At 43.5% G+C, this 129941-nt stretch overlaps 1 protein-coding gene across 2 annotated transcripts; it reads right to left on the minus strand.

Moving 5' to 3' along the window:
• Window positions 1-254: 254 nt before the first annotated feature.
• Window positions 255-90951, minus strand: INPP5K (inositol polyphosphate-5-phosphatase K). Of its 2 annotated transcripts, XM_088453843.1 has the most exons (14): window positions 90873-90951; window positions 66552-66621; window positions 31997-32104; window positions 31377-31485; window positions 29464-29580; window positions 18596-18771; window positions 17545-17656; window positions 15392-15501; window positions 14022-14048; window positions 8261-8453; window positions 5989-6126; window positions 4549-4632; window positions 3629-3733; window positions 255-1243 (listed from the first exon to the last, which is right to left on the minus strand). In XM_088453843.1, the coding sequence occupies exons 2-14, from the start codon at window positions 66611-66613 to the stop codon at window positions 1148-1150; spliced, it is 1437 nt and encodes a 478-aa protein (XP_088309969.1). In that variant the 5' UTR covers window positions 66614-66621; window positions 90873-90951; the 3' UTR covers window positions 255-1147. The 2 variants fall into 2 exon arrangements, with proteins under 2 accessions (XP_088309969.1, XP_088309971.1); XM_088453845.1 differs by lacking the exon at window positions 14022-14048.
• Window positions 90952-129941: the final 38990 nt, after the last annotated feature.

The raw sequence follows: 129941 nt of genomic DNA on the forward strand, positions 1-129941 counted from the left end.
ATATACATAATATTATAGAAACAGTGCATGGTTCTGCCACTCACAGCAATAAACAGTGTAGCTTCTTCTGTGGACTGCAGCAGGAAAGAACATCTCCATTTGATTTATACAAGGAAAAACCACAGCTGTAGAGGAGTTTGTACTTAATTATGTTTTATATAAAAAATACGACATTCACTTTTATTAATAACGCCAGAAACTATTCTCTCTTGTGTATAATCTCATGACATGATTACTGTGTACAAGCAAGGGACTGTTATATTGTCAGCCTGAGCTACGTCTGGTGAAACTACTGCTGTATTTGAGTTACATGCACCCTTTTTTGCTCGTTTCTATACCAATGTGCAAATGTGGCATTAAATAAACCCCATTAAGAGGAGACACTTAACATGTGAGACTTTAAGCACATTTGGCCTACACCTCCCAACTGCCCCAATTTAGGCAGGACCATATACTGTATATTTAAGGGGATTGTAACACTGCCCTTCCAGTAGGCATATCTATCCCAACTGCTGGAAAGAGATACGTCCCCTCTCCACTCACCGTGGCCCCTGGTGCGTGAAATAATTAAGAGGTGTTTTCAAACAAGGCAATAGGTATACTGTATATAGGCAATCCCCCAGGGGACGGGGCATGAGGCCACATGTATGCACGGATCCAAATCTGGACGTGGAGCAATTTTTGCTGGCATGCATTGGACCACTAAGCCAAACCCTCTCAAAAATCAGCAGCATGTATTGGGTTGAAATGAACCGATCATACAAAAAACTACAAGGGAGACTTTCTTAAAAAAAAAGGATAGAGAGCTAAAAACCTGATTATTATTGGTAAGTGGTGACTGCATCTATTATATGTTTTGTCTGTACATTAAACACAATCAAGCATTCAGAACTGTTAAAGAGCAAATATACATTTAAAATAAGAGCTTGGTCTTCTAATTGAAATGATCGGAAACTATTTGTAATATAGTCCAATGTGTTCTACTTTAACCAGTGTAATTTCCTCTGATGGCGTAAAACAGATATTCTAGATGAGGAACAGCACAATTAAGTACATTCTGTTCCTGCACTGCACATATCTCCAGCAAAGCAGAACATGTAATATAAAGGGTGACTGACAGGTTGACTCATCACATGTCACCAGAGGTCTAGAACCCAGAACCCATGAACATATCAGACTTGGCAGAGTCATCAGTCTTTTCTTGCGTGCCCTCTTTAGCTGGCAAGGTCCGGCCTGGCTGTATCTACATGAAATATAAACACAGACAGGATAAAGGTTAGGCAGGCAGAAAACTACTATAATTTTGCCTATTATAACCTTCCTAGCACACATTATTTAACAAGCAATTATATACAATCCTTGCATGGAAAAAGTAACTGTAATGTGCATTATAAATATACACCACTAAGTAAGAGGTTATATTAGTATAAAATATATCAATTTGTGGATTTTCATCTGTTTTTGGAAAACATACCAGTGACAATCAATCACTTTTTGAGAGTATATGTACACTGTATGTGCCCTAACTTTCCACCCCTCTAGCTTGGCATGTTTCCAAATCAGCAACAATTTTACTCCCATGACCTTCACAATGCTGGAATGTAATATGCCATTTCACAGTCCTACATACTCACTCAAAACAGACCAAACTATTAAATTGCTGCGTTAATAAATGTTAGTTCATATTCAGCCATATGGAATGAAACCGCTGTAACACAGTGGTGTAAAACCAATCAGTGTCTATAAGGCAAGGAAGTCATGGACCTTAGTCTTGTTACATGTGGATAGCGTGATGGGACCTGGGGCACCAACAGATAACCTCAATCTATCACTATGTGATAAGTTCACTACTTACAACTTTATCTAAATGACTAGATTAAATTTCTCCGGAATGCGAGGAGTACAGACATAGCCCCATCCATCAACTGTATGGGGGATGTTGTGAATCGTGGAGGTAATACATAATGTGCCCTCTGGGGTTAGTAATCCCATGGTACAAGTTGGACTGTGAATATTAGTACTGAGCATGAGGCTGGGGCTATTAATGAGACTCTATGGCATCAGGGAGAACTGGTTTGAGGCTGAGGCTAATATCAGGAAAGGGTAAGCAGGAATACCTTACCCCAATCCCATAGTGCCCCGGGTGGGGACCAGAATGAATAGCTCCTTACCTCATTAATTGATGTATGTTGGAGTAGAATTGTTTAGTATCTCTTGATCCTATATCTATACCTCTCCAGATGGAGCAGGGGCTCTCAAGACCTGCCTGGGAGATACTGTATAGCTTTTCCACCATACTCTAAGCTAGGGATGGGGAACCTCAGGTCTGGGGGGACTTATAAGGCCCACAGAATCATTTGGTATGGCCCTCTGAACTTTTTTCTGCTAGCCTCATCTGGCTAGCAGGGTGCCTAGAATGGCACCCTGCAGCCAAAATCTATGCAGCAGTGCTGCCTGGAGCATCCTTGGGACACTTCAGACAGTCACACCGCTGCCCTTACAGCATCCTCAAGATGCTCTGGGCATTGCTGTAATCACCAGGGATTGTGGCCCGCCCCCGTGAATAATGTTATATATATCAAAATGGCCCTCCGCTGAAAAAAGGTTCCGCACCCCTGCTCTAAGTCTACAGTTTAAGCAGCTCATCTGTGTATAGAAACTAATAGAAAGTACAACATGAGACAAAAATTCATAGTGACATTGATCAAGTACACTACAGAGTTTTATCTCCCGCCGGTCATCATAACCACTTCAGCAATGACCAGCAAGGTGGCATAGATTTCCCACTGCACCTTCGCATAAGGAACTTAGGGCCTGATTCAGAGCCGGACGCTCTGAAAGAGCACTTGCTCTGAATCAGGGCGTTTTTTTTTTTTGGTGCGGCCCGGTGATGGTCGCGATGGTCTCGACCATCGGTGCTTGCGACGAGACCCTTGCGGTAGGGTCTCGTTCCCGCAAGCCCCAGTGAGATTCTGGCTCTTAATAGAGCCGGAAGCTCACCACTAACATTACTCGTGATGTCAGTGGGGCCGCCCCCAAAAAGCAGGCGTTCCGTCGGGAGCGCCTCCGTTTGGCCAGCCACCCCCCTCCCTGCCCGCCTCCAAAACGGTGCAAGCTGTCGATCAAAAATCTACAGCCGTCCCCTCTTGGTCGCTAGCCGGGTCTCACGCATGCGCACGTCGGGAGCAGTGTCCGGCGTGCGCAGTGACCAAACATCGACCCGCTCGCGAGCGCTATGGGGTCTGAATCAGGCCCTTAATCCGGTGTGCTCTTCTGCATTTATATAATAATTTATAACAAGAGGCAATAGTCATATACTAGGAGTAGTTATTATATCTGCTTCACATGTAACTGTGTAGGAGAAGTAGTGTTGACCAATACAACTAATTAGATATTTGATTGCATATTCTAGACTGAACTACAAAAAAAAAAAATTATTTCGAATTTACCTTAGTACATAATACTTTCCAATCTATACTGCTATCCACAGAAGAATTTTCATAAATATCTGTATAATATTATCATCATCATCTACTGTAAAATAATCTGAACATCACCAAGACTCTTATTTTAGGACACACAATAGATCTGCTACAGCCCCTGTATTGTGCATAGGTATATATCGTACCTGGAAAGACTCGCTGATGCCAGCCAAGCTCTGCAAATTGTGGCAAAAATAGCACAACAGAAATTCACCTCCGTCAAGTGGAATCTCGTCCGCGCTAATGTAAACCTGCAAGACAATTTGTTGTCAAAGTGAAAATAATAAGAACTAGATACAAATTGTCAATATTATACTGTTGTTTGTGTTACATACAAGTGTGAGAAAGTAGTGCTTGTGTAACATCACATACAGTAAGTGGGGCTTGCATTATTTCTACACATTAATTATTGATCTATAGCATTCAACACAATATTTTTCATATTTTATAGAAATCTATTTAGAGCAGACCAGTATTCACAGTTCTAGAATGCATCAATTAAATTAATTGTCTCTTTATATGTTCGTGTTACAAGGTATATTTTTGATCTATTATTCCTGGTTTTTTTTTTAGGCAACTGCTTGTTTTTTAAAGCAATTTTTTTAAAAAAGGTCATTAGTCTGTCCCAATTTGTACATAAAATCCTGTGATGTGAAATCAGCGATTTCATTGAGACAATGGAAGGAAGCTCTTGATGCTGTAGGGAGAGATCCCATTCATATCTCCAACTCCTGTCAGCACTGATAGATTCAGTACCACTAGAACTTTGTTCCTATACCCTAGAACTACATCATACTTTTTATACACAATATCTAGTAACCCTATACTTAGGAAAACTTATAAAAAATTCTATTCAAGATAACTTTGTAAGGTTCACAAACTGAATCAGAGTAACTAAAGGAAGAGTAAAGTTGCTCTCAGTTAAACGGACAGTGTGAAGTTAGTCCTGTTCACAATGCTATAAAATTAACCCCCTTATGAAGGTCTCCATACAAAGTTATATGTAAAATATGCAAGTCACAGAGAAACTGAACACGTTAGACATTAATACATTGCATCTGCTTACCTGGTTGCAGTCTTTACTGAAGGAAATTTCATCATCTTTTACCCAGGCATAGGTAACATAATCATTTGTATGTCTGAAGCCAACCTAAAAAAAGGATCGTATATGAAAAACGAGTGTAGCGCCTCATGTGGCGTGAGAGCGCAAGTGCGTTGCCATTTAAGATGAATTTGGTATAATTTTCAGTTGTTTATCTCTATTCGCCTTATTTAAAATGAAATATGCAATTTTTTTTTTAGGTGTTGTTCAATATAAAATGGTTCATTAATTACCTATGCGCATGCGATTTACAATATATTTGATTTATATATGATAATTTAAGCATCACATAACTGTGCTGTTGGGGATCCTACTCCTTCCATTATCAAACTCTCAGTCTGTGGCTTGCAACTTTTATCAACTCCTCTCCTCACATCATGACACTACCTCTATCACATACGTAGCTCTGTTCCCACAGCAAGAGACTGGTTACTGTCTGGAGCAAGACAGTCACAATTGCCTGCTAAAATACTTTGTGCGGTTGTAAGTATTCTGATGATCATCGCTACAGGTTTTATATCCTTACCTATTTAAAAGTAGGGGACAATGGGTGACCAGGAGATTTAAGCCGGATACACATTAGAACGACATGTATCCTAGCCGACTCGATGGAAGGATATAGCGGGTGGCTCTACACACTGCACGACCCAGTGTACGACCCCGCGATATACACTTCCACCCCGCATTCACCTGCATGCAGTTGTCAGTGAGGTTGGCTAATCTGACGTGCAGCATATCAGATGGGACGACCCCATTGACTATGCACTTGAATATGTGATTAAGGGTGCACACACAGCGATATGGACGATATATATTGTCCAATATATTGCCTCAGACTGATAACAAAAAAAGTGGTCAGACCATAGTCAAACACACCGTAGAGAAGAATCGCTGTGATGGATGTTTGGTAATTCCTATTGCAAAGAATAGGGAATGTGAGGGCAGCCAAGCTGAACTGAAATATCTCATTCTCAATGGGTTGCAACATTTTTAATATTTAAGCCTGTATCCTCCTAAACAAATATAGAACCACTGGGGTCTTGTACTGAGAAACCTGCAGTTTGGGAGAATCACCGCCCAATGGAGCCTAATGCTGAGTCTTCAGTAATGTAACAAACTGTGGTAGTCAAGGTTATCAGACATAAGATAACTTGACATGTTCTGTACATTTAGCTTTATTGTAATAACCTCACACAGCAATATTTTTTATTCATAATCCACCTAGATGCAATGCCTGGGGAATCACTATAAGGACCACATCATGTGAGTCACAGCACTCAAATGTAATATGTAAGCGACCGTGTAAACTGGAACGAAAATTCTAAATCCTAATTATGTAGATCACATTTGGAAATAAAAGAATATATTGATCATATAAGAAAAAAAAAAACATCCATGTTATACCCTGTAGACCCCAATCCAGTCCCAGGTGCTGCTGGGGAAATCCTTGGAGATGGAATAGCTGATGAGAGCGTCATTGTCTGCGTTCCATTCTCCCTCCGCTCTCAGGGTAACTGAAGGTGTCAGGATAAGAGGCTTCAGCTACAAATACAGATTACAATTAACTTTTAACACAAGGGAAATTGGATTAAAAGAATCAAAGATCAATTTAACTAGTGCAGAGATCATGTTTGGAATATTGATAATATGAATATAATACTATAGATAATATTCCCATTATTTAATAATAGGCATAAATAGATCAGAGAGGAGACAAGAACAATAATAGTTTTGGCAAAGCAGCAGACTCCTGAATTACTTGTACTCGGAGTTAGAGCTAGCTCTGTCTCTTCTTCACTGTGCGGTTTATACTAGGAACATTTCACCTTAATCAGAAGTAGAAGCTAAAAAAAGGAGCAATTTACACCTTGGCATGTTGTACTGCAGGTAGGACATATGTAAATTTGGGAGGGTGTGCCAAGCTTAGATCTAAATTCCAGTGTACAAATAAAAGCTGTCCAGCATTTGAGAACTACAGTACATTCAAAAGCATCCAGTATTTACCCTGCATGCAAACAAATAAATGTATTTTCACCCTTTGCATTGCAACATGGCCTGTTCCAGGAGCAAATTGCTATTTTTTTTGCTCTTACTCTTAAATCTGAATCAGGCATAATGTTTTTCTAAACTTTAAGCCACATAGCTGGTGTTCAATCACACTGCTCCCCACTCAGAGGGGCCCATTTATCAAAATGTATTTGAGGTAAAATCCCAGAAAACACAAGTTTTCGGGGGTTTACCTCAAATACTAAGTATCCCCCGGATGTTTTAAGGAGGGACCACAGCAGGTATCTCCGATACCTGCTGGGATCCCTCCAATACCGCTGGCAGCCACCTCCCCCGTTGGTTTCTATGGGGGAAGTGATGCAGCCAAATGTACCAATATCCGGAATGCGATGCATTCCAGATATTGGCTCTGGCAAAGCCATCTGAAGGTGGCGTTAGCCGCTGTAGCCTATGGGCTTCACCGCGCACTAGTAGCCGGCGGAGGGATCCGCCGGAACCCTCCCCGGCTTTGGCGGATGTGCAGTCCACGGGTCTGCACATGCGGCCGCTCTCCGGAGACATCGCAGGGACTGGCTCCTTTTGGAGCCCATGTCCCCGATGATAGATCCGGCCGAAGAGATAGCTTTTTGCAATGCGATCAGTGGCGTTACTGGCATGGCCTGATCACATTGCAAAAGCGATCAATGATATATGGGCCCCAGAGTCTGGCTGTGATATCCACTAGTGAGGAGTCCGACTCCCTTGGCAAGACCTCTCTTTAAGAGTGCCTCAAAGATGGAGGGACATAGGACCTGATTCAGACCCGCTCACTAGCAAGCGATCGCTCGTTGCTGGCGATGTTTGCGCATGCGTATAGTTCGTAGTGCACATGCGCAAACTAGTACGAGCGATCGGGATACGCTTGCTCGCCCTGCAAAGACAGCCCAGAGGAACAAGTGACAGGAGATGCCGTTTGTGGGTAGTAACAGGGGCAGGGCAGTAGTAACGGGGGAGTGGAGTTGCAGACGCAGGCGTGCCTAAGTTTTTAAACGCCGTTTCAGAGGCGTGCATAATTAACAGCCAGCGTCATAGGACACGTCACTTGCTAGAAATATACACTGAAGCGCACGCAGTGCTTGCGGCAGGGTATAGCCAACCTCAAGCGCTGCGATCGCAACCGATGGTTCTTGATGTACCAATGGTTTAATGCACTTCCTGGAGATGTCGTACGCAAGTGGGCATCTTTAGACAAACAACTAAAAGTGATCGTGCGCTAAAACAAAGTGGGAGTGCTTATGACTTGCCCTGCGAGCGGCTGCCTTGACGTCACTTAGCCGACATTCCATAGGTTCGGAGTGAGTGATCGCATCTAGCGAGTGGGTCTGAATGAGCTCCATAGTCTGAAAGGTCATTAGGTCTCATTTGAACAGGGTAAATAGAGATTTACTTTATCAGATAGCAAAGCTCATGTTTAAGTCTGAAGGAACAAATCAGAGATGAAAGGAGGCACCAGAATCTCTATCTTCCACAATTTGTTCAAGTGCATTATAGACTGTCAGAGAACTAAGGTTTCCTTACAGCTCCCGGTGGCTCAGAACCCTATTTGGCTTTTCGTATATTATGGTTATTATCTGTAAATATTGAACAAATGACAGGCAGCACAGAACATTACTATAAAGAGCTTAATTACCTGTAGAGTGAAGGTCCCGGTTACTGGTTTGTGGTCACTAATTCCATAACTCATGTGACTTGTGTATTTATCTAAATGAACTTTTAAGATATGCTCAAAATCTGATCCAATAGAATCTTCTTGTTCACTTTCTGAAAGCTCCTTTAGTTTCCAAAGAATGCGATCAGTCCAGGCAGGTTTGCGTTTTTTTCCACTAGAAAATAAAAACATTTTTCATAGGAGATTCCTACAACCAGTTACGTCTTCACCAAGCCTGCTCTGCTTTCCATCAGGGGGCTAGTTACACAATGATGGGGCAAATGGATCACATGAGAGCTCTCAGCAACCTTTAAAAAAAATAAATAAAAAGTGTCTGCTATACAGAGAGATGATCAGTAACCAACAGATAATGTGGGAAACTCCCAGGTGCAAACACACACACACTAAAAAATGAAAACATTTTACAAACACCCTGTGTGTACAATTCCTGAGGCCTTCTAGCTGTAATGGTCCCTGACATACTCATCTTCCCGCTCTGCTTCATGTGGGGGACTTATGTGAGAGGGGCATCAGCAGCCATTCGGATTGTCAACTTGCAATTTCCACATTTCAGCTAATCGCCATCCATAACATCACAACCAAGCAAGCACAGGTTAGTGTAAGATAGCCAAACAATGCTCTGGATGCAGTTATATCACTAAGGATGGACAGAGGTATGACGACAAACAGAAACGATTCGCGATTGTACAAGAAAACAAGATGTGTGGTCAGGTCCAGCTATTATCAACCACATCACTAGAAACAGGTACATTTAGACACAAAGGGAAGACACTCAAACCACTTCAACATTTAAATAAAGCAATGCAAATATATATATATATCTCTCCAAAGCAGTGCATCGGCACTCCTACACTCCGTGTAAATGGGCATATAGCCCTAGCTTGCTCCTGTGGACAGCACCCCCAGCTTATTATAGCACCAATATATAGGCGGCACTCGGAGTCTAATGAAGAAAATACTCTCAGCAGAGGGAATTTATTAGGTCGACGTTTCGAGGTGTAGTTCACCCCTTTCTTTGTTGTCCTGAGGAAGGGGTGAACTACACCTCGAAACGTCGACCTAATAAATTCCCTCTGGTGAGGGTACTTTCTTCATTAGACTCCGAGTGCCGCCTATATATTTGTGATATATGTATTTTTTTATATAACCATTTGTATATGTCCATATATTTTGTGTGAGGACTATATCGGGAGATCTGTATCCAGTGGAAGAGATACTGCTATATGTTGCATCATAAGTCTATGTATAGGAAACAGATTACTAATGGGACGGGGGTTCCCATTATCCCTATTTTTATTTCTCTATTTTTACATGAATCTTTCCTGGTGATTTTTATGATCATGTTCTTCTACGATTCCATTTTTATTTTACATTTTATTTATTTATTATGTGTTGGGTCATTCTTAACCTCAATATCTCTCTCTACATTTCAGGTCATATTTTTTCAGACTGTACAGAGATGTGCGTCTTTTCACCCCACATTCAGTATTTGAAGATTTCCTTCCTCTGTGGTATGTGAAGTAACACCTGAAAGTGAACATTTGGAGGACATCGTAAAGGAGAAAGAAAGCGTTGTCAAAATATTTTGAAAATATTTCCTAAATTAACTTTTGTAGGTTTTTTTTTTTTTTTTCATAAAAGATACCCAATAACAGTTAATTTTTAACCTCTGAATTAAATTGTACAATTGAGTGCGCAATTCTCTTGTCAACACGTTCTTTCTCCTTTGCGACTACTTTTTGTTGTACCTTGGCAGCACCCCCGATAAAAAGATATCCACTGAGTAGTATTAATGATACAGGGCCTCACCAATATTTCTCCAAAGAAACATATAAGGTAATATAATTGTGCATGTGCATACTTGCATTTCTTTTGAACATTTGGAGGACATAAAAGACTGAGGACCAGTCCCACTTAACAGAGGATTCTGGACTTTTCAAGCAAATGAATAAAAACTCCTTTTTACATTATAAAAAAAAAAAAAAAAAAAAAACATCCAACAAATCACATGCATAATTCCATATTATAACAATATATCTAATTATTTCCCCACAGAACACAGTAATAAAAATGTATCAAGAATGTATTTTATTATACACAATGTCTATGTATATATACGATTACTTCTCATAGCGTGCAATAGTCAGAATATATCAATATGTGCACATGAGTTCATCAGACCTCTCTGGTCATTCATCAATGGTAATAGACTCTTTTTGGTATTTTTTGTCCATTTAAAAGTCTATAGTTTGTCTATAGTTTGTATATGGTAAAATTACAGTGTTTTAGTTTACAGATTAATCAACAATAGACTACAGTTAATATATAAGAAAGTCCTTAGACTGTAATGAAAGACTTATATGTTAGTCCATATAATAATATTTCCATTAGAGCTCAAATGAAATGTCCGAGCAAAACAAAAAGCTTCCAATCTTTTTTTAAAGAGTCTTCGTGAACACCTACAGGTTACTCACAAATCGCTCCCTTGTTTCTGCATGTTAAAATTGGCAGTAATGTTCGGCTGAAAACATGCAAATAATCATACTGGTAGAGGTATCCAGTATGTTTATCAGTTAGCCGTGGTTTTAGCCAGCGGATCCACCCGCTGTCGGCTGTACTTGCTGTTACTCAATCTGAGATAAGTGTCCCAGGATGTAGACAGCGGTAAAGTAGCCGCATCAGGGGGGTGCCCGGCTCACAGTTGTCTATGATTATTTGCATGTCTTCGCCGAACATTACCGCCAGTTTTAACATGCAGAAACAGGGGAGCGATTGGTGAGTAGCCTGGAGGTGTTCACCAAAGGCGGGTATCCACTTGTCGATATAAATGGACAATTGAACGATAACGACATTGTTATCTTTCATTAATCGTGCAGTGGATATGCTGGCAACGACCAGCGATGCGCGCTCCCGCAGGTCGTTTTTCGGCATCGCTCAACGCCTGAACATGTTGGTCAACCTGACTGTGGCCCTCATTCAGAGCCGTACGCTCTGAGCAGAGCGCACGCTCTGAATGAGGGCCGCCCTCCATAAAAATGGAGCGTCCTCCTGGACGCTCGTATAGCTGTGGGTCACCACCCACAGGCTATACAAGCGTGCAGTTTGATGGGTGCGATGGTCTTGACCATCGCCACCATCGAAACTGCGAGCCGGAGCCTGCGGTTGAAGTTTTCAACCGCAAGCTCCGGAGTGATTTTGGCTCTATCAGAGCCAAAATCACTCCCACTGACATCACTAGTGATGTCAGTGGGCCGGCTTCTGACGGGAGGCGTTCCCGTGGGAACGCCCCCGTCAGGGAGGCATGCCCCCGGCACGCCCACCAAAGGGGGCGTGCTGTCAATCAACATCGACAGCACGCCCCCTTTGATCAGACACAATGAGCGAAGGACTTTCCTTTGCTCGTCGCGTCTGGTGCATGCGCACGACGGAGCTCCCTCCGTCGTGCGCATGCTCAGTGCAGAACATCGACCCACTTGCGAGCGGACAGCCGCTCGCGAGTGGGTCTGAATCAGGGCCTATATCGTCAGTGTTCGGGGATGAGGGAGGGCGCCTGCACTGAACGACATATCGTTCAGTGTGAGCACTGCACAGTATTATGAACGACTGAACAATAACGATATCGTTATCGTACAGTCCTTCATTGTCGGCAAGTGGATAACTACCTTTAGACTCTTTAAAAAAAGATTGGAAGCGTTTTGTTTTGCTCTGACATTTCATTTGAGCCCTAATTGAAATATTATTATACGGACTAACATATAAGTCTGTCATCATGATCTAAGAACTTCCTTATACATTAACTGTAGTCTATTGTGGATGAATCTTTAAACTTAAGCACTGTAATTTTACCATATACAAACGGTATGTAGTCAGGAAGCCGGTGGTCGAAATGCCGACTGCCGGCTTCCCAGACTGGTATTCTAGCATGGGACTAATGGATAGGCATCGAAATAACGACGCCCATCATTATCCAGACATTAAAATCCTGATGCCCGGCATACCGAACGAAGGTAAGGAGGGTTAGGTTTAGGGAGCGGGGGTTTAGGTTTAGGCACCCCTGGGGGAGGGTTAGGCACTACGGGGGGAGGTTAGGGTTAGGCACCCCTAAGGGAGGGTTAGAACTTACCTTAGACAGGATTTTCAGCTTTCTGCCTTCCGGCGTCGGTATTACATCCGCCAGGCTTAAGTCTGGCGGTATGTCATACCAATTCCATACAAACTATGAACTTTTAAATGGTAAAAAAATACCAAAAATGAGTTTATTACTCTTGATGAATGACCAGAAAGGTCTGATGAACTCATGTGCACATATTGATACATTCTGACTATTGCACACTATGAGAAGAAACCATATAGATACACTGTGTATAATAAAATACATTCTTAATACATTTGTATTACAGTGTTCCTTGGAGAAAGTAGAAAAAGATCTATTGTGATGATATAGGATTATACATGTGATTTGTTTGTTGGATTTTTTTCAAAATAAATGTAAAAATAAATTTTTATTCGTTTGTTGCACAATCTTGGCTCATTATATACAAAAAGAGGTCAGCGCAACTTTTACTTCTTTGATCTTCCTTATCTGAAACAAGGGAACCACAGATACCCTTTAAGGTTGCTGCAGGTCTTTTTCTGTTTCTGTTTTAATTTAATTTAGTACAATAAAATAAGCTAGTATAAATTTAGTCTTTACTCAGCCGTTATATTGTTTGGCCCCTACTGGCACATTTTACACCATAGTTTTTTTTGTGGGGGGAATGGGACTTTCAAGCAACCTATGGTGAATAATATTATGGAACTTAACTGAGCACCATACACCTGTTTTTGCAATAAATTTGTATTTAAGTGGGATTTGGTGGTCCAAATTTTCAGGTGGCTGCATAAGGGATATTTTGCGTCTTGGGACTTAATATTAATCATATAATTACAATAAAAGATTATTAGTTTTGTCTAAAATTTTCCCTTTTCTTTAATTAGCACAATAGTTTTCTTTACTATTCACTTCTTTGTTGCTTAGTGATGTTACTATTGCTATATTTGTGAAAGAGGTGCTGGAAATAAACCAAAAGTGGATTGTTCTAGGCTGAACTGCACTCATACCCTTTCCTAATATGCTAAACTAGCTCTGCTTGCTGAAGATATCATTTATTAATACCTCATACAGGGATACATACATTTTCATGAGGCAATTTAAATCGCAGACTCATTATCACAATGTATCCTGCCCTGTTATAACTGGTTCGCTATATGCTACAATTATTAAACAACATAAAAAGGGTCTGCCAGTTGTAGTTTATAGTCGACAAACCACATTGTAGAACTGAAGTTGGTATTATTAGCTCTATCAAAGACTTCAAATTCAAGATAGAAACTTCAACATATGATAGAAGTACAGTCCATATTTAATCTTTTTTTACTTCCATGATACATTCTCTTGATGGTGATGTTTACAGATATTAAAGAAAACATTATTAAGTCTACATCGTATTACAAAGAAATGAAAATGCAATATTTCTATGAATTCTGTATGTAGGATTACAAGAAGGACAATCAGCAGTCTCAAATCATTTTCTTGCAAATGATTTCAGTAGATGTTTACATTGCACAGACTCTGCTGAGTAGATGCAGTGAATATGAGGTTAAGAAGGTCAGTATATTACTGATATTTATATTAGTATAAACTACATCTAGTTTTAGTCAGTGCAAAAAGATTTACTCTTACTGAAATCCCAATAGTGACTTCCTCCATCTAAAAATGAAGCACATAAAAAAGTACATATCATATAGAATAACATTTATATTATATAAATATATAGACCTATACATAACACATACACACTACATGGCCAAATCTATGTGGACACTACACATATATATACACACTTGGTGAACATTGCATTCCAAACCATGGGCATTAATATGGAGTTGGTTCCCCCTCTGCGGCAATAAAGGCCTCCACTAGATTCTGGAACATGGCTGCAGGGATTTGCACCCATTTAGCAGTAGTGAGGTTGGGCATAGATGTTGGCTAATAAGGCATAAGCAGTAGTGAGGTTGGGCATAGATGTTGGCTAATAAGGCCTGGCTCATGGTCTCTGTTCCGATTCAGCCCAAAGATGTTCGCTGGGGATGTGGTCAGGGCTCTGTGCAGGCCAGTCATGTTCTTCCACACCAGACTCAGCAAAGTATTATTTAAAGGTCCTCGCTTTGGAGGACCTTAAATAAAAGATATTATTATTATTATTATTAATAATAATTCGACAGAGGGCAATATCAAGCTAAAACAGAAAAGGGTCTTCCCCAAACTTTTGCCACAAATTGAGAAGCATACAATTCTTTGGAGCATCATTGTAAGCTATAGTATAAAGGTTTCCCTTCACTGGAGCTTAGGGGCCAGGGCCAAGCCTTGAAAACAGCCACCAAATTTTACAGTTGGCAGTAAGTGTTCTCCTGGCGTTCACCAAACCCAGATTCGTCCTGCATATTATCAGATGAAGTGTGATTCCCAACACTGCGTTTCCACTGCTCCATTGCCTAATGGCTGTGTACTTTACACCACTCCAGCCAGTGTTTGGCATAGCTTATGGTGATCTCAGGCATGCGTGTGGTTCCATGCCTATGGAGACTTAATCCATGTAGCTCCCAAAGAACAGTTATTGTAGTGAAGTTGCTTTCCAAGACACTTTATAACTCAATAGTTAGAGTTGTAACCAATAACAAGCAAATAGGACACTCTACGCTCTTCAGCACATGGAGGTATTTCCTCTGTGTGGCCTACACTTCGTGGCTGAGCAGTTGTTGCTACCAGATGTTTCCACTTCCCAATAAAATCACTTATAGTTGACCGCCACGCCACCTTCTAGCAGAACAGAAATAAACTGACTGACTGACTGGAAAGGGGGCATCTCATGACTGTGCCAAAGTCACTGAGCTCTGCAGTACAATCCATTCTACAGCAAATGTTTGACATGGGCAGTGCATGGCTGTATGCTTGATATTATGCACTGCGGCTGAAATAGCCAAACAGTAACTAGAAGGGGTGTCCACATACATTGTAGTGTATATAGAAGCAGGGTATGTGTATAACTTTACCTTGTATCATAAACATCCGAGTTAAGGTCAAACTTGTATGTAGGTTTAAACTTCAGGGATCCCTCCATAAATCCTTGGAGAAACCGTTCTTTCTTTTTGGCCATATTTAACTAAAAAGTCACAAAAAATAGAAATCAATTCAGATTGGGACTGAACCAATGCAGCGATGCTGGTGCACATCACAAAACAGACAATGCAGGACTACGGACTGTAGTGGGACAAATACAGAGATAAAACATGGGCCTGATTCTGACTCACACAGACATAAATGGTGAGTCTTTGCATACAGCACGTTCTTTCTATTCTGAGTAGGACGCAACTTCACCGGATCTGTCTTTCCATTAAAATTTAGGGCATTTCTGGGCAGATAATGGGCGGTGATAATGGGATCGCACGTAACCACCCTGACTTTTGGGAATATTATGGAGAGTATTGTGGATGTGTACCAAAAGCTCAGTGAGATTAAGGAGTGGTGTGTACAGGGGAGGAAGCCTATTTCTGACGGATCTCTTGCACCCAGCATGGGGTTGGGGCAAGTGCTGATAATAATGATGACTGTTGCGGAAGCTGGCTAAATAAATAAAATAAATGGGTGTCACAGGTTTCCGCTTACATAAGATAGTAAATCTGGCTTTGTATGCAACTCAGAATCAACCTCTGTAGGTGCAGGAAAGGTGCTGTAACCTATAGCAACCACATGATTACTTTGTTTCTAAACTAGGTTATAAAAATAACAAATAGAATCAGATGTATTTATAATCCCGACAGTAGGGAATGGGATGCCGGCAGCAGAATCTCAACACCTGTCCGAATACTGGCGTCGGCATCCCGACAGTAAGTACTGGGGTTAAGTCAGTGTTGGCTAACCTTGACACTCCAGCTGTTGTGGAACTATATATCCCAGCATGCCCTGCCACAGTTTTAGCATGCCCTAATAGCAAAACTGTAGCAGTGCATGCTGGGTTATGTAGTTCCATAACAGCTGGAGTGTCAAGGTTAGCCAACACTGGGTTAGGTGGATGGTGATAACACAGGAATATGCAGACTGTACACGTCTCGTCAGCAATTCACGAATATATGCATGCTTATGTATATCACTATTACTTTTTTTGCAATTAAGAATGTATAGAAATAATTGACGTACGTATGTATGAAATTGGCTGACTGGTATGCTGCACTGGCTGTCACAAATTTGTTTTACAAATATTCCCTACTGCTGCTAATATAACCCAAGTGTTTTTGTTGTAAATCTGCATTGTCAAAATACATGTATAATTACGCTGTCTTTAAGTAAAAGCATTGTCATTTATTTTAGAATCTGTATTGGTGTGAATTATTTAATTTCTTCTTATAACAAGTAAGGTTTATAAATAAATCTAGAACACATCGCGTTATCAAGGGTTAGGGGTTAGGGTTATGCACTAGAGGGAGGGTTACGTTTAGGCATTAGGGGGAGTTTTAGGCACTAGGGAGTTACATTTAGGCACTCGTTGGCAGGGTTAGGTTTAGTCAGCGGGGAGGGACGATTAGGGTAGGGATAAATAGAGGGTTACGATACTGAGCGACAGGTGTTGGTATCCTAACCTGGTCGGGATGCCGGCATCGGTATTATGACCGCCGAGATCCTGAGCGCCGCCATCCCTTACCTAACCCAATAGAATGTGATAGCTTGCTATAGAAAACTGCAAGTATTTTACACCATTATCTTTGCACGTTTTCAGAATTGTTCCTCTTAGTAAAAATAAACACTAAACAGTATTACATTTGTGAAGGGAACATATAGAAAATGCTGCTGTCCCTTAGTCCGTGGATTTGGCCTAATACAAAGTAAATTTTCCATAAAAAGTAAAGAGTTGGAAATCATTCTTATTATAAATGGTTTTACATGTACTAAAGCTTATTTTTCAAACCGTATTTTAAGCAAAACTTAGATGCAAGAGATGTGACTGAAGACAGGTGTGTAATGTGACGAGGAGAATGTAGTCATGGATGAATAAGTGTTCTGTACCAATCTTTCCTCCATATTTAAAGAACGCATTGGTCCCTAATACCTGCAGACAGCTTAGAACATTACAATCAATCAATGCATGCTCAGTGAGAAGGATGTCACAAGGCTGTGGATGTATGGACTGAGTGATACAGAACTGACATACCTGGTCCTTTTCCCAGAGTAGGTTATACCTGTTGCTATTTACCACCTCCCTGATGAAGTGGATCCCAAAGTCTGAAATCCGAAAGTTCAGGTCACCAAACCAGAACACAAGACTGTGCGGGAGAGGAGAAGACAGGAATGTAATCAGAGATAGCACAAAGAATATGATTAAACAGCATCACATCTAAAAACACATGGACAAACACCAAATCACAGTATTAAACAAATGACTATAGGAGAATCATTAAATGTGGGAGTAAAAACAAATTAATCATTACATTTAATGTAACTGTACATATTTCAGTTTAGAAATTGGTTGATGTTGATATTACACATGGTTTATGTATCCAGTATTCCTCACTTGTGGCAAATAGACTTGGGGGCATATTTACGAAGTGGCAACTTTTGCGTTTTATTTCGTAAATTATATTGTATAAATCTATTATTATCTAAGTAAGGCATATGGATTGTTATTTAAGCATACCTTTATATTATCTAGATTATAAATATTTAGATCCAGACCCACGTGCATCAGCTGCGGATTGTGATAACCCCCATTACACTTTAATTTCTAGTTTATATTGTGCAATGTGATCCCTAGGCACTGCATATTTATCTGGATTAGCCTGGCCGCTATATTGTAGGGTTTGCATAGCCTGTTGTTCCGGCGGCCCTGTGTACAGCACTTAAGAGGTGGCAGTAATTGGACTTCAGCCACTAGTTTTAATGGTATAACTTTTATTCCATCTAAACTAATTTATAGAAAACACATACAGCACTAATGTTACCTTAATCACACAAGTGCTGTCATATATAAATAAGGGGCACAATTTGTGGGCTGGTCACAGTGTGTTAGTCGGCTGAACTCTGGGGTGAGGATTTATTGAGATGAACATACGGGAAAGCTTTTAGAAACTGTCTGCATACACAAGCAAAAAGATTATTTAACGAAGTGCATAGAATAAAACTAGGCCCAATACGTCCGTGCTGATGGCGCATCCAGACAGCAGCAGCCATGTTTTCAAGGCAGTTTATGTTATAGCTACACTTACTCATGGTCCAAAATGCTGCCTACACTTTCCCCATCAAACTGGTGTGCCTCCAGCATCCTCTCAAAATCATCCAGCCTCTGGTCAGTGTTCTCCATGTGCGCAGGCAAATGGCAGTTCATGAAGCACAGCATGTGTCCATATACAGACATACGCAGCGTTACCCCTCCTTTATTGCCCTGTGATACATATGCAGAACCAAAATCAAATCACTGAAACATAAATCATCATCATCGATTATTTTTAGGATGTCACAAAAACCTTATAGCACTGAACGGCTGTTATGGCAAATAAAAGAGGGAAAGTGAGGGAGAGGGAGAAGGGGGGAGAGGTGGAGGAGGGAGTGAGAGGGGGGGAAGGGAGTTTCAAATCTATTGATAATAATACGGTTTTATTATTAGGTAAATGTGATGCTTGTGTCTAAGTTAAGAGCCTCATTTAGAATAGTGAGCTGTGAAAATGTGTTTTATTGCACTGTGCATTTGCAATATTGTTCATATAAAAAGTGTGACCCCTATGTGTCTAAAATCTGTAATCAGTGCTATACAGCTGGGCCAATTCCAACTAAGATATGGGCACTAAAGTGGAAACCAGCTGGACAGATACGTTACACTGGGAATCAGCATCAACATGGCCCTAAGAAAACAAATTCCCTCTTCTCTGAGAGAATATCAGCACAGGCTAAAAAAGTACTGGGGACCTTTCTGCACCGCACATGCTGTGGGACATGGTTTCATTTAAATACTAGATATACAGTAGTAAAAGGCTGTAGATTAAAGGGCAGGGTAGTTTACCTACAACACAGATTTAAACTCACACTGGTGGTCTGGGGGGATTAGGGGGCATTTGGCAGTATTGTGTCTCATTGGTATTGTGTGTTGAGATCGGCTATCAGTCATCGATTGTTTACCACTGATGGTCGATGGTTTTGCCATCAATGGTGGAGATCCAATGGTTCTCTGCCATCAATGGCTGAGAGGTGGTAATTTTTTTTTCTCAGCTGCCCACTGAGCTCAGCTCCTTCTCTGATTGGCCCACCACCTGCCGTTCCCCCTAGCAGACACGTCCATTGATGAATGCAAACTATTGATGGTTTCATGCCATCGATCTTAAGCACTTATGACACCAGCAACCCACTGATGGCCATCTCTCTGTGTGGTGCCGAATGGTCTCACATCCCTGGTGGTCAAGTGTGGATCCACCAGGTCCAAGCGGTATTGGGCAGCCGTTTTTGCTTCCAAATCCTGAGAAGTAGCTCTGCTCAGGGTTTGCTTGAACTATGCGGCAACAAATCCGAAAGATGGGGTGAAATACAAATATTGTGCTCTGCCCAATATGGGCCTGATTCTTAGTCACACACAATGCCGATATTACTGGAAAAGGTCGATGTTTTTCAACTGCACATGCATCCAAGTTGCTAAAAAGTAGCATAGCGCAGCTGTGATTGAGAATCACGGTATCCGAAGTGTCTTGGAAATGTGGCTCCTGGGCGGTGACTGGGAAAGGGGCTATTCAGATGCATGAAGATGGTTTGTCTTATGCACGTGTTTTAAGAGTGTCGCTGAACTGGTTGTGAACTCAGAGTATGGCCTCCAAAGTGAGCGATCAGCGTCTAACGGAGATTCTGCACCATCTAGCATGGGGCTGGTTTAAGTTTTGGTGGTGTGACTGACGGCTGCATCTAAAGACGCACCGGGTCTTATACAGAGTCGCACGCAATGCCGATGTTCATGTAGTTGAGAGATTTTTTGCAACAGCGCATGCGCAAAACTTTTTGTAGACCTCCACGGCACATACGGTACACAGAGTGTATGCACAAAGGTGCTGTTGCAAACAATTCAGATGGTATCACAAATGTGGCAGAAAAGTGATGGGCGGTGTCACACAAAAGGTCCGTTCGGTGGGTGTGTACTGGGAGTATAGCCAGCGTGTCCATGCAAGCGGCTGCTATCCCAGGCGCAGAGCCACAAGCATAGAGAGTCATGGTAAGACAGAGAAACTGCCATAGGGCTGGTGCAAGTTTCCATGGTGCGACCGATGGTGGCGTATAAGAGTGCACGTATGCTAAAAGTGGGCGAATCAGTCCTTGCACATGTGGCTGAACGGATGTACACGGGAAGGAGTTTGTAACAGCATTTGCATAAAGTCGCAGACGGGGGGACCGCCAAGTGGTAGTACAGCATCTAAAGACGCTCAAAGTGGGATTCTTAGTCCTTGCACATGGAGGCACAAGAAAAGGGCTTGTAGCGTTATTCGCACAAAGTCACACAAGCTACAGTGGCAAAAAGGGATGGGGCATGTTTATTATGAACCTGATTTTCTCTAGGGATTTCTGCAATGTGCCGAGCAATGTGGGGCTGGTTTCACATTAGAAAACACAAAGAGATAACAAGGCGCCTCTGAATAACTGGAGGAGAAATCGATATAAAATATTTTTTTTTAAAAAGGAAATATAACATAAAGAATTCCCACTTGCTGCGGGTCCTAAAGAACCAGCTGTGAGGGTTCAAGGTAATTACGGAAAAAAAGACAATAGGATTTTGTAAGATCTGCGCATGGGGAATTAACATAATTCAAACAGGTCTCATAAATATAATTGATTTAATACAAACAAATATGGAAATACAATGAAAATCACATCCAATCTGAATTAAAATACTAAAAACATCTACAGACAATTTGAGGTAGAGAGAGAGGATAATATAAAAAAAAAAATATTAAAATTCCAGCATCTGCTAAACCAGGGATATCCCGTGCACAAATATTCAAATACTCATGAGTCAATTATTAGCAATGTGTCATGGCACCATCAACAGCTTTGATATAAATATGTTCCGATGTGTCAGGACCGGAGTATGGATAAGTTAGAAACTGTGAGCATAAGTGGAAATGTTAGCAAGAGGTGATGATGACAGGTGTACAATACCTCCGGAAATATCCAGGGTTCCAATGTGAACAGCAGACTTGTTGAAAAAATGAGTAATAACTGCAACTCACAGTTTACTCTGTCCGTCATGGAGTCCTGCTTATAGTAATAAGCAATCCAGTGCTTGTTACAGTGGGGAGGGAGGCCTGTTAGTAAAAGCACAGATGAATTGCAAGCCTGTCCGAGCGTCCTCGGAGACTGTGCTGGGCAATCCCCCAGCTGGCGGCTATGGTATAGGTAGCAGGATCGGGTAAAGGTTGATTCTGTTCACCAGTAAATGGAGTAATCAGGTAATGGAGCCCTTAACGCGTTTCGTCACATACACGTGACTTTCTCAAAAGGTGTCGCTCCAAACCTCAGGTGTACCCTTTATATATGCTCCAATGTGTCTTAGCATGAGTCTGATTGATTACACAGCAGTGAAGTTAATTAGCATTTTCCAACAACAGTATGAAGTAGCTCCATGTTCCTTCATAAGTCAAGGGAGGTATTCAGATGCTTGGTGGCTGCAACAAACAGTAGTAATTATGCAGCATATATATATCAATCCTTTGTTATCGGTTGAATATTCCGGCTTATACAAAAGAAATAGTATAAACCAAATGAGTCGCTATGTGACTCCTGTACACATAAAAGGGATATATAGTAGAAAAAACGACATGAATATATAGAAACATTCATCAAAATTTTGACTTATTCGCAAGGTATGTTATAATCATAGCAAAGAGTCCCTATGTGACAACTTTAATAGTAAACATATGAAACGGGATATGTACTAAAAAAAAAAAAAAAAAAAAAAAAAAAAAAAATGTGTGCATTTATTTGCCAATCTCTGGATAAGATAAAGCTTATAGATATAGAAAAACATAGACAATGGAGAAACCATGTAAATTCCAAGTAAAAAATAATAATGTTATTAAGGAATTATCAAATCCTAGTTGGGATTGAAAACTGTTCCAATTAACCCCTTCACATATGGATACACAGAAATACCAACAGAGATATAGAAATGATAAATATACTACGATTGCATGATCAGATGAAGAAGAAAATAGGAGGGAGACACCAGAATAATAATGTAAAGCTAAATATCCAATCTAATATTAGTACCTCAATAGAAAGAAGGGTCTTTGTGTATATAGGGAAAAACCATAAAAAATGTAAACAGCATAGGTAGAAATAAAATAAGTGAATAAGAAATGTAGAAGGGGAAAGGGGACTTCTATAAAACAAAATCAGAGAGCCCCAAAATCATACATATAATTTTACCAATATGTCTAATCTAGAACAGACCTTATAAATTCCAGCAATAGACTATTTAAATAGCATATAACCAGCTAGCCCCAGCAGACCTAAAAGCTGATAAATCCCCTAATGGAGATTACTACAATGTAATACACATCTTATATATGTGGTAAGGACTAGCACTCATACCCAGAAATGGTATAGAGTTGGTGAGTGTGGATGTTCATGTAAGCTAGTTTATTGAACCGCATGAAGAATATAATGGGGAGAACCCATGATATAGACGCTCACCCATTATAAACGAAACATAAAGAAAGACAAGAATCCTATAGAAATCATATACCACTCTTATAAGCTTACCTAATAAGATAGATAATGTTCGCCAGCCGAACCAATTTAGTATCCTATCGGGTCTGATCGGTCTAGAATCTCACAATCTAATAAGATTCTCGTAATATTACATCTAATAGCCAAGGACCAAAACAGGGGGGGGGGGGGGAGGAAATGAGGTCAATAAAAGAGAACCGAAGGGCAAAAAGTGAAAAGCATTGATAATGCAGGTGTGGGCTAAAGATCAAATTCTATACATTCACTGAGCCCCTCGGGAACGAGGGTCCTTAATTTGTTTATCCAGAAATTTTCCCTAGCACACAATGTCCTGAACCTAACACCTCCTCGATGGGTGGGTCCCTAGAAGTGAAAGTTCATGTGGATTTTTTCCATGCTGTTCCACAAAATGTTTGGAAAGGCCATGTGTACAGTACTCCTTTAAGATATTCCTTCTATGCTCAAGGAATCTCACTTTCAAGCATCGTGAGGTCCTACCTACATTCATCAATTTGCACTTGCAAATTAACACATAAATAACGTATGTAGATTTGATGTTGATAAATGACTATCTCAAAAGACTCATCGCCCCCAGATGTGTAGAAGAGATGTACATTATTTCTGATGAAGGAACAGGCGATGCAGTTGGTAGAGCTACATTTGTAGCAACCCTTAACTTTACTCGGCATCCAGGACAGATGGGAAGTCAAAGCTAGAGTTTTGGTCTAATTTTTATATATAAATAAACTCTGTGTTATTCGATCTTTAAGAAAGTCCTTTTTAAAAAAAAGCAGACAAACGGTTAGTTTGAAAGACATGTATTGAGAATATTTCTGTTTGAAGAATGTTGTGATTTCTCATTAAATTTTAAATTTTCCTGGATGCAACATTATATTGGGAAACAAAGAATGGCTGATATAGGTCAATGGTGGGGGTCTTCTGTTTATAGGTTAGTAGGTCATCCCTATTAAGGTCTCTAGTTTCTTTAAGTGCTGAATCAAGCAGGAATTCAGGGTAGCCTTTACTCCTGAAATTATATATTACCGTATATACTCGAGTATAAGCCGAGTTTTTCAGCACATTTTTTGTGCTGAAAAAGCACCCCCTCGGCTTATACTCGAGTGAAGTGTGTAGCGCTGACCGGACGGAGTTCGGTCAGCACTACACAGCACAAACACTCAGCCGCCGGAGCTGGCAGCTATGTGTTTGTTGTAATCAGCAGCCGATGAGAGTCTGTCAGACTCTCATCGGCTGCTGCTGCTTCCACTGCGGGAGCCATCTTCCGACTCCCGCAGTGGGTAATGGGAGAGACGTCATGAGTAATGACGTCTCTCCCATGCAAAGCGGCCAGAGGAGCTGTTAGCGGCGGGACCAGAAGCGGGAGGTTTCAGGTAAGTGATTTTTTTTTATTATGTCTCTCACTACTTGGGGGGGGGGAAGACTGCTGGGGGCACTACCAGGGAGGGGATTACTACAGGGGGCACTAAAAGGGGGGGGGGATTACCACTGGGGGCACTACCAGGGGGGACTACTACAGGACTACAGGGGGCACAACCAGGGAGAATTACTACTGGGGGCCTTACCAGCTGCTGCATTTCCCACCCTAGGCTTATACTTGAGTCAATACGTTTTCCCAGTTTTTTGTGGTAAAAGTAGGTACCTCGGCTTATATTCGGGTCGACTTATACTCGAGTATATACGGTAATTATTTTGCTTGTTCTTCAAAGAATCGTTATTAGAGCAATTTCTACGGATGCGTCTTAGTGGTCCCCGGGGTATATTGTTAACCCATGGCTTATAATGAGGACTCTCAAAATATATAAAATTTAAATTGTCAACTTCTTTCCTAAATGTTTTGGAAACAATTCTATTATTTTCAATGGACAAGGATATGTCTAGAAAGGAAATATTTTTATTATGTACACAACTAGTGAATTTCAAATTAAAATTATTCGTGTTAAGTGTGTTAGTGAATTTTGAAAAAATTATATATATCCCCCATCGAATATAAAAAATAAATCATCTATATATCGGCCATAAAGAGGTCCGCGCCCAAGTCCCGCCCCCAAATGTGCACGTCCTCAAACGCGCCCATATATATGTTGGCGAAAGTGGGCACAAACCTCGTCCCCATGGCCGTCCCGAGGGTCTGTAAATAGTAAAGGTGATAAAAAATAAAATAATATTGTTAGAAAATGAACAAAATAGAGTCCAAAATGAAATTACGTAGACCCTCAGACACACTATCAGAGTTTCCCAATCGATGCTCGATTGCTTCAATACCTTTACCATGTGGAATATTAGAATAGAGGGCTTGCACATCACTCATGACAAAATAAATTTATTCTTTCCACTGTATTCTGAATATAAGGTTCAAAAACATGGTAGCGTCTTCAATATGTGAACGTTAGGAGGCTGAAAGCTGAAAGGGTTGTAAAAAAATAAATCAGCAAAATGTGATAAATTAGCAGTGAGGCACCCAACACCAGAAATGATAGGACGCCCTGGAGGTGCAGTGAGTGATTTGTGAGTTTTGGGTAGGTGATAATAAGTGGGCTTAACAGAGTGTTTGGGAATTAAATATTGATTCCCTAGAGGTGTTTGCTTTATCAGTTTTGGCCTTGTCCACCAAATTTTTCAATTTAAGAGTGTATTCTATAGTTGGATCCTTTTCAAGAACCCTATAAATAATAGGGTAATTTAATTGTCGCATAGCTTCTAAAATATACTCATTGGTGTCCTGTATCATGATACCCCCCTCCCTTGTCCGCAGGCTTGATGACAAGGGAGGGGTCACGTGCCAGGCTCCTGAGTGCCTGTCTTTCACTTTGTCAGATTATTCCTATATTTAAAGCGTTTGTTCCTTTTAACATAAGGAATTAAAAACTCATCCAAGGTTTTTTTATAGAAGATATTTATTCGATTGCTTCTGTATTGAGAAGGAAAAAAAAAGTTTGATTTAACTTTAAAACTTATTCCTGCCCTCCCGGGACCTATCAATATCGAATAATTTTACATGGCTCACAAGGGAAACATTTTCTGACTGTAGAGATTCTAGAAAGTCTAGAGCTTCCATATAGTTATCGTCTAGAATTATATTGCTACCTTCTATACCTTTCTTTTTCAATGCCTTACTGGCAAAATACCTTTAGTACATGTTTGAATTATGTTAATTCCCCATGCGCTGATCTTACAAAATCCTATTGGTTTCACATTAGGACAGGGGCAAACTGCGCTGCAATATAGTAGTGACATAGTATAACAAGCCCAGCGTGGCATATCTTGGTACTGGTTGTTGCTCTTGCAGGAGAAACCCGTGCATGTTGTTCCCAATCTTTAGCAGAAACCAAATCAAGATATAGCACCGGTGCTGGTTACTTATGTCAAATAATTTTTTTTTTTTTTTTCATACAATAGGAGAGATGTACTAAGCCTTGGAGAGTGATAAAATACCAACCAATCAGCTCCTGTCAGTTTACAGGCAGTGTTTGAAAAATGACAGTTAGGAGTAGGGGTGAGCAGGTTCGGATTTCTGAAATCCGAACCCCAGCGAGCCCCCCCGATCCGAGGCCGATCCGAGTCAGGCTCGACTTTTCCCGCCTGACTCGGATCTGAAATCGAGGCAAAACGTCATCATCCCGCCTTCCGGGTCTCGCGGGTTTTGGATCATATATAAGGTACCCGCGTCGGCGCCATTTTCTCACTCGGCTGTGGACAGTGAAGAGGGAGGGTGGGAGTTAGGGCTGGCTGGGCTGTGTAGTGTAGTGCTGTGCTGCTGTTGTCCATAGGGGCTGTGTCCACTACTTCAAAGTCCATAGGGGCTGGCTGTGTTGTGCTGTGCTGTTGTTGTCCATAGGGGCTATGTCCACTACTTCAAAGTCCATAGGGGCTGGCTGGACTGTGTTGTGCAGTCAGTTGTCCATAGGGGCTGTGTCCACTTCAAAGTCCTGTGCAGTGTCCCAGTCCTAAAGGGGTGCTGTAGTGTTGTCCAGGGGGTGCTCTGTCCGTCAGGGGTGCTCCCCCCAAGTGCTAAAAAAATATATATTTTTTCTGTGTTTGTGAATTGTGTGCGCAGTAGCCGCACATGCATCAACAAAGTAGTGCCAAGCGTGCGCCTGTGTCATAAGTAAAGGGCCGGCTGGCTTGACCGTTAAAGGGTGCTGTAACCCCCAAAGTACACTCCAAACCAAATAAAATTTTTTTTTCTGTGTTTGTGAATTGTGTGCACTGTTGCTGCACGTGCATCAACAAAGGAGCAGTGCCAAGCGTGCGCCTGTGTCCCATAAGTAAAGAGCCGGCTGGCTCATATCTTAAAGGGTGGTGTAACCCACAAAGTGCACTACTCTCCAGCAAAAATAAAAAAATATTTTCTGTGTTTGTGTGCGCCTTAGCCGCACGTATATATCAATATAACATAAATGGAGGACCAAACTTTCTCCGATAAAAATAAAATAGGGAAAGATCAAGAACCACTTCCTCCTAGTGCTGTTGCTGCTGCTGGGAGTTGTTCATCATCCCAGAGAGGAAGTAGGAACACCACTACTTTTACTAAGCAATGGACCCTCCAACAGTCCCTAGCGATGAGGATGAAGTACGACAATAGTCATCCTGAAGCAAAACGTATAACTGAGGCCTTGACTGCTATGTTGGTGTTAGACGTGCGTCCGGTATCCGCCATTAGTGCAGTGGGATTTAGACAATTGATGGAGGTAGTGTGTCCCCGGTTCCAAATCCCGTCTAGATTCCACCTGCATCCTCAAAGCAGCAGCGACAAGCGTGCGTCTGTCTGTTAAAGGGTGGTGTAACCCTCAAAGTGTGCTCCACAAACAATAAAAATATTCTTCTTTTTTTTTCTGTCTTTGTGAAATGTGTGGGCTGTAGCCGTACCTGCATCCTTAAAGCAGCAGCGACAAGCGTGCGTCTGTCTGTTAAAGGATTACATCGGTGACAGCATCCAAGTAGGCATGTCAGACAGTCCGTACCTGTACTGGCAGGAAAAAGAAGCAATTTGGAGGTCCCTGTACAAACTGGCTCTATTTTACCTGAGATGCCCCCCTCCAGTGTGTACTCCGAAAGAGTGTTTAGTGCAGCCGGGAACCTTGTCAGCAAAAGGCGTAGGAGGTTGCTTCCACAAAATGTGGAGAAGATGATGTTCATAAAATGAATTATCAACTCTTCCAGGGAGACCAGCCTCCAGAACGTACAGAGGGACCTGTGGTTGTGGATTCCAGCGGGGACGAATTAATACTCTGTGAGGATGAGGATGTACACAACACTGAAGAGGGTGAGGAATCGGTGGATGAGGAGGATGAGGACGACATCTTGCCTCCGTAGAGCCAGTTTGTGCAGGGACAGATTAATTGCCAGCTTGTTTTGTGGGGGCCCAAACGAAGCAATCATTTCAGCCACAGTCGTGTGGCAGACCCTGGCGCTGAAATGTTTGGTTTGTTAAAGTGTGCATGTCCTGTTTATACAACATAAGGGTGGGTGGGAGGGCCCAAGGACAATTCCATCTTGCACCTCTTTTTTTTCTTTGAATTATGTACTGTTTGGGGCCTAGTTTTTCAAACTGCCATCCTGTCTGCCACTGCAGTGTCACTCCTAGATGGACCACGTGTTTGTGCCGCCCACTCGTATCTCTTAGCATAGTCATCCAGCTACCTCGGTGCAACCTTTTGGATATAAAAACACTATTGTGAGGTGTGAGGTGTTCAGAATAGACTGGAAATGAGTGGAAATTAAGGTTATTGAGGTTAATAATAGCATAGGAGCAGAAAAACACACAAATTCTGTGATTTTAGCTGTTTTTATGCTTTTTTTAAAAAAAATACAGATCCAAAACACAAAACCCAGCACCCAAAACACGGAAGGGTGGTTTTGGCAAAACCAAACCAGATCCAAAACACGAAGAAAGATCCAGATCCAAAACCAAAACACGAAAAGTGGCCGGTGCACACCCCTAGTTAGGAGCTGATTGGTTGGTGCATTATCACTATACACTTTATCACTCTCCAGTGGCTTAGTGCATCTCCCGCATTATGTTTGCAGCAGTAAACATCATATTTGAAGATACACAACTTCCATATCTTTACTCCAGCTGCTTCAAGATGCGCTCTTTCGTGTAATGTTTGTTGATGTGGTCACATCTATACCCTTTATTTTCTGTTGCATATATCTTAGCTATGTATGTGTAGCTCAAAATACAAATGTGAAGTGACAATTGTGGCCACAAAGTTTCTGACTACTCTTTATCAGGCTCTAGGTGTTCTCCCTCTTAGTAAACTTGGGCTGTCAGTTGCCTTTATTGAAATGCACATAATGCTTCCCAAATACCAAAGGTGCTCCAGACCTCTGTTATCTGTACAGCACTTACCCAGTAGCCATAGAGTCCAGTGCGGATGTAATTGGTGCGAATGTCTTGTATGAAGGGAATATGCTTGTGCTTTACAAATGTTAATAGGAGGAGTCCTTGCATTCGGATTGATGAAAGCTGAGAAACGATACAAGTGTTAGAGAGACAGACAATATCAAGGTCACTTACAAAAGGTAAAATGCGTCTACATATGCGGAACTGCTCTAACTTTTACCAGTTTGCAGAACAATAGGTGTACACTCAGGGCCTGATTCAGACCCGGTCGCAAGAGCTGAGCGCTCGCAACCGGGTCGATGGTGGCCCAGAGCGCATGCGCACGACGGATAGCGACGAGACCCGAATAGGGGGCATGCTGTCGATGTTGAGTGACAGCACGCCCCCTTTGGTGGGCGGGCAGGGGGGTTCATGCCCAGATGGAGGCGTTCCCATGTGAACGCCTCAGTTTGGGGGCGTCCCCACTGACATCACGAGTGATGTCAGTGGGAGAGATTTCGGCTCGGTTCGAGCCAAAATCTCTCTGGGGCTTGCGGCAACGAGACCCTACCACAAGAGTCTTGTCGCAAGCCCCATGGTCGCAATGGTCTTGACCATCGCGACCATCTTCGTGGCCGCTCGCTATAGCTGTGGGTGGTCACCCACAGCTATGCGAGCGGCCAGGAGGCCGTTCTATAAAAAAAAAACCAAAAAAAAAACCCGTCCCTGATTCAGAGCGAGCGCTCTGTCAGAGCGTCCGGCTCTGAATCAGGGCCTCATTTCCATATTCATCTATAGTGATGCTTTCACAAATATCAGGAAATAATATGGGGACAGAGGACCTCATTCAGACCCGCTCGCAAGTGGGTCGATGTTTAGGCCCTGCGCACGGGCAGCAGCCGCACTGCACGTGCGCAAGCCCCGGAGCGAGAGAAATTCTCTCGCTCTGGGGCACGCTACAAAAGGGGCGGCTGTCGATGTTGATCGACAGCTCGACCCGTTTTGTAGACGGGGAGGGGGGGTGGTTTCACAAATGGAGGCGTTCCTTAAGGAACGCCTGCCGTTTCTGGGCGGCCGCACTGACATCAGCAGTGATGTCAGTGGGGAGCTTCCTGCTCGATCAGAGCAGGAAGCTCCCTGGGGCTTGCGGTTGCCGAGACCCAACCTCAAGGGTCTCATCGCAAGCCCCGATGGACGCGATGGTCTTGACTATCGCGACCATCAACCTGGTCGCTCGCTAAATCTGTGGGTGGTAACCCACAGCTTAGCTAGCGACCAGTAGGCCGCACTTCAAAAGACAAGCAGCCTCCCTCATTCAGAGCGAGCGCTCGCATTTTGCCAGTGTGCAGTAACAATGTCATCACACAGTAACTGCCTGCTATCTCATTACACTCTGCCCATCATTCATTTTACTTGTACTGGTTTTCTCCGAATATACTAGAGGGGTCTAACAAAGTCTGGGGTAGGCCTGTACTACTACACAGTCTCCGCTGGTTCCAACCACTTACAATATCCCCTTCAATAAAAAGAATACTTCTTTGTCGCATAAGGTATATCTTTAGCAGCAAGGACTGCCGACCCAGATGAACATGCCCACCCATTAGTATACGTTAGATCTGTACATTCTATAACGTTCCCCGAAACACATGCACAATCTTGTATTTCTAAGTACGTGGCCTGTAAAACATTGATTAAAGTTATGGCTGCATATGCAGGACGGATGTGCTGGTGGATGCTAAATAATAAAAATATAGCTTAGAACTTCAGATATTTTTTATTACTCTGTGACAGTATGTATGAGGTCTACCTTTTTATGCTACATTGTGTAAGCGTTCCGCAAGTCCAGCCAAAGAGGTGAAGCTTGTTTTTATAAAATATAAGCATTCTTAATTGTTTCTACCATGACCAGGGGAATAAAAAAAAAAATATATTATAGCTACCTTGATATAGCCATGAGGAGCCAAAACATCCATAAGAAACAGGCTCCATGGGTCATCAAAAGCCAAATCTGAGAGAAAGTTGATTATCTTAGAATTCACTTCCTGCAACCTAAAAACAAATATTACTTTACTATTGTAAACATTGAGTGATTTTTTAATACAATCCTGATGGAAAATGTATAGAACTTTGTACAATATGTAAAAATACCCATTTATAGAATTATTTTCCCTCCCTACAGTCCATTACAGGGGTTTAGAGGTGTCTAATAAGAGCTACTTTCAAATGCAGAAAAAAAACAATGTACTTATTGTTTAACAGATTTTGATAGAAATTATATTTAACAAATGTGTCCCCTTAGTGTTTAAACAAAGAAAAACTTTAGAAAAATTCAGAATATTTCTCAAAGAGAGTAGAGTGAAGTCTGAATAGTGTCTTCTGGATTCTGTGCCTGATCACTGGAATAATAATTAGAACTGTATAGCATACCTAAAATAATAATTCTTAAGATTTTGAAGCTTTGTGAGCCAATAGGACATAGGGTATTTATGTACATATAGTCTTGTTGTTTGGATGTATTTTAAACTCCACCTTTAAGAGGCAACTGATTAGCGACCCTTACCCAATAATGTACATATCAATATTTGAGCCTGATGAATCGAGCAGCAATAAGGAGCTGAGATCTGTAGGTGGTGGCGCAGTTCCCACATTCCAAGTAACAACTTGTAATCTACAAAAAAAAATTATGATTAATATCATGGGCAACAATCCACACGTTACTTCACTGAGTACCATCAGACGGGATCCGGTCAAAATCCAGACAGTCAGGATGTCGGCGCCGGAATCCCAACACTAAGGGTGTAGAGTAAGGTTTAGGGTGCGGGGAGGGGGAGGTTAGGTTTAGGCACTAGGGAGGAGGTTAGCTTTAGGCACCAGGGAGGGAGGGTTAAGGTGCGTACACGCTGTCGAAGTCAGATAATTGGATATGAACGCTTGCAATTATTATCTGACGATTTAGTAGTCTATGGTCTGATGATGCATTGTTTGGACGCTACTCTGCATCAGCGCAATTCCGATACGCACAAATATATATTTATATTACTAAAAGGTTTAGTCAGAGTGTGGAAAACAGGTTTAATGTGTATGTCGGTGGGTGTTTGCATATGTTTTGAGAAACTCTGCATACTGATACAATATGCCTGTAACAAATAATTAAAATGTAACACAGATAGTGATATGATCAGAGAAGGGTTCTAAATGCAAAGTTGGGAATCATTGTCAGGAACCTGCAGATCGTTAACAATTGTATACCTTTTTGTTCGATGCTGTTTTGGTTCATAGGAGCTGACACCTATACTCTAATTAAGTGGCGAGAGGCCTGTCGCAAGCTACCAGACAAGGTGGCAACAGCAAACAGCTGAGGGTCTCCCCCTGCTTAGAAATAAACCTTTATTTACAATTTAGAATTTGGTTCAGGCAATGTCTAAATATTAAAATATGTCAGAAATGTATAATATTTATATTAATCCATCACAAATACACTGAATTACATAACACACACACATAGACTTACATGCATACACATACGTACGCACCTTTGAGTGTGCACGCACCCACACATACGCACAACGCAAACTAGCGAAACTACACAATATTCTCACACCTATACATACAATAACTTATAAAAAGGTTCCTTCACATTAAACGTAATATTAGAGGTTTTAGTAGCATATAATTATGTTGTGAAATTTATGTATATGATATTTAAGGTACAGAAGCTAGTAGACATGTCATGTTTGGTACCATTCTAAATCCCTGTTTATTTGTAGATCATTGGTTCTATCGACAAGGAGATTGCAGCATGCGTTCGCAAGATATGAATTATAGGTTAGAATGTATCTCTGTATGTAGTGTTTTTTATTAGTTCTTCGGAGGGAAACCTACACAAAGAAGCAGTTGGAAAGCTGATCCATACCTCTGATGACACCATATGAACTAACCAATGAACGGAGTGACCTGAAGCAGAACCAATGAGCATCTGTTCTTTGCCTTTGTTGTCTCTGAAACCTGTACCGAATATAGGCTTGTGAGCTGGGGCAGTAGTCAGTCATTTTGTCCATATCCTTGGGTGATGGTGACCACAGATTCAGGATTGAAATACTGCATACTGAGCCAGTGCGCACGCATATGTATCGGTTTGTACCTTTGTATTTACTTGCTTTTTGCCCTAATTGTGTTAGATCTAAGCATAACTTTCTTTTTATTGCAATATAACTTTTTGTGCTTTGGAACCACAAGTGGATTGGAAAGACATTATTACTTATGCGACTTGTAGCGCTAAATAGCGTCATTTTGGGTATATAGATTTAAGGGTATCAATAACACGGTACGATTAAAATACACGATATGAATGATAACGATCATATAGTTATCGTACATTTTTCAGTGCCTCCAACTCACCAATGACCTGCGATGCGCGGGCACGTATGGAGGATAAAGGTATCATCCATCGACCGTGTATGCAGGCCAACCTGGTCGATATCGACGAGGTTACTATAGGGACGTTGATCGCAGGTCGCTGGTGGGTTGGTGGTGTGCTGGATGATTGATATCGATCATCCAGCACACCCGGGAGATCGTTCAGCGATATCGTTATTGCCGACAGTCGTCCAGTGTGTATGCACCATTAGGGTTAGAGAGAGGGGGAGGGTTAGGATACTGACCAACAAGTGTCGGTATCCTAACTCTGTCGGGGTGCCAGCATTGGGATTCTGACCGTAGGCATCCCATACCCAACCCAATTAGACATAGCATATGTAAAATAAAATAATGACTGCAGATAAACAGATAAACATACAGTGACAGAGAGACTGAAAAAAAAGAGAATTAGACAGAGGGACCCAAAAGCAGAGGCACAAAGTGAGACATAACATGAAAGACATAAAACTTATGTACATTACGGTAAATAAAGAGAATTCAATAATCCAATAAACAGACTGAATAATAAACAGATTCAATAATCCAATAAACAGATTACTTACTTACTTACTTACATTACCAGCCTATATTGTAATGTATCTATCTAGAAATATGCACTTTAGGTTGGGTACACACACTGACATACACAATAAACACAAAGCATCCTGTGTATAGTAACCTGAAATCCTGTATTTTAGGAGCCATCTTTTTCCCGCAGATCAGAACAGCTTGGTCAATGGAGCGAGACAGTTCCTCATGTATGTCCTCGTCAGAGCTCACATCTTCTACACAGGTCATCAGCTGAGCCACTCTCTGACGAAGGGCATACTTGCATGAACCAGTACTGCCCAGGCTGTCTGATCGAACGCGGGACTCTTCACTGGACAAGGCCAGTGACAAGAAATCCATATCTGAACACTCTGGGCTGTGTCTTTCCATTCTGTCACAGGTAAACCAGTAGCAATGGGGAAATCCAGCAAGCGTACTAATCGAACTCGTCACTAGTCAGATCTTACGTTGTACTAAGAGGTCTCATTAATCCCAGCACAAATAAGGCCTTTGTGTGAGACGCATAAAATCCTATGCTAAATGACCTCTGGTCTCAAAATCCTCTGTTTCATAATGCAACTTAGAAGTTAAATAACTTCACATGGGGAAAAGGCACAACAGGGGCACATTCTCTTCTGTAATGAATGGCGTACACAACTCCATCACTACTAAACATAAACATACACATGGACATACAATAGTACCGCCCCACAGACACTTATATAATCTCATCCTTGATAATAGCATGCAAGCACGCACAACTGATTGTCAATGAGACACAACCCCTACCCTTCTTTCTGGCTGATACAGTAGCAGCTCGATTTCTTCTCCTGTCAGTGAATGGGAAGCTGAACGTTATGAATCTGGCTCTGACCAATGAGTTTTCTGAGCTACACTGCACTGTCTGGACGCAGGAGTTTTGTGGAGTGTACCAAAAGAACTACAACACCACGAGCTCTGTACTACACACTAGTTACAATACAAACCACAGTGCCACACTCATTTACATGGGCACCATCCTTACTAACACACAGGCAGAATCTAATACAGGATGGCATCCATCAACCACAATCACAGACTGCATCCTACACAAACTGTCCCACAGATCAGAGCACCACCCTACCCTACACACAGCCCCCAACATCCTGTATCTCATTCATGTACCCTCCGATTAAGGGTACAATTAATAATTATTATTGTTTATTTCTAGGGCACCACATAATACACAAACGGTAAATCAACAAAAATGTTACTCCTTCCCATCTATGCAGACAATGGTGTCTCCATTCATCCATGCACACAATGACAATGTCAGTTTTTCGCCACCCATAAACTTTATAGTGCCCCTTTTCCCTCATACACATAAGTCACCTAAGCTTCAATTAATCATTTAAGATACTACCGGCTAGATACGCTGTGCTGCAAGCTTCAATTCACCCTGCTCGGTTGCTGTCATCAGAACTTATAGGAATAGATACTGGGAGATGTATCAAGCCTCCTAAAGAGTAGAAAAGTGGATGTTGCCCATTGCAACTAATCAGCTCTTAGCTAGCAACGTCACCACTCTTTAGGAGTCTTGATACATCTCCCCCATAGTTTATGTATACCTCATAACATGCTGTGAGCTACTGTGTATTGAGGACTCTCAATATCCCAGTCTAGCATAGAGGCTATTGTGCTGCTGTCACATACAAACAAATACACACACATATGGATAAATGTTTTTTGCTTTCACAAGTATTTATATAAAAGGAGCCACTGACACAAAGCAACAGCTCTTTCCCTCAGACACAATGGTGCAGATCTTTCTGTCACATACAGACACTACTGCCCTCCTTGCTCAGTCCAACCATCCTCACCACAGAAGGTCCTGCAACCAAGGGCATTATGGGCCTGATTCAGAGCTGGTCGCAAGCAGGCAATTTTTCTTCAGTCTGTGCATATGTCCAAATTACACCATGCATGTGTCCCGATGGTTATTGTGGTACGCAGAACAAACATGAATGTAGAGAGAGGCAAGTTTAGTAGGCATTCCCGGGTGGTAACAGGGGGATGCTAGACACGAACATGGCGCGGGCAGCGACTGTCTTTTTCCACAGTTGCACTGTTTCGGCAGCCATGTTCAGATGGACATTCTGCACCTCCAAAGGGCTGGTGCAATGCTCGATGGTGTGACCGATGTGCGACCGATGGGGCTTCTTAATGCGAAAAGCCGCAGATTAACTCCACAGCTGGTGGGCATCTCTGTAGTAATCCCTTTGGCTGCGGCATTAGCCTACAGACGCAGTTACGCTGCAGAAAAAGATGCAGTCACGGCTGCATTAGCATCTGCCTCTGAATCAGGCTCTATGGGTCTACCACCCACATAGGAAATATACTGCTCTACAAAACCTAAGAGGCAATGTGGGGGAGCGATCTGATGACCATAGGATCTCTGCTACTACTGGTCTGTATGCCTCCCAGTTCCCATACATTTCTCTGCACCATCTTTTTTCACTGGTTGTTAGGTGTTTTTTAACCCTCAATTCGGAAAGCGGCCATTTGTTTTTCAGGGGATTGTTTATATGCAGTTTATATATTGTTCCTGTAAGGGTATTTTATTGTATATTATGACTAAATAAAATAAGCATAAGGCATTTATTAGGATTCCCATTTCCCTTTTGGTGGAACATGTGCTTGTGGAACAGAGATAACCCAGCCCTCCGGCTCATCGCTGCTCCCTACAGACGCACACAGTCTCAGTATTACACACCTGAGGGTATACATACTGGCGTGTAAATAAGCAGCGCCCGGATAGGCACTATATCGGACCTCCTGCCCGGTGGCTGATTCTATCTGTCCACTCCTTCTACCAGAATATGGAATTGATAAAAAGACTGCATCTCATTATTTCACGACAGATAGTAATGTAATACCTGTTACCGCCAAAGGGGTGAGCTTCTCGATTTATCAAACTTATTATCCTGAGATTACTAGTTCTGGATTTTTGACTGTTATTATGAACTTTCCATTTTTACTATCATTATAATACCCATGAACAGATTGCAACAGTGCAGTACTTGTTACATTATTCTTATCTTGCTACATACAACTTCTCCAATTTAATCTTTCTGTGCAGATTTTGTCTGGTTTCATGAAAACAACATTTTAGAGGATAATTAATTTCTGTGCAATATTTGTTATTAGAATGGTGCTTTTTTAGCAAACAATATTGTTATACCGTGCTTATTAAGAATAATCTGCTTCTTTTAAAATCATTAATTGGTCATTTACAATTAGTACTGAATAAAATCTACTGAATTCTTAATGGCGCTCCACTCTTTTTCCTTTAATGGTACATAAATACTGGCATCTTTCAACTCCCTGTACCAACATAATTTAACATGGCATTAACCACTGCCATAACATCTGTGTTGCTTTAATCTTTCGTTTAATAATTTAAAATGTAATGCCCTCTCAATGCTAAGCCTTCAAGCTTCCTTCTCCAATACCGTAGCAGGAGAGGGGATGTCAGGATTCTGCTGGAGGAAACCATACTGCAGCAATTATTTTGGTACTTTAAAAGCAGATAAACACATTTTCCCTGCAGATGTTCCCTTAATTTCAGTGACCAGACAACTGGATGCGGCAACATAAGGTTTTCATTATAGACTGACATGTGAATGCAGGAGCCTGGCCACTGCTGCGGAACACAGAAGGCTGCGATATATATGGCGGCCAGAATGAAGGGGTTACAAATTCTAAAGAAAGAAACCAATAAAAAAAATGCAAACAGATGTATGATTGCACTCCAAACACATCTATTGCATACACACTTAGGTGTATTTGCAAAAAACAAAAGCAACAAGGAGTGGTATTCCATTTTTTTGCATCTACTATTGAATTTTGTTCGGAAGCCCAACTCAAAACTGGATTACAATGTGCTTGGGAGTGCCACCATTTAAAGCTTTTATATATTACTTCCCTATGCACCAAGTACTTCCGGTCTTCAAACTGGAAGACAGTACAACCAGTTTCTGGGTGCAATGAAATGATGTGGGCAATGTGCATCAGGACACTTGTAACGGCGGCACATCGCAACCGCAATATCGCCATGGTGATGTGTAGTACAATTCGTATTGGCGATATGTTCAGGTGCACATTGCAACCCAACATCGCTATTAATTGAAATCGCAACTATCTGAAGGGTGAGGGTGATGGGACAATAGGGGTCAGCTGTCATGGGGAGAGAGCAGTGTTGCTGAGTCTGGGACTGAAATACTATGTTGGGTCTCCCCACCTATGCTGGATAGTCCAGCAGCTCTTATATTGCTGAATGCCCAGTGGAGAAGGGGGTCACAGGGCCACACAGCACCAGCAGTGCACCATTACAGGAGAGAGGAGATATGGGGATTTGGTGGGATGACGCTGTGGGGAGAGGGAGGGGGACACATAACAAAAGATGCCAAAAAGAGGGTTTTATTGATGGTGATGGAACTTTTTTCACTTTGGAGAAGATTAGAGGGTGTGGAAGTTGAGGGCTCTCTATTGTTTTCTTACCCCTGGGACCACACATCTATAATACAGCAATGCTGGTACCCAAAGTGTCAGTGCGGCATTAAAGAGGTGGTTCCCAATATACTATACTGTATGTAAATCTAACAATTAGAGGACCAGACAAATAAATAAATAGGTAGTGGGAACACACTTGGCATTGTTCTAATTATCTTTCTTTTATATAGTGCCTGCAGCTTCATATACAGGTATTAAACAATACTTCAATGCATGGGATAAGTTACCATAACAATGATACAACCAAAGGCAGGGTGATGGATATGAAATGTAGCAGAGAACAACTGGCTGCGGCTAGTAACAATAGAATAAATGGGGGGGGGGGGGGGGGGGGAATACTCTATGAACCTGTATCCAACAAGTGGGCAGACACCCAGGCAGTTACTGTCACTAGTTCTTTATCCCAAGACCAATGTATTTTCTCAGTTACATTTTATGAACAAACTTGTATTCGACTAATGTCTCTATGCCTTTAATTCCATGTCAATATCTCCAACGATTTGCTATACTCTGACAGCCTCCTATGACTAATGTATGGAAATACTTGGTACATATCTGAAAGTCCAGTGTGTTGGGGAAACCCCCCCCCACAATCTAAGTATTATCTTGCTTACAACAAAGGGGCAGATTCAGCACTGATCGCAACTGTGTAATCGCATGCAATGAAGCTGCAAAAATATGCTAATGTCTGCCACCGCTCAGCCAGCATAGAGACGCCCACTACTGCTTTCTCACATTCATAATACCTCGCAGTCCTGCGTATACATCGGTAATGTCGGCCCCTCACGCACAATTACAGCGGCTGTGACCTGTTGCAAGTCTTGTCGCACGCAGTGTGTACTGGGCAATCGCAGTGGCTAATTTATGAACGCCCATGCAACGGTGTTCAAGTGGACAGGCACGTCTGCGTTTCTGCAACCACTTCCCCGTCACCACCGCCAAAATGATCATGGCCCATCACTCACTCTGCGAAGGATTCCACAGTGCATCCGTAATCGCAGTGCGAGCACAGCCCATGCGCAGTACACACCATTGGCCGATCTGCATACACTGGCCCTGATTCAGATCCGGACGCTCTGAATCAGGGATTTTTTTTTTTTGTGCGGCCTCCTGGCCGCTCGCATAGCTGTGGGTGACAACCCACAGCTATAGCGAGCGGCCAGGTTGATGGTCGCAATGGTCAAGACCATTGCGACCATTGTACTTGCGATGAGACCCTTGTGGTCTAACAGAGCCGAACTCTCTCCCACTGACATCACTCGTCAGGCCTCCCCCAAATGGCAGGCGTTCTCATGGGAACACCTCCGTTTGGGCAGCCACCCCCCCCCCGGCACCCCAACCAAAGGGGGCAAGCTGTCACTCAACATCGACAGCTCGCCCCCTTTGGAGCGAGACCCGGTGCGACGGACTGCCCGTCGCTAGCCGGGTCTCGCGCATGCGCACGATGGAGCCGGCTCAGTCCTGCGCATGCGCTGTGGGCCACCATCGAGCCGGTTGCGAGCGCTCAGCGCTTGCGACCGGGTCTGAATCAGGCCCACTGTTGCAATTGCGATCCATGCTGAATCAGGCCCAATTTCATTTGTCAGAGACCCATGTTCCTAGAAGGAGGCCAACCTCAGCGTTCCTGAGATGCAGATCACATTACGAAATTAGAGCATTAGCATTAAGTGTTCTTGTAGCCCAAACAATAATTATAGCTGGTTTGTCAAGCCTGTATAAAGACATCCTTCAGTCTATGACATTGAAATCAAAATAAAGAGTACAAGAGGGGAAATTGCTAGGCTAGCAGGGCCCCCAGTGATCCCAGTTTAGAATGAACATGCAAACCCATGCACAGTCAAGCCAGTTGCAGGCATTGCAGTGGGACTTGCTGTACACAGCAGAGATTAAATATTTCAGGCATGATGAGACATAGGAGAGAACGGGGACAGGAGCCAACATCACAGGCATTCCAGCAGGATTAAGTACAGCTGAAAGGATGGGGGGTTGTGCCAACTGGGTGCTGGAGCTGTAGACATTGCCCATTACAGTTTGCAGCTTGTGCAATCATCGTCTTTTACTGGGCATGTCAGTAAGCTTTGTTAGGAACAGGGTTTTCCATGATTCCAAGACGCTTGAGCTGAAGACAGGTTTGAAAACCATTTTTCTGATCACAGATAATTATATATCCAAACACTAAAATATTATCAAACAAACACACAAACTATATTCTGCTTTCCCAATGTAAGCGGATATGTTTACATGCAGATATTTGCATTTGATGTTTACACAGGGGAAATTTTGCATACGAGGTCCACATTCAGCATTTATATTGTAACAACAATATGCCAGCTGAAAAAATGTCAACAGGTCTGGAAAAAAAACTGATTGGGTGACTAGAAATGCATCCAACTCATGAGGTGGCAGATTTGTAGCATTTTGCAGATATCTGGGATCCACACAAAAAAGTGTTATGAAAGGAACAAGACACTAACAGACCGCCATTAAGGGAAGAGGTTGAAAGAGAACTATATTGATCTCCAATAATAAATGAGCCATGTTAGCACTTGCTCTGCTCCTTTGTGTGTATATCATCTGTAACTGTATATCGGTCAATTCAATAGCGGGAGATGCCAGCGATCTAGTGCGTGCCTACGATGCACTTATGGTAGCCCTGACATTGCGTATTGTAATACACATCCCTATGGGGCTGTGAAATACACAATTTTGTGGTAAAATTGAAGTGAACTGGGGGCCATTTGGTGGGCATTGCTGGCATTCCAATGCCATTGCAACAGAATTGACCCCTTTAAGTATTAAAAAATGAAGCAAGCACAATTCTTTTCTGCCACAAAGAAAGATGGAAGCTTTAAAAGAAAAAAAAAAAATACACAAAAAGGAAAACAAAGCATTAGAGAAAAACTTGGGTGCCAGGAATCTTAAGACATCTCATATTTGTAGGCCGTGTTTAGGACAGATTGTACAAGAAGAGATAGTGTGACCAGCCACACCGTCTGCAAATAATTAGTATATGAGAAGAGAACAGTTTGCAAGCAGCCGTTTAGGATAGCAAATTAAATGAAGGATGGAGGGGTTTCTAGGGTAGTGGGGAGGGATTTCTAGGATTCAGGGAAAGACACAATATAGAGGATGCCAAAGAATAAACCGGTTTCTCTAACCACTTAGCCTGGCTCTAAGTACACAATCACCAAATAGGTTTCATATCAGTATAGTGGCCACCATACATGAAAACAGTTCTACAGCATTCTAAATCTATTTTAGAAAACTAAAAAGAAACATCTGGTTGGCTGTATGCATTTCTTACATGTTGAACAGCTTTTAAAAATCAGTCTATGGTCTACAACTCAGAGGTGAATGAATCCTGCTGTGCCTATTATACTATATCCAAGACAGGGCTCAAGTGGCCCCCCAAAAAAAACACTTAATCATGCACATTCTCAAAAATGTCCCTTTCTGTGCATTTCACAACAATGGTATAAAAGTTCTGATATAGTGATAAAACATTAATAGGACACCTCTTATCAGTAATCTAAATTTTAGAACAAGCAGTTAACCAAGGTAACAGACGACTGTCAGATTCCTAAACCATGCACCCATTAATAAATCGTAAATTAATCCTTTGGGGAAGAAAAAGACACAAATTAAATCCCCAAAAACTCCACACATCTCCATACGGAGGATCAGTGCAGAAGTGCTGCAACGGAATCATTACTAACCACTGCATACTTTTTATTTTGTCTACATTATACAGGCAATGCTGACCAAAAATAGAAAGGAGACATTTCATTATTCCAGAGGTTCCCAAATTGTGCGCCGTGGCACCCTGGGGTGCCTTGGGACACTTGCAGGGGTGCCTCAGGTTGGTGGTCCAGCACCAAATCAAATTATTGATGGTCAATGTAATGTAAATATGTGGACAAATAGAAGCACAAACCTTTCCTCCACCACATAACTAACCTAAGGATGACAGGTCAGCACAATTTACTTCACTTTACTACATTTTTTTTCTGAATTTCTCAATAAAAACTTTTGGCTTAAGGGTGCCATGAAAACAATGCTGTTACTCTAGGTGCCGTGAATCAAAAAGTGTTTTGGAACCTCTGCATTATTCCTTCATCAGACCTACAGCAATTAAAACAAAATATAGTGCTATTGAAACAGATATATCTATAAAATGTGCTCTCCTACTTGTTCTGATTACATTGTCCATAAATAAGGGCATGAATCAGAGGTGGAGGCTAATGCAGTTTTGGCGCGATTTCTATTGGATTCGCTGCTGTGATAATAGGCAGATTCTAATCTCAGCCTTCCCCTTGTGTAACTGCGAGCGCCGGAGATTGCAAGCCCTGAGACGCCCACTTTCACTGTCCGAGGACATTGGAAATTCGTCCCTAAACACAAACGCTCCACCATCGGCGTACCATCGACACTTATGATGGTCTATGGCTGGCACAGTGTCACGGCCTCTTTAGTCGCAGCTCTGCATTTGAGGATGCAGCCGTGTTCAGCGACACGCCCCTGCCACTCCCATAACACGCCCATGGGATGGCTTTTTTGCGTTCACTTCAGGCCACCTCTCAGGAACAACTATGGCTGTAAGCTGACAGGTCTATTACAAGCGACTCCGTTTGCAACAGCGGCCTCTACGTACACTCAGAGGTACACATGCGCCATAGGGGCTTCTCTAACTTTTTGTACTAAGTTTTACATGTTTTGCTGTTAAGTGTGTTTGTCCCAAAATGGAAAAATGTTATCTCCTTCATATGATATTTAATACATTATTCTAGAGAGCACCTCCGTTGTCATTATAGCTGCTTATTTGGGTAGCATAGGGAACAGCATGACAAATTAATTTTGATGTGCAGATTCCGTATTTCTACCATTATGTAAGAATAAACCTGTAGAGGCTGATTGGAAGTGTGTACGTACAAGGTGAGTACAGCAATGATGTACTCACCTTGTACGTACACATAAGTGCAGCACACAACTTAATGAGGACTCCTAGTTAGACTTGGAAGCTACTCCTGACATTTGGCCGACATTCCTATGTGACTGGATCATGCAGCCCACCAAGAAACTCTGCATTCTGGCTGGACCAAATTGCAATATATAGCACCTATCCTTGTGTACCAATGCCTATTTCCCTATAGATTGTAAGCTTGCAAGCAGGGCCCTCTTACCTCTATGTCTGTCTGTTATTATCCTGTTTTGTTCTATAAAATGTTTCCAACTGTAAAGCGAAACGGAATATGCTGCGCTATAGAAGAAACTGTTAATAAATAAATAAATTTCTAGATACACCAGAACAGAAATAACTATTTATTGCTGTATAGATATACGGTGATGACAGTATCAGCTTAGATCTTTACTGTGCAAAATAAATAAATTGCAAAACACTCATAACTAATGAGTAACTAACATAGAAGTAACAAATCAAAGATATAGCCCTCTAAGAGAGAGACAAGTCTGGAGTCCTCCTGCAAAATTAGACAACAATCCCCACATAACCTCCATAGACTATTCTATCCAACTAGCTTTCCTTTATCCAGGCCACACATAACTTAACATATGTTCTCTATCTACACTCACACAACCAACTGACCCCAAGACAACACTGCTGTGTGATTGGATCATACAGCCCAACAAGACCCATATGTAGTCATTATCCTCAATTATCAATTTCTATATCAATGGGCGTAACTACCATAGGTGCAACTGCTACGGGGCCCAGAGCTAAGGGGGGCCCGTCTTCTTTGTCAAAGTTACATGTGTTATATACAATTTCAACACTGGGTGGTACATAGGGGTCCTTACAAACTTTTGCTATGGGGCCTTCAATTACCTAGTTACACCCCTGTCTATTTCCCTGTAAAATGTAAGCTTGTCTGTTATTACCCAGTGTGGCCTTCTTAATGTTTTGTTCCCCATTGTAAAGCACAATGGACTATGCTGGAGCTATACAAGTAACATATTATTATTATTATTATTATTAGAAACCAAGGCCACTGTTTTCCAGGCTGGATTTGTCACTATAATAGGTGAACTTGTCACTATGATGGGGGGGGATTTGCAGCGAGGGGTCCACTTGTCATGCCCAGCCCAAGCGGAAATCTATAGGGAAATAGGGCAAACAAGAAAACATGGTGGACAGAAAAATGTAATCATTTAAGGATAATTGGAATATGTGTCTTGTATGATTTGTTCCGATGGAGAAACACAGCCTAACATGCATTCTGCTCCTTCTAACGTGTGCCAGGTGGTTTGCTTAAGTGTGATATAAAAAGGTGAAATCAGAAATGATATATTGTAACAAGTAGTATATGTAACACATTTTTAAATGTACTGTCTATAAAGATACAGGTTATTTTACAGTTGTGTGGCGCAAACCCAGTAGATACCATGACTTGGAGGTGGCAGCCCCCCCCTCATGCATTGAGCCCCCACCCCCACAGCTTCTGGCATTAGGCGATGGTAAGTGGAGGCGGAATCCTCGACTTCTCAAAATAGGCATGTGGAGCTTTAGCAATGACATCATAGCCAGACGCCACACTCCCAACAGAACACTGACAAGGAGGAGCAGCAGCCCACAGGTTCACATGTAAAAATCGGCTGGTCGCTTTTCCTCAATGCCAACAGACAGAGCTCTTTTTTTTTTTTGAAGGGTTACCTCAGACGTGACAGGAAAAAATGAGGTGGGTGGGGATCGGTGCCACAATTCATATTCTCAAGTGGGCACAGGGCTGGATTAAATACCACATGGTCCTGGAGCTGAAAAAGATCATGGGCCTATTGTAGGAAGGGGAGGAGGTGTGGCCAGTGTTGTGTGTGTGTGACCAGTGCCATGTGGGTGTGATTAGTTCCATGTTGGCGTGTACATACTCTATACCCCAATGTCTCACTAAATATGTAAAAGTAGACAAATTGCATCATTATGTGAGGAAAATAGAAATACAATTATAATACTTATGACTCATGGCCTACCATGTGACCCACCAGACAGCTAGTAGTCTTCATGCTATCATGATGATGGGCTGGGCCTATTTTTCTGTGGAGGCCTGTATTCGCTAAGGTAGGCAACTGCAATTAAAGTGGGTGTCCCTGTGTAGTGCTGCGACGGGATAGCGATCGCAATGGTTTAGCATACTATCGCAGTTGAACTGCATCCGTAATCGCTATTGGATATGCTGTTGTGATCTGTAGTGAATAAGGCTCTTAGGCCCTGATTCAGAGCCGGACGCTCTGACCAGAGCGCTCGCTCTGAATCAGGGCCCACCTCCATTAATATGGAGCGTCCTCCTGGACGCTCGTATAGCTGTGGGTCACCACCCACAGCATATACGAGCGTGCAGGGTGATGGTCGCGATGGTCTTGACCATCGCGACCATCGCCACTGCGAGCAGAAGCCTGCGGTTGAGTTTCTCAACCGCAAGGCCAGGAGTGATTTTGGCTCTATCAGAGCCAAAATCACTCCCACTGACATCACTAGTGATGTCAGTGGGGCCGGCTTCTGACAGTAGGCGTTCCCTTGGGAACGCCTCTGTCTGGGAGGCGCGCCCACCAAAGGGGGCGTGCTGTCAATCAACATCGACAGCACGCCCCCTTTGATCAGACACTCCGAGCGAAGGAAAGTCCTTCGCTCGGCGCGTCTCGCGCATGCGCACGACGGAGCTCCCTCCGTCGTGCGCATGCGCAGTGCAGACCATTGACCCACTTGCGAGCGGACAGCCGCCTGCGAGTGGGTCTGAATCAGGCCCTTAGTCCCTTCCACCCTATTGTTAATCTGGCCCTGAATGGGTATGACAATCACCCCTTTCTTCTTTCCCATAGTAAGTAAACATGATAAATGCTAGCTGAAGCCGATTGGTTGCTATGAGTAACTACTCCACATGTCCACTTCTTCACGCTTTAGGAGGCTAGATGCATCTCTCCCAAGTGTTGTAGGCTAAGGAGTGCATTGTGCATTTAAGGTGAATTTACCATGAATATACAATAACCCTCAATATGGGCTTCTTTGTTAAGCGACAATAAAATTATGTTTTCTAAAGTTCCCTTAATTTAAACATGCTATATGGCCTTGGTAACACTATAGCATTATCTATATGCATCTTGGTAATGGTGTGTACACACGGTCAGATATAACAGGACGATAAGAACGATAACGATATAGCATGCAGTATGAAGCTAAAAACTCCATTTCAAAAGTCTTCCTTATAATGACTTTTATTCTATTAATTTAATGTAATAGGTTGGATTTGGATATTTATATGTTGTAAGGTTAATATGTGTCCTTGCTGGTCGCAATGTGTGTGTAGCTACTGCTGGTCACAATTTGTATGTTGTGGGCCCTGATGGGAATAGTGTGTATAATGTGAGAATGTCTAGGGACTGTGAGTATTCTGGAAACAATATAGTCACTACCAAGCACAGTGCATTAGGTGCAATAAGCATGAAGTTATTATTGGACACAGGGTGCATGCGTCCAATATTAAAATGGTAATATACAGTCAGGTGCATAAATATTGGGACATTGACAGAATTTTCATATTTTGGCCTCTATTCACCACCACAATGGCTTTGAAATGAAACAAACAAGATGTGCTTTAACTGCAGACTTTCAAATTTAATTTGAGGGTAATTACATCCAAATCAGGTGAACGGTGTAGGAATTACAACGGTTTCTATATGTGCCTCCCACTTTTTAAGGGGCCAAAAGTAATGGGACAAACTAAACAATCCTAAATCTAACTTTCACTTTTTAATACTTCGTTGCAAATCCTTTGCAGCAATTACAGCCTGAAGTCTGGAACGCATAGACATCACCAGACGCTGGGTTTCATCCCTGGTGATGCTCTGCCAGGCCTCTACTGCAAATGTCTTCAGTTCCTGCTTGTTCTTGGGGCATTTTCCCTTCAGTTATGTCTTCATCAAGTGAAATGCATGCTCAAATCGGATTCAGGTCAGGGGATTGACTTGGCCATTGCATAACATTCCACTTTTTAGCCTTAAAAAAATGTTTGGTTGCTTTTGCAGTATGCTTCGGGTCATTGTCCATCTGCACTGTGAAGCGCCGTCCAATGAGTTCTGAAGCATTTGAATGAATATGAGCATATAATATTGCCCGAAACACTTCAGAATTCATTGTGCTGCTTTTGTCAGCAGTCACATCATCAATAAATACAAGGGAACCAGTTCCATTGGCAGCCATACATGCCCACGCCATGACACTACCACCACCATGCTTCACTGATGAGGTGGTATATTTTGGATCATGAGCAGTTCCTTTCCTTCTCCATACTCTTCTCTTCCCATCACTCTGGTACAAGTTGATATTTGTCTCATCTGTCCATAAGATGTTGTTCCAGAACTGTAATGGCTTTTTTAGATGTTGTTTGGCAAACTCTAATCTGATCTTCCTGTTTTTGTGGCTCACCAATGGTTTACATCTTGCGGTGAACCCTCTATATTCACTCTTGTGAAGTCTTCTCTTGATTGTTGACTTTGACACATATACACCTACCTCCTGGAGAGTGTTCTTGATTTGGCCAACTGTTGTGAAGGGGTTTTTCTTCACCAGGGAAATAATTCTTCTGTCATCCACCCCAGTTGTTTTCCGTGGTCTTCCGGGTCTTTTGGTGTTGCTGAGCTCTCCGGTGCGTTCTTTCTTTTTAAGAATGTTCCAAACACTTCATTTGGCCACACCTAATGTTTTTGCTATCTCTCTGATGGGTTTGTTTTGATTTTTCAGCCTAATGATGGCTTGCTTCACTGATAGTGACAGATCTTTGGATCTCATATTGAGAGTCAACAGCAACTGATTCCAAATGCAGATGTCACACCTAGAATCAACTCCAGACCTTTTACCTGCTTAACTGATAATGAAATAACGAGGGAATACTACACACCTGTCCATGAAATAGCTTTTGAGTTGATAGTCCCATTACTTTTGGCCCCTTAAAAAGTGGGAGGCACATATAGAAACAGTTGTAATTCCTACACCGTTCACCTGATTTGGAAGTAATTACCCTCAAATTATATCTGAAAGTCTGCAGTTAAAGCACATCTTGTTTGTTTCATTTCAAAGCCATTGTGGTGGTGAATAGAGGCCAGAATATGAAAATTCTGTCAATGTCCCAATATATATGCACCTGACTGTATATAAGTTAGGCAGGCTATCACAGTAAATTCCCCTAAGGGCCCATAGCATCCTATTATGACCTTGACACAGGCCCTCTCTTTTCCATCTTCCTGTAGCAGATGAGTCATTGCTGAGCTGATTGTTACTAGATTAGAGACAACTAACAATACAGGCAGGCGTTTCTTGTGTTGTAATTGGCTAGTTTAATACTAAACTAATAAAACAGAGCAGACTGAGTGATGAGCCATCCATTAGAAAACAGCAGTAACTAGCCAGCCCTCTTCCTCCCGAGTACCTACTTACATTAATATTTTTCTGTACTAGGTGCTTGTACTTGGCTGGGTGCCGTGGGAGGAGAGGCTGATGATGACGCAGGTCACTAGCACCATACTCCGGCAGGGAAGGAACTGTGTACTGGGCTAGGTGGCCACCACTACCCACAACCCTGTGGTGGCCAGCGTATTAATATTCAGTGTGACAACTGCACACATCTTGACGATGAGCAGTCCGATATTCTATGAGGCAGTGGGGAAACCGGGGGATTCTGCTTATTTTCCGGGGTAGTGGGAGCTCCCACCTTAAGTTGGGAGGCTCCCGCGAAATGCAGGAGGGTTGGCATGTATGCTCTATATACATCTTGGTAGCACTACAGCATCCTCTATATGTATCTTGGTAACAATACAACATCCTCTATATGCATCTGTACCAAATCATCTCAAAACTTTTGTCAGCCTTTTAAAATTGACATCACATTTACGATTTTTATTTTTCATTAAAAAAGGCCCTCATCAAATCTGTTTAAAGAATGCGTTACACAGTATTCCTGCCAACTAGAGTAGACAGACAGCTCTTGATTGCTAGTTCTCTTGGTGCATTACTAAGTCTATATTCACCAGACACATATTTCACCACAAAACAGCATCAGGTACTGCGGATAACACTTTGCCCCAGATTCCACGCTAACATTCAATAAAATGTAATCCTTTTCTTGTGATTTCCCACCCTTTGTACTACAATATGACCCACTAATGGGGGAACTGAAAAGGAATAGCACAAAAACATAGACCCTAATCACACGCCTCAGTTAATTTGCTTCTTACACAATTCAACAATGCATTCCACAGCCTTGTGCAGGTCATGTATGAGATCTATTATGTCCTGTGCATATCCATCAGTTTTCTACAGTGCTGGGAACAAGCGTAACAGCTCAGCATTGTATTTATGCCCTTGTATAGCTAATTATAAAAAGACATTAAAAAGTGAAAAACATATTAACAGTAGAGTGTCTAAACTAAATAGTTTAAGGGTTAGGTGGAAAAGTATTTTGCAGCAAAGCAGGAGCGTTTTAAGAGAGGAGGGTGCCTGGTGGCAGCCTCTGTGCAAACCCCCTCCTCTCTGGTAGTGCAGTAGACTATGTCTTTGTGCCAGAGTCAACAATGCATGAGCAGGTCTCCAGGAAGATGATGCCTGTGCTATGCTCCTGGAGACATCTCTAGTGTGCATGCGCAAATCAACGGGAAAATGGTCGCCGCATCATTTTCCCGGTATTACAGTCTGCAGAACTGCCCGACGCGGAACTCCGAAGAGGTAAGTATACTAATTATGGGCGCAGGGTGTGCGGTGTGGATCCTCTTGGTCCCAAGGGTCCATGTGCACCACACCTGCTGCATCCATTATAGATACGCCAGTGCTGCAAACTGTAGAGAACAAGGAGGGATTCCTATTAAAAACATGCCTCAAAATCTTTATTGTATTTTAACAAAACAGATTATGGCATTGCTCAGAATGTTATTCAATTAATTTACAGCATTCTAGCAGACTTTTACCTAGGATCCCTGGGAGAGGTCAGAGAGGGAGGACTGAAGTGGGTGGTACGGGGGCCATGACAGCTCATTGTGCCTCCGGTTGTACAATACAACCATGTGCGACATTATGCAGGAGGGGGTTGGGCCCATGATGATACAATTCACCGCAAACCACATCAGGACCATGACCATTTCTCTGAATGAATGTGTAGGTATATAGGGCCTTGTTCAGAGATGGATATTAATCAGATGAGCGGGTTCGGATTAAGTCCCAAAAATCGGGACTTAGAAAGAGGCAAAATGTCATCTTTCATGGACAAACATCATCATTCCTAGACAAAAGTCCAGGAATAATGATGTTTGCCCATGAAAAAATATGAGATATGGTAAGAACTTACCCTTGTTATCTCTATTTCTACGAAGTCCATAGGGTTCCACAGGATACCTTGGGGTATAGGTGATGACGTCAGGCATCGGGCACCATAGAGATAAGTTTCAGCCTCCCAGGATGCACTAGGGTCCCCCTCCTATACCTCGCCCCCGAGCATCTCAGTTACATACCAAGCCATAGGCCGGAGGAGGAGAAGGAAGAGAGAGAAAAAAGATCTGGACACACACAAGAATCACATTCTCACCAGAGGGAGACGGAAAAACCGGTGACCAGAGTAAAGCCCATCTGCAGCACAGGTGTGACAGGGCGGGAGTCCTGTGGAACCCTATGGACTTCATAGAAATAGAGATAACAAGGGTAAGTTCTTACCATATCTCATATTTTCTACTTCAGGGTCCATAGGGTATCCACAGGATACCTTGGGGATGTACCAAAGCAGTATCCTTCAATCGTGGGGACGCTCCTGTGCTGAAAGGAGAATCCGCTGCCCGAAGGAAGCATCCTGAGAGGCAAAGGTGTCAAATACGTAATACCTCACAAAGGTATGGACAGAGGACCACGTGGCAGCCTTGCAGATCTGGACTGCAGAGGCACCACGTCGAGCTGCCCACGAGGGACCCACAGACCTAGTGGAATGAGCCCTCACAGAGGATGGAACCGGCAGGCCTTCATGAAGATAAGCTTCTGAAATGGCCATACGGATCCAAGCTGCCAAAGTTTGTTTGGAAGCAGGCCAACCCTTTTTACGGAAGCCATAGAAGACAAACAAGGCGTCCGACTTCCGAAATGAAGAAGTGCGGTCAACATAAGTCCTTAAGGCCCGCACAACATCCAAAGTGGCCTCACCCACTGAAAGACCAGGTGAATTAAAAGCCGGCACAACGATTTCTTCGTTAATATGAAACCGGGAAACAACTTTGGGAAGAAATTCAGGACAAGTGCGCAGCACTGCCCTGCTCCCATGAAAAATCAAGAAAGGGGGTCTACAAGAGAGAGCCCCTAAATCAGAAACACGTCTGGCCGAAGCGATGGCCAGAAGGAAAACAGTCTTAGCTGTTAGCCATTTAAGATCCACTGAGCCCAGTGGTTCAAACGGCGGTCCCTGGAGAGCCCTCAGGACCACAGACAAATCCCAAGGCGCCACAGGTGGTACAAAAGGCGGCTGAATTCGCAGAACACCTTGCATAAAGGTGCGCACATCAGGGATTGTAGCAATCCTACGATGGAACCAGACAGACAGGGCAGAAACCTGCACCTTCAAAGAATTAAGGCGAAGCCCATGGTCCAGTCCCGCTTGTAGGAAGGCTAGTACTCTAGACAGACGAAATTCCCGAGGTGCAAAACCTCTCGGCCGACACCACTGGAAAAACGTATGCCACACACGATGGTATATTCTCGCGGAAGACGGTTTCCAAGCTCTGAGCATGGTTCGCACTACAGAGCTGGAAAAACCCCTGGACCTTAACATGGCCGTCTCAACAGCCACGCCGTCAAAGACAGCCGAGTCAGGTCTGGGTGAAGACAGGGACCCTGTGACAGAAGGTCCGGTCGTAGTGGCAACAGCAGAGGACTGGCCACGGACAGACCCTGAAGGTCTGAGAACCAGTGCCGTCTGGGCCATGCGGGAGCTATCAACAGAATAGAATAGAATTTCCGGATTACCCGTGGAAGAAGGGAAAACGGAAGAAACAAGTAAGCGAACCGACAGAGCATCCACCAGAGACGCCTTTTCGTCTCTTGTGCGAGACCCGTACACCGGCAACTTGTTGTTGTGCCGGGACGCCATGAGGTCGATCTCTGGAAGACCCCACCTGTCCACCAGCAGTTGAAAAACGTCCGGGTGCAGGGACCATTCCCCTGGATGAACGTCCTGGCGACTGAGAAAGTCCGCCTCCCAGTTCAGCACTCCCGGGATGAATACTGCTGATATAGCCGGGAGATTGCGCTCCGCCCATACCAGGATTCGGGACACCTCTATGAGAGCTACCCGACTTCGGGTTCCTCCCTGACGATTTATGTAGGCCACGGTGGTAGCGTTAAAAGGCAAATAAGAGCAGTCAGCGCTCATAGGAAGGTAAAAGTTTGACCACTAGCTGCTCTCTCAGGAATTATCCCTAATTCCTTAAACTGATATAGCAAAAATAGATCAAGCGCTCTGTGGTAATGGCATCTATTATATTATAAATTATATCTATAAATAGTCTCAATAATTCACTGGTGGGCAAGAACTTGAGGCTGGGTGTTCAGGACCAAAGTCCTATGGATATGAAAAAAGTCTAATACCAAAGTCTGAGAGTCCTTGTTATTAGGGTGATGTATATTTGTCCCAAATGATGATGATACAATATAATCGTGATATCACACTGGTAGGCGACAACTTGAGGCTGGAAATTCAGAACTAATAACGATGGATGATAATAGAACTCAGGTGGGCAATATCTGTCGGCAGAGTGTTCGCACGTGTAGACTTATATGTGTATATATACATGTCGGCAAAAACTGTGGGCAGATAGTTGTTCACAATAATCCGTAGTCTAGATGTATGCGAATGTAGTCTCCTTCTTCTCCGCTTTCCTTACCACCTCTGGAGAGGAACGTAGTATCAGAGTGACAGGTACACCATATTGCAGTATCTTAAGGTAGGAATAAAGTGACTTACCTGACCTTGAAGTCTGCTGGTACTGTGTCAATCTGTGTCCACAATCACTGCATGTTGGTGTTCATGAGGAGACTATGTTATAAGGATGACTAGGTAATCAATGGTATAATGACTGTTTATTCAACAGTATATAGATTACAGAGAAATACCCTTCAAACAGGGATTAGAATGTTTAAAAACACAAATAAGTATAAGTAAATGTCCCAACGCGTTTCATCTCTTCAGGAGACTTTTTCAAGGGCAAATGATGCTTGTACTGTGGAACCATCTATTATATACCCACCAAGACACTGCCTCCTACTTCATTGTGACCCCTGTGTACCGGCGCCATACTTCCGGTATTTTACTTCCGGGTATTGAGTGCCGCGTGTATGAGGGGAAAGTTGCAGAGTCCCATACCTTAATTCTCCTCCATTGGTCTCCCCGGGCAGTGGCGCCGCACTTCCGGTGGTTCACTTCCGGGTTGCGCTCGCCGCATGTACAAGGGGAGAACCATGCAGGAGCGTGTCATATCACCTGACCCTCCTGTCCAATAACCGTGACGTGTTGTGTCATTGAGATGTTGCTCACGCCCTCTGGTAACATACGATAGGGCTAAGTTAGGCTTGTTCCTTGATGTGTCCTCAAACTTGGCGGCGGCCATTTTGGGTTAGGTTTTCTTTATATAGAACAGCCATGATACATATTGTTGAAATGAGATCATGGAGTCGTCTGATCTAATTGTCTCCAAAAATGGCAGTGGCCATTTTGGATATATTAAATAACAGTTTACATATAATATAATAAATAATTTTTAACTTAGTTGTCAAACAGTATTAATGACTCATTTAAGTATCTGGTCAACACTATGGCAGTTGGTAAGAGTTCAGACCAATAACCTATAAGTGCCTTACTGAATAAGGCACTATTTGTGATGTCAATAGGCTATCAATCAGAACTATCAATGAATGTTGTTGCAGAAAACTTGGCCCTAGGTTTCAATAAATTGAAACAGATTGTGAATCATAGAGGGAGAGATAAAATAGGGGGATTGTTCAGAATTTTTAGATATAGTAATTATGTAATAGGCCCGAAATGAAAATCATAATATTTAAATTAGAAATCATATTAATTGAAATGGACTGGTTTCAAGGTTAACAATATCTTTAGCTTAAACCTTTTGGTATCTAAATGTATTAGCAAAATATATTGCTCCATACATAAACGAATAATACGAATAATACCCCATATTCCTTAATTTAGGGGTCTAAATTGAGTCCATCAGGGTAAAGGGTCTGTAAGTCATAGATCCATTTACTCTCTCTACGGTTTATGACATCTATCTTGTTTCCTCCCCTCCAATTATACATGACTCTGTCAAAACCCGTGAACTTGAGGCCTTTGGGATTGCATCCATGTATGACCCTAAAGTGTTCCGAAACACTATGGGTCTCTAAGCCCTTGTTGATATTTCGACAATGCTCGTAAATCCTTTGTTTGAGGGTTCTTGTGGTACGCCCCACATATTGTAACCCACATGGGCATTCAAGTAAGTATATTAAATTGTCGCTATCGCATGAAAGTGTACCTCTAATCGCATATTCCTTGTTGGTTTGGTTTGATTTAATTAAAGTTGTTGGTCTCGTACTTGTGTATCCCAACAGTTTACAATTAGAGCATCTCCCACAATGATAAAAACCTTCTCTAATGTTATTCCCATCAATGGTTTTCTGTCTTACATTTTTAGTATTGGTGTTATCCTTCAAATGATTGTGCACTATTTTCTGTTTTATATCTGGGGCTTTGCGAAATACTACGTTAGGTTTACCTTGTATGACGGTTTTCAAACAATGGTCCAAACTCAAGATAGGCCAATGTTTTTTCAGTATATTTTGTACTTTAGTGGATGCCCCCGAATAATTGGTCACTATTTGGAAATTTAGAAACAGGTATACCATTAACACCAGACACTCATGTTTTTTATAAAACATTTACTGATCTAGAGAAAACCCTAGATAAAGAGACAAGAGTATGGTGGGATATTAAAACACTGAGCTGGTATCTTGAACAAAATCTTATACCGAAAGGTCTATCAATACAAAAAACATCGACACACAGCACGGAAAATACATTGTTTCAAAAAGAATGGGAAGGGATCCTACGAGAATGCTCGTTTAGTCTAATGAAACTGATCAATAAAGAAAGGAATCTGGAATTAATCACTTTGGGAGAACGCATTACACAACTAGATAGAGAATTGACACCTTTCAAAAATGATGTAGAATATGTGAATCTAGAGAAACTGATCAAAACTAGACTAGATAGGGAAGAACAAAAGGTTATTGATGTAAAAAGATCTAAAATTTTGAGAGATAAATTTGGAATTATTAGTAGGAAAAGTAAGGAAAACAAATTGACTAAGAAACAAACTATACAATACGACAACAACCAAGTACTCTCAGTACAAGACACTAAAAACATTGGCCCTCATTCAGAGCCACTCGCTAGCGGCAGTACGCTCGCTCCGAGCGATGTTCGCACATCTGCGCATGCGTACGGATCGTTATACGCATGCGCGAACCAGTCAGTGCGGCCGAAATTCATGTGCTCGCAATATAGCGAATGCCTGCTATTTTGAGTGACAGAATGAGGCGTATGTGGGTGGTAACAGGGGAAGGTGCTTGAAAATGGGGAGTGGAGATCCGAACGCAGGCGTGCTTAAAGGTCAAAACGGGCGTTTTATGGGTGTGCATAATTAATACAGCAGCGTCATTGACCACGTCACTGGGTTATTTTATAGCCAGAACTGCTCGCAAGATTGTGGTAGCAAAAACCAACCACAAGAATTGCGAGCAGTTCATACGCTGGTCGATGTACTCGATTAATCTAATAAATAGCGGACATGACGTATGGTGCGTGCGGCCAGGGGGCGTTTTTAACAAATAAACGAACGTATGTTTTGCTCGCTCATTCAGACTTAGAGGTGTGAACAGACTGCAATTTGCGAACTGATCATTTGAATAGCCACCCCTTGTTTTTGAACGAACGACCGCAAATAGCGAACGGCTCTGAATCAGGCCCATTGTTCCAAGCATTTCTAAGGAAAATAAAAACACTGTAAACAGCAAGTCTTATGTAGAAAACAACACTAAACTACATAGTGATAGTTGGAGGATAGGGACCCATACTCCATTATATAAAAAATTAAACCTGACATACCAACAGTTTATGACTAGAATACACACAACTACAGTGCCATCAGAAAATGAGATCAATCTTCTAGAATTATCAGTCTATAGTCAATCATCGACCGAGGATAGCGATACTACAGAAATCAGCTTCTCAGTTCATTCTTTAGATGTACTAGAGGAGGATGCAGATGACATATCGTCTCTAGCCCGACAGTCATTTGAGAGGGGTTGGCAGGACCTAATAGACACAACTAAAAGAGTTTTCATACCCAAAGCACAACCCAATACCCAAACACTGACTGAAGTTGCCCCTGTTACACTCACAAATTCACCTTTTCCCGAAGTACCAAAATGGGGAGACTCTTTTTTAGAAATGGGAAACCCCCAAACAACCATGAAAAGAAAGTTAGACGCACCAGAAGAGGATGCAGGGGAGGGGAAAAAAAGCAAATTAGAGACAACTTAGCAGTCAAAGATGTTAAACCAATGGGCATATTCAATCTCAGCAACTGTACCCTGACAACACCACAAATTACCCTTCTAAACAAAGGTTTAAAATTCGCTCCCACTAACAAATTGGATAAATTTCATACTTATTTAGATGTTAAAAACTTTACGAGAAAATTAAGTCTCAAAAAATATTTTCTGGATAAGAACACAGGTATACAAACCAATACAAAAATAGAGGCAGATAGATTCAAACATAGTGGACTAAGACCACCATCCACATTTAATCCCACACACCTGAAAGGTTGTTTCATTCAAACCTTTGAAAAGGCAGTCCTTGATGATATTAAAAAATTGGATCCCAATATAGGCTCCACTAGACCGAATTTATCCAAAGAGGAATGGGAAGCACTGAAATCACTAGAAAAGAACAAGGAGATTGTGGTTAAACCTGCAGACAAAGGGGGAGGGATTGTAAGTTTGAATAGGAATGATTATGAGACAGAGGCCCTCCGTATGTTGAACTACAACATATCAGAAACTAAGGGGAGACCCTACCACCACATTCCAGAAAGAATTACAGACACTTTTGGAGATAGGGAAAGACAAAGGGATCCTGAATAAGCATGAATACGAATTCCTGACCCCTTCCAATCCAGTAATACCAGTTTTTTACTACCTGCCCAAGATCCACAAGAACACCACAAATCCCCCAGGAAGACCGATCACCTCCGGTATTAACTCTATCACTTCCCCTCTTTCTCAATATATTGACAATTTCCTACAGGCTCATGTACAAAAACAACCATCATACATTCGGGATACGACTGAAGTTCTTCTAACAATACAGGATATAAAATGGGAAAAAGATTTTTGGCTGATAACTAGCGATGTGACGTCACTGTACACTGTCATTGACCATAATCTAGGTATAGATAGTGTACAATATTTTCTTAATCAGGATATTGATATGGATAAGGAACAGAGAGACTTCATACTTCGTGGGATACGACATATTCTAACACACAACTATATGTGGTTCGGGGGTGATTTCTATTTGCAGTGTAGAGGGACAGCTATGGGGACCAAGTTCGCCCCGAGATACGCTAATCTGTTCATGAGCCATTGGGAGGACAATACGATCTGGTCCAGGGCGGAACTCGGGGCTAACTTGGTCCTCTGGAAACGCTATATAGATGACATACTGTGCATTTGGCGGGGTGATGAATCATCCCTACTGAACTTCCTGACCCTCATTAACGATAACAATTGTAATCTGAAGTTCACCTCAACTTACAGTAAGACACAGATTGTTTTTCTAGATTTAGAGATTTTCGTCCAGAACAATATATTACATACAAAGACCCACCATAAAGCAGTAGATGTAAATAGCTACATCCTAGCACAAAGCAACCACCATCCTAGTTGGATAAAGGGGATACCAAAGGGTCAATTCACTCGGTTAAGACGGAATTGTACCACACTGGAGGATTACACCAAGCAAGGGTCAGATTTAAAACAGAAATTTAAAGAGAAAAAATACAATATGAAGATAGTGGAAGGAGCATATAAAGAATTAGAAACTAGACCTAGAGAGACACTGTTGAATTATTCTAAAACAGAACCTTTGGCCATGACTAGAGAACATGAGAAAATTTATTTTGTGACCAATTATTCGGGGGCATCCACTAAAGTACAAAATATACTGAAAAAACATTGGCCTATCTTGAGTTTGGACCATTGTTTGAAAACCGTCATACAAGGTAAACCTAACGTAGTATTTCGCAAAGCCCCAGATATAAAACAGAAAATAGTGCACAATCATTTGAAGGATAACACCAATACTAAAAATGTAAGACAGAAAACCATTGATGGGAATAACATTAGAGAAGGTTTTTATCATTGTGGGAGATGCTCTAATTGTAAACTGTTGGGATACACAAGTACGAGACCAACAACTTTAATTAAATCAAACCAAACCAACAAGGAATATGCGATTAGAGGTACACTTTCATGCGATAGCGACAATTTAATATACTTACTTGAATGCCCATGTGGGTTACAATATGTGGGGCGTACCACAAGAACCCTCAAACAAAGGATTTACGAGCATTGTCGAAATATCAACAAGGGCTTAGAGACCCATAGTGTTTCGGAACACTTTAGGGTCATACATGGATGCAATCCCAAAGGCCTCAAGTTCACGGGTTTTGACAGAGTCATGTATAATTGGAGGGGAGGAAACAAGATAGATGTCATAAACCGTAGAGAGAGTAAATGGATCTATGACTTACAGACCCTTTACCCTGATGGACTCAATTTAGACCCCTAAATTAAGGAATATGGGGTATTATTCGTATTATTCGTTTATGTATGGAGCAATATATTTTGCTAATACATTTAGATACCAAAAGGTTTAAGCTAAAGATATTGTTAACCTTGAAACCAGTCCATTTCAATTAATATGATTTCTAATTTAAATATTATGATTTTCATTTCGGGCCTATTACATAATTACTATATCTAAAAATTCTGAACAATCCCCCTATTTTATCTCTCCCTCTATGATTCACAATCTGTTTCAATTTATTGAAACCTAGGGCCAAGTTTTCTGCAACAACATTCATTGATAGTTCTGATTGATAGCCTATTGACATCACAAATAGTGCCTTATTCAGTAAGGCACTTATAGGTTATTGGTCTGAACTCTTACCAACTGCCATAGTGTTGACCAGATACTTAAATGAGTCATTAATACTGTTTGACAACTAAGTTAAAAATTATTTATTATATTATATGTAAACTGTTATTTAATATATCCAAAATGGCCACTGCCATTTTTGGAGACAATTAGATCAGACGACTCCATGATCTCATTTCAACAATATGTATCATGGCTGTTCTATATAAAGAAAACCTAACCCAAAATGGCCGCCGCCAAGTTTGAGGACACATCAAGGAACAAGCCTAACTTAGCCCTATCTTATGTTACCAGAGGGCGTGAGCAACATCTCAATGACACAACACGTCACGGTTATTGGACAGCAGGGTCAGGTGATATGACACGCTCTTGCATGGTTCTCCCCTTGTACATGCGGCGAGCGCAACCCGGAAGTGAACCACCGGAAGTGCGGCGCCGCTGCCCGGGGAGACCAATGGAGGAGAATTAAGGTATGGGACTCTGCAACTTTCCCCTCATACACGCGGCACTCAATACCCGGAAGTAAAATACCGGAAGTATGGCGCCGGTACACAGGGGTCACAATGAAGTAGGAGGCAGTCTCTTGGTGGGTATATAATAGATGGTTCCACAGTACAAGCATCATTTGCCCTTGAAAAAGTCTCCTGAAGAGATGAAACGCGTTGGGTCACTTACTTATACTTATTTGTGTTTTTAAACATTCTAATCCCTGTTTGAAGGGTATTTCTCTGTAATCTATATACTGTTGAATAAACAGTCATTATACCATTGATTACCTAGTCATCCTTATAACATAGTCTCCTCATGAACACCAACATGCAGTGATTGTGGACACAGATTGACACAGTACCAGCAGACTTCAAGGTCAGGTAAGTCACTTTATTCCTACCTTAAGATACTGCAATATGGTGTACCTGTCACTCTGATACTACGTTCCTCTCCTGAGGTGGTAAGGAAAGCGGAGAAGGAGACTACATTCGCATACATCTAGACTACGGATTATTGTGAACAACTATCTGCCCACAGTTTTTGCCGACCTGTATATATACACATATAAGTCTACACGTGCGAACACTCTGCCGACAGATATTGCCCACCTGAGTTCTATTATCATCCATCGTTATTAGTTCTGAATTTCCAGCCTCAAGTTGTCGCCTACCAGTGTGATATCACGATTATATTGTATCATCATCATTTGGGACAAATATACATCACCCTAATAACAAGGACTCTCAGACTTTGGTATTAGACTTTTTTCAAATCCATAGGACTTTGGTCCTGAACACCCAGCCTCAAGTTCTTGCCCACCAGTGAATTATTGAGACTATTTATAGATATTATTTATAATATAATAGATGCCATTACCACAGAGCGCTTGATCTACGGTGGTAGCGTTGTCCGACTGGACCTGCACTGGGTGACCTTGGAGAACCCGATGTGCCTGCTGGAGAGCATTGAACACCGCGCGGAGCTCCAAAATGTTTATTGGAAGCTCTGCTTCTGCCTGAGTCCACCTGCTTTGGAACAAGTGTTGACCCGAGACTGCTCCCCAGCCCCGAAGACTGGCGTCCGTTGTCAACAGGACCCAATTAACCACCCAGAACGGACGACCCCTGTTGAGATGGGTCGTCTGCAACCACCAGGCTAAGGACAGGTGAACCTCCGGAGTGAGCACCATCGTCTGGGATTTTAGAGACTGAGGCAGCCCATTCCATTTGGACAGGATCAGGTGCTGCAGAGATCTGGAGTGAAACTGGGCATATTCCACCATGTCGAATACTGACACCATGGAGCCCAGTAACCTCATCGCCGAATGCAGAGACACCCGGCGGCCCTGCAGACAACTGCGCACCCTCAACTGCAAGGCAGAGATCTTTTCCCCCGTCACAAAGATCCTTTGCTGTCCGGAGTCCAATAAGGCTCCGAGGTGCAGAATCCGCTGAGACGGGATCAGGGTGGACTTCTGCCAGTTTATTAACCAGCCGTGCCGTTGCAGTACCGCAATGGTCAGGTCCAAGTGGCGTAGAAGGAGCTCTGGAGATCCTGCCACCACGAGAAGGTTGTCCAAGTACGGTAACATGCGGACTCCCTGCAGCCACAGGGAAGCCGCCATGACCGCCATCACCTTGGTGAAAACACGTGGTGCTGTCGCCAGGCCAAAAGGCAACGCCCGGAACTGAAAGTGGTCGTTGCGGATTGCAAACCTGAGGAACTGTTGATGGCGTAAATGAATAGGGACATGCAGGTAAGCGTCCTGTATGTCTAACGTCACCATATAGTCCCCAGGTTCCAGCGCCAGAATGATGGACCGCAGGGTCTCCATCCGAAACTTCGGCACCCACAAAGACTCGTTGAGAGCTTTGAGGTTGAGTATCGGACGATACGACCCATTGGGTTTCTGCACCAAAAAGAGATTGGAATAGAAACCCTGGCCCCTCTGGGAGAATGGAACAGGCACTATAACTCCAGCCTGGAGCATAGTGTGCAAAACCTTCCGCAGTTCCAAGGCTTTGTTCCGGTCTGATGGCAGACCCGTGGTGAAGAACCGAGACGGGGGTCTGTGCTGGAAGGAGAGGGCGTACCGGTGAGAAACCACCTTCGAGAACCCAAGTGTTTGTCGTGGTGACTGACCAACACCGGGCGAACTGCAGCAGGCGGCCTCCCACTTTGGGATCCCCCAAAGGGAGGCCCGGACCGTCAGGCCGCAGGCTTGTTATCTGGCTTAGGGGCCGGACGCCTGGTACTCCAGGCCTGCTTCCGGGGCTTGGCCGATTTTTTTGGGCCAGCCCGTCGGGGAAAGGATTGTGCTTTAGGCCTACCCTGGGCCCTATAAGGCCGAAAGGAAGACGTACCTGAACCGGAAGGAACTGCAGCAGACGGGAGACATGCCGATTTGGCTGCCGCCAGTGTGGCTACAATTTTGTCCAGGTCCGGACCAAATAGAACTTCTCAGTTAAAAGGCAACGCTTTCAAGCCCTTTTTGGAATCAGCGTCCGCCTTCCAAGATCGCAACCATAAGGTGCGACGAGCAGCTACAGCTGCCGAAGAAATGCGAGACACCAGGGTACTGATATCCAAGGCCGCTTCGTTGATATAAGTGGCCGAATCCCGGAGATTGCGATTAACTCCGTCTGTTCAGCCGAACAGTCGGAATCGAAGGACGCCTCCAAAGTGTCAGCCCAGCGCTCCATAGCTCTGGCAACCCAGCAAATGGCCATAGCCGGCCTAGCTGCCCCCCGCAAGGGAATAAACGGACTTTAGGCAGATCTCCACCTTGCGGTCCGTAGCATCCTTAAGGGAAGACATGGATGGCATGGGTAATGTGGCACTACGGACTAGGCGTGTCACATGAGAATCCACCTGTGGAGGGGATTCCCATTTAGAAAAATAATTATCCGCGAACGGATAAGCCACCACCTAACGCCTCTGTGGCTGGTATCGTTTGCCAGGCTGTTTACACGCCTCCTCTAAATGGTCCACCAACTGACCCTAAAGAGGAAACACTGTGGCGTCACCCTTAATATCCTTAAAAAAGGCATATTTAGATTTGGACACCGGAGGATCTGCCAAAGCTGTGCGGACTGCCCGAATAAGTCCAGGAATATACACCTTGGACCTAGCGTCTGCCTCCTTAGTACGGAGAGGTTCCTGGTCGGAAACCCTGCATGGGTGACAACACCACTGATTGCTGGGACAATCCCATCTGTGAGAACGCGGGCTGCGGAGCTAACTGGCCCACCAAGGTTGTAAGCGCCTTAGCGAAACAAGCCCAGGGCGGCTCCTGTACCAGTGCTGTGACAGTAATTGGCCGCGCCAATAAAAACCACTGCCGGTATAGCCCCTCCGCACTACCCTCCTCCTCCGCTATAGGTACTTTACACGTAGTACACTGAAGCTGGAGAGGAAAGTCACTCTCAGACATGATGGGGGACAGTATGTGACCCCTCTCACAATACTCGTTAGTATAGCGAGAGACCACCCTGCAGCACCGCACCGCAAGGGCTTTAGCAGAAAGAACAGCGACAGTGATAAGGCTGACAGTAAGAAATCAAAAGTACAGGCAGCAGCGCTAGCACAGTCACATACAATGCACAGAAAAATAAATCCTGCACTATCAGCGCTGATACTCAACTACACAGACACAGAGTCTGGTAGGACACAGTGCTGCATACACAGACCTGACCACAGCGGAGGAGAGGTATGCGGGGGGACCCAGACCACGATGCCTCCGTCCAGACTTCCAGCAGCGTTCACCATGCATTCTGAAGATGGCCGCCGAGGAGCAGAGAGGAGGCTGGCCTGGGGGAGAAGCGCTGCCACAGGGCCAGTCGGCGTGTGCAGAGAGGGCTGTGTGCAGCGGGGGAGGCGCCGGCTGTGAGACAGGGAAGGCGCACTCCCCTGGTACGCATTTAACCCCTGGGACGCCGCAGCCCTACCGCGGTCCGCTGTCCCAGGGGAATAGTGGAAGCGCAGGTTAATACCTGGCTCCACGCTGCAGCCAGCCCCCAGGGAGCCCCCTGCCTGGGGACTTTTGGACCATGTTCAGCAGGGTCCCACCGCGGGACCCCTGCTGCTTACCTTTGTCCCCCTTGGATCCGGCCATGGTCCAAAACATCTGGGGTCACCACTAGCTGTGACCCCAGATGCTTACCAGCATTCCCGGATCGGTACCGGCGTTCTGGTACCGGCAGGGGTGTAGGGAAGACAGCATGGACGTCAGTACTGACTGTCCATGCTGTAGTTCCAGATGTGCAGCCACAGCTGCAATGAAGAAAACTTCAGGGGCTCTTCTAAGCCCCCCTCTAGCAGGTGCATCAGACTCCGGCCGGGCACCACACGAAACTGAGATGCCTTGGCTCGGGGGCGGGGTATAGGAGGGGGACCCTAGTGCATCCTGGGAGGCTGAAAACTTAACTCTATGGTGCCCGATGCCTGACGTCATCACCTATACCCCAAGGTATCCTGTGGATACCCTATGGACCCTGAATTAGAAATAACGTTTTGCCTCTTTCCGAGTCCCGATTTTTGGCGGTAAAAATCCGAACTTGGCGTGGAAATCCGAACCCGCTCATCTCTAATATTAATGCCACCGCAGCTGTGAATTTGCATGCATCGGCTATGCGAAAATATGCAAATGTCGCAGGCAGTGGGATTTGAGACGCCCACTGACGGCTTCACAGATCCACAATGGTCGCAGATCAGTTGATAATCGGACTTCTGAGTAACTCTATGGTCACGCAAGATAGCAGCCTTAATAACTGAGACGCCGGAGCCACTTTCACTGCCTATGGGATCGCAGTCGCAGGCCGAGACACTGCCCAAAAATGGTCACGACATACCTGCGTTTGAGTCATCACCCCCCCTTGTCGCCCACAAATGGTCCCTGTCTGTCACTCACTTTGCGAATAAATCCTCCCTGCGAGTAACATTGATAATGAAGCTTGGTGCAGACGGAGAGAGAGAGACTCAGACGTATGCGCAGATTACAGATAATAGCTCAACTGCATAACATCTGCATCGCTTCCATCTTGCGTCAGGCACATAGGGGGTCATTCAGACCCGCTCGCACCAAAGGGGGCGTGCTGTCAATCCGGGTCTCGCACCAAAGGGGGCGTGCTGTCAATGTTGATTGACAGCACGCCCCCTTTGGTGGGCGTGCCTGCCAGACGGAGGCGTTCCCATGGGAACGCCTACCGTCTGAAGCCGGCCCCACTGACATCACTAGTGATAGAGCCAAAATCACTCCATGGCTTGCGGCAGCGAGACCCTAGCGCAGGGTCTCCGTCGCAAGCCCATCATCATGGAGGCTCGCATATGCTGTGGGTGGTCACCCACAGCTATGCGAGCGGCCAGGAGGCCGCTCCATTTTCATGGAGGAGGGCACTGATTCAGAGCGAGCGCTCTGGTCAGAGCGTTCAGCTCTGAATCAGGCCCATAGTGCAATGTGTAAACACTATAGTGAATGCATTCAAAGTAATCATCTTAGGTAGCAATTCAATTAGCGCCCATGGCATGCGAGATGCCGGGAAAAAAAGTCAGAATCCTGGCATCTCGCAGTCACCGGCATCTCATATTTTCCCTTCGTACAACAAGCAGGTGGGCAGGAAAATGTGCGATGTTGAGGTACTGCAATTCTCTGGACTGTGCGCAGCTGCACATGGTGACCATACACCCGATGACTGAATTACCCCCTTAGTGTCAGGAGTCTCCAATCTCCTGAGCCATATCTTACGTCTGCCGAAATGCACCAAATGCAGTTCCACTTTCAATACCACACAAAGACATAGTTACCGAAGGTTCAGCTGCTTGGGATCTAACGTCAATGCATCAAGGCACAGATTGTCAGGATCCATTTCCAATCCTAAAAGAGGATAAAAGAAAAACAAATGTAATACCAGTTCCAAGAAATGAGAGGCATGAGTGCCTAGAGATAAAAGCTGTGCCATCCTTTAGCCGGTACTGACAGAAATATACAGAACGCTAGAGGAAAGCGGATGTAAAAGTGAATGTCAGATTACAGGTTTGTGCAGTGCACATGTGGAAGATGTTACTAGAACTGGTCATCAATACACACAAACACCCCTCTCCCAAGTCTGTGTCGCCCTCTGTGTCTGCCCCCTCCCCTGTATATTCTGATCTCTCATGAGATGCAGTGCCTTATTTTTCTATGTATTCATGTCTATACTTTCCTATTTACCTCCTTTCAGTAGACATATGTACCGCCTGCCCAGTATTAAAGCCTATTAAAGCTTGCTGTTTGTCCCCAACCCTCCTCTTTTTTCCCCTATGTAATGTACAACTAATTACTTTATGCTCTCTGTGTAAGCTGTTGTTCTGCACTACTTTGCACTATGCAAATCCTGGTTCTTTGTCCATTATGTCATTTGTTCAAACCCCAATGTAAAACGCTGAAGACTCTTTATAGCATCTTATAAATAATAAATAACAACAATAGTCCCTTGGGGTGAAGTTTATGTCCTAGCTACATATGGCAATTTGGAAACAATGTTTGGTTTTAAACAGTGATGTGAGAGAACCTCCCAGTTTTACTCACAGCTGCTGCATGGGATGCTACTGTACCGTACTGCTGCATGGGATGCTACTGTACCGTACTGCTGCATGGGATGCTACTGCACCGTACTGCTGCATGGGATGCCACTGTACTGTAATGCTGCTGAACCATACTGCTGCATGGGATGCTACTGTACCGTACTCCTGCATGGGATTCTACTGTACCGTACTGCTGCATGGGATGCTACTGTAATGACTCTCAGCTACTGCACCAGACATCATTAATTGCCATGGGCAAACGGTAAGTAAGTAGCTTATGCTACAGAAGCATCACTAAGACATGTTGAACTTTTTTAGGACAGTGTACCACAGTTCTAACAGCAATATAATACTATATATTGCTGACAATCAGGTGACCACTACAAAAAAAAAGATTATGGAACTTTACTTAAAGTCCCGATACACAGGTTGGGCTCACTGACCTAAACGCCTAAGTAAGGCTGGGTACACACTAGGTCGACCGACCTGACAATTGATAAGTATATATACACTTCCCAATTAGTCTGCCCGATGTGCCGGAATTGACAGCTCAAATGGGCAGGCATTTAAATCACCTGCCCAGTTGATCTGTCAATCACTGCCAGGTCCTACAGCATGTGTTCAGGCAATCGTCAGGTCGCCCGTACATACCAGCAGATGAAAGATAGAGCTTTCAGATATATCGACCATCTGCTGTGCTGCACAGCAGATCGGATATGTCTGTGAACGACGTAGTTCACAGATACTGTATATACGATGTACACACCCGGCGATGCACTATAGATATATATCGCCCGTTCAAACGAATGGCCGATATATCTATCAGTGTGTACCCAGCTTTAGGTTGTTTGGTAATGGTGTCCTCATGCCAGATAATCATTGTTATTAAACAGTTACATAGGTGCAGAATACACTGGCCATTACTACGCACAGAACAAAGGGTACACCATCAATCTCTCATTGCTAGCCATTTATCTATAGCCATCAGCTTTGTAAAACAATAGTGACCTAGGGGATGACACTCCCATGACATTCATATCTCACAGTTACTGCGTGTGTGCTGAGGGGTGTAACATAATGACGATATGTCAAATGGAGACACTGACAATGCTGACATCGCAATTTTACATTCACTTTGAATGTAAGCCTAATCCAAACTAACCTTAACCCTAAAATTGTCTGTCGATATTTGGTCCATGTTGACATTCTGAGGGGGCGATTCAATTTTTTTTTTTTTGAGTGGTGTAAATTAATGGGTGCCCGACGGAACAATTCAATTGTTTTGGGCACTCAATAATCATGCTTGTTGTGCTCAAGAGCACCAGGTTTAGGGGGCGTGGCCTGACTAGTAAGCAGAGAGGCTGTGTTTCTCCAGAGCTCCCCAGAAAGCTGCCTCAAACCACCCCATTTCTGCTGCCCCAGCTGTCCCAGTGGTTCCCCTCGCACCTCCTGCTCCCCTACTACCCCTCTGACTCATTACCTGAGCTCCGGGAGTGTTGTCTGGCTCCTGCAGCCTCGCGGCCTACTTCACCTCCAGAAGCCGGGGGCTCGATTTTGGAGCTCCGCAGGTCGGCGGCGGCGCTGCGACTAGCCGTTATTAGCCCCAAATACCGGCGCTACCTCCCGGTCCTCTCCCTGGACTTCCCTGGTGGTGTGTGGACCTCTGGAGGGGAGATATTTAGCCAGGAGGCCCCCTATCAGCAGCCGCGGCCGGGATCGCGAATCGCGGGTGGCCGCCATCTTGCAAACGGCCCTGGAGCCTGGCCTGCATTTCAGACCACACCAGTCTGCTCACAGCCTCTCCTGATTACCTCTCCCCTGCTGTGCTGCCTCCCTCCTGTCGGACCTGCTTCTCAGCCCTGCCCTGCAGCGTGTGGGCCATCAGGTGACTCACCTTTCTTGCTGGACCCTTCCTCCACTGTAATTCTCTCCCCTTCTGAGTTACTCACCTTGGATTGACAATCCTTACGCCACTGGCAGACCCTTTTACAACCTGCGCTCCGCCAACTACATCAACGCACACTCTGCTCTAACATCAAGGGTCTCCCCCACCCTGGTTACGTCACCTGGTCACCTGCTACTAATCAGAAGGGTGAGTGTATTCACGATAAACTGAACATTTGATTATATAAAAAAGAGATTTTATAGTGGACGCGGCCTGGCGGGCGGGTTCAGCAGATATGGATAAGTGCAGATTCTGATTTGTCCACACTTTATATCACACAGTCTGCACCTCCTCTTACAAAGTCTGCACCTACTAGAGGCCCCTACACTTTTTCATTCTCAGACACCACTGGCTGGGCTGACAGGCAGCTCTAAAGCGAACACGCATATCCGACTCCAGCAGAGCTTCACTGCCGCATATAAACCGCTTTATGATACTGAAATAAATGTGTCTACAACTTGAAGCAATGACTCCCTGAGAGTGTTGGAGCAGTGCCCTCCTGTGGTTCTTTTCTTAACAAAGGCCGCACAATTACACTTTGTGCATATCTGCAGACGTCCGCCATCTCAGGTCCTCTGTCGCTGTTCAACCAGGCCTATAGAGTCCTTTCAGTCACCATACTTACCTCTAACTACCTTCCCCCTCATCGCCATTATGAACAGGTCAAATACTAACACCAGAAAACGTGTGGGTGGTGACATCTCTCAACACTTTCCTAAAGGTGACAAGTCATCGGCGGCTGCCGACCCTCCGTCCCCCAGTCCTCCCCATACAGAGGGAGAGGACACACCCTCTTCAGCTCTATCCACAAAAGAAGACATAATGGCTCTGCGATCCCTTATTACTGACTTCAAAGAATCTTTAGAGTCTAAGTTGGATAAAGCAGTTTCCTCGATCAAATCAGACCTATCCTCACTTTCTACAAGAACCTCTAAATTAGAATCACGCCAAGACACCCTTCAAAAATTCCAAAATGAGACTCATAGGGACATCGATCACATTATCCAGGATCTCGCTGGTCTCCGTACCAAGAATGAGGATCTGGAGAATCGAGAAAGACGAAACAACCTCCGCATACGAAATATTCCATAATCGGTCTCTCCGGATAACTTAGAGACTTATCTCCATAACATGTTCTCCACCATTCTCCCTGACTTATCCCCCCATTCGCTGCCCCTTGAAAGAGCCCATCGAGCCCTGAGACCTAAACCAAGAGAAGGTGAACCCCCAAGAGATGTAGTCATATGCGTCCTAAGTTTTAAGGACAAAGAAAAAGTCTTGGCCCCAACACGTGGAAAACCCCATATTCTCTATGACCACATCAAACTACAATTCTTCCAAGATCTGGCCCCCATTACAATTTTGAAACGCAGAGAACTTCAAGATTTAACGAGAGCACTAAGAGCACGGGGTATCCGTTATCGATGGGGTTTCCCCTTCAAACTAATGGTTGACTTCAACGGCAAAACAATTATCATCAGAAACCCTAAAGAAGGCAAAGACTTTCTTTCCCATTTGGAAGACTCCGGCCCCTCTCCAACTACTTCAGAGGACATATAATATGACTACAGTTACATGTTGTTTCTTATTCCCATTTGGGTTCACTCGCTATACCTGAACACGCTTCCGAGAAACATACTACTATTGGGCGGAGACTACCATTCTCCGCCATGGGATCCTAATCTTGGTCCTGAATCTCTACACAGACAGCCATTTCATATCCTTTTTCCTAATCATAATACTATGCGTTAAGATATTTGTAGGTGTTTTACCTGTTCTATTGATTCATAGTAGAACTTTTTTGCTATATATATCAACGTTGCCTCTTGTAGTTATATCTTTAGTAAGTCTACCACTCCATCGGAGCTACAGGAATGCTCTGTTCATTAGGACTTCGCATGTGGGTCCCACACGAGCAATATTATTCTATTCTTTCATTGTTTCTAAGAATATCTGACAAACATATTTGAAATGTTTATGTATGTTTTATATGAAGTTATAATTGATGTTATATTTAATAAGTATACCCTTATCTGGGCTCCTCTCCTATATGTCTTCTCCCCCCCCCCTCTGACAATTCACATTGACATCTCTTCAGACGTCCCTAGGTCTTCATTTACCTTTACTACACAACCACAATTGGAGGGCCAAGGCTCTCTGACACTCTCATCTCTCTCCTCTATTCTCTGCATTCTTCAGTACATACAGTTACTTGTTTTCTAACCTACCTTAATTAAGTTACCTAAAGGTAGTTCGGATTCCCTTCCCTACTACCTTCCTGGACTACCTAGTCCCACTTTCCGAGTGTGTTTTCCCCTGCTGGACACGGGGAATTCCCATCCGGTTCTCTCCCCCTTGTCTTCCACATTTCTAATTTCTCTCCATATCTCATTTCTTTATTTTTTTTTTTTTTTTTTAATTTATTCCCCCTCTGTCTTTATTTTCTTTTTCTTTCTACCTCTCAGCGAACCAGGATTCTTCCACCTACATTATCCACATTGAGTATCACGCTCTAACCAAATGTCGCTAACTTTTGCCTCCCTTAATTCCAAGGGCTTAAACACCCCTCAGAAGCGCTCATCGCTCTTCCGAACTATCCAAGATCTCAAGGCAGGGATTATTCTAATCCAGGAAACCCACTTTAAAGCGCAGTCACATCCCTCACTACATACTAAAAGTTTCCCCACCGCATACTACTCTTCTAGTCGGTCTAAACACAATGGAGTAGCGATACTGATCAATAGCAAAATCCCCTTCTCTTTACACACAGTACATACAGACTCAGACGGGAGGTATATTATTTTGACAGGCAAATTAGGCAGTTTAGAATGCACGATTGTTAATATATATGCTCCCAATTCAGAACAATCATCATTCTTCAAGTCTGTTTTCTCTAAAATAAACAAATATAGGACAGGTAGCCTCATTGTCGGAGGAGACTTCAACGCAGTCCTTAACCACGAGCTTGATAAAGGTCCTACCCCTACCAGAACACGACCCTGCCCGGCAACTCGCTCTCTAAATAATCACCTCAGTGAATCGGGTCTATTTGATACATGGAGGGCCCTTAATCCCTCATCCAAGGATTTTACTTTCTTCTCGATACCTCATCAGTCCTACTCGAGAATAGATCTTATTTTATGTAGTACGTCAGCCAGTGAACACCTTGTTGACTCCTCTATTTTGTCTAATGCTTGGTCAGACCACTCCATCGTCACCGCGTCCTTCGATTTTTTTGATGTTCCACCCTCACGACCCCCGTGGCGTTTGAATGAAACTCTGCTTACCATTCCGAAATTTCAGGAAAAGGTGAAGTCCGCTCTTGAGGACTATTTTTCCTTAAATAACGGCCCTACTTGCACCCCTTTGGTATGGGAAGCGCATAAAGCTGTTATTCGTGGGCACATCATTAATTATGCTTCTTTTAGAAATAAGGAGCATAGGTCCCAAATTAAATTCCTGACCGCAGAGGTTCAACGCCTTGAAACCGCTCATAAATGTACTCCCTCTAATTCACTATACGCCCAACTGACCTCCTCCAGGAATGCCCTTAATGCTGAAAAGACTCTACAGGCCCTACGTTGGCTCAACCAAAAATTTTATGAAAAGAGCAATAAAGCTGATTCCCTACTGGCCAATAGATTGAAGGCCCGCAAAGCCAGGACTGCTATCCCAGCATTAAACGATGACCGTGGCATCAGCCACTATAGTCCATCCACTATCAATTCTTTATTTAAAAATGATTACGAACGCCTTTACAATCTCCCCCCAACAAATGACACTACCACTGACACCTCAACTGCGGACTATTTGGCCTCTTGTAATCTCCCCCGAATTGATACCGCCACCTCTTCCGCACTAAACGACCCTATCTCTGCAGAAGAAATTGTTTCAGCTCTCAAAACACAAAAGTCCTCGAAGGCGCCAGGTCCTGATGGACTTCCAATGTCCTACTATAAAACTTTTCAAACTTCCTTGATACCTCACCTTACTGTGGCTTTCAACTGTATTTTAGAAGGTTCCTCATTTCATCCGCACACGACTAGAGCTACCATAACTGTCATACCGAAGCCTAATAAGGACCCCCTTTTAGTGACTAATTACCGTCCCATCTCACTACTTAGTACTGATCTAAAGCTCTTTGCTAAGGTAATTGCAAATAGGCTAAACCCCCTTCTTCCCTCTTTAATCCATCCCGACCAAGTGGGCTTTGTCCCGTCCAGACAAGCATTAGACAATACTAGGCGCACAATCGATCTAGTCCACTATATTAATATTCACAAACTCCCCTCTCTGGTGCTTGCTCTGGACGCGGAGAAAGCCTTCGACAGGGTATCCTGGCCTTTTCTTTTCCAAACATTGCGCCAATTCGGATTTCGAGTACAGTTTTTGCAAGCCATCCAAGCCCTCTACTCCAATCCCTCTGCTACGGTCTCAGCAGGAGGCCTGATCTCCGACTCCTTCTCAATAACAAATGGGACCAGGCAGGGATGCCCTCTATTGCCACTCATATTCGCCCTTATTATTGAACCACTCGCCTCTCGTGTACGGGCCAATCCCGATATTACTGGGGTCAAGGTTAAACATTCTCAATATACCCTATCTCTATTCGCAGACGATATACTTTTTACGCTAACAAAACCACTCACCTCTCTTCCCAATCTATTTCGAGAACTCTCTATATATGGCTCCCTGTCTGGTTACAAGGTTAATCATACCAAATCCGAAGCCCTTCCTATACATCTACCCGGCAATATGAAGTCAATATTGCAATCAAATTTTAATTTCATATGGAAAAAAGATTCCCTCAAATATCTAGGAGTATTCATTACTAAATCCTATGATTCTCTATATAAAGCCAACTACCCCCCCCCCCCCTCATTAGCTCAATCCAGAGAGACCTACAACAATGGCAAACACATTTTCTCTCCTGGGTAGGTCGTATCAACGCCGTGAAAATGAACATTCTCCCCAAACTATTATACCTATTCCAAACTCTCCCTATTCCTATCCCCTCCCACACCCTCAACACACTTCAAAGCGCACTTTGTAAATTCATCTGGAACTAACGAAAACCCAGAATCCGTCGAGACATACTCACTAAGCGTCCCTGGGACGGAGGCTTGGGGTTACCCTCACTGCACCCCTACTATAATGCAACCCGATTAAGTCAGTTGGCCGCCTGGCATTCACTTCGCCATGTTAAGAGATGGGTTGACCTGGAGAGCGACTTGGTGGGTGTACACCCAGTATCTACCCTGGACGCCCCGTAAACACAGACCTAGATCCGCTCTTTTATTCCCCACTATAGCACTGACACTTAATAACTGGGACTCCCTTAATAAAAAACTGGATCTTTCTCCACACCCTTCCCCTCTAACCTCCATCTGGAACAACCCTGCATTCCCCCCTGGTCTATCCCAGACAGTGGCTTCCCCCTGGATTTCAGCAGGCATTACTAGGCTTAACCATATAGTTGAAGTTTCCTCACCTAGATCATGTTCGGACATTCAAGACAAACATAAAATTCCCAACAAACTTCACTATCAATATTTACAAATCCGCCACTTCGCTAGCTCGAATCCCTCCACCCGCTCCCCTCCTAACCCCACACCTATAGAGAGATTATGCATACATAGACCTAATGACAAAGGAGCTATCTCGCACCTTTACCACTTCATACTGGCGTTGAAGCCTCCTCCGCTCGAAACACATGAGCAGGCTTGGGAAGCAGATCTTGGCCTTTCTCTCGGGGAAGAAGCATGGGACACTATACGCTTGACTATTTCTAAATGCTCCATTAGTGTGGCCATACGCGAGAACTCATACAAGGTATATACCAGATGGTACTTAGTGCCAGAGCGTTTACATCAAATCTACCCCAGCACCTCAAATCTCTGTTGGAGAGGGTGCGGTCAACTCGGAACTTATTTTCATACGTGGTGGTCATGCCCCCTGATTGTCCCATTCTGGAACATGGTCCGTACCCTACTTTCCCAAATTCTTACCATTCCGTTCTCTCTTTCTCCAGCTACTCTTTTACTTTGCGCTCCGATTGATTCTATCCCCAACACTACAAATAAACTAATCCTTCACGTTTCCTGCGCAGCCAAATTTCAAATCGCTCGTAATTGGAAAGTTCAAACACACTCCCAGCCGCCAGGAGCTAATAAACAGAATCTGGTTTGTAGCAAATATGGACTATATCACCAGTCTACAAAACAATGCTGTTCGGAAATTTCATATCATTTGGAACCCCTGGTACACCTCTCAAAATTCATCTCTCCCAGGCCTTGGTTAGCTTCGATTCAACGCTTTCCATATAATTATATATAAATACACTATTCAGATATGGCTTATCTTCTTACACTTCTCCCCCCATTTCTTTTGCTCCTTCCCTCCCACTCATATAAATTCATCCTCACCCTACCCTCTACTATTCCCTTTTCTATCCCACCATACTCACGTTCTAAATGATTTTTGACTGTTAATTATTCATATATTCCGTGGCAAATGTCGTTGCCTGTCTATTGTTGATATACTATTGAATAATTTTGTCTGACACATCGCCCTTTCCTTTTTACTTTATCCTTTGCTTGCAGTGGGTATGTGCATTATCTTGCACCCGGTTCACATACGCCCGAGTTGTTCTGGGCTATTAGAAAGATGACCAGATATTATTATTATTAATCTTTTCCCCATAGTGTTTCTCTCTGATATATCGGTTGGGTCTTATTAGAGATAGTCCCATTTTTATATTTTCAGCCACATTGTCTAATATCAGGTGTTTCTAATTAATCAACCAATTCCATCAAGATTGATATTTGAACAATTAGTGCTCATCCATTAGTATAGTATCACTACTGATGCTAATATATCATCAGTATTACCATTAGTATTATGAGCATTATACTTATTAACACCATTCAATATTAACATATATGTATGTACGTGCGCATGTGTGTGTGTGTGTGTGTGTGTATATATATGTATATGCTTATATGCATGTATTTGTATATATGCATATGCGCTCTTATAGTATGTGCACTAATCTAGTTGTTCATTTATTTACCTATTTCCAGTTTATGTCCAATTTATTATGATAACAATATACTGGAATTTAGAAGGCTATTGTTCGATGGTGACCATCGATGGTTCAGGTATATGGCCCTCATTCAGAGCCGCTCGATAGCGGCAGTACGCTCGTTCCGAGCGATGTTTGCACATCTGCGCATGCGTACGGTTTTTAGTACGCATGCGCGAACCAGTCAGTGCGGCCGAAAATCGTTTGTACGCTATATAGCGAGTGCCTGCTATTTTGAGTGACAGAATGAGGCGTATGTGGGTGGTAACAGGGGATGGTGCTTGAAAATGGGGAGTGGAGATCCGAACGCAGGCGTGCTTAAAGGTCAAAACGGGCGTTTTATGGGTGTGTATATTTAAAACAGCAGCGTCATTGACCACGTCACTGGGTTATTTTAGAGCCAGAACTGCTCGCAAATTTGTGGTAGCAAACACCAACCACAAGAATAGCGAGCAGTTCATACGCTGGTCGATGTACTCGATTAATCTAATAAATAGCGGACATGACGTAGGATGCGAGCGGCCAGGGGGCGTTTTTAACAAATAAACGAGCGTATGTTTTGCACGCTCGTTCAGACTTAGAGGTGTGAACAGACTGCAATGTGCGTACGGAACATTTGAATAGCCACCCCTTGTTTTTAAACGAACGACCGCAAATAGCGAACGGCTCTGAATCAGGCCCTATGTTTGTTTGTTAGATATAGATAGGCTATTTTTTCTTGTCTCTCTCTTTTCCATTTTTTTTGGTGCAATACTCGGGATATCACCAAGTAGTTGACATTGCACAGGCGATGTTTCGATTAATCATTAATAAAGCTCTAAATATATTATATATCCTCCGATGGTTTATATTACTCTGTCATGTTTATTGTTGGGACATAAGGGTAGACAGCTAAACATATAGTCACACATGTTGACATATGGGGGCTGTAATAGGTGTGCTCATGTATGCACACACACGTGTTCTATGCACATGGTTATATATGCGTACTATGTTCATTATTATACGTTTATTACTAAATGATTTTAGTTGCTTCTATAAATATTTTTCTTTTTTTTATATTCATTGAATGTATTGTGTCTAAGATGTTGTAAAGAATATTAAGACTATATTGATAAATGATATGGACACATCTCTTTGGAACCGATCATTAAGGGTTAAGGAGAGTTGGATGGTTAGTGAAACAATTATCTAATTACCCAATAGGCTCCATTCTGATACACTATATATATATCATTTAGCCATGAAGGGGAGCATTACAGCTTGAAAAAGGCTACAGTAGTAGCCGAAACGCGTTGCTGCTCTCCATATAAGCCACTGAAGCTATTACCCATTTGGAACCAGGTGCCGCTACATTGAAAATTAGCCTGCAATTTTTTCCTGTGAGATTTGAACCACCGCTAGACCATTACCCTATCAGCATCCTCCGGTGTCCACTCCAGATACGGACCTGAGTCACGTGGCTGCTGACAGAGGTCCCTGCGGCTGTAAGCACGGGACGGGTGCTGACACCGAACAAGAGAAAAACAAGCGGTTTCTAGACCTGTCGGACATCAATACTTTGCACATTTTGCTGAACTGCACTGACAATTCTCAGTTCCAATCTCCTCTGTGTAAAGGACGGCATGGTCCCTATCTACAGGTACTTATTGACAGCCTCAAATATTTAAGTACCCAGCAGAATTTTGCGTGACTGTCTATTGCACAATAGGGTACTTTTCTACGCGCTATATACAGGCTTACTTCTGGAATATATGGTCAGCCTCATTATCCATACTTGAGACTGGCCACACCATTTATGACTTTGATACAAAACTGGCATTTTTTCAACGGGTTCCACTAATATCATCATTGATACATTGTTGGGAATCAGTGGCTACAGGCTTTACTAGTGCCTTAATAAACTCACTTGCTACAGCATTATATAGCCCACACCTATACAGGTATATGGTGTAGTCACTACCACAGGAGAGTGTGTATAGATCTGGGAGCCTGATCAACTCCTATATTTGCATGCTTGTCAATTTCCTGTTTGCTACATACCTTTATGAGCTTCTAGCAGGCTGACTAATTTGTCATATTTATTGTGTCTATCATGTGTTTTTGTTTTTTATTATTATTATCTTAAGCATTAAATTCTTTTAACATATCAATGTGTTGTTCCTATGTCCCAACATAAATATCAGAGCACAGTTTCTTTTCTCTATTGTATATGCTTGTGAGGTTGGCAATCACCTCTTTTAACACTGCTGCACTGGTATTGGAATTACTGGCTCATTAGCGCTGAGGTGTTTATTGTGAGTGACACATCATTTGTACAAAATTACTGTGCCACCATTTATTTTCAATAAATGAATGCAAAAAAAAAGCACCAGGTTTAGCCTGGCAAATTGGCTAAACCCACCTAAAGTACTGGTTAGGATGCCCAAACTATGGACTTTTCGCACATTTCGCTCACCGCCTTGGGAGGCTGTGAGCAGATATGTGGGCGCCAGTGACATGCAGTCAGGTGAGGCAGAGCCTTTCCTGTCATACTTGGGTATACTCCAGAGTTTTGACTATAAAAATAAGAAAAAATAAAAAAAAATAATAAAAATATCTTCTTTGTATTATTCTAATAATTTTTATAGTTAAAACTCTGGAGTAAATAAGTGAATGGCAGGGGAGGCACTGCCTCCCCTGTCTATCTTTTCCAAACAACTCTAAATAAAACACAACAAATTTTCAGCACTATATACTGCTACACCTTTGTATAATACCCACATGAACCACTGGGTTCATATATGTAAATCTAGCTTGATACTAGCGAATGCCTCCCCAGTCATTTACCTCACTGCACGTCACTGGTGGGTGCCCACGGCACTCGCACACCCGATCGAAGAAACAAATGAATTGCTCCATCTGGCGCCCATTACTGTGTGGCGTGCAAAAAAAACAACTGAATCTGCTCCTGAATGTCAACAATCAGAACATATCGACATTATGACTGCATACTGTGCTGGGATTGGTCTCTGCTGGCTGTTAGCTCTTACACCAACAGAGGACACTGGCTGCAGCTTGGGACAGGAAAAATCAAGTGACATTAGATAGGATTATTCATTAACATTTCGCAACACCTTACTATCTATCTCTATATATATATATATATATATATATATATATATATATACATACACATACATACATACATACACATGAGCAACTCTTGGCCAAATTATAAACTAATCTCACATGTTAACACGCTACGGTCATAAGGCTAAACCATACAGAGTTTTTTCGTGCTAAAGTCCAATAAATATATGCCATTATTCAAGTTTCATGTGCAAGAGATTTGACATGCAGATTTTTTTGGTCAAAAGATTAGACATGGTAACACACCATTTTACAATTTCACTCCCTCTTTCCTAATGAGCAGTTTAATCTCCGCACTTAAACCATGTGAGATTAGTGATAGGTGAATTAGAGCCAATTCACACATTCACATTCATCAATTAGGTGGAATTCATGTGTAAGAATATGTAGAGCTGTAGAGCGAGATGGGAAACCTGCAATATAATGTCACTGCATTGTTAGGTATGAATTAGTCATAAACCAGGAATGTTTATGTGCTATAGATAATTAGTGATATGTATAATTTACCATGTGCATTATTTTTATTTCAAAATACACGTGTGAGAAGGCTGTTTGAAGCGGGCATCCTGCTCTGCTCTATAATATGAAAATGAGCAGAACATCCTGCAATAAAGCAGCACAGCCAGCTGCCATGTGTGACTCATGCAAGAACAGCAATGTGCCATGGTGAGCTAACATACAGTCAGCTACGTGTATTTAATGCAAAATAGGTGGACATACCACACATTCAATTTCTACTTCAGCAAGGGCCTACTGATTGCAGGAATGGCCCGAATGGGCATGGTGGCAAAAATAGACATTATCACTTCAAAGTCCCTTCTTTTGAACTAACCTCAAAAATACTTTTTTTTTTTTCTCTTAATATACGGCACGCTGGAGCCTCATTTATGTGTTAAGTAATGAAAGGAAATAGGCATCAGAACAGAACTTGCTTACTTTTATACTTTTAGATTTACAGCAAGAAGCAGCAAGGGGCAGGGCCACGATGGTGCAATTCACTGTGACTTGTGTTCTCAAGCTTCTGGGCAGCCCATATCCCAGAGATGGGACTAGTCTCCTGGGAGGCTGGGAGTACTTTCTGAAATTTGGGAGTCTCCAGGACATTCCGGGGGAGTAGGCGAGAGCTTATCAGACCCATCTTTATTTAATTGTGTTACCTTTGTTTAAATGCTAAAATCATATCTGTAGGCTTAAAAAGTCTCATAAAATAAGTGCACTGGAATGGTGCTAGAGGTGCCCTATTGAAAGGATATGCCAATGTCTGTTCTTCACCAACTCTGGCCAGATGTAAAATTCAGGTTGCTTTATGGGAGAATGGAGGTCTCCTTCTTGCACCTTGCCCACACTCAGCCCTGATACCATCAGCTACGCCCAGCAGGAGCCTACATTTACACACCCAGAAATATCTCCGTCTTGTCACATATAACTAAACATTGTAGGGATCTGTAAATATTGATGGAATTGCATAAAATAAAACCACAATAAAGTGCTCTTTGCAGGGACGCAAGTTACAGTGTATAATTCCATAAAATGGATCTTTAGGTAACAGAGACACTTTATCTCACAACCTGTAAAGGCTATTTACATCCACCTATATCATCAAAGTGTGTGCTGAGCAGCAATACCACAAATCTGACATTTAATTTTCTGACATTATTAAGTACAAATTACACACACACACATTATATATATATATATATATATATATATATATATATATATATATATATATATACATATACATAGACACACACACACACACACACACATACTCCATGCCCACAGCCAACACCTACAACAGAAGCTCACTGTCGCCTCAAGCTGGCTTCCATAAGACACGGCTTTAGACCCACATCACAGCTGGTAATAGATTGCAGTATATAGGAGCGTAGTATTATTCCTGGTACTTGGATGGGTGCTACAATGGTCACTATAAACATTTTGAATGCTTTGCAGTCAGGAAGTCAACAAAGACTATGTAGACAGTCATTAAATTGACTGCAGAATGTCGAATTTCACCATGTCGGCATGGTAAAATCTTGGCATTCAATATCTGCAAAATGTTGATATATGGAATATCTACATAGTCATTATGTCAACAATTCAAATGTAAGGGGAGGGGGGATCATGGAGTAGCTGTCAGCATGCTGTAGTCAACATTATGATTGTTGAGAATATAAGTGTTAGCAAATCATACCAAGCCCATTTTGAACACACTTACCTATCCCCACAGATGTACCATAGGTATTTAAAATCTAATTTATATATAGGGTGAGGTATGACATGTCACCATTCAGAAGGTCACCAGTCAGAATCTTGACATACACTTAGGTCGACATGGTTAAAATTTTGACACATACTGTACATAATATTGAAATTAACATGTCGACACATGATTTTTATGCTATTTTAGGACAACCCTAAAAATCAGCTAAAAACCATGTTAAAATTTTGAACGTATCGACAGTCTGGTGTCAGCCTTCTGAATGTTGACTACCTTAATAGATAACCTTATAAAGCACCAGCATATCCTGTTGCGCTTTACAATTACACAATCCCAGTGTGCAGTGATACAAATAAACCCTTCATATATGCTCCATCAAAACTGTTATGACATGTTACGGATTGTTAAATAAGAACTCCAACTTCCACTCCTAGAACTCTGCTTCCCTAACTAGTAGGGTGACACTGATACCTCCTGGGACTGTGCTCCCATGATGCCCCAGGCTTAATGGTCAGGAAACGATCAAAGCAAAACAGTTCTGTATAAGGCTGCTGGATGGAAGTTGGTTAGACCAGCCGAAGTTCTACCGTTTGTGGATAAGGAAGTTCAGGGGGAAAATATTTATATTTTATATATATATATATATATATATATATATATATATATATATATATATATATAAAATTTGGCTGAACTTCAACCACGCTCCAGGTTTTCTAGGAAACAAAATCAACTTTACTTAGAAATAATTAATGAGATCTCATAAAGTAACTGATTTCTTATACCGTAATCAATGTAACATGACTACAGAAAAAATCAGCAAGACAATGGCTAAAATGTGGTTGAAGAACCATTAGGTTTTACCAGCACTGTTTGCTGTAGGTCTCCTGGAGTTTTCTTTTCAGTCAAGAAACAAAAGCACCCAGTTCCCACCACAAAACACACTGGTCTCTCACTGCGTCCTGAATAGACTAGAGCAATGTCTGATCCACTGGTAACTAATTACATTTAAATCACATCTACATTAAAATCTCACTATACCACATGAGCTGCTTCATTGTGCAGTTCCCATCATTAGGCCTCCATTATACCAGATTAGACCCCCTTTAAAACATTGTTGCTCATTTACAAGAGCCATTCACTTTGTGTTCTGAGGCATACACATGCCATGTCCTCCCACCAATACTACTTATATATGGTCGTCCTGTTATGTACCTCTCCAAATCACTATTAAACAGTGTTCATTCTAGCAACCTGCACCTGTCACAACTTGTGCAGTTCCCTTTTCCTGCCTGGGTTGTCGCTCTCTGTTCTGGTGCTTCTAGCACACTCTAGTCTTCATCTTAACAGTTTGTTGCATCAGCCGAGTGTGCTAGAAGGACCAGAACAGAAAGCGACAACCCAGGCAGAAAAGAGGAACTGCATGGGTTGTGAAAAGTACTAGAATGAACACCAATGATGTGTATAAGGATATAAGAAGCTTTTAACTACAGTGTACGAAAATATGAGATATGGTAAGAACTTACCCTTGTTATCTCTATTTCTACGAAGTCCATAGGGTTCCACAGGATACCTTGGGTATAGGTGTGACGTCAGTCGCAGGGCACCAAAGAGTTAAGCTTTCAGCCTCCCAGGATGCACTAGGTCCCCCTCCTATACCCCGCCCCCGGGCCAAGGCACCTCAGTTAGTTACCAAGCCATAGGCCGGAGGAGGAGAAGGAAGAGAGAGAACAAAGATCTGGACACATACAAGAATCACATTCTCACCAGAGGGAGACGGAAAACCGGTGACCAGAGCAAAGCCCATCTGCAGCACAGGTGCGACAGGGCGGGAGTGCTGTGGAACCCTATGGACTTCGTAGAAATAGAGATAACAAGGGTAAGTTCTTACCATATCTCATATTTTCTACTTCAGGGTCCATAGGGTATCCACAGGATACCTTGGGGATGTCCCAAAGCAGTATCCTTTAAGGGTGGGGACGCTCCTGTGCAGAAAGGAGAATCCGCCGCCCGAAGGAAGCATCCTGAGAGGCGAAGGTGTCAAACCTGTAATACCTCACGAAGGTATGGACAGAAGACCACGTAGCAGCCTTGCAGATCTGAACTGCCGAGGCACCACGTCGAGCTGCCCACGAAGGACCCACAGACCTAGTGGAATGAGCCTTCAGAGAAGGAGGGACCGGTAGGCCTTCATGAAGATAAGCTTCAGAAATAGCCATACGGATCCAGGCTGCCAAAGTTTGCTTTGAAGCAGGCCAACCCTTTTTACAGAAGCCATAGAGGACAACAAAGCGTCCGACTTCCTAAACAAAGAAGTGCGGTCAACATAAGTCCTTAAGGCCCGCACAACATCCAAAGAGGCCTCACCCACGGAAAGACCCGGTGAGTTAAAGGCCGGAACAACTATTTCCTCGTTAACCTGAAACTGGGAAACAACTTTGGGAAGAAACTCGGGCCGAGTGCGGAGCACTGCCCTGTTCCCATGAAAAACCAAGAAAAGGGGGTCTACAAGAAAGAGCCCCTAACTCAGAAACACGTCTGGCTGAAGCAACGGCCAGAAGGAAAACAGTCTTAGCTGTTAGCCATTTAATATCCACTGAGCCCAGTGGTTCAAACGGCGGTCCTTGGAGAGCCCTCAGGACCACAGCCAAATCCCAAGGCGCCACAGGTGGAACAAAGGGCGGCTGAATACGGAGAACACCTTGCATAAAGGTGCGCACATCCGGGATTGTAGCAATCCTACGGTGAAACCAGACAGATAGGGCCGAAACCTGTACCTTCAAAGAAGCAAGGCGAAGCCCATGATCTAGTCCCGCTTGCAGGAAGGCGAGAATCCGAGACAGACGAAACTCCCGCGGTGCATAACCTCTCGGTCGACACCACTGGAAGAACGTATGCCACACGCGATGGTATATCCTCGCGGAAGACGGTTTCCGAGCTCGTAACATGGTACGCACCACAGAGCTGGCAAACCCCCAGGACCTCAGCATGGCCGTCTCAACAGCCACGCCGCCAAAGACAGCCGAGTCAGGTCCGGGTGAAGACAAGGACCCTGAGACAGAAGGTCCGGTTGTAGCGGCAACCGCAGAGGACTGTCCACGGACAGACCCTGAAGGTCTGAGAACCAGTGCCGTCTGGGCCACGCGGGAGCTATCAACAGGAGCGTCCCTCCTTCCTGTTTGAATTTCCGGATTACCCGTGGAAGAAGGGAGACCGGAGGGAACAGGTATGCGAACCTGAACGTCCACCGGACGGACAGAGCATCCACCAGAGACGCCCCTTCGTCTCTTGTGCGAGACCCGTACACCGGCAACTTGTTGTTGTGCCGGGACGCCCTGAGGTCGATTTCTGGAAGACCCCACCTGTCCACCAGTAGTTGAAAAACGTCCGGGTGCAGGGACCATTCCCCTGGATGAACGTCCTGGCGACTTAGAAAGTCCGCCTCCCAATTTAGCACTCCCGGGATGAAGACCGCTGATATGGCCGGAAGATTGCGCTCCGCCCAAACCAGGATCCGAGAGACCTCTACGAGAGCCGCCCGACTGCGAGTTCCTCCTTGCCTGTTTATGTAGGCCACGGTGGTAGCATTGTCCGACTGGACCTGCACCGGGTGACCCTGGAGAAACCGCTGTGCCTGCAGGAGAGCATTGAAGACCGCACGGAGTTCCAAGATATTTATTGGAAGCTCCGCTTCTGTCGGTGTCCACCTGCCCTGGAACAAGTGTGGACCCGAAACTGCTCCCCAGCCCCGAAGACTGGCGTCCGTTGTCAACAGGACCCAATTTGGAACCCAGAACGGACGTCCCTTGTTGAGGTGGGTCGTCTTTAACCACCACGCAAGGGACAGGCGAACCTCCGGGGTGAGCACAATCGTCTGGAACTTCAGAGACTGAGGCAGCCGTTCCACTTGGACAGGATCAGGTGCTGCAGAGGTCTAGAGTGAAACTGGGCGTATTCCACCATGTCGAACACCGACACCATGGAGCCCAGTAACCTCATCGCCGAGTGTAAGGACACCCGGCGGCTGTGCAGACAACTGCGCACCCTTGACTGTAAAGCAGAGATCTTGTCCTCCGTCACGAAGATCCTTTGCTGTCCCGAGTCCAATAAGGCTCCAAGATGCAGAATCCTCCGAGACGGGATTAGAGTGGACTTCTGCCAGTTGACTAGCCAGTGCAATGGTCAGGTCCAAGTGGTGTAACAGGAGCTCTGGAGATCCTGCCACCAATAACAGGTCGTCCAAGTACGGCAACATGCGGACTCCTTGAAGCCGCAAAGAAGCCGCCATGACCGCCATAGCGTCCTGTATGTCCAATGACACCATGTAGTCCCCAGGTTCCAGCGCCAGAATGATGGACCGTAGGGTCTCCATCCGAAACTTCGGGACCCGCAAAGACTTGTTGAGTGCTTTGAGGTTGAGAATCGGACGATATGACCCATTGGGTTTCTGTACCAAAAATAGATTTGAATAGAAACCCTGGCCCCTCTGGGAGAATGGAACAGGCACTATAACTCCAGCCTGGAGCATAGTGTGCAATACCTTCCGCAGCTCCGTAGCCTTGTTCCGGTCTGATGGTAGACCCATGGTGAAGAATCGAGCCGGGGGTCTGTGCCGGAAGGAGAGGGCGTACCCGTGAGAGACCACCTCCAGAACCCAAGTGTCTGTCGTAGTGAACGACCAACACCGGGAGAACTGCAGCAGGCGGCCTCCCACCCTGGGATCCCCCAAGGGGAGACCCGGACCGTCAGGCCGCAGGCTTGTCATCTGGCTTGGGGGCCGGACGTCTGGTACTCCATGCCTGTTTCCGGGGCTTGACCGATTTCTTAGGGCCAGCCTGTCGAGGAAACGACTGTGGTTTGGGCCTGCCCTGGGCCCTAGATGACCGAAAGGACGATGGTCCAGAACCAGAAGGAGCAGCGGCCGACGGGAGACAAGCAGATTTGGCTGCCGCCAGCGTGGCCACAATCTTATCCAGATCCGGACCGAAGAGAACTTCTCCGGTAAACGGCAACGCTTCCAGACCTTTCTTGGATCTGCGTCCGCCTTCCAGGATCGCAGCCACAAGGTGCGACGAGCAGCTACCGCTGCTGAAGAAATTCTAGACACCAGAGTACTAATGTCTAGAGCCGCCTCGTTGATGTAGGTGGCCGAATCACGGAGATTGCCAATCAACTCCGCTTGTTCGGCCGGACAGTCGGATTCAAAAGAAGCCTCTAATGAATCCGCCCAGCGCTCCATCGCTCTGGCAACCCAGCAAATGGCCATAGCCGGCCGTGCTGCCCCCCCTGCAAGGGAATAAGCGGACTTCAGGCAGATTTCTACCTTGCGGTCCGTAGCATCCTTAAGGGAGGACATGGATGGCATCGGCAATGTGGCACTACGGACAAGACGGGTCACGTGAGAATCCACCTGTGGAGGGGATTCACACTTAGCAAAATAATTATCCGCGAACGGATAAGCCACCGCCAGGCGTCTCTGCGGCTGGTATCTTTTGCCAGGTTGTTTCCACGCCTCCTCTAAATGGTCCACCAACTGACCCGAAAGAGGAAAGACTGTGGCATCGCCCTTCACATCTTTGAAAAAGGCATACTTAGATTTAGCCGCTGGGGGAACTTCGTCCTCAATCACCAAGGCTGTGCGGACCGCCCGAATAAGTCCAGGAATATATACTTTGGACTTAGCATCAGCGTCCTTAGTATGGAAAGGTTCCTGATCGTAAGGATCCAGAATCTCCCCATCATCAGACGTCCCTTCGTCATCCTCATAAGGAGCGGACAGAGACGCCACCGGCCTTTTATGAGGCCGCATCACAGACTCCCCTTGCAACACATCCGACAAGTGCTGTAAAGAACTCGTCAGGGAGTTAACCCACGCTGGCTCCTGAGAACCCGGGAGCGGGAAAATAGGGAGACTGTGGGGTACCACCAATTGTCGTGGGAACCCCTGCATGGGTGACGACACCACAGACTGCTGGGACAAACCCATCGGAGTAAACGCGGGCTGCGGAGCTAACTGGCCCACTAAAGCTGTTAACGCCTGAGCGAAACAAGCCCAGGGCGGCTCCTGTACCGGTGCTGTAACCGTAATAGGCCGCGCCATGGACAAACACTGCCGGCAAAGGCCCTCCGCGCTACCCTCCCCCTCCGCTAACGGTACTTTGCACGTGGTACACTGTAGCCGGAGGGGAAAATCACTTTCAGACATGATGGCACCACGTATGTGACCTCTCTCACCAATTAAGTATTAAATAGGCGAGAGACCACCCTGCAGCACCGCACCGCAAGGGCTTTAGCAGAAAGAACAGGGACAGTAATAAAGCTGACAGTTTAGAGAAGAATAGTTACAGGCAGCGCTAGCACAGTCACATACAATGCAGAGAAATAACAATTCCTGCACTAACAGCGCTGATCACTCAACTACACAGACACAGGGCCTGGTAGGACACAGCGCTGCATACACAGACCTGAGCCACAGCAGAGGAGAGGTATGCGGGGGGACCCAGACCACGATGCTTCCTTCCAGACTTCCAGCAGCGTTCACCATGCGTTGCAGAGAAGATGGCCGCCGAGGAGCAGAGAGAAGCTGGCCTGGGGGAGGAGCGCTGACACAGGACCAGTCAGCACAGTGCAGAGAGGGAGGCGCCGGCTGTGAGACAGGGAAGGCGCGCTCCCCTGGCATGCATTTAACCCCTGGGATGCCGCAGCGCTACCGCTCTGCTGCGGTCCGCTGTCCCAGGGGGTAGTGGAAGCGCAGGTTGGTCGCCTGGCTCCACGCTGCAGCCAGTCCCCAGGGAGCCCCCTGCCTGGGGACTTAGGACCATGTGATCAGCGGGGACCCACCGCGGGACCCCGCTGCTTACCTCTGTCCCCCTTGAATCCGGCCATGGTCCGGAGCATCTGGGGTCACCGCTAGCTGTGACCCCAGACGCCCACCAGCATCCCCGGATCAGTACCGGCGTTCTGGTACCGGCGGGGTGTAGGGAAGACAGCATGGACGTCAGGACTGACTGTCCATGCTGTTCATCCAGATGTGCAGCCACAGCTGCATGAAGAAAAAGCTTCAGGGGCTCTTCTAGCCCCCACTCCAACAGGTGCACCCGACTCCGGCCGGGCACCAAACTAAACTGAGGTGCCTTGGCCCGGGGGCGGGGTATAGGAGGGGGACCTAGTGCATCTTGGGAGGCTGAAAGCTTAACTCTTTGGTGCCCTGCGACTGACGTCACACCTATACCCAAGGTATCCTGTGGATACCCTATGGACCCTGAAGTAGAAAGGGGCTCTTTGTAAAGATAAAATGGTAACTTTGCCCAACTGTGCCATGGTAGCCTATTAAAGTTAAGTGGGTACTTTACAAGCAACAACAAAGGGTAATTTAGATGATGAAATGCCCATGTGAGAAATCCTATTGAGCCAAACCAAGATCAATTACAATGAATCAGGGCAGGACATCTATAAAAACACAAAGCAGAAGTTCTATTTACATCAAACCACAGTAAAGAGATAAGAAATAAGTTTTGTGAATCCCCTTTGTGTAGCATTTTATACACATAGTCATATTAGCCATGATCGTCCATGCACAATAACCGGATTGTTGAAATTTCTTTGTAGTTATGGTCAATTTCACAGCTTTTCATTTTATGTGTTATAATCATTGAACGTGTTTAATCGCTGCATTTTCTACCATGTATCACAGGCCCTGATAATCTTCTTCAAGTTAGAAGTCAGAGCCAACAGTTAGGAGTCAGCATACAGCAACGGGGGGGTGGATCTAGACTTTTCTTTTACGGGAGGCAGTTTAGCAGAGTCCCCCAAAATCCCTGGTGCCAATTAGATGTCTCCGACAGGAACATTGTTACGATTGTTATTCTGTTTGGACAACTTGGAAGTTTAGCCAGAGCATTTGACCCAGCAGCATTTACACAGTTTCGGTGTATTGCAAATGTGTATTGAATAATGGACTAAATACTGTATAAAATTATGAAGCTGAGATTCAAACATGTTGTGCTAACATGAGAACTGATTACATAAACAAGGAGCATATTTTCTGGAGTAGACATCAGTCCACGTGTTTATTTTCTATGTACATATGGAACAAATGAATGAGACACCTAACGTTAACAACTAGATAGATAGATGTAATTTTCCGAAAACACTCTTTTTTATGAAATATCAAAAAATGAATTCAAGGATTACTTAGGTGATATTGAGCTAGACATTAAGCATAATCGTCAGATACCCCCAATGTTTAGCGCTACCTGGCACTGCTCTCCTCACTGCCACTGTATGAAAAAAAACACAAGGTTAGCAAGAGTGAAGAGAACCACTCAATCTCTGCTATGCAGAATGGCCTACGCTCTCAATGTTCCTGCCAACCCAGTTTCTCCCATATATAGACAGAGTATTGCTGACCACTCAATAAGCAGTGTAACCGAGGAGATCAGCATCCAATACATAAACTACTCTCTGGATTCCAGGTAAGTAATCTTACAGGATGGGAAGTCATTTACAAACACAGTAATAGGCTAGCTGTACATACACATCATACACTGTATCAGTATATAGATAGATGTACACACTAATAATACAATGCTAGGCTAGCCGTACATACTCATCACACACTATTAGTATATACCGTAGATAGATGTACACATATAATACAATGCTAGGCTATCTGTACATACACAATTATAGGCTAGCTGTACATACACATCACACTGTCAGTATATAGCTAGGAGGTACACAGATAATACAATACTAGGTACACAGACATACACATTGCTAGGCTAGCTGTACATACACAGACACACAATGATAGGTTGTAAATACACAGACACATAACACACTATCAGTATATAGAGGTACATCCATAATAGAATGCTATGCTAGCTGCACATACATATTATACAGGGCTGGGCTGGGCTGGGATAGCTATACATACACAGATTATACAATGCTAGGCTAGCTGTACATACACAGACACATAATGATAGTGTGTGTTATGTGTCTGTGTATTTACAACCTATCAGTATATAGGTACATACATAATAGAATGCTATGCTAGCTGCACATACATATTATACAGGACAGGGCTGGGCTAGGATAGCTATACATGCACAGATTATACAATGCTAGGCTAGCTGCACAGACACCCCACGCACTGTATAAATTAGCACTTACCGGTCTCCTCTCCGCCTCCGGCAGCTCCAGTCTCCCAACTTTACTCCAGTTTGTTTTGGTTTAGTTTTCCCCCTGTCACAGTCACACTCCCTTCCGTGGGCGGGCCGAGGCTGTCAGTATAAAGTCACATGGCAGACGCTCCAGCATGGTAAGCAGTACATCCTTTTGCTAATTGGCTAACATCAGCAGCAGCCCATGGATACGGTTTACATCAGGGCCTGGTGACTGATGCCTCAGCGGCCATCTTTGTTATTGGCAAGTTTCGCTTTGTGCCCGTTAAATGATTGGCCTGAGGGTAGTGGAGAGGTAAACGGCATAATTATCTGCCTGAGCTATTACACTGGAACATGGAAATAGTCATGTACATTAACCATGATGATATTGCTGGCATGCTCTCTAAACGGATTATACAATCAGTCTATTTAATAACATGACTCACCGACCTTTTATCCCTGAAATGTTTACTGTCGTGTTTTGCAAGTGTGGTTGATTATTGGATAATTTACATCTTAAGCAATGTTTGTTTTTTTACTCTAAAGTCCAGTCAATAGCCCAAATTCACTGTATACATTTAAATGTATAGTACATACAACTGTAATGTGTTATTAGTTTATTATGTGCAATGTTACTATTTGCTTATCTGAAGTTCCATGTAACACCTGCCATTTTGATTTTTTTTTCTTCCTTCTTCTTTATAGTTTGGTTTTCACAAACAAAATAGCATGGCCCACGATGATAATAAGTATTTTATATATCACCTTTCCCCATATAGTACTTTAAGTGCTTTACGTTGTTGCAGTGGGTGAGACAACCATTAATCTTACTGTTCGGTTTAATTATTCACATTGGGGTATGAATTAATCAGAAGCCAAGTAATATTTATGGACTGTGGCTGGAAACATAAGGAGAACATAAACGTCACACAGCATACCTTCCAACATTTGGAAGTTTGAAATTGGGACAGGATACGTGGCTGCGATATGTTGGGGGGTGTCATTACATCATAGTGGGAGCGGCCAAAACACCAGGCAGCTCTTTCTTTTTTCTTAAAAACTGACATTTTATTACCAAAACACCATTTTATTGCAATGGCACTGGAGGCACCTGAGGCAAAGGAGTATCTTAGATCAGGGGTAGCCAACCCTGGTCCTCAAGAGCTACCAACAGTGCATGTTTTGCAGGTCGCCTCATAGAATCGCAAGTGTAATAATTAGCTCCACCTGTGGATCTTTTCAAATGTGTCATGAGTAATGAATACACCTGTGCACCAGCTAGGTGGTCTGGAAAACGTGAACTGTTGGTAGCTCTTGAGGTCCGAGGTTGGCTACCACTGCCTTAAGCTGGCCACACACTAGACCAACTTACATCCAACCAGCCAACTTGTTGATTGGTTGGAATGAAAATCTGGTAAGGAATGAAAGTAAATGACAATCAGCAATTTGCTCCCAAACGCCAGTTTGAGCTTTGATTGGGGCTATGACCTCAGAAAGTTCTTAATCAACCACCTTCGGGTGCACAAATTTTATTTTCTGTATAAATTGGCAAGTATCTGTTTGCAGTAGTCTTTTTAGGACCTGCAGACCCTTTGGGAAATTATTCGGCCAAGGAAAGAAATGGTGATAAGCACAAAAAGATACTGCTTGCTGTCTACCTATAGATTATTTAATGGTGTCTATATTTAAGATTTGTTCTGGTAAATAGACTAAATTATCATTTAGGAACACAATGACATACTGATCAATTGGTGATCCAATAAGGTCATGGAAGATATTAAAACATCCAAACACCTGTTTCCAAAAACTCCTTGTTAACCATCAACAGATCATTATTTTGATGGAATGATGTGGCCCAGGTCTAATCCTGGCCAGTCAGCCTGGAGATTATATTTGAATACCCTACAATTAACCTGCAACCTCCTTTCCTTCAACCTCACCCCCACAAAACTCCACATTCATACAGCCTTTATACTCCTAACCCAATCCATCTCTCATTTTCACTAAAACAGCATTTCAACCATGTCACGCCATAATTAGAATGCATATTTCTACAAAATACTCGGTGGACCCTGGACAGTGCAGCTCCAGCCACCAGATGGCGCACCATCCCGCTCACTACCTGCAATGGTGCCCCACTACTGCTGAGCTCCACTGGAGGAAATCTCAATCCTAGGCTCACTTACCCCACTGAAAATTAAACTTTTTATCTTACAACCTGCTATTGCACTTGCTGTTTCAAATCTCAAGGTAAAAAAACGCAAGTCCAAATACTAAATATAATCTTGCAGAACATACTAGTGTCACATATAATAAATGGAAATAATGCAAGGTAAATTGGTTATAGCAGATGGCATTGTTGGTAAATCAAAGTCCAGAATGTGCAAGTGATCACTGGGTGAATAGATCGGTAAAATAGCCAATAGCAATGGTACCAGATACATTGGTAGTTGTAGACAGTTTTTGGAATTCACAATGAAAAGTCAAAGGATGAAAAAAAATAAAAAACCTAGATTGGTGACCAGTAGCAATGATGCAGGATACCCTAGTAAAGCAGGTACAGGTAGAGTCTTCCTTATCCAAATATTCTGAAATACGGATTTTTTTTTAGCATGACTAAGATAGTGAAAGTTTTTGATGGTTCAATGTACACAAACTTTGTTTAAGGCACAAAATTATTGAAAATAAAATATAAAATTACCTTCAGGCTCTGTGTATAAGGCTTATATGAAACATAAATTAATTTCATGTATGTGCACAAACTTTGTTTGAGCCTCAAATTATTGAAACTATTGTATAAAATTATCTGCAGACTGTGTGTATAAGGTGTATATAAAACATAAATTCACTGTGTTTTAGATTTGGGTCCTACTCCCAAGATCAGTGCCGTAACTAGGGTAGTGCGGCCGCTGCCATCGCACAGGGCACCACAGGTCAGGGGGTGCTGTTTGGGCCTATCAAATTTCTGTTTATTATCATTCTTGCTTGTAGCTTCCTCTTATTTCATCCCCAGCATTCCCTGGCCTCTCTTTCTGGCACAGGGCACCAAAAAGTCTAGTTACGGCTTTGCCCAAGATATCTCAATATGATATGCAAATATTCAGAAATGCTTAATATTCCGATATCCAAAATACCCCTGGTCCCAATCATTTTGGATATGGGAGACTCATCCTGTACATATAACTGGCGTAATAGTCATTAACAATGGTGCAGAGTAAATGGATGTTGCAGAATAAGTTCTTGATAAAGTCACAATTGCAGGTAACAGTCTAGAATATGCAAAAAGGGCAAGTAACAGGTACATTACACAATTTAGTAAGCATTATAGCTGCAGGAAATCAGTCCTGTCCTATATACATATTTGAACACATATAACAAAGTTCATAGACTTGCCAGTCAGGGATCCCAGTTATACAAGGAAAGTCAATGCACAGGTCAAAAATCTAGGAATCTAACAGGGAGCATGAAACGGCAAAGTCCAAAATACTAGCCGAAGAAAAAGGTTCCAGTAATCCAGAGAGCTAGTCAGAGTGATCTAAGGGCCGGTAACAGGAAACAAAACTGGCGATATTCTGGGATAATACACAGGAACTTAATAAACTAAAAGCCTCAATATTGAACCAGCATGGCAGATCTGAAGCAATCCTCTATCTCTCAAGGGAGCTAATTAGATGCAGAAAGAACCTACAGCTTCTTTCAATGCTTCAACATGATCTACACAGCAGCCCCAGGTGGTAGAAATGTAGAATGCAAATAGCCAATACTTTTCTAGAGCAGGATTGTGACACTTGCCAAGCAAACGTACTAAACTTCCAGGGGCGTATCTATAATGGGTGCAGTGCACACGGGCCCCTGGGTCCAGGGGGGACTTGCACCGCACACACTGCACCCATATTATCTAATACCTCTCCGAGGTCCCGCATCGGATGTCACAGCCTTGCAAAAAATGCAGAATTTTTTGTTTTCCAGTGTTTTGTGCATGTGCAGTGAGAACATCGTCAGGAAAATTGTGGCTGCGCCATTCCCCCTGCGACCTGTACATGCGCAGTAGACTCTGGGCGCACTCTAGTGCCCAGAGTCTACTGATGCTGCGGCCGGTAGTCAGACGCGTCAGGGCTATTTCACACCAGCCGGTTTTCACCGTCCGGCAAATAAAAGGGCAAAAACAATCCGTTTTTCTTTCAGGCACTCAGTACCTTTCACATGCAATGGCTTTGAGATGTTTTTAATGTTCTGGGTTTTTTTTTCTTTCTGTATTGGGAAACTGACTTGCAGGGGGCCCCGGACGGCGAATGAACATGGCCCCCCTCCTCTCTTAATAAGCCCCTATAAACTTTCCTAATATCTACCTAGTCTTGTAACCCACCTCACCACTCCTCTTGCGCTTCTCTGCCCACCTCTCTGACAGCCCATGATTTTTTTCTAATCAACATAATTTTGAAAGATATTTCCTGATTCCAAATCCTGCACTCCTCATCTATCTTCTCCTACATGTCTCGTTCTACCCTCAGTTCATTCTCACCAGTAACAAATCCTGAAATCTCAATCTACAACTTGCCCTTCGACTCTATACCCTCATAACTTCTCAGCTTCCTCTCCTTCACTAAATGATCACTGCTTTGTGTTTCTGGCACATTTCCATACTCCTTTAAACGTGCGCTCATCCCACCAATCCTACAGAAACCGTCACTCAACTCAGCATCTCTCTCCAACTGTCGCTGTTTTCTCCTCCCTTTTGTCTCCACATCTCGTTTGACTTGTGTAGAATGACCCATCTACTTTTCTCTCCTCCCTCTCCATTCGCTACTCTCTCAACACACCCAACACTCCAAAGGAGACTGTAAATGTATAAATGGACTACTTAGAGCCAAGTCTAGGGGTTACTTTCCCATACTCATCCTTCTAGACCTCTGATGCTTTTAACACATCAGCTTCTTCCCCTACACTCCATTGACCTTAGTGATACTGTTCTATCCTGGTTTCTGTCAAACTGCTCCTCTATTGTCTATCGTCTCAGATATGAACATTCTGGCTGAAGTCTTGTCAGTGCGCAACATTGACCCTTTTTAAAATAGTTCTGACACATTTCATGGTTTGACAGTATTCGGATGATTAAAATGTATATTGTTTCCCCCATTCTTACACAAGCATTGCCTACTCTTCCTCCTCACTATCTGCATGCCTTCCAGAACCTTTGTTCCAAATTTGCTTTGGGGTGCAGTCCACCCTGCTCCCATTATAGATAAGCCAAAGCTCCTCGCCTACCTTTGCCCTATCGCTGTCTCTGTCCATGGATGCCAGCAACTGCTGACACTTGTGATTCTCCAAGTCCCAATATACCCTGGAATCATTAAATTGGGAATGACAGGGCCTGCTGAGACCTGTAGTGTGTCAGTAAAAGATATATACATTTTCTAACATAACAACATTGATTACCCCAACGACCACAGTCCAGAAAGTACCGAGATGAGCAGTAGCGCTATTAGCAAAGTGCTGGATTCTCCTGGGGGAGCCCATTTTGTTTTTTTTATTATTATTTTTTTTTTTGGGGGGGGGGGGGGGGGGCAGTCAACACGAGGGAATACAACCTTGTCCTAACTGGCTTAAGGCCTTGGCACTATGGCAGGGGGAGCCCATGCTGTGTGTACCTCATGCTATAGTGGCTCCAGGGCTGGTAATAAAAATTATGGGTGGACGCCAAACACTTTGCTCAACTCTGGCAATTTTTGTCTTGTGCATTTCCGGCAAGTTTCAAACTGGCCGGCTTTTATATCTCGTGACTTGTTCAAAATTCGAACAATTGAGATGGCAACTTGCTGCCAGGCATGTTTCATTTCTGGCCATTTTGTACCTAATCACAAGTTGTTACATCCAGTGACTTGCAACTCGCTGGAAAAATCACCAAAATTACTTTTAACAAATCAGAGGCTATTACATTCCCTCAAAATACTGACATTTTCAAGCTACTGATTCTTTTAAATTATTATCTAAATAGGATTAACTGTTCCAGTTTAGGTCAATAACCTAGAATAATAAGCGGGGAAAGCAGAATCACACTTATCACATTGTAAAGAGTAGTCATGCTGATAGGCTCCCACTTTATCTGATGTTCGGTAGGACTGAAGCATGCATGTATCTGCTGGAATAGTAGTCTTAAGGTGCGTATCCACTACACGAGAGTGGAACGACAGCACGATTACAACATTGTAATCGTGCAATCGTTCTCCATCCTGTGCAGTGGAAAATGTGCCCACACTGAACGATATGTCGAGCATGCCCAACCTGTTGTTACTGGCAGGTTGGCCTGCATGTTCAGGCGATGATAGATGTACAAAACGACCAGCGAGAGCATGCAACGCTGGTCTTTTTCGTTCTTTTAATGCACGATTTGTGAACGATTAATGAGCGATTGAACGATAACTATGTCGTAATCGTTCAATCGCTCTTTTTAAAAGCCTTGTGGATACGCGCCTTTACTGTAAGGCATTAACACTATATTCTGCCACTTCTTATTATACCATTTGCCTCTAGTATTCCCTTCCACTCAGGGCAGAATTTAATTTTGAGACTCATGCATACAACATTATGAGGGTTTTTGGGGCATATATATCAAGCTGATTTTTACATAAAATTATGCAGAAACTGTACTAATAGCACCAGGGCCGCCATCCGGGGGGGACTGCCGGGCCTCGAGTCCCGGGCCCAGAGAGAGCAGAGACAGAGGTGGGCCCAGCTGGCTGCCGTGCTGCATCGGCAGCCATAGAGTAGTGATAGTGCCTGCTGCATTAATTTACAATTACAAATACAGTGCTGGCCGCTAGCTAGCCGGAGCTCGAGGACCGGCAGCCAATCAGGAGTGTCAGCTCTTGATTGGCTGCCGGCCCAAGAGCTTTGATTAGCTCGCGCCCGTCGCCAGCCAATCAAAGCTCCCGGACCGGCAGCCAATCAGGAGCGGTCCGCGAGCTTTGTTTGGCTCGGGCCTGCACCTGGTGAAATGCCGGTGGGTGCAGCAATCTTCCTGACATGCCATCAGCGCTGATCCCAGCTGCCAACTGAAGAAGCGCAAACCAGGTACTACATAGTTCCTGACCATGCCCTGTGCTCCCTCTCCTGTTCCAGCTAGCCCTCCCTACCCTATCCTCCCCTTTCTGCCCTGAGCCTTGCCAGCTAGTCCAGCCAGCCTTCCCTGTTCCTCTCATAGTCTAGACAGCATTCCCTGCCATGCCCCACTCCCCAGTCCAGACAGCCCTCCCTGCACTGCGCGTCTCCCCCTAGTCCAGCTAGCCATCCCTGTCCGACCCCCCTCTCGGTCCAGCCAGCCCTCCCTACCCTGTCCCCCCTCTCTGCCATGAGTCTCCCCCCTAGTCCAGCCAGCCTTCCCTGTTCCCTCCTAGTCCTACCAAACTTCCCTGACCTGTGCGTCTCCCCCTAGTTCCGCCAGCCGTCACTGTCGTCCCCCCCCCCCCCCCCCAGTCCAGTCAGACATTCCTGGCTTTTTTTTATGTGGGTCTAGCTTTGCCAACATATTTTATGTGGTTACGGCTTAGTTATATATATAAATCCATCCCCTCCCTGCCCCTGGGGTGGGGGGGGGGGCTGTCTACTTTGTCATTACCGGGCCCGACAATTTCTGATGGCAGCCCTGAATAGCACAATGCATGAGATTTCACAGACATCTCCGGCAAAGTGCTTATTAGCACTTCAGATTATTATTAGCACTTCAGTCTCCATTATTGGCAATGGGGAAAACTATCTGATCTCTATGTACTAAACTTTAAAAAGCGAAGCTCTTCGGAGTTTAGTCCCGGTAGTTTACACCATCTTCAGATAGTGTAAACTACTGTAAGTCTATGGCGCTCTAGGGGCAGGAGAGAGATCTTTCGATCTCTTCCCCGCAACCCCTGGCCGGCCCCGGAAGCTGACACTGTGCACATGCGCAGTGTCAGCTTTCCCCAGAGAAGTTTTTCACTTCTCCTAAACGCCAGGAATATAACTCGCAGGGACAGCGGTTACTGCAACCACTGTCCCGGCGAGTTCCCCTTGGTACATTTAATGAAAATATCCCCGGCGTGATGTATACATAATAATCCTGGCACTGCCGCAATTATTAATACATACAGGGGTATTCAATATGGAGCGAAAAGTCTTTTTTTGCGATAATTTCGCAAAAAATGACGTCATTTTCTCAGGTTTTGGTTTTACACTGTATTCAATTTCAAAGACTTTTCGCAGGTTCGAAAAGTCTTTGAAAAAAAACGGGGATAACTTTTCACCACTGAATAGGTGGCGAAAAAAAGTGCAGAATTGGGGTTATGGGGTGCAGGCTTAAAAAAAAATAGCCTGCTCCCCTGGGAATGACATTTTAAAAATAACTGTGTCAAAAAAAGTAAAAAAAAAAAAAAAAATAGGGACACCCCAAAAAATGTATTTAAAAATTGGGGTGAAAAAAAATAAATGGGAAAACAAGTGTTTAAAAATAGGGAAATAGGTTCAGGACTATTCTGCAAGTATGCGGCAGGTGTATTCTAGAATAGGCTATTAGCGGCAGGTGCATAGATGCAGAATTTTTAAAAACTTACTTTAGGGACATAAAATATGCTAGTACCCATTTTCATGTACCCCAAATTTGATGGGACCACTTAAAAAAACGAAAAAAATAACCTAAGTGCTCTTCTGCAACACTTCTTCTATGTCGGGAAAAAACACCTGCTGCGGCTATTTAAATCCCCGACTTTCATTTGCAGGCTAAAACAGGGGTACCCATAGTGATCCGCCATGTTTTTACAACTTTAGGGGGGTCCTACAATTTATTCAAGGGAAAATTCGTTTTTGTACGCAGATCCCACTTCGCACTTTCCCGTTTTCGTAGGTTTCATATTGAATACGGGGATAAAGCGGGCGCGCGCCCGATACTTTATCCCAGGAAAATCTCCGATGTGGAGCGAAAAGTCCAGCATGGACTTTTTGCTCCCATATTGAATACCCCTCATAGACTCCTAAATCCCTTTGTGTCAGCTTTCACACAGCAATGAGCTCATAGGGCTCTGTTGCAGCTGGGATCAGCCAATAAGACCCCCCAATGGGCTCCCACAGCTACTGTGTAGTTACTCCTCTCTTGATTTATATACCAGGTAGAAGTTTCAAGTTAATATTGACAGACTATTTACAAGGAAACAACTTTATAAGAGTCCATGTATATTATGCCCAAGGTGAATTGTGGACATGTTTGATTTTAAAAGAGGAATAGTGTATACTAGTAACAGTCTCTGGAACCAAAGATGTTAGACAGTCCCTCCCTCCCCCCCTCCCTCCCAAAAAAAAGAAAAAACAACATTTGCCTGTGAAGCACGTCTTTAAAAGGTTTTGCTAAATATAAATGTACTACACTGTCACCTTGCTAACCTATTTTCTACTCATGGCCTAATCAAATGCAAGGCTATTGTTTATCAAGGTATATAGTTTAAAACAAATGTCTGATATTTTATAAAGCATCATTACCAGCCTGTCAATTATCTAGCCCTGTATAAATATTAAACCTGCCAGGCAATGCCCTTAATTCAATATATGGAGGTTGGCATCAAATGTACAAAGTATCTGCATTTCACACAGTACATTTCTCTAGGGCACACACTGTTATGGATGTGGGTGGCCAGCTTATATCACCCACTATGCACCTGTACAAGGTAGTGGGGAAGACACACAAGCAGTGGAGTCCAATGGGTACATAGTGACACAGCAGCGCTGTCCAGTCATCTCACTCCTCTTCCTTTTGGTAATGGCTGGTCCTTTGCACACCAAGACCACCCCGTAACTTCAATTCTGGTGGTCTCTGCTTTTAGTAATGATCCAAGTTACTAAAATTGAGCTAGCATTACTGCCTCACAGCACTGAGGCTAAGGGTTCAATTCTGACCAAGGTTAGCAGTTATGTTCTCCCAATCAGGTAGATTTAACGTGCCGCTATAACGCTTCGTAGCTATGAGATGTATTAACATCTCTTCGGCCGGAGCGTGGGGAGTGATAATCCCACGTGCAGCCCTGAAGCTGGCAGCCCCCGCAGCAGGGACAGTGCTGTCACTGCAGTGGGGATAGGGCATCGCCAAGCAGCAGCTGTCGATAGCGATAGCTGCAGTGGAATGGTCAGGCGAACTGACCGTTCATACATTGCCATTACCATCGGCGCTACTATCTTGCAGATAACAGTGCCAATGTAATTTACTGCCCAACCCCCCAATCATACATGGGGGAGAAGCGGTACTGATGTAGCTTTGGCGGTTCATACATCTCCCCCAATGTTTGCCAGAATTTCCACTGTGCCTTCTGATGAAACCGGGAATTCTCAAGCCCAGAGAAACGCGTCAAGGGATCTCCACTAACTGGACACAGACACCTTTGGTCATTCTCCCTTTACCTGCATATCCATTCACACGCAGGGAGAGTCAGCTAAGAGAACGCTCACTAACCCTTTGCCGGAAAGGATACCTACACTTACGGAGCACCTAGCCTGTTCAGCCAGACGGAGATTGCATAGCCGCTAGGCAGGTTGTCAGCGGCTCCCGTCACCACACTCGGAAACAGCCACGCCAGTGTGGTGCGCCTGGTACCCGCTTGGAACGGATCCTGGTGTACTCCAGATACAGGCCTGACGCTACCTATACAGTGTGAGTACTGGCTACATCATTACAGGTGATTACAGTTCTCTGGTTATTTGGATTCTACTTTTGGCAATACTGTTCAACGTTAATGCTGACATAATATTACCACAGTGGATATATTGTTCGTGGACATTATCATTTACTGGACCCTGGAGTGGTCCTATGTTACAACTTTTCCACCTTCCATCTACTCATCCACACTATATCACCGTGCCAGTGTAGAGACTTGAATTTTATATATTAATTGTTTATCTCTGCAATAAATCATTTGCATTTATTAGTGTGGTCACTTGTTTAAACCAGCGCCCTACTCCACTTTTTTCTATTTCCACTATGTGCTCTGGTTTCCTCCCATAGTGTAAAAACAAAAAACATACTGGTTGGTGTTGAAGTGGCAGAGAACATAGGCCTAGATTTTTCAACTAGTAATATAACGGTTATCATTCGTTATTGGTGATCCAACCAATTAGCTCTTGTCATTCTTCAAACACATGACAGTTAGGAGCTGATTGGTTGGAGATATCGTCAGGTTGGGCAGTATGTTCAGGCGATGACAGATGGCGACGACGACCAGCGGGAGCGCGCATTGCTGGTCGTTGCTGGCATATTCACTGCACGATTAATGAACAATAACGTTATCGTTCAAGTGTCCATTTATATCGTGTAGTGGATAAGTGCCTTAAGTTTTAATTTGGCAGTGACTGATGCTAATGATATACTCTGTAAAGCACTGCTTAATATGTACAGTAGGCACTATATATAAGTTAAATAATACTTGTAACTGCTACTTTGGGACTTCCTATAAGTAGTGCTATTTTAGGATACTTCAGGGACCCTTTTGGTGCCTCAAATAGTGCATGAAATCAATAACTGTGGTACTATAGATAACAATGGTATATTCAAACATTACATTTCCTGGGTATCCAGTCAGATGGTCGACATTCAGAATGTCAATAGGTTGCAATAATAATAAGCCAAAAAAAAACAAGTCGCCATTCTGAACGTGTCAACATTTTAACCCCGTTGACCTAATTGTATGTCGGTCTATTACCCATGCCGGCATTCTGATTTGTCACCATTTTGGTGTCGATATTCTGACTGTCAACAAGTCATACCCCACCCCATTCCCTGCCATGTTGGGTATACTGTGACATACATTTATAAAAGTTTCAAGATATAGAACAAGTATGACCAAATCATGCGCTAGAAAAAAAAAGTTCCAAACAGCAACGCAGCAGCAATTATACTCCTCGATCCCTCCCGAATATCGTATGTGATGCAGGTGATCTTCCAAATCGTTCAGTTTCATGAAACAAAATATGTGTGAGCATGCAAGTAAGCACATACCCCATGCACTGCTATGGAGATTGATGCAGCAATTAAACTACTTCCAAAGGATTGGGCTCCAGGTCCCTACGGCTTTATCAATAGTTTTTACACTTCCTTTCAGGAGCATTCAACTCCCACCATAACATCTGTATTTAATGAAGTGACGTCCCTGGGGACGTTCCTGTTAGAAATGCTAGAAGCCCAAGTCGTTGCCATACCTAAACCTGGGAAGGTCCCAGCTTATTGCAAACATTATCGCCCTACTTAATGGAGATGTTAAGTTGTATGCGAAACTGATCGCTACCCACCTTAAAGTTCTTTTACCATTTCTTATTCACCCTGACCAAGTTGGGTTCATTCCAGGCAGGCAAGCATCCGATAATACTTGCAGAGTGTTTAATTTGGTTGACTCCCTTCCTCCTAACAAGGTCTTCTCTTGCTCTCGCTCGATGCTGAAAAAGCATTTAATACATTTAATTGGCTTTACATGTGAACAGGGGTGTAGCGAGGGTGGTTCCAGCGGAGCATGTGCTCCGGGCACCAAAACGGACAGAGGGCGCCATCAGGGTTGCGGAATTCATGGGGCACTGCACAGTATGACGGTCTCCTGTTATTTTTATCTTGGTTTGTTTGCTCTATATCAGTGTTGGCTAACCTTGACACTCCAGCTGTTGTGGAACTATATATCCCAGCATGCCCTGCCAGTTTTAGCATGCCCTAATAGCAAAACTGTAGCAGTGCATGCTGGGTTATGTAGTTCCATAACAGCTGGAGTGTCAAGGTTAGCCAACACTGCTCTATATCCTAAATAAGTTATGAATCTGAGGTTCGTTTCTACATTTCATGCTCCCTCAAGCAGCCCAGATTGCCTCCCCTACGGCCCTCCCTCCTCTGTGATCATCATCTTCTGTCACCTCCCCTTTCCTATCAGACTGATTACATTCACTTCTCACCTCTTTAATTCCCTTCCCTCTCTACCCTGTGATTGGCTCTTTGGCCCATCCACTCCTTTCTTATTGGCTTCTGTCACCACCCCTCTCCTCTCCTTTTTTTATTGGCTTCTGTCACTGCTCCTCCCCTCTACTTTCATATTGGCCTCTATCATCTCCCCTCTTTGATCGGCACTTTACTCTCCCCTCTCCTCTTTGATCCCTCCCTCCTTCTCTCCTCATTCTGTGCTTCAATGAACTTAATACACATCTGAGGTAAAATCCTAAACTTCAATTATAAGGTACGAGTTTAAAAAAAGTCACTGCTTTGCTATGTAAAGTAATGAGGTGTTCCCAGGCATGACCACACAGTGTTATTTGAAAGGTCTTTTAAAAAATATTAGGAGACCTGAAATAATAATAATGGTGTTAGACAGAACATGATTAGTAGTACTCACATTAATATAGGTGCAATGTATATTTGCTAAGTAGGAGCATAGCTGAGAATGGAGCTTCCCATAGGTGTTCCCACTCCAGTGAAAGCTGCTTTGGGCAGTAATTGCAGTCATAAGCTGTGCACCCTGTGGAATTTCACTCTAGCACATGTATTCTGTCAATTTAAGTTAAATGATCAAAATATATAATACAATCTCCTCTATTGACTAATAATGATTCAAAGGAGATAAAAGTCAGATCCTAGGTGCTATTCAGTACATAAATAAAGCAGTGCCAAAGGCGCTACCCCTTAATGTCAGATAGTGTATCACAGTGGCGTAACTATAAATTTTGCTCCCCCCTGCCAAAAAAATTTGACGCCCCCCCCTATGCAGGGCCCCAGGTAGTGGTCCCCCTATCTAGTGCCCCTTACATAACGCCCCCAGTAGTAGACCCACTTATATAGTGCCCCCAGTCCTAACCCCCCAGCATTGCCCCCAGTACTAGTCCCTCCCAGCAGAGCCTCCAGTAGTTGTCCTCCCCCAGCAATGCCCCTAGTAGTAGTCCCCCACCAGTAATCCTCACCCATGCAGTGCCCCCAGCAGTAATCCCCACCTATGCAGTGCCATCAGTTGTGGTCCCACCAGTGCAATGCCCCCAGTAGTGGTCCCACCAGTGCAGTGCCTCCAGTCATAGCCCCCCCCCAGAAATGCCTCCAGTGGTAGTCCCCCCCCAGAAATGCCCCCAGTAATAGCCCCCCCAGTAGTAGTCCCACCCAGCAGTGCCCCTAGTAGTAATCCCCCGCAGCAGTGCCCCTAGTAGTAATCCCCCTCTATGCAGTGTCCCCCAGTAGTGGTCCCACCAGTGTGCAGTGCTCCTAGTAGTATTCCCAGCAGTGCCCTTAGTAGTAGTCCCCCCCAGGAGTACCCTTAGTAGTAGTAGTCCCCCCCAGCAGTACCCTTAGTAGTAGTCCTCCCCCCCAGCACTGCCCTTAGTAGTAGTAGTAGTCCCCCCTAGTGCCCTTAGTGGTAGTAGTCCGTCCTCCCCCCCCCCCAGCAGTGCCCTTAGTGGTAGTAGTCCATCCTCCCCCCCAGCAGTGCCCTTAGTGGTAGTAGTCCCCCCCCAGTGCCCTTAGCAGTAGTCCAGTCCGTCCTCCCTCCCCAGTGCCCTTAGTAGTAGTCCGTCCTCCCCCCCCCCAGCAGTGCCCTTAGTGGTAGTCCCCCCAGCAGTGCCCCCCGCCCGGCCAGAAACACACACACACAAAGAAAATAAAACTCTGCTTACCTTGATCCCCGCTCCGGCATGCTCCTCCGTGCAGCGTCCTCCCGGGCTGGCCCGCGCTGCATGATGGGAGAGACGTAGTGGGCGCAGCAGCCGATGAGAGTCTGACAGACTCTCATCGGCTGCTAAAACAAACACACAGCTGCCGATGCCGGCGGCTGTGTGTTTGTTGCTAGTAATGTAGTGCGGACGGCATGTGCCGTCCACACTACCAACCTGCCTGGGTGACTAACAGATGCTAGAGGTCCAGTAGGACCTCTAGCATATGTCTCCTCCTAGGCGGCGGCCATTTTGGGAGGGCTGTTTTCTGCAGATTTCATGCAGCCACCTCGCCCCACAAGCCTCCGTGCCCCCAAGCCACTGCGGGGGCTGTAGTTACGCCACTGGTGTATCACCGAAGCATTCCATTCCCCCAATGGGACCTCAACGCCCAGCATGATACTGCCAATGTTTGCCGTTTTCTCTTCAATATTCCCTTACAGGCTGGTCATTTCCCACTGGCACAGTTCAGTACAGGGGGGAGGGCACTATGACATGCACTTTCTCTGGGCGCCATGGTTCCACGCTACTCCTCTGCATGTGAACAGTTCTAAGTTTGATTTTCGAGATCAGATTTTGCCCTCTATTCTAGCATTATATAGCACTCCATCTGCACATGTACAGCAATTCTTTTTTCGGTCAGACACCTTTCCAATCACTAATGGCACTCGACAAGGCTGCCCCCTTTCGCCTTTGTTTTTTGTCTTGGCAATTGAACCCTTAGCAGTTAGGATACAAAATTATGCGGCCTTCCCTGGATTTGGCAACGACTACTACAAACTATGCTTTTCTGCAGATGATGTTCTTTTTGTCACCGATCCTTTAATTTCACTCCCCCCATCTGCACACCTTGTTAGACTCCTACAGTGAGACCTCCAATTATAAACTGAACACAACCAAGACAGATGCTCTTCCTATTAACCTTTCTGACTCCATCTCTTCCTTACACTCTTTGTTTCCTTATAACTGGCGAACTGATTCCATTAATTATCCATATTCCTCTCTCTTCCTCTCTGGCGTTTGAAGTGAACCTAGCCCCTCTCATGGCTCACTTGTCTCTAGATCTTGGCTTTGTTATGATATCTCATGGTTGGGCTGTTTATCGGCTTTTAAAATGTCTTTACTTCCCAAACTTATGTACTTATTACACACTATTCTCTTTTAATTTCCGAAAAAAAATATTTAGCTAAATGTAGATCTACTTTGTCTGCCTATGTGTGGAAATCCAGTCCCCCGAAATTGGTGCACATGATTTTACCTTGTGCTAGAGGTGGACTGGCACTTCCTGACCTCGCCTTATATCGGGAGGCGTGTAATTTAGCTCAACTTAAATTTTGGATTACTACTCTCCCAAACGCCTGTTGGGTCTCTTTAGAAAGAACAGTCTGTAGAGCTTATCCACTAGAGGATGCGTTATGGACCCCTAAATCCCTGTGTCCTGGCACGCTGCCATCTCTTCCCCTTACCCGTGCCTCTATACAAGTTTGAGATAAATTAGTGTCTAGAATCCCTGTTTTTTTCTCTCCGCTTTTGTTCCTCTCGTTACTAGCCATTGCCAAATTAATTCCCAACATTAACCTCTCTCTGTGGCTCACATGAGACCTACAAACATTACATCTTTTAGATTGTGCCATAGTGCACTCCTCATATCTTCAGGATCGATTCTATCTGCCTCAATCCAAGCTATAATACACTACTTTCAGATACAACATCTTGGCCCGCTTTCAGGTAACTTCTTGCCCTCTCGCTTCTATTATTGTGACCCGTCTACTAATTGCAAGTGCGAAAGCTCATTTTGGTATGGCATTCACAAAGTTAATACCCTTACTTAAGTCAACTGCTCAAAAACTATGGTAAGAAGGTTTGGGCCTCCTTCTTTCTGACAACCAATGGAGTAAATATTATTCTTCCTCATATACATTGTCTCGTTGCGTAAATCACTCTGAAATGCATCTTAAATTATTAAATAGGTTATATCTAACTCCAGCTAGACTTCATATGTTTTGTCCCTCATGTCCTAAATAGTGCTGGCGCCAATGTGGTGAGGTAGGGCATACCTTTCATATCTTTTGGTCCTGCCCCCTCCTTCAAACTTATTGGGCAGAGGTTTTCCAATTAATAAGGTATTAAACTTTTTTTAACCCCTTCTCCATCTATGACCCTTTTACATATGTACCTAGAAATGGTGCAACCTTATCAACAATATGTTTTAGGACATGTATGACATATATTTATACCAGTACGAGCCGCTTTAGCTCAACATTGGATATATCCCCTCCTTTTCTTTATTTCCAAAGTTTTCCATAAGGTCCACTTCCACTTTACGGTGGAAACAGAGGACCTGATTCAGACCCGCTCGCTAGGATGCGTTCGAACACAGCCAGCTGATTGTTTGCATTCTGTGCATGCGTACGCATCGCAATGCGCGTGCGCGAACCAGTGCGAGCAATCGGAAGCGTTCGCTCGCTGCGCATAGACAGGATGGCATCATGAGTGACAAGAGAAGCCTTTTGTGGGTGGTGACAGGGGCTGGCCACTAGAAACGGGGGAGTGGAGGTGCGAACGCAGGCATGCATAAGTAAAAGGCAGCGTAATTGTACACGTCACTTGGTAGTATTCACTCGCAGTGCTTGCGGCAGGGTATGGTCAACTACAAGTGCTGCGATCGCATCCGAGATTACTGATGATTGCATACACTTCCTGGATATAACGTGCGCAAGTGAGCGTCTTAAGACAGGCTGGTGGGCATCTGCATACACAATGCGATCGCACGCTAAGACATAGTGGGCGTGCTAATGACTTGACTTGCGATCGTTTGCCTTGCCGAATTTGCATACGCATCTAGCGAGTGGGTCTGGATCAGTTCCAGAGTTTGTACCTTATTTCATTCTCGGCTTCCTCTGCTCTTGGGAGGTAGAAGCCATGGCATGAATATGTGACGGATGGAGAAGGCGCTCAGTAAACTGCACATACTTTTAATTCTGATCATTTTCAACTATGTTTGAATGGGATGGAATCGCCTTAATCTCTGTGGCTTCCTATATTACTTATATATTGTATTAGTTTTTAAGGTTTATGCCTTTTCGCTTATGTATCACCAGTTTCTTATGTTGTTTTAGGTTTGAATACTGTCACTTGTGGGATTAATTCCTGTTATTGTGTTTGTTTTTGTATTTTCTATGCATTCCCTGCCACATGGTTTTGTATCTTTAATTCACACCCTCCCCCCTCAATTTTTCTTTCTGTACCCCTTCCTTATATAAATATATTAAATAAAAATTATTGATGTAGAAAAAAAAAAGTTCCAAATAGCAACGCAGAAGTAATTATACTCCTCGATCTCACCCGAATATCGTATGTGATGCAGGTGATCTTCCAAATAGTTCAGTTTCACGAAACAAAAACAGAAATAAAACTGTATGAATCATCAAGTCTCCTAAAACATAATAAAGGCAAAGATCACCCAGGTGTCCTAGTATACTACACAGTCGGGCCACATTATTATGATTACCAGCTAATAACCAGAGTAACCGCCCTATACAGTACGAACAGCAGCTAGACAGGCTGGGAGTGACTCAACAAGGTGCTGGTAGGTTGGCACAGGTGTCTGGAGCCATGCTGACTGCCGTGCATCCCACAGTTGCTGGAGGGTGCCTGGTGGACTATCCATGGAGCGAACACAACGATCAAAGTGGTCCCACAGTTGCTCAATTGGGTTCAAGTCTGTGGAAGTAGGGGGCCAGGGAAGTACTTGGAAGTCTTGGTCGTGCTCGTCCAACCACTGTCGGACACTTCTAGCCATGTGACATGTCACATTGACTTGCTGGAAGATCCCATCCACCTCAGGGAAGACAATCAGCATGTATGGGTGTACGTGCTCTGCAAGGATGGATTCCTAACCATGTCGGTTGAGGGTGCCTTCCACATGGATGAATGGGCCCAGAGAATGCCATGAAAACATTCCCCAGACCAGCAGGGTGTTTGTTCTCCGATGTTTCCCGTCTGACACGCCAATGTCAATCTGTTCAATAAAGTACAAAATCTGACTCATCGGAGAAGGTAACCCTTCACCAATCAGCAGAGGTCAAATTCCGAATCAAGCGTGAAAATGTAAGCCTTTTCCGCTGATGCACCTTCGTTAGCATAGGTGCAGTGACCATCCATTTGCTTCGGAGCCCCATACGCAGCAGGGATCGTTGAACTGTCATTTTAGACACACGTCTGGTAGTCCTCAGGTTCATTTTGAGTACTGCAAGCTGCTCCATTGTAGCGTCTGTCAGCCCTCACGCACCTTCGTATCCGACGTTCACCTCTCATCAATAGCACTTCGTGCTCCGCAGTTTCCTAGTCTGTTATTCGCAATGGTGCCATTTATCCAGTCACGATATACCTTCACCACAGCAGCACGCAAACAGTTCACAAACTACTTCAGATCCTAGAAACAACAAATGGATATATCTGGCCACCCCACAGGAGGACACCTCTTCAGTCCTTATGATGTCTATGTGGACTATATTTGATATTGTTCAGGAGAGGTCTGGGCCAATCAAAATAAAACAAAATGTAAATGTGTGTTTGCCTTTGGAGATAATAGTGAAAGAAGTTACTTTTCCTGACATATAGTCAAAGTTTTGTGTGGAGGAGGAAGAAAAAAAAAAATCTTTACGTACGTATAGGGCGACATATAAATGTGAGTCGTTTTATTTGTAATTTACTATGACAGATAACATCTAAGCTGAAGACTTCAGACAACTTAAACTATATAACCACATAAACCTTTATGCGCATATTTAGGATGATTGCATATGTTAGTTTTATTTTGATTGGCATAGACCCCCCTGAACAATATCAAATATAGTCCACATTGGCAGCAGCTCCTGCCCCCTTACCTAAGGAGGGGGGCTGCCGCTGCTTCTGGTCTTGGCGCCTGCACAATGAATGTCAGGCACCGGGACATGCACATGAGCGTCGGTAGCGCTGCGCATGCGCATAACACTTGACCAGCTTCTTGGGGCTGCTACCAATGCCCTGTAGAGGCTGCCCAAAAGGCAGAGCAGCAGCTTCCACTGGAAGCCGCTCTCTGCTTATGGCAGCCCAGACTGGCAGTCCCAGGGGAGGAGACACCTCCCCCTGGGGCTGCCTGTCCTGTGCGTGACTGGCAGGTAGCGCTTCCAATGGGAAGCCACCTCCAGTCACAGTGTATCGCACCGGCTCAATGAAGTGGAGGATTTTACTGGGGGGGGCTGCAGCCTCTAGGTAAAATCCGAAACGGGTCCACATAGACATCATAAGGCCTGAAGATGTGTCCTCCTGAGGCGTGGCAAGATATACAGTCAGGTGCATAAATATTGGGACATTGACAGAATTTTCATATTTTGGCCTCCATTCACCACCACGATGGCTTTGAAATGAAACAAACTAGATGTGCTTTAACTGCAGACTTTCAGATTTAATTTGAGGGTAACTACATCCAAATCAGGTGAACGGTGTAGGAATTACAACGCTTTCTATATGTGCCTCCCACTTTTTAAGGGGTCAAAAGTAATGGGACTATCAACTCAAAAGCTATTTCATGGACAGGTGTGGGCTATTCCCTCGTTATTTCATTATCAATTAAGTAGGTAAAATGTCTGAAGTTGATTCTAGGTGTGACATTTGCATTTGGAATCAGCTGCTGTTGACTCTCAATATGAGATCCAAAGAGCTGTCACTATCAGTGAAGTATGCCATCATTAGGCTGAAAAATCAAAACAAAGCCATCAGAGAGATAGCAAAAACATTAGGTGTGGCCAAATCAACTGTTTGGAACATTCTTAAAAAGAAAAAACACACCGGAGAGCTCAGCAACACCAAAAGACCCGGAGGACCACGGAAAACAACTGTGGTGGATGACAGAAGAATTATTTCCCTGGTGAAAAAAAACCCCTTCACAACAGTTGGCCAAATCAAGAACACCCTCCAGGAGGTAGGTGTATATGTGTCAAAGTCAACAATCAAGAGAAGACTTCACAAGAGTGAATATAGAGGGTTCACCACAAGATGTAAACCATTGGTGAGCCACAAAAACAGGAAGACAAGATTAGAGTTTACCAAACAACATCTAAAAAAGCCATTACAGTTCTGGAACAACATCCTATGGACAGATGAGACAAAGATCAACTTGTACCAGAGTGATGGGAAGAGAAGAGTATGGAGAAGGAAAGGAACTGCTCATGATCCAAAACATACCACCTCATCAGTGAAGCATGGTGGTGGTAGTGTCATGGCGTGGGCAAGTATGGCTGCCAATGGAACTGGTTCCCTTGTATTTATTGATGATGTGATTGCTGACAAAGCAGCAGAATGAATTCTGAAGTGTTTCGGGCAATATTATATGCTCATATTCAGTCAAATGCTTCAGAACTCATTGGACGGCGCTTCACAGTGCAGATGGACAATGACCTGAAGCATACTGCAAAAGCAACCAAAGAGTTTTTTAAGGCTAAAAAGTGGAATGTTATGCAATGGCCAAGTCAATCCCCTGACCTGAATCCGATTGAGCATGCATTTCACTTGATGAAGACAAAACTGAAGGGAAAATGCCCCAAGAACAAGCAGGAACTGAAGACATTTGCAGTAGAGGCCTGGCAGAGCATCACCAGGGATGAAACCCAGCGTCTGGTGATGTCTATGCGTTCCAGACTTCAGGCTGTAATTGCCTGCAAAGGATTTGCAACAAAGTATTGAAAAGTGAAAGATAGATTTAGGATTGTTTAGTTTGTCCCATTACTTTTGGCCCCTTAAAAAGTGGGAGGCACATATAGAAACCGTTGTAATTCGTACACCGTTTACCTGATTTGGATGTAATTACCCTCAAATTAAATCTGAAAGTCTGTAGTTAAAGCACATCTTGTTTGTTTCATTTCAAAGCCATTGTGGTGGTGAATAGAGGCCAAAATCTGAAAATTCTGTCAATGTCCCAATATTTATGCACTTGACTGTATCCATTTGTTTTTTCTAGGATCTGAAGTAATTTGTGAACTGTTTGCGTGCTGCTGTGGTCCTCTATTTTTAGTTTTTCTGTTAAAAGGAAGTTGATGTAGTCCTATAGAGGAATAAGCTGCCGTAATATATCAGATTGAGCGCAAGGATTAAATTCTATTTGGTTTTTATAGTTCACAAACTGCGCTGTTTCAGAAATACTGCCACCCTTGGCCTGAAAGCCAATAAATCATTGCTTTTTACTACTTTGATAAATCACCCCTTTTACCCATGACAGCAACGAGTGATATGTGTGCAGACGACCTATCGCACACCTTATATACCCACTAAGCCAGCACATGGCATGTGACTTACTTCATGGGCTACGCGCTGCTGACGTCAAATGTAGGTGGTCATAATAATGTGACTCGACTGTAATATATAAAGCACCTAGCTGTATCCTATTCTATGGGCCTGATTCAGCTTGGATCGCAGTTGCTAATACGCATGCAATCGGCCGATTGTTGCATACTGCGCATGCATTACAGTGCGCAAACCGGCCACTGCGATCGGGACTGCGATTGCAGCGGCTACGAAGACCCAAGGCAGAGTGATTGACAGGAAGTGCCAATTGTGGGTGGTGACTAGGGGGGGAGGGGATGGGGTGGTCTGCTGAATGCAGGCGTGCATAAATTATCCACTGCGATACCGTACACAGCCTGAGGCTTCATACAGTGCGCTGAAGTGAGCAATCCCTGAGTGAGGTCTGCCCTGCCTTAACTGTGCGTATGGGTCAGATGGTACTCTATTGTACTGGTTTTCGCAGTCTTGCTAACTATTACGGATGTGCATGTAGGTGAAGTGGGAGTCCTTATGGTGTGGTGCGGCGGCATTGCGATCGCTATTGATTAGCATACTATCACAGTTGAACTGCGTGCGTACGCTATATTGTGATCCGTAGTGGATCAGACCCTATCTAGACATGGGTGTAAGAATTACTATTTCTGAGGTGCACTTTGGCTTTAGAAGGAAGAAATCCTGGGTCTTGCATGAGGATTCCCCCCACCGTTTATTATATCAGGACACCTGGGTGATCTTCGCCTTTATTGTTTTTGGAGATTTGATGATTCATACAATTTTATTTCTGTTTTTGATTGATGAAACTGAGCTATTTGGGGGATCTCCTGCATCACATAGGATATTAAGGATATTGAATTTGAACATCTGTACGCTCCTGCATACACCTTCTAATATCCTGCCTATAAACCTCTAAGGATGACGCTATTTTGCGCACGCAGTCATATAGTAAATAAAGACTCCAGATCTTGAACCTGTGGTTTCAAAGCACAAAGTGATATTTCAAGTAAAAGTACACTATGATCGAAGTACAATTTAGCGCAAAGAATTATACAGACCCAAGTACAGTTATACATACGCAGCGCTCTGGACCAGATGTAGGCATCAGCAAGAAACCCCCGTCAATCAGTATTCAGCAAGAAGACTCAGACTGGGGTCACAACACACACGTTTATACTCTCACAGAAACAGACAACACAATAGAGAGGCTTGTCGCTGATACCATTGATTCCCAAGGAGGATGCATCTGTTGCAGACCATTTAACAGGTTGATTCAAATAGACACAGTCCAGCCTCTAACAACTGGTTGTCTCTGGTTTCCTGCCTCATGCACATCCTAACAGTTGGTCATATAATGTACATTTCGGTGCTTTAAGTCTCTGCGGTCCATAAGTTGAGAATGCATGTTGCGATCTTCACACTTATGATACCAGAATGCTGTTGAAAAGAGTGCAGATCAGTATATCAAACATGACTTACTTATCATGTATTAAACCTTAGCTACCAAATAACCTTTATTTCACAGCAATTATAATAAATGAACAAACTTGAATCATACTTTAAAGCTTATGAGACCTTTTATGTGAATATGTACTGTGTAAGTATTTGGGGTTTGATATAAAGATGCTAGTTAACTTGGGGCAGATGCGTGCGCATGAAGATAATAAACAGCGTTTTCATACAGGATCTTATGCATTCGCTAATATGCGACTAGTTAACAGCGCAATTGTGCATATTAATGTGTATGAGAAATGGTGAAAGATGCAATCGCATGATGCTAATAGTAATATCACCATATGTACTTAAGTGAGTTTACCTAAAATGGCGTCTTGGGATCTCATTTTCTAAAATGGCATCTTGCGGCCAGTCGCAAGATGGCGTCTTTACAATCTAATTTTAAGCTGAACTTGTCTCAGCCAATTATGCAGCTTCGACAGTCCACCCTTTGATAGCGAACAACATGCTATCACAATCTGATTTTAAATTATATATATTATAATTTATATATTAATTATAATAATTAAAATAATTATATATTATTTAGTGTTATTATGGGATGGCACAAGGTGGTTCTTAATCCATCAATAATGTGTCTCTGAGTGGGGACATAAAACTACTATTATACGCACACCGCGGATCTTGGAAGATCATGTGAAAGGTGTGGGGATACACCAGTCCTATAAAGGCAGTCTTGAAGGGGAATTTGAGACTTTACATTATCTGAGGTGTTTTAAAAATAAAATTTCAATAATACATTCTATGCAGGTCTAAATATAATACATTAAATGATGGTATTTCCTAGTTCAGGGTTGTAATGCAGCTCTATATTTACCTCGGTATTCATATTGTCATTACTGACCACCATCATAATTTCGTTATTTCGTTTTACTTTATTTTTACATTTTCCACACTTCAACACAATAGGAACACACCAGACGCATATGCCAATTATTATGATGACAATCAGTATAAGGATCAAGAATTTGCATATGCTGGCGATTACTTCCTGGACCCATTCCCCTAGACCTGAGAACCATTTCACTGGGTTCAGCCATGAAACCCATCCTTCTATCTTCTCTCCTACTTCAGCCACTGAAGCATTATGGTTCTTACGAAACTCCCATTTTAGCTGCAGAATTTCATCCATCTTCCGGTCTATCACCTCCTTGGGGTCGCTGGTATCATTGGTCACATAGGTGCAACATTTTACTCCAAATTGGGTGGCCAAGGTTACGCAGTACCCTCTAGTAACAGCAGTTAAATAATTTAACACTAGCCTGTGTTGCACCAGTTCTTTCTTGTACGCTTACAATTCTCTCCCTGTATACCTGAATGTGTCATCATACATCTCGGTGATATTATATATCAATTTAGCAAGTTCCTGAATATATCTAAAATTGAATGTACCCCGAGCGATTCTGGTGGGATCCAGTGCGACTAAAACTTGGAAGCCAGTTGTCTCACTAATTAACTGAGTGGCTTTATGCATGTCATCAGGTATCATATTTTCTTTGCCTCTTTTTTCATACTGCGTGTGACGATATGGTGATGGTGTGTTTTTATGGATACCGAGCATTTCAACATGTGTGAGGGTCATAACTTCTGGGACTACTCTTCCCAGGTAACACAAACCTTCGGAACTCGGGGAGAGCCACTTATACGCCTTTCTTCCACATATAAAATACATATTATCGGGGAGAACATAAGGGATGGTATGCATCATTATCATTAAACACATTTCCCTTGCAAACAATCCTATCGCAGGCTCTTCCATCTGGTATATGCAAGTTTCTGGTTGTATTATTTTAGCACAATAACCATCTGGTACCTTACCAATAATTTCTTTGGTGGAACTCAATGTATACCGGTACCTAAAACGTTTCCCACTAGATTTAATTGAACGTAAGAGATCATGATTTACGGACTCATTATCAGCTTCTCTGTGAAAAGGTCATCGTCTGATTATTCCCTGTCACTTCCCAACTCCCGGGTTTATTGGGGTTGGTTATGTTTAAACACAAAAGTGATCTATCTACTTGGAATTGATAGAGTTTAAAATGAGGTGGTTTGGATGAGAGGAATTTTCCATCCAATGTTTTCCCTTTTTTGCAATTCTAAAATTTCCATGATATTCAGTGGAAATGGCACCAACCCTACGTTATGCTGTCCTTGTGGCACATGTGAACACACCCAGCAATCAGTTGGTTTAACACTTTGCCTACCATGCTATGATAATCCTCTAAAGGATACCCACCCCAGTACGGGTTATATTTAGGCTGGCACCGTTGAATACAGTTCTCATCAACTAGGGCCCCACAAAGCTCACAAATACAGGAATCTACAGATGATAAACTTCCACACCGTCCCCGAGTATCCGGAATGACAGCTCTCTTAACAATAACAGTACTAAGTTTGGTCAGACACTCCCCTGATTGGCATAGCACTCCTCCTGATTCCACTCCATCAGCACTGCCATCAGCTCTCATCTCCTCAATCGGTCCTCATCACAGAAATCGGATATCCCGGAACCAACCAGAATGGTGAACACTCTAAAAGAGAATATGAAAATGAACACAGCAGGCCCGTCCATTGCCACAACAAGACCTGCAAATTTCTTTTAGTTCAGGTATCTCACTACGACATTTTCAATCCTCCCGGAACAAGTTCGCGATCGACAGGTCCACGCTATCAGCCTTGTCTCCGACTTGTTTCTCCACCGGTTGATTGACCTTTTTGCAGTGAGTGGAATGGACCCAGGTATCTCTCTCAGCCACCTTCAAAGATTTAGTACTTGTCAGCAGTACCTGGTACGGACCCTCCCACCAATCATTCAAACAACCTGAATGCAAGAAATTTCTGATCATAACATATTCTCCTGGTTCAACATCATGACAGTTAGTTTCAGGCATATCATTGGACAACAATTTCAGTTTCTGCTGTTGCTGTTTTAACTGCTTACTCATTGATATAAGATACCTTACAGTTACCTCGTTGTTACCTTTCAAGTCTTCCTGTAGACTTATAATCAAATGAGGTTGTCTACCGAGCAGTATTTCAAAGGGAAACAGATTTAGAGGGGATCTGGGAGTGGTCCTTATACTATGCAGGACCGGTAATGCTTCTGGCCAACCTAGTCCAGTCTCTGCCATGATTTTACTTAACTTATTTTTAATAGTCCCGTTCATCCTCTCTACCATGGCACTGGCTTGCGGTCGGTAGGGGGTGTGAAGTCGGCTATTAATATCCATATTTTGAAAAAAATCACCTGTGAAATGAGTACCCCTGTCACTCTCGATGATTTTAGGGATACCGTATCTGCATACAAATTCCTGAACTATTTTTTTGGCAGTAAACGCAGCCGTATTAGTGGCCGCTGGGTAGGCCTCAACCCAATTAGAAAATACATCAGTGCACACCAATACATACTTGAGATTCCTGCAGGGTGGTAATTGGATAAAATCAATTTGTATCACCTGGAAAGGTCCATCAGTCGGTGGAATGTGGGACGGTTCGGTAGGGATCGCTTTCCCTATGTTCTTCCTCAAGCAGGTCAGACAGGACATTGCTCTCTTTTCTGCTTGTGAAGAAAAACCTGGTGCACACCAGTATGCTCTTACCAATTTGCACATACCTTGCTTTCCCAGATGAGTCAGACCGTGTGCTGCCTCAGCCAGGCTGGGGTAATATGCCTTGGGGGCTACTGGTTTACCTTGTCCGTCCATCCCTCCATAGCCCGGAGGACTCTTGTCCACATCCCTTAGACTTCCAGATGGACTTTTCCTGGATTGAACACAAATTTTGCAACTCAATTAATTTCAGCATATCAATTGTTTGAAAAGACATAATATTTTCACTTGGAGAAAACATTTTTAACCCTGCTGTCCATTTTGCAGCTTCATCGGCTCTGTTGTTGCCCAGTGACACCGGATCATCCTCACATGTATGGGCTTTACACTTAATTACTGCCACCACTTTGGGCAGTTGGATTGCTTCTAAAAGATGTTTTATGTGTCGGGAATGTGCAACTGGTGTGCCTGCTGCTCTCATAAAATTTCTCAGACGCCATAGAGCCCTGAAATCGTGCACCACCCTGAACGTGTACCTCGAGTCAGTGTAAATGTTAGCAGACTTGCCTGCTGCCAGTTCACACGCTCTAGTTAGTGCCACTAACTCTGCCACCTGGGCTGAGTGAGGAGGACCAAGAGGTTTAGCTTCTATGATGTCTGTGTCATTGACAACAGCATAACCTGTACATAATTCACCTGTGTCTGTTTGTCTATGACAACTCCCATCTGTGTAAAAAGTTACATCTACATTCTCTAAAGGTGTGTCATGTATGTCAGGTCTAGCAGCAAAGGTCTGATTCAGATATTCCATACAATCGAGTGCATCATTATGTCCGCTGAACTCACCTCCCGCCAGCAACTCGTCTCCTTCCACCCTTTGTACATCATGTTGTACATATGGTAAATACGTTGCTGGGTTCAGCGTGCTGCAACGTTTAACAGTGATGTTTGCAGGTGCGATTAGAGTTAGTTCCCATTTGGTAAACCTAGCTGAAGAGACGTGTCTGGTTTGAGCAGAGTTCAGCAGAGCAGATACAGCGTGGGGAGTATAGTCAATCATATCATGGCCCAATACTACATCCTCATTTTTACTCACCAATAGAGCGGTAGCTGCTACACTTCTCAAACAGGTGGGGAGTGATCTTGCCACAGTGTCCAATTGGGCACTGTAGTATGCTACGGGCCGACTGGCATCACCAAGTTTTTGTGTGAGGACACCTGCAGCACAACCATCAGCTTCCGTACAATACAAATCAAAAGGTTTTTCATAATCAGGTATTCCCAATGCAGGTGCTTTTGTCAGACTATCCTTAAGATTAAGGAAAGCCTGCTCTGATTCCTCTGTGTGTATGACACAATCGGGCTTTGAGGAAGAGACTAAGTCCTGCAAAGGCAAGGCCAAAATAAAAAAACCTGGGATCCACATTCTACAGTATCCACACATTCCCAAGAAGGTATGAATTTGCTGTTGATTCTGTGGCAGTTTCATGTTCTGTATGGCCTGGATTCTATCATTTGTGAGATGTCGTAACCCCTGGGTTAGGCAGTGTCCCAAATATTTTACTCTGGATTGGCACAGCTGTAGTTTATCCTTAGCCACCTTGTGTCCTGTATGCGAGAGATGAAGCAACAAAAGTTTAGTATCTTTCAAACATGACATAAACGAATCAAAACATAGCAATAAATCGTCCACATATTGAATTAGAACAGATCCATTGACAGGTTGAAAAGATTGTAAACAGTCGTGCAATGCCTGGGAGAAGATACTGGGGCTGTCTATGAAACCTTGGGGCAATCGTGTCCATGTATATTGTACACCTCTGTATGTGAATGCGAATAAATACTGACAGTCAGGGTGGAGAGGCACAGAGAAGAAAGCAGAACAGAGGTCAATGACAGTGAAATGGGTTGCATTTGGTGGGATCTGCAGAAGAATGACAGCTGGATTTGGCACTATGGGGAATTGGCTCTCTACTACCTTATTAACACCTCTAAGGTCCTGTACCAGCCTATAACCCCTCCCACCACTCTTCTTCACCAGAAAGATGGGACTGTTGGCTACACTAGCTGTACGAACTAAAATTCCCTGTTGCAATAATCGCTCAATTATTGGAAAAACCCCTAATTCTACCTCCTGTTTTAGTGGGTACTGGTGAATTTTTGGAGCTTGTCTACCACCTTTTAAATTTACCATTACGGGGCTTACGTTTGCCATTAATCCAGTGTCCTGTCCATCCTTAGTCCAAAGGGAATCTGGAATTTGGGACAACATTTGATCTACCTGAGATGGATTTTCATTTAAACTGGTAGAGTGATACATTATCCTTTGGGGAGTGTCCAACATATCCTGCACCTCGTGCGCAACTCTCTCTGGGATATCTAGAAATACACCATCAGAAGGAAAGAATGCCTTGTATGCAGCGGCCCGATAGTAACCTCTGTGGATTTTGTTAAAGGATAACGTTCCACTTTACCTGTTACACCCATTGTTGGTATTGTCTCGTTGGTCACCTGTAAATTAACGGGAGATTTTATCACTGACCTGGTCGCCCCTGTGTCTACAAGAAAAGGATATTTAGTACCAGCTACATCAACCATCATGACTGGTTCTTCCCTAGTACTTCCCGTTAACTTGACTATCTGTAGACTACAGGTATGACCTGACCCCTAGCATTGGCTTTCATTCTCCAATAAAGCATTAACGGCTACTATTGGAGCTGGTGCCTGTTGGACATTTGCTGGTCTCTGTACATATCACTTATGGGGATATGCAGGTTTTCCCTGATTTGGGGGTCCTACCCCTTTTGCTCTGCAGTTTCTACTTTAATATCCTGGCTGGTTACAATTAAAACATGTTCGTGGATTGGATGAAGACACGGGTTGTTGTGAGGTTTGAGCAGGGGGAAAAGGTGATGGATATGGGTAGGGATATGGAGGATAAGGGTATTGTGGGGGGTATGAAGTTGTTAGTATGGGACCTGTGGTTGTGTAGGGTTAGTGGAATAGAGCTGTGTTTTCTGTTGCATGGGATTAGTGAGGGCATATAACTGTTCAGGTGTAAGTGTGTGTGTGTAGATGCAAGTGTGTCTGTTGGCTGTGATGTTACCGTCATTCCTTCCAGAGCTTGGATACTGACAGCCATTAGTTTGTCGCTCTGGGTCTCTCTCTTGAGATGTTTTTATCATGTTCTATGGCAGATTCTATGAGTGTATCTATTGTGACTCCCCTCCAGCCAAGTTGTGAGGTCTGAACCCGGGTCTTTAAGTTCTCTTTAAGACCGTCCATGAGTACCGTGACTATCAGTCCCCTGTGGTGAGTGCTATCTTTAATATCCTCTAACCCAGTGTACTGGGTGATAGCCTGCAGAGCCCGGTCGCAATAATCTTCTGCAGATTCACTCTCCTTTTGCTTTATGGTGAAAATTTTGTTCCAGTTAACTACTACTGGAAAATATATACCCAATCGAGTTACAATACGGGAAATGTTACCTTGGTTTACTTGGTCTGTTAAGGGAACGTCACCATCCAATACACAATCCGTGATAAATTTTGCCACGTCGATTTTGCGTGGTACACAGGCCCTTAACACCACACGCCAATCTTTATTAGTTGGCTCATGAGAACTACCCAAATTCCTCAAAAATCTTTGACATTTGGCTAGATCCTTTTTGGGATCGGGGAAATCATTTATGATGGAATTTAGTTCTGCTCTTGTCCAAGGACAATGCATTACCACTTCCCTCGTGGGCACTACACCGTTCGCATCTGCATTTCCATTCGGAACGGTTATTGTCCGAATGGGATGCAGACCGGCAGCGCTGCTACCTTTGACCTTGTTACCTGGCTGGGGGTTTAATCTGTTGCTGCTACGTATGGTATTAACAACTTCCTCCACGGGTGCAGAGGGTGTTAGCACTTCACTTGCTGTTACCGATGAAGATGGCGGCACCACTCGTGATTGTTGTGGTGCAGCATCGATCATCTGTACAGCATGGGAAATAGCAGACATTAAAATAGGCTCATCATCCACATCATGAACATTTTCTTTATGATTGCTTAAGAGAGGGTACAAATTGCTTGTTACATTTTTATGGGTATTTTTGATAACTGTACTTGCACCTCCATCCACATAAGGTGGAGGTGGTGCGCGTGAACTGCTGGCAATACCATCCGCAACGCTACCTTGCCGCACATGCGCGCCATTTTGCGGCTCGCCCGCATTGCAATTCAGCGTCGTGGATGTATTCTCTGGCAATGCGCTCGCAACGCTAGTTTGCGTCACTTGCACATTTTTAAGCCACGCATCCCCTTCATGCTGCCACAGCTTTAAACATTCATAATATTTTACCTTTTTCTCTCGGGAGCGCATCAGACTGATGTGATGCCGGACATTATCTAATACATCTTTATCAAAACTACCAATTCTGGGAACCGGTCTAACAATCTTCATCGTCATTTTAAACCATACATCACAATACCTTATTGCATAAGTACCATACTTAGTATGCATAATACGACGGGCCGATCCAAGCGGCGCTTCCATTAGCAGCACATCATTGTCTAACATCTCTATTGTTTGCATGGCTCCCATTCTGAGACAACTCCTACGTTTTTCAATAAAGATTTAAACTGGCGAAAAACATTCAATATACTTTCACTTACCTGTGGACGATTTAAATGGCAGCACCCACACACCTGTGAAGATTTGAAGAAGGCTACTCCACACACCCGGATAATATTTAAGAAGGCAACTTCCACACCTATGGAAGTTTAAGTCGGCTACTTCAACGCACCTCTCTACAACAAAGACAACATGTACACCTGCTAATGTGTATAGAACGGTAAGCTGCTTACCGAGCGGCTAGCACTTAGCCCTTAAAGATCATACGGTACCTCTAACTTTAGGGAACAAGTTACCCCTACCAACAAATACTCACTGTTACACACTTTTTTCCTGCGCAGAAAAATACACGTTAATCCAGATATTGACAATAATTGAAAAGAATGTAAACCTCAACGGCTTTGTTTAAACACGTGGTAGCACAACCGGAAGTACGTATACGCTATTATGCGACCAGTCGCATACACAATAATGCGACTACCACACAACCGTATGACAACCTTTAGCTGCGTACACAAAAGTGCATCTTGACTGTGTGCACAACTGCGACTTAGCCGTGTGCTCAATACTGCGGCACCCCTAAAAACATAAATTTCTATCAACAAAGGAAAACAAACTTTTTCCTCTCTTGTCCTTGGATTCTAGTCAGCGTCCCTGACTCACACGAAAACGTGTAAACCCTTCATGTGGCCACTCTCCACCCTTTGCTGAGATATAGATATCAGTGTATATATCCTGTGATTAGGTACGTGACTTCACTATGAGCCCCCAACTAAGGATATTGAATTTGAACCTCTGTACGCTCCTGCCTATAAATCTCTAAGGATGACGCTATTATGCGTACGCAGTCATATAGTAAATAAAGACTCCAGACCTTGAACCTGTGGTTCCAAAGCACAAAGTGATATTTCAAGTAAAAGTACAGTCAGTTACACGCTATGATCTAAGTACAATTTAGCGCAAAGAATTATACAGACCCAAGTACAGTTATACATACGCAGTGCTCTGGACCAGATGTAGGCATCAGCAAGAAACCCCCGTCAATCAGCATTCAGCAAGAAGACTCAGACTGGGGTCACAACACACACGTTTATACTCTCACAGAAACAGACAACACAATAGAGAGGCTTGTCGCTGATACCATTGATTCCCAAGGAGGATGCATCTGTTGCAGACCATTTAACAGGTTGATTCAAATAGACACAGTCCAGCCTCTAACAACTGGTTGTCTCTGGTTTCCTGCCTCATGCACATCCTAACAGTTGGTCATATAATGTACATTTTTGTGCTTTAAGTCTCTGCGGTCCATAAGTTGAGAATGCATGTTGCGATCTTCACACTGAAGATAACAGAATGCTGTTGAAAAGAGTGCAGATCAGTATAATATCAAACATGACTTACTTATCATGTATTAAACCTTAGCTACCAAATAACCTTTATTTCACAGTAATTATAATAAATGAACAAACTTGTATCTTATACTTTAAAGCTTATGAGACCTTTTATGTGAATATGTACTGTGTAAGTATTTGGGGTTTGATATAAAGACGCTAGTTAACTTGGGGCAGATGCGTGCACATGAAGTTAATAAACAGCGTTTTCATACAGGATCTTATGCATTCGCTAATATGCGACTAGTTAACAGCGCAATTGTGCGTATTAATGTGTGTATGAGAAATGGTGAAAGATGCAATCGCATGATGCTAATAGTAATATCGCCATATGTACTTAAGTGTGAGTTTACCTAAAATGGCGCTTGGGCGGCCATTCGTAAAATAGCGTCTTGCGATCTCATTTTCTAAAATGGCATCTTGCGGCCAGTCGCAAGATGGCGTCTTTACGATCTAATTTTAAGCTGATCTTGTCTCAGCCAATTATCCAACTTCGACAATATTTGGGTGAGATTGAGGAGTATAATTGCTGCTCCGTTGCTATTTGGAACTTCTTTTTCTAGTGCATGATTTGGTCATACTTGTTCTATAGGTATGTTTTCATGATCTGGTGATTCATTGTTATTGATCATCTTACTGCTCTGAATTGTTAGCGGAGGGTTTTTATATACATTCTTTGTTAAAGCTAAAGTTTCAAGATGCCTTTTCTTACTGGATGAATTAACAATATTTCTACTGTATTACGGTCTGTTCTATTGGGTCTGCAACTGGTCTGTGATTTGCCAATCTATCGGTGGAACTCAAATGTTTTAATGTTATTTTCTTTTATTATATAGACCTAAAAGATCATTTAATGAATATAAATCTCAGCTAGGTTTTATGTATTAGTCACAATTTTAAAGGAGCTTAACTCAAAACTTTAAAAACCTTCCGCTATGATCTGTAGTGATATTCTCAGCAAAGGGCACCATATTGTGAATTCCAGGCATTTAGCGTTGGATCCTAACATTGGTTTAATAACATTATATGATGTTTAATGCTTCAAATACCTGTGTCATATAGTAATTATTATTATTATAGAGAATTGATCATATATGTCTCATTATATATTGGGGGCTCTCCTCATTTCCAAACAACAAATTTAGTGAAACAGGATAATACAATAGAGTGACATAGAAAATTGCAGGGCAGTGTGCAGTACTCTATAGCAATATATTATATACACACGTGTAAAGATAATCAGATTAGATTGCTGGGTGCAAAGAATCACCTCCATAGTTATTGATAAACACCCATACTGAACAGTAATATTAGAAGAATTGCTACCCTGTACCAAGGTGTGATCCCTTCAACATCCTGACTGACCCTTCTGTTAATTCAGTAAACTGTATCTGATCAGCTTTAACTGGTAACCAGAGCCGTAATTAGACGTTTTGGTGCCCTGTGCTAGACAGATCATTCCCCCCCACCCTAATGTCTGGCCCCAGCACCCTCACCTCCATGTCTGTGGCCCCATCTCCAGCACCTTCACCTCCAAGTCTGTGTCCCCAGTCACTCACTCCATTAACAGGCACAGCCGCACATGGAGGAGGAGGCGTCATCATGCCATGGAGAGAGAAGGAAGCAAGGCAGCATGGGGTGGAGCACAGGAGGCACTATGGGATAGACGTCATCACGTCCCTCCACACACACTAGTGCAGCCAGGACTCCAGGAGCTGGGACCGTCCCAGCCTGGCGGAGTTCTGGAGTGAGACGGAGCTGCTTGGGCGCACCGCTGTGATAATATCCATCGCAGTGGGCAACCAGAAAATGCAGATTGTGGAGGCATCGCTGTGTGCGACGGCACCGGCCGCACCACCCTAGTTACGGCCCTGCTGATAACCCACCAATAGTAGGCCCTATGTGCTGGAAGCTATAATGGAGACATAAAACATCAAGTCTTCTAGAATTTTTATTTCCAATATACCTGTATTGGAATATTAGACAAAAAAGGCACAAACTCACATAAAAGAAACAACAATAATAATCTAGGCAAATCTACAAATAGTACTTATTTCAAAAGGAAGAATGTTATCAAACAATCAGAATCGGTCTGAATATCAGCTGAGGATTTACTCAAGGTATAACCAGACAAGAGCAGCAGCAGTTTGGATTGAGAACATTGTGTGATGCATTCAGTCCAGACTCTTCCACTTTAATTGTGAGAAAAGTTAGGACCATTACATGTAAAACTAGAGCATCACTGTCTGGCAGATACTGGTGTCAAACCAGCACACATACTTTACAACAAGATCTCAAATTGCACCGATCATCTACAAACAGGCAAGGCAGCCATTTTGTGGGCTGAACTAATATTGATGATTTATCTCTTCAATTCTCTCTTCACTAGTGACATCACAATCCTGTCAGTAATTCTTAGAGAAGCAGTAAGTTGTATTCCAATAAATATTGGTCCAGACAGCAGATTAGCTGTATTCCCTGTGTGTAGACAGGGTATCAAATGGGACAGTATTTTACAGGTCAGTAAAGTGAAAATTACACTTGGGGCACATTTTATGAACAGGAAAGAAATATAGTTCTAGTATTGCAGTTCCCCTTCCCAGAAAAAGGGGCAGTTCTTGCACCAGGTATACTTTCATGGTGTGGTATGAAATGTGAAACATGTCAAAATCTCCATACATGAAAACTCCTCCTTTACAGTCATCATATGTAGAGGAATATAGCAATTCCTAGATCATCAACCAGATGTGAATGAGCAGTTAATAGATTAGACCTCATTTGGATATTTCTCCATTCCTTTCATGGACTTCAGTCACTTATTACTAGTATAGGGTTTCTCCCTGCTTCCAGCAACAAAGCTCACAGTTTATCTGTGCGGTTATTGCTTTATCATCTAAAGTAGAGCTTCAATACATAACTTGGATAGAGCTTGGCACCCTGTAGCTCTCCTATATACTTGCTGAGGTGCAAATGGGATGAGCAGGGGCCGTGGCAGCTCAATACGCACAGTCCTGCAAAATGCCATGATTTGTGCCATTGCACAGCAGGAGGCAAGGCCATGATGATGCAATTCACCACATATTGCAGCATATTGCTCCCAGACTGCCCACTTTATTGGACTTCGGGAAGTCAGACCTACACTCCTGGGAGTCCAGAAGAACTCCCCAGAATTTAACAAGTATGACTAATTGCATAATATAAGAAAGAAGCTTTTTCAGTTAAAGTTTATTCTTTCCAACTCTCCATATGTTATCCCTCCAGGCAGCCACATATTTGTCAGTGTACAAACACTGGATGATATATCTGCCTTATAAAACACAATTGTTGTGGTAGCAAACTCACAGCTCCCTTTGCAAATGCACTAGCAGACTTTTATGGAGCACAAACCCAGCTTTGGACCCAGAGTGCGTCCTGATTTATGCCAAGGCAAATGGGATTTCCTTACAAGGCGGCAGCATTTGCAGAGTAGCGGAACTCTGGACAAGCCGAGTGGAAGACTTTGGCAAAATACAGAGTAGAGTAGCTGCACCAGGATGCCAGGTTCTATAGAGAATTGCAGACACATGCTTTATTTTTGGAGTGAGATTAAAATTCCAAACTAAGAAAATAACGGAAAGGGCAAATTTTTGGGAAACAGCCATTTATACTCCGTAAAAGGACTAATTTTGACCAAGCACAGAACTGATAGTCATTGATTCTCATGCTATAATTTAATGGGGCCCCAATTATGGCTTCATGTTAGACTTTAGCTGAGAATCTTTAGACACAATCCAAACTTTGTAATATAAAGATTATAACATACACACATTTTCCATACATAATAAAAGATAGGCTCTCAAACCTTCATGATTAGTTTAAGCTATGAAGGAGGCTAAAGAGAGAGCAGTATTATGTAAAGTGGTACTTTAGGTTGAAATTTGATGTGCCAGTCACGCATGTAGCTGTGTGCCTTACAGGGCAGACCATCAAGCCACGCTGATCCTCATGGTGCTTTGAGGTGTACATCGATGGAAATTTGTAAGATCCCTACTTTTTTGCTAGGAATGGATGTCACAGCACTGCTATGGAATATACAACTGAGGCAATGTGACACTTGGCGGTCTATGTACTAAGTCTTAGAGCAGAGGTTCTCAAACATGGTCCTCAAGGCAGCCCAACAGTTCAGGTTTTAGAAATATCCATGGTTGAGCACAGGTGGTTAAATCAAATTGACTGAGGTACTAATTAAGCCCCACCTGTGGTCAATCATGGAATATCCTTAAAACCTGGACTGTAAAGCTGGGTACACACCTAAAGATTTTCTGTCCAACCATCCAATTAGTTGATTGGTTGGAATGAAAATCTGGTAGCGTATGGGAGTAAATGATGATCAGCAATTTGCTCCTAAATGCCAGAAAACAGATGAAAATGGTCGATCAGACAAGTTTAAATGTTTGATCTAAACAATTTGTTCAAACAACAGTTTTTGTCCATTTTCCGGCGTTTCGGAGCAAATTGCTGATTGTCATTTGCTGTCATACCTTAACAGACTTTCCTTCCAATCGATCAACTAGTTGGATGGTTGTACAGAAAATCTTTAGGTGGGTACCCAGCTTTAGAGTGCCTTGAAGACGGAGTTTGGAAACATCTGACTTAAGTGGACGGAGATAAAGTACAAACCAATCAGCTCCAACTGTCATTTTTTCAGACAGTCTGTAAAGTGACAGATAGGAGCTGATTGGTTGGTATTTTATCTCTCTCCACTGTATTTCTTTCCAAGGCTTAGTACATAGGCACCTTGGTGAGGGAAGCCGCAGAGTGATAGCATGACAAATCTAAAAGAAGAACTTCTGCCTTGTGCATTCATGCTGTGAGCTTGGGTGTAACGCTCTACAGAATGTCAGTTTGCATAATACGGTTGTTGTCCATAAAGACCAGAAGTATTCAACGATTTCTGGAAAGAGGGAGTTTAGTGAAAAAGTTTTGCAGTAAATAGCATACAACACTAAGGTGTCCAAGCAGTGTTAGGAGACAGAGTGAAAAGTGATCAGGTTACAGCCAATCAGCTCCCAACTGCCATGTCACAGGCTGCGTTTGAAAAATGACAGTTGGGAGCTGATTGGCTGGCACCTTATCACTTTTCACTCTGTCTCCTAACACTACTTAGTAAATAGACCCCCTAACTCAATTGTTTACCCTCAACTTGAAAAATGTTTCCCATTTCATGATACCACTCAGATTTCCAACACCTCTTTTTCTGTTAGCTTTGGTTAGCCTCCACCCAATCACAAAACAGCAATTAAATAATAGAACAGCTGCCTTCCACTTACACATAACAATCTTATTGCAGGAATCCTGTTAGCCCATGAGAAAGGCAGGCTGAGGTAAAATGTTTATTTCTACAATGTAGATGGGTAATTGCGCTGATTGTTGATATATATATTGCTAAATAAATATGGTTCTTTTTCCCCAAACTAAGAAAAACAAATAAACACAACATCCAACACATAATAATTTAGTTGGCTGTTTGCGCAATTGCTGCCTGTATTATGGGGGAATCCAATAATATAACTCTTAGGAGGGCAAGCTAACAATGGTGTCTTTATACACTAGGGGTATATTTACAAAAGTGTGGGTTTGTGGAGATGTTGCCCATAGCAACCAATCAGATTCTAGCTATTATCCTCTAGAAGGTGCTAGATAAACGTTAAATAGGATCTGATTGGTTGCTATGTCCAACATCTCCACTTCTAAAAACCTGTACTCTAGTAAATATAACCCTAGGTGTTTTATCTACAACTTTGTTTCTTTTATTATTACAAAAACATTTATTTCTATTAACCTGTTAGAATACCTGCTGCATATATCTAGCTATCTTCCTATGGTTTGCAAGGAATCCTAGTATTAGTAGGATTCAGCTGCCCACAAAGGAAAGTGCGGAAACAGATTAAAAGTCAAGTAAGTAGTACATGATGTGTTTTTGAAGAAAATGGTTAATATAGTATATAATACAAGCTGTGATTGGTTAATTCATGA

Source organism: Taudactylus pleione, unplaced genomic scaffold, assembly GCF_031769625.1.
Source record: "Taudactylus pleione unplaced genomic scaffold, aTauple2 ptg000040l, whole genome shotgun sequence".
NCBI classification, from domain to species: Eukaryota; Metazoa; Chordata; class Amphibia; order Anura; family Myobatrachidae; genus Taudactylus; species Taudactylus pleione.

Excerpts from the sequence above, each read along its gene's own strand:
- INPP5K (XM_088453843.1), bottom strand. The coding sequence starts at position 66,613 with ATGGATCCTGACAATCTGTGCCTTGATGCATTGACGTTAGATCCCAAG. Across the intron at positions 29,581-31,376 it reads CTCCTCATGGCTATATCAAG|CTTTCATCAATCCGAATGCA; the intron begins GTAGCTATAATA and ends ATCGTTTCTCAG. Across the intron at positions 17,657-18,595 it reads GGCAGCATTTTGGACCATGA|TCTTGTGTTCTGGTTTGGTG; the intron begins GTAAGTGTAGCT and ends TCTCCCGCACAG.